Below are 144,179 nucleotides of genomic sequence, written 5' to 3'. Positions count from 1 at the left end.
TATACATATGAAGTGGGTAAAACAGTATGTAAACATTATTTAAAGTGACCAGTGTTACATTATTAAAGTGAAAGGTGTTCCATGACTATGTACATAGGGCAGCATCCTCTAAGGTGCATAGTAGAGTAACCAGGTGGTAGCCGTCTAGTGACAGTGACTAAAGTTCAGGGCAGGGTACTGGGCGGGGGCCGGCTAGTGGTGACTATTTAACAGTCTAATGGCCTTGAGATAGAAGCTGTTTTTCAGTCTCTCGGTTCCCGCTTTGATGCACCTGTACTGATCTCGCCTTCTGGATGGTAGCGGGGTGAATAGGCCGTGGCTCAGGTGGCTGAGGTCCTTGATGACCTTCTGGGCCTTTCTGTGACACCGGGTGCTGTAGATGTCCTGGAGGGCAGGCAGTGTGACCACGGTGATGCGTTGGGCAGACCGCACCACCCTCTGGAGATACCTGCGGTTGCGGACCGTGCAGTTGTCGTACCAGGCGGTGGTACAGCCCGACAGGCTGCTCTCAATGGTGCATCTGTAAAGGTTTGTGAGGGTCTTATGGGCCAAGACACATTTCTTCAGCCTCCTGATGTTGAAGAGGTGCTGTTGCCTCTTATAACTAATGTAATAAGTTATAAATAGGAAAGACACCAAGACACAACTAAAATACTATTTACACACTATTCAGATATACAGTACAGTTAAATTTCATCTTTAGAAAGAGGAGAGGCGCTGTTGTAATGAATACTCAGGGAGAAAAAGGTGTAGATTCACAAGCAGAGCGCGGCAGGTGTTTATTACGCCTTCGCATAAGGCAGGAATCGTGGTCACAGGCAGGCAATGGTCATACACAGGTAGGCAAACAGGCAGGTGAAACAAAACTAGGACTGAAGGCCAAAACTGGTTCTCACAAAAGAGATAGGAAAAGGCTTAGTAGAGTCAAAACGAACAATACCTCACAAGGCACAAACAAAGAACTGAACTAAATAAGGAGCAGATGAGACCAGGTGAGTAACTAACAAAGGTGAAATAAATGAACAAAAATGAAAGACAGGGCTACGTTCAAGAACACAAAGAAACAGGGCTACGTTCAAGAACACAAGGTGAACTTAGAAAATAAATACAGAACCATACAGCTGTGATACAATATGTTTCTTAAATCTGTTTTTTAAAGCTAAACTTGCTTTTTGCCTGAATAACCTCTGGTGGCAGAGCCTTCCATGATGACATGCCTCTATACATAACTGAGCTACGCATTCAATAAGTTTTTTTATTTGGGTACTGTGAAGAAACGCCAATGTGGTGTGTCTGGTGGGGTATGTATGTCTGTTTGAAGTGTATGCAAATAGATTATACAAGTAGTTAGGCATTTTCAACACACAAATGTTTCTTAAAAAGACTGGAAGTGAAGTTTCTCCTCAACCATGAAAGTATATCATGCATATTGTTGATGTTAGTTACAGTGAGGGAAAAAAGTATTTGATCCCCTGCTGATTTTGTACGTTTGCCCACTGACAAAGAAATGATCAGTCTATAATTTTAATGGTAGGTTTATTTGAACAGTGAGAGACAGAATAACAACAAAATAATCCAGAAAAACGCATGTCAGAAATGTTATGAATTGATTTGCATTATAAAGAGGGAAATAAGTATTTGACCCCTCTGTAAAACATTACTTAGTACTTGGTGGCAAAACCCTTGTTGGCAATCACAGAGGTCAGACGTTTCTTGTAGTTGGCCACCAGGTTTGCACACATCTCAGGAGGGATTTTGTCCCACTCCTCTTTGCAGATCTTCTCCAAGTCATTAAGGTTTCGAGGCTGACGTTTGGCAACTCGAACCTTCAGCTCCCTCCACAGATTTTCTATGGGATTAAGGTCTGGAGACTGGCTAGGCCACTCCAGGACCTTAATGTGCTTCTTCTTGAGCCACTCCTTTGTTGCCTTGGCCGTGTGTTTATGGTCATTGACATGCTGGAATACCCATCCACAACCTATTTTCAATGCCCTGGCTGAGGGAAGGAGGTTCTCACCCAAGATTTGACGGTACATGGCCCCGTCCATCGTCCCTTTGATGCGGTGAAAGTTGTCCTGTCCCCTTAGCAGAAAAACACCCCCAAAGCATAATGTTTCCACCTCCATGTTTGACGGTGGGGATGGTGTTCTTGGGGTCATAGGCAGCATTCCTCCTCCTCCAAACACGGCGAGTTTAGTTGATGCCAAAGAGCTCCATTTTGGTCTCATCTGACCACAACACTTTCACCCAGTTCTCCTCTGAATCATTCAGATGTTCATTGGCAAACTTCAGACGGGCATGTACAGTGTGGAGAACAAGTATTTGATACACTGCCGATTTTGCAGGTTTTCCTACTTACAAAGCATGTAGAGGTCTGTAAATCCAGAAAATCACATTGTATGATTTTTAAGTAATTAATTTGCATTTTATTGCAAGACATAAGTATTTGATCACCTACCAACCAGAAAGAATTCTGGCTCTCACAGACCTGTTAGTTTTTCTTTAAGAAGCCCTCCTGTTCTCCATTCATTACCTGTATTAACTGCACCTGTTTGAACTCGTTACCTGTATAAAAGACACCTGTCCACACACTCAATCAAACAAACTCCAACCTTTCCACAATGGCCAAGACCAGAGAGCAGTGTAAGGACATCAGGGATAAAACTGTAGACCTGCACAAGACTGCGATGGGCTACAGGACAATAGGCAAGCAGCTTGGTGAGAAGGCAACAACTGTTGGCGCAATTATTAGAAAATGGAAGAAGATCAAGATGACGGTCAATCACCCTCCGTCTGGGGCTCCATGCAAGATCTCACCTTGTGGGGTGAGTCATGAGGAAGGTGAGGGATCAGCCCAGAACTACAGAGCAGGACCTGGTCAATGACCTGAAGAGAGCTGGGACCACAGTCTCAAAGAAAACCATTAGTAACACACTACGCCGTCATGGATTAAAATCCTGCAGCGCACGCAAGGTCCCCCTGCTCAAGCCAGCGCATGTCCAGGCCCGTCTGAAGTTTGCCAATGACCATCTGGATGATCCAGAGGAGGAATGGGAGGTCATGTGGTCTGATGAGACAAAAATAGAGCTTTTTGGTCTAAACTCCACTCGCCGTGTTTGGAGGAAGAAGACGGATGAGTACAACCCCAAGAACACGATCCCAACCGTGAAGCATGGAGGTGGAAACATCATTCTTTGGGGATGCTTTTCTGCAAAGGGGACAGGACGACTGCACCGTATTGAGGGGAGGATGGATGGGGCCATGTATCGCGAGATCTTGGCCAACAACCTCCTTCCCTCAGTAAGAGCATTGAAGATGGGTCGTGGCTGGGTCTTCCAGCATGACAATGACCCGAAACACACAGCCAGGGCAACTAAGGAGTGGCTCCGTAAAAAGAAGCATCTCAAGGTCCTGGAGTGGCCTAGCCAGTCTCCAGACCTGAACCGAATAGAACATCTTTGGAGGGAGCTGAAAGTCCGTATTGCCCAGCGACAGCCCCGAAACCTGATGGATCTGGAGAAGGTCTGTATGGAGGAGTGGGCCAAAATCCCTGCTGCAGTGTGTGCAAACCTGGTCAAGACCTACAGGAAACGTATGATCTCTGTAATTGCAAACAAAGGTTTCTGTACCAAATTTTAAGTTCTGCTTTTCTGATGTATCAAATACTTATGTCATGCAATAAAATGCAAATTAATTACTTAAAAATCATACAATGTGATTTTATGGATTTTTGTTTTAGATTCCATCTTTAACAGTTGAAGTGTACCTATGATAAAATGTACAGACCTCTACATGCTTTGTAAGTAGGAAAACCTGCAAAATCGGCAGTGTATCAAATACTTGTTCTCCCCACTGTACAGTGGGGGAAAAAAGTATTTAGTCAGCCACCAATTGTGCAAGTTCTCCCACTTAAAAAGATGAGAGAGGCCTGTAATTTTCATCATAGATACACGTCAACTATGACAGACAAAATGAGAAGTAGGAAAATCACATTGTAGGATTTTTTATGAATTTATTTGCAAATTATGGAGGAAAATAAGTATTTGGTCAATAACAAAAGTTTCTCAATACTTTGTTATATACCCTTTGTTGGAAATGACACAGGTCAAACGTTTTCTGTAAGTCTTCACAAGTTTTTCACACACTGTTGCTGGTATTTTGGCCCATTCCTCCATGCAGATCTCCTCTAGAGCAGTGATGATTTGGGGCTGTCGCTGGGCAACACAGACTTTCAACTCCCTCCAAAGATTTTCTATGGGGTTGAGATCTGGAGACTGGCTAGGCCACTCCAGGACCTTGAAATGCTTCTTATGAAGCCACTCCTTCGTTGCCCGGGCGGTGTGTTTGGGATCATTGTCATGCTGAAAGACCCAGCCACGTTTCATCTTCAATGCCCTTGCTGACAAGGCCCAGATCCCCGTCATTCGCGTGAGGAAGAGACGGAGATATCGCGGACGCAGATCCGGGTGCCTTGTAAGGATCCGACGGCGAGCGAGTAAACTGCCTCTCCCATCAATCCTATTAGCCAACGTTCAAGCTTTTGAGAATAAAATGGACGATGTAAGATTACGGTTATCCTACCAACGGGACATTAAAAACTGTAATATCTTATGTTTCACGGAGTCGTGGCTGAACGACAACAATGATAACATTCAGCTAGCAGGCTATATGCTACATCGGCAGGACAGAACGTCTGACTCTGGTAAGACAAGGGGTGGCGGTCTCTGTATATTTGTAAACAACAGCTGGTGCACAAAATCAAATACTAAGGAAGTCTCGAGGTTTTGCTCGCCTGAGGTAGAGTATCTTATGATAAGCTGTAGACCACACTATTTACCAAGAGAGTTTTCATCTATATTTTTTCATAGCTGTCTATTTACCACCACAAACCAATGCTGGCATTAAGATTGCACTGAATGAGTTGTACAAGGCCATTAATCAACAGGAAAACGCTCATCCAGATGCAGCGCTCCTAGTGGCCGGGGACTTTAATGCAGGGAAACTTAAATCCGTTCTACCTAATTTCTACCAGCATGTTAAATGTGCAACCAGAGGGAAAAAAACTCTAGACCACCTTTACTCCACACACAGAGACGCATACAAAGCTCTCCCTCGCCCTCCATTTGGCAAATCTGACCATAACTCTATCCTCCTGATTCCTGCTTATAAGCAAAAACTGAAGCAGGAAGCACCAGTGATTCGGTTAATAAAAAAGTGGTCAGATGACGCAGATGCTAAGCTACAGGACTGTTTTGCTAGCACAGACTGGAACATGTTCCGGGATTCTTCAGACAGCATTGAGGAGTACACCACATCAGTCATTGGCTTCATCAATAAGTGCATCGATGATGTCGTCCCCACAGTGACCGTACGTACATACCCCCCAACCAGAAGCCATGGATTACAGGAAACATCCGCACTGAGCTAAAGGGTAGAGCTGCCGCTTTCAAGGAACGGGACTCTAACCCGGACGCTTATAAGAAATCCCGCTATGACCTCCGACGAACCATCAAACAGGCAAAGAGTCAATACAGGTCTAAGATTGAATCATACTACACTGGCTCTGACGCTCGTCGGATGTGGCAGGGCTTGAAAACTATTACAGACTACAAAGGGAAGCACAGCCGCGAGCTGCCCAGTGACACAAGCCTACCAGACGAGCTAAACCACTTCTATGCTCGCTTCGAGGCAAGCAACACTGAGGCATGCATGAGAGCACCAGCTGTTCCGGATGACTGTGTGATCACGCTCTCCGTAGCCGATGTGAGTAAGACTTTTAAGCAGGTCAACATTCACAAGGCCGCAGGGCCAGACGGATTACCACGACGTGTACTCCGAGCATGTGCTGACTAACTGGCAAGTGTCTTCACTGACATTTTCAACATGTCCCTGACTGAGTCTGTAATACCAACATGTTTCAAGCAGACCACCATAGTCCCCGTGCCCAAGAACTCTAAGATAAGCTGCCTAAATGACTACCGACCCGTAGCACTGACGTCTGTAGCCATGAAGTGCTTTGAAAGACTGGTCATGGCTCACATCAACAGCATAATCCCAGAAACCCTAGACCCACTCCAATTTGCATACCGCCCCAACAGATCCACAGATGATGCAATCTCTATCGCACTCCACACTTCCCTTTCCCACCTGGACAAGAGGAACACCTACGTGAGAATGCTATTCATTGACTACAGCTCAGCATTCAACACCATAGTGCCCTCTAAGCTCATCACTAAGCTAAGGATCCTGGGACTAAACACCTCCCTCTGCAACTGGATCCTGGACTTCCTGACGGGCCGCCCCAGGTGGTAAGGGTAGGTAACAACACATCTGCCACACTGATCCTCAACACGGGGCCCCTCAGGGGTGCGTGCTCAGTCCCCTCCTGTACTCTCTGTTCACCCATGACTGCATGGCCAGGCACGACTCCAACACCATCATTAAGTTTGCCGACGACACAACAGTGGTAGGCCTGATCACCGACAACGATGAGACAGCCTATAGGGAGGAGGTCAGAGATCTGGCCGTGTGGTGCCAGGACAACAACCTCTCCCTTAACGTGACCAAGACAAAAGAGATGATTGTGGACTACAGGAAAAAAAAGAGGACTGAGCACGCCCCCATTCTCATCGACGGGGCTGTAGTGGAACAGGTTGAGAGCTTCGAGTTCCTTGGTGTCCACATCACCAACGAACTATCATGGTCCAAACACACCAAGACAGTCGTGAAGAGGGCACGACAAAGCCTATTCCCTCAGGAGACTAAAAAAGATTTGGCATGGGTCCTCAGATTTTAAAAAAATTCTACAGCTGCACCATCGAGAGCATCCTGACTGGTTGCATCACCGCCTGGTATGGCAACTGCTTGGCCTCCGACCGCAAGGCACTACAGAGGGTAGTGCGTACGCCCAGTACATCACTGGGGCAAAGCTTCCTGCCATCCAGGACCTCTATACCAGGCGGTGTCAGAGGAAGGCCCTCAAAATTGTCAAAGACTCCAGCCACCCCTAGTCATAGACTGTTCTCTCTGCTACCGCACGGCAAGCGTACCGGAGTGCCAAGTCTAGGTCCAAAATACTTCTCAACAGCTTCTACCCCCAAGCCATAAGACTCCTGAACAGCTAATCATGGCTACCCGGACTATTTGCACTGCCCCCCACCCCATCCTTTTTACGCTGCTGCTACTCTGTTAAGTATTTATGCATAGTCACTTTAACTCTACCCACATGTACATATTACCTCAACTACCTCAACTAGCCGGTGCCCCCGCACATTGACTCTGCAACGGTACCCCCCTGTATATATAGCCTCCCTACTGTCACTTTATTTTACTGTATATATAGCCTCCCTACTGTCACTTTATTTTACTTCTGCTCTTTTTTTCTCAACACTTTTTTTGTTGTTGTTTATTCTTACTTTTTTTGTTTAAAATAAATGCACTGTTGGTTAAGGGCTGTAAGTAAGCATTTCACTGCAATGTCTGCACCTGTTGTATTCGGCGCATGTGACCAATAAAATTTGATTTGATTTGATTTGATTTGATTTTGATGGAAGGAGGTTTTCACTCAAAATCTCACGATATATGGCCCCATTCATTCTTTCCTTTACACGGATCAGTCGTCCTGGTCCCTTTGCAGAAAAACAGCCCCAAAGCATGATGTTTCCACCCCCATGCTTCACAGTAGGTATGGTGTTCTTTGGATGCAACTCAGCATTCTTTGTCCTCCAAACACGACGAGTTGAGTTTTACCAAAAAGTATATTTTGGTTTCATCTGACCATATGACATTCTCCCAATCCTCTTCTGGATCATCCCAATGCACTCCAGCAAACTTCAGATGGGCCTGGACATGTACTGGCTTGAGCAGGGGGACATGTCTGGCACTGCAGGATTTGAGTCCCTGGCGGCGTAGTGTGTTACTGATGGTAGGCTTTGTTACTTTGGTCCCAGCTCTCTGCAGGTCATTCACTAGGTCCCCCCATGTGGTTCTGGGATTTTTGCTCACCGTTCTTGTGATCATTTTGACCCCACGGGTGAGATCTTGCGTGGAGCCCCAGATCGAGGGAGATTATCAGTGGTCTTGTATGTCTTCCATTTCCTAATAATTGCTCCCACAGTTGATTTCTTCAAACCAAGCTGCTTACCTATTGCAGATTCAGTCTTCCCAGCCTGGTGCTGGTCTACAATTTTGTTTCTGGTGTCCTTTGACAGCTCTTTGGTCTTGGCCATAGTGGAGTTTGGAGTGTGACTGTTTGAGGTTGTGGACAGGTGTCTTTTATACTGATAACAAGTTCAAACAGGTGCCATTAATACAGGTAACGAGTGGAGGACAGAGGAGCCTCTTAAAGAAGAAGTTACAGGTCTGTGAGAGCCAGAAATCTTGCTTGTTTGTAGGTGACCAAATACTTATTTTCCACTATAATTTGCAAATAAATTCATAATAAATCCTACAATGTGATTTTCTGGATTTTTTTTCTCAATTTGTCTGTCATAGTTGACGTGTAACTATGATGAAAATTACAGGCCTCTCTCATCTTTTTAAGTGGGAGAACTTGCACAATTGGTGGCTGACTAAATACTTTTTCCCCCACTGTATATGTGCTTTCTTGAGCAGGAGGACCTTGCAGGCGCTGCAGGATTTCAGTCCTTCACGGTGTAGTGTGTTACCAATTGTTTTCTTGGTGACTATGGTCCCAGCTGCCTTGAGATTGTTGTGTCGAGTAAACGTTGCTAATTATGCTGTATGACCAAGGAGGACCGCTGACGCTGTATTTTCATCATAAAGGTTTATTCATAACAAAGGGTTACAGCGTCGATTTACAGATACCTGCAGATACCTGGAGAATAATCGCCCCATCTCAAATCTGATTATTCTGTCGTCCTTTGTCCCAACTGTGGTATATATCCTATGTAATCTGATATGGGTGTTCCCCTACAGACCAATCCCAGGAGGACACCGAACAGACTTCCTCTGCTTTAGGGTGCCCCTCTAAAACTGCTCCCCAGCTGCTCCCTCTAAGCTGAATAAACCTCCTCTCAGGTTCCATTTGAAAACGTTAGCAAAGTCATAATTCCTCAGATACTACAAGATCATTGACAAGATCCTCCTGTGTAGTTCTGGGCTGAATCCTCACCGTTCTCATGATCATTGCAACTCCACGAGGTGAGATCTTGCATGGAGCCCCAGGCCGAGGGAGATTGACAGTTCTTTTGTGTTTCTTCCATTTGCGAATAATCGCACCAACTGTTGTCACCTTCTCACCAAGCTGCTTGGCGATGGGCTTGTAGCCCATTCCAGCCTTGTGTAGGTCTACAATCTTGTCACTGACATCCTTGGAGAGCTCTTTGGTATTGGCCATGGTGGAGAGTTTGGAATCTGATTGATTGATTGCTTCTGTGGACAGGTGTCTTTTATACAGGTAACAAGCTGAGATTAGGAGCACTCCCTTTAAGAGTGTGCTCCTAATCTCAGCTTGTTACCTGTATAAAAGACACCTGGGAGCTATAAATCTTTCTGATTGAGAGGGGGTCAAATACTTATTTCCCTCATTGCCATGCGTTTTTCTGGATTTTTTTTGTTGTTATTCTGTCTCTCACTGTTCAAATAAACCTACCATTAAAATTATAGACTGATCATGTCTTTGTCAGTGGGCAAATGTACAAAATCAGCAGGGGATCAAATACTTTTTTCCCTCACTGTATGTGTGTGCAGTTAAGGGCAAGGTGTGCTGCTTTGTTTTGAGCCAGCTTCAGCTTTGCTAGGTCTTTCTTTGCTGTAACTGACCATATTACCGGACAGTAATCAAGATCGGACAAGATCAAAGCCTGAACAACTAGTACAGTTGATCTTTGTGTCAAAAACGCAGAACATCTTTGTCTTCACAACAACTTTGTCAATATGACTTGAGCATGATGTGTGTGTTCACAGAAACATTTATGGAGCCAGCACATGGAGACTTTCAAGATGATGTGATGAAGTCCAGACTGACAGACGGGCTTGATACTGATGTCTCTAAATGGAGAGAGACCTGGCACTCGGCATTAAAATGTTACTAGACACAACTTTTACTTGTATTGTCTTTTTTTATTATTGAATTGAATGGTATCAGTCAATATGGGGAGGGAGAAACCCTGTGTATTCTGCATCAGGATCAGGGAACTCCTGTTGTATACGGGACACCACACAGGAAGTTATGACCACTCTGACATGTTTGCCAAGGTAGCCCCATTACCACCAGACAAAATGCCAATAGGCATAGTATCTGTATGGGGCTGGGAATGACAATGAAAGGTGAAAGCTGCACATTGTTATATTAGCATTACACTCCTTCTATGGTAATGTTGTGGAAAATAACCACTATACTATATTATAAATAAGGTCTTACAGAGTTTTTGTTGCATCAAGATGACTTTATTAGAGTTTCAACAAAGCCGATACCAGTCTGCAGAGTGGCATCCCCCCTTACTCTCTCCCTCCATCTTATATAGTCTCCGCTTCAGTTTCCCGCTCTTTTATTGCTCCGCCCACTCCCTTTGTCTATGGTGATGGCTACATTCGACTTTCATTCAGTTCAGAATCAATAGTAATACACTCAATCAATCCCTTATCTTGCAAAAACACTCATGTTTAATTTAAACTCTGTTCAACCCTGGCACCGCTCTTTATCACTTTGTGTGGGGAGAGAGACAAAAGGGAGCAATCTGACCCTAGGTCAGATTCCCTCTTTTACCCACACACAGCGAAATGACCCAATTCAGTTAGCCACAAAGAATATTCATGATTAACTCAATTTTATCTGATAATCCATTAACAATACACATCATATCCCTCCTAATGGGATTACTAATCCCATACATTTAAAAAAGTATATTATGTTTATGCTATCAATCCCAATCTTTGCATTCAAGGTTATACTCATAATAAAAAGATCACTATTTCTACTCAAAATAATTCCAACATAAGTGTTAGTCTCCTAACACATTAAAACTAACGTAGCATTGTTTTAACCATACTACCTAGGACATGTTTAAGAATAGTGTCAACATCTTTAACTCACATATCTTCATTCAGATCACTCAGTCAGCTTACAATTCATAATCATAATCAAATTACCCATAACAAATTTAGAATGACAATTCTTAGTTAGTCACCTTGGTTCCATCATTCAAAGTTAAAACTCTCACCTTGGCACATATTGACACTGGCATACTGTATAGTCATATTATCATAATTCTAGCATTATCTTCCTCATAACGAGAATTACAACAGATCAGTATCTTAATGCATTCCTAGTCTAAATTACTATACATTTAGCAGTGTATAATACCTCTTCAATTCAACATACTACCTCAACTAACACTCCCTTCCTCTACCGGCACTCAATCTTCTGGCGTCCTCCTTATGTTCTTTAGATAGCTTCATAGTTCATCTTGGATTGCCCATGGCAATGTCCCAATTCCAATGTCACACCTGAGCCGCCCCACCTCCACCTTCATTATGTTTTGTCCATTTTGCTAATCAGTATACCCAAACTATGAGAAATGTTGTATTTGAATAGATCTCTCTTCCTGCTCACTCCACATGGACTCCTGTCACATTCTTGAGAGAAAAGGCCTAAAAGAAAAGGCAATTGATTGCTTTGATTTGATGCTGGATTCAGGTCTCCTGGCAGAGGTGGTGCTGGACAGGAACGTCTTCAACGCCTTTGTCACACCCTGGCTCTGGGACTCTATATGTTGAGCCAGGGTGTGTTCATTCTATGTGTTTATTTCTATGTTGGTAATTCTGGTGTGTTTATTTCTATGTTGGCTAGAGTGACTCCCAATCAGAGGCAACGAGTGTCAGCTGTCATTGGTTGTCTCTGATTGGGAGCCATATTTATACTGTCTATTTTCCCTTTGTGGTTGTGGGTTCTTGTTCCGTGTTCGGTCATTGTTACCGTGGACTTCACGAGTCGTTTCTTGTTTTGTTGATTGTGTTCTATTATCACTAAAGATAATAAAGTTAAACATGTTCGTTCATCACGCTGCGCCTTGGTCTGTTCATTACGACGATCGTGACAGAAGAACCCACCATGCAACGACCAAGCAGCGTGTCCAGGGGCAGCTCTTGGGCTGGACATGGGAGGAAGCGCCGGGAGAAGAGACGGTGGAGGCGCGCCGTAGAGAGGAGCAGCGGCGCTAAACGGGTCAACGTCGGACAGGCGAGAGGCAACCCCAGAAATTTTTTAGGGGGGGGCACACGGCATGGACGACGGGGCTGACGGAGGCAAAAAAGGGGCGGATTCAGAAGGCCACCAGGTTACGGATACACCGCCCTGTACGTCCTGTGCGGATGCCTCACACGGAGTGTGTGAGGGTAGGCATTCAGCCAGGACGGGTTGTGGCCGCTCTTCACTCCAGGTCTCCTATCCGTCTCCACAGCCCGGTTCGGCCTGTCCCTGCTCCACGCACCAAGCCTACGGTGTGCGTCGCCAGCCCAGTCCGGCCAGTCCCTGCTCCACGCACCAAGCCTACGGTGTGCGTCGCCAGCCCGGTCCGGCCTGTCCCTGCTCCACGCACCAAGCCTACGGTGTGCGTCGCCAGCCCAGCCCGGCCTGTCCCTGCTCTACGCACCAAGCCTACGGTGTGCGTCGCCAGCCCAGTCCGGCCTGTCCCTGCTCTACGCACCAAGCCTACGGTGTGCGTCGCCAGCCCAGTCCGGCCTGTCCCTGCTCCACGCACTAAGCCTACGGTGCGCGGCCGCCAGCCCGGCCCGGCCTGTTCCTGCCACTCGCACCAAGTCTACGGTGCATCGCCAGCCCGGCCCGGCCTGTTCCTGCCACTCGCACCAAGTCTACGGTGCGCGTCGCCAGCCCGGCCCGGCCTGTTCCTGCCACTCGCACCAAGTCTACAGTGCGCGTCGCCAGCCCGGCCCGGCCTGTTCCTGCCACTCGCACCAAGTCTACGGTGCGCGTCGCCAGCCCGGCCCGGCCTGTTCCTGCCACTCGCACCAAGTCTACGGTGCGCGTCGCGGCTCGGCCTGTTCCTGCCACTCGCACCAAGTCTACGGTGCGCGTCGCCAGCCCGGCCCGGCCTGTTCCTGCCACTCGCACCAAGTCTACGGTGCGCGTCGCCAGCCCGGCCCGGCCTGTTCCTGCCACTCGCACCAAGTCTACGGTGCGCGTCGCCAGCCCGCCCGACCTGTTCTGCCACTCGCACCAAGTCTACGGTGCGCGTCGCCAGCCCGGCCCGGCCTGTTCCTGCTACTCGCACTAAGCCAGGGGTGCGAGACGTCAGCCTGGTAAGGCCTGTTCCTGCTACTCGCACTAAGCCAGGGGTGCGAGACGTCAGCCTGGTAAGGCCCGTCCCTCCTCCACGCACCAAGCCAGGGGTGCGCGTCGTCAGCCTGGTAAGGCCCGTTCCTCCTCCACGCACCAAGCCAGGGGTGCGAGTCGTCAGCCTGGTAAGGCCCGTCCCTCCTCCACGCACCAAGCCAGGGGTGCGAGTCGTCAGCCTGGTAAGGCCCGTTCCTCCTCCACGCACTAAGCCAGGGGTGCGAGTCGTCAGCCTGGTAAGGCCGTTCCTCCTCCACGCACCGAGCCAGGGGGTGCGCGTCGCCAGCCTGGTAAGGCCCGTTTCCTCCTCCACGCACCAGCCAGGGGTGCGCGTCGTCAGTCCAGCACAACCCGTGCCTGGGTCACCGGGTGCCTGGTAAGGTACCGGTCAACTGCTCCACTATGGAGCTGAAGCTAACCGCTCCTGCTAAGTCCAGTTCAGCTCCAGCCGGCGGGGCCAGACTGGACCAGGGGCGCTATGGGGGTGTATTGGAGGGTGGTGGTCAAGGCCGGAGCCAGAACCGCCGCCGAGGAGGTATGCCCGCCCAGCCCTCCCCTGTTTTGTTCAAGTTGAGGCGCGGTCGCAGTCCGCGCCTTTAGGGGGGGGTACTGTCACACCCTGGCTCTGGGACTCTATATGTTGAGCCAGGGTGTGTTCATTCTATGTGTTTATTTCTATGTTGGTAATTCTGGTGTTTATTTCTATGTTGGCTAGAGTGACTCCCAATCAGAGGCAACGAGTGTCAGCTGTCGTTGGTTGTCTCTGATTGGGAGCCATATTTATACTGTCTATTTTCCCTTTGTGGTTGTGGGTTCTTGTTCCGTGTTCGGTCATTGTTACCGTGGACTTCACGAGTCGTTTCTTGTTTTGTTGATTGTGTTCTATTATCACTAAAGATAATAAAGTTAAACATGTTCGTTCATCACGCTGCGCCTTGGTCTGTTCATTACGACGATCGTGACAGCCTTTGTTACTCCTCTGCAGCCCGGTAGAGGGTTTTTGGTTTTTATTGAGGTTTACACCGTTCTGGACCGAATTATCTCTGCTATGCATTAAGCCACCATCCGTCGTAACCTCGAGAAAGAACAAATCATAACAATTTAGTTGAGTTCATTTCCAATCCAAAACATCCCTATAAGCCTTGACTATATGACAAATTATTATGTTTCACCACTCATTCTTAATACCAATTTCTAATACTTGATCCTGCTGCCTGATAGATTTTTATTTGAGGGGTCCCTGCATTCCAAAGGCTATCTGTTTAAATGCCACCTAGTTTCACATTCTCCCTTGAATTCTCCCAAATTGTATAACCTAATTGTTTTATTGTAACATTCCTATATTTGCTCATAGTCTATTTAATATTACTCTGGTGTTTCCCTTTTCCTTGTTCCTATTCTAACAATTGCTTACACTTCTCTCCTCATCCTGGTCGATCATAAAATTGTTTATATTTAGAATGTCCTAAATATGACAAACATTCTGCTGGCCAATATGGTCTTTCCGAGTTCCTTATATGACAAAAACTGTGGTTGAATCATAGCACAGTCCTAGTAACTGTGAAGATTTTGAACTAATTATTTAAAACGGAGATGCGGTGCATATTAGACTATTTTCTTTATTTAATTGTAATGTAATACACTGCTCAAAAAAATAAAGGGAACACTTAAACAACACATCCTAGATCTGAATGAATGAAATCATCTTATTAAATACTTTTTTCTTTACATAGTTGAATGTGCTGACAACAAAATCACACAAAAATTATCAATGGAAATCAAATGTATCAACCCATGGAGGTCTGGATTTGGAGTCACCCTCAAAATTAAAGTGGAAAACCACACTACAGGCTGATCCAACTTTGATGTAATGTCCTTAAAACAAGTCAAAATGAGGCTAAGTAGTGTGTGTGGCCTCCACGTGCCTGTATGACCTCCCTACAATGCCTGGGCATTCTCCTGATGAGGTGGCGGATGGTCTCCTGAGGGATCTCATCCCAGACCTGGACTAAAGCAACTCCTGGACAGTCTGTGGTGCAATGGAGCGAGACATGATGTCCCAGATGTGCTCAATTGGATTCAGGTCTGGGGAACGGGCGGGCCAGTCCATAGCATCAATGCCTTCCTCTTGCAGGAACTGCTGACACACTCCAGCCACATGAGGTCTAGCATTGTCTTGCATTAGGAGGAACCCAGGGCCAACCGCACCAGCATATGGTCTCACAAGGGGTCTGAGGATCTCGGTACCTAATGGCAGTCAGGCTACCTCTGGCGAGCACATGGAGGGCTGTGCGTCCCCCCAAAGAAATGCCACCCCACACCATGACTGACCCACCGCCAAACCGGTCATGCTGGAGGATGTTGCAGGCAGCAGAACGTACTCCACGGCGTCTCCAGACTCTGTCACGTCTGTCACATGTGCTCAGTGTGAACCTGCTTTCATCTGTGAAGAGCACAGGGTGCCAGTGGCGAATTTGCCAATCTTGGTATTCTCTGGCAAATGCCAAACGTCCTGCACGGTGTTGGGCTGTAAGCACAACCCCCACATGTGGACGTCGGGCCCTCATACCACCCTCATGGAGTCTGTTTCTGACCGTTTGAGCTGTTTCTGACCGTTTGAGCAGACACATGCACATTTGTGGCCTGCTGGAGGTCATTTTGCTGGGCTCTGGCAGTGCTCCTCCTGCTCCTCCTTGCACAAAGGCGGAGGTAGCGGTCCTGCTGCTGGGTTGTTGCCCTCCTACAGCCTCCTCCCCGTCTCCTGATGTACTGGCCTGTCTCCTGGTAGCGCCTCCATGCTCTGGACACTACGCTGACAGACACAGCAAACCTTCTTGCCACAGCTCGCATTGATGTGCCATTCTGGATGAGCTGCACTACCTGAGCCACTTGTGTGTGTTGTAGACTCCGTCTCATGCTACCACTAGAGGGAAAACACCGCCAGCATTCAAAAGTGACCAAAACATCAGCCAGGAAGCATAGGAACTGAGAAGTGGTCTGTGGTCACCACCTGCAGAACCACTTCTTTATTGGGGGTGTCTTGCTAATTGCCTATAATTTCCACCTGTTGTCTATTCCATTTGCACAACAGCATGTGAAATGTATTGTTAATCAGTGTTGCTTCCTAAGTGGACAGTTTGATTTCACAGAAGTGTGATTGACTTGGAGTTACATTGTGTTAAGTGTTCCCTTTATTTTTTTGAGCAGTGTATATTGTACTCATCTATACCAATCATTGTTTAACGGCTCCTTCCATTCCCTTTCTTCTGCATTTGGTATAGCTCTAACATATACATGGTTTAGTGCACTTTCCCAAGGAATAACTACTCCACCAACACTTCCCCCTGGAAATGTAACACTAAGTACTACATCAAATTGTTTCTAAGTCTTGGGCTGTTCTCCTTATGTCTATGATCCACCTGTCTCTTTGTTTCATTATCTTAAGGTCACACTACCCCATGTGACTACCCCATACTCCTTGTGCTGGTTCCTCCCACACCAATAACCATTTAACCCTTGTATTTTAATAGTGATCCCTTTCTGTATTTTAGTTATGGTTCCTGCCTGTGCAGGACTATACATTTTAATCCGGTCTATATCCCTTCTATGTCTTGTTCTTCTGCTCTTTACTATTATCAGTTCCCCATTCCCGTTATTCTCAGGAAACTAGTCAAGTGCAGAGAAATCAATGATGGGGATACCTGGTGCGTCTTGAATATCTCGAAGATCTAGAAGGTCTTGAAGGTCTCGAAAGTCTCGGAGGTCTCGAAGATCTGCCCCTCCGCCGAGGGAATCAGCAAGAACACGTAGCTCATCAGTAATTGCCATCCTCCCCCATCTGATTCTCGCCAGCATCCTCAGCTCTCTCATCTCTCAGTCATCAGTTCCCTCACTCTGGTACAATGGTTTAGATGATACCCTATCACGCTCCCCTCTATCCGTACCGCCGTTGGTGTAACCTGGACGACGATCTATGGTCACTTTAGCTGTTAACCTTCTTCCGTCACTAGGGTCTCCGGATTAGCCAGAGTCCCTCTCAATCTATCGACATCGGTCTGCGAAGAGTGTCCTTCTATCAGCCTACCCATAGGGAAGCTCGGAGTTACTGCTGCAAGGACACACAAGCACAGACACACATAAAATACAACAATGCTACCCAATGGCAGGGCCATCTTCCTCTCCTGGGGTTGGAACACTTCTATAGTGGGAAACATGGATCTAAGTATCTGTCTCCGCCACTTTTACCATCATTGAGGTAGCCAACAACACCTGGTACAGGCCCCTCCACATAGGGTCTTTCCAACTCTTTCTTCCGTAGTCTTTTACCATCACATAGTCTCCAGGGCGCAGAAAATACTCAGATTCTCCTACTCCGTTGGGCAGACTTCCCTTCACCCATGGGAAAAAAATCTTAAGAACATTGTTAGGTTAGGTGAGACACAGTATTCTACTTATGTCCTCTCATCCGTCAGGAGAAGCCTTGAGATTATGAAGCGCACCTCCTTCCAGCTTGTTGTAGTCCACTCATTTCATAGACAGACCTCCTCTACACCCTGCCTCCTAACACAAAAACAAAAAAGATTTAACCTAACCCATAACACATTATTACTACTGCTCATAACCTTAATACAATTTGCATATTTTACCACAAAAACATTTAAACCATTAAACCCCTGTAAGCCCAAAAAACATTAAAATAGTTGACAACTTCCCCCCTTTGGACACATGCAACACATTCATGTGTTCAAAACACAAAACAACAACAATATTGCTTGTTAAACCAAAAATAATAACTGAACTTAAAATGACAACCCTTGATGATATCTTAACCCAATTGCATTCGATAACATTATTAAAGGATATCTCTCCTTCAAGACTAACTCTCTCACTTCATCCTTGTCCTGTTTGGAATGATATATAGGATTAATGCCAAATTATATACTTCTTCACAATTCCTTATTATAACGAACCCCCAATTCAGCATGCCTCCAGGATTTACAGTGCGGGTGATCAAGTCACACTATAAAGCCAGGACAGCTTGCAGAGGTCATTGAAATCATTAAATGAATTGTTCCATCAATAGTATACCAATCATTAACAACCGTCAAAACATTTCAAAATAAATCACACGTATTTACTTATCCCTCAGTAAATAAAAGCCCAAATTACATGTGTTTGCCCCTTTAAGATATTTCACTTCCATCCTGTGAAAAAACCTAAAATACAAATAAAATTCCTATACAGCTAACATTTCATACTAAGTGGTTTGTTTGTGGTTATTTGAACACCATATAGTAAAACAATAAAACAAACAAAAAATGGCCAGGCCTTATTTATAGTCTATGAAAATATTTCAAAGAAAAGAGAAAATCACTCCCCCCTTTTTCCTGGAAGAAAAAGTACACATTTAGTTAGTTTCCATGTTGATACCTCTTAATCAGTCCAAACAATTTAAATTCGAAATTCTCACTCTCTATTCCCACATCTCCTGATCCCTCCTTTCAGACAACCCCTAAGAACATCACTGTCACGCCCTGGCTCTGGGGACTCTTATATGTTGAGCCAGGGTGTGTAGGGTCTATGTTTCGTTTTCTATGTTCTGTTCTAGGTTATGTGTTTCTATGTTGGCCGGGGTGGTTCTCAATCAGAGGCAACGAGAATCAGCTGTTGCTTGTTGTCTCTGATTGGGAACCATACTTAGGCAGCCTGTTGTGCACTTGTGTTTTGTGGGATTTTGTTCCGTGTTGGTTTGTGTTGTTAACTGAGGACTTCACGTTTCGTTTGGTTGTTTTGTATTTTGCATCGTGTTGCCAGTACACTATTAAAAAGATGTACGCATATCACGCTGCGTCTTGGTCCGTTACTTCTAACGATCGTGACAATCACTTGTGACTGCTCCCTTCTCCGGTGAATTCCACAATCCAGTGCACACAAAACAAAATAAAATCCCATAAGATTTGAACCCCTAGGCTTTTCCCTAGCCGCTCTGCTACCACTCAATCACCCCCAACATGCTTCGTGACGTCGAAAACTCAAATATGCTATCTCTTGCCTCGTTGGTTGTACTTTCCCACATGCCTGTGGCCCCCCTTCTACCAAAATAGTTTACTAATGTGATGATGGTTTTGCCCATTAGTTTCATCGTCATTCGACGCCCCTAACACTTTACTACAATCCACAACACTCAAATTCAACCCCTCCAGCGATTGTTTAAATGCAGCATGATACACCCATACATACTGTCAATTTACATTTCACCTTTCAGAATTCATTACCATTGACCCTCGGAAGGATTCTTTAACCCCACTGAATGTAATACTTTTCTCTCTCACAAATACAGTCAATTTTCAGTGTAAGGAATCAGTGATATTTGATCCCAAATATCTATTAACATGTTGTTTGAGACGTGGGTCTCCTACATCTCCCTCATCATTCATACTGTATGGGATTTCCATCAATCCCAGAAACAAGACTCCCAATCAAGACATATCAGACATTATCATGTTTCATTAAGTATAATATACACCTCTAACAAAAACCCATAACCACTTTCCAGTAATCTAATCATTTCAACCTGCTGCATTGATTTTAGTAAAAATATAAATTGTTGTGCAATCACTCCAGAATCTACAAAAAGTTAGTCCTGTCCCCTAGTCGAAAATAAATGCTTCTCTAGCTACACTGATTTGGTCCTTCCCATGAGTTCTAAGACTGCTGCCGTTCATCTTAGCTGGTGTCATTTCTTTGCCAATTTTCCTGTTATGGTTGCCTAGGCACCCACGGCTTGGTAGGACAATTCCTTCTCATATGCCCCGATTGATTGCACCCCCAGCAGACGCCTGGTCTTCTTGGTCCACCACTCTGGTGTGTTTGATGCTGTGGTTGATGCTGTGGTACCATTGATTCTTGTGTCTCTTTTCATTATTCTTGTTTTGTCGCTGTCCAGGAGACTGTTGTGTGTACACATTCACTACTGGTAAGGTAGATCTTTGGCCTTGCTGCTGAAGCGGTATCTGTTGACCTTCTTGGAGAACAGGTGTAGGTTTTGTTTTCTTTTTGTCCTTTCTTGTCAGCTCTTCCAGCTGCAACTGTCCCAGTTTTCTCAGAATCTCTCTCCACTGCTTCGCCAATTTCCGTTCATCCCTCCTGTATTTCTCTATTGTGTGGATAATATGGTCGCATAATTCCTTGCGTGATTCTGACGTTAGTCCTTCTGTCTCACTCTGTCCTTGATCAGAGTCAGCATACTGTCTAAATTCTTCACCTTCCTCATCACTTGTATTCCCCCCATCTCTTTGCCCATCATACTCTTGTTCATCTATCCCATAATTTTCCAGCTCCGTTAACATCCCCCTCAGTCCTTCATAACAGTTTATACCTAAATGTGATTGTTCTCCTCTCCTTGGTGTGGAAACCTGCTGCTTCCTTTTTTCTCCTTCTATCTCTACATTCCCTTTTATTGAGACTAAACCTGTGACCTGAGAATACTGCCCCCCTTCTGTGTATGGTGGTGGTGTAGTTAAACCAGCCTTTTTTGGTTCACTCTCCATTATCCCTCTAGCCTTGGCTATGCTGTCCCTCCAACTCTTTCCTTCCTCACAGAATATTTTCAAGATTTCTCTCTTTCTCTCTCTTCTTCTTTCCAAAAACCGAGATTATCCCTTGCCTTTCTTTTAATATTCTTCTTATCCTTTGTTACCTTGTCTCATCTCCCATTAAAATAAGACACTCACTCCCCTGTGCTTTCGAACTATACTCTTATTTTCCTTTGTTCCCTTATCTTATCCCAAACCTATAAAATAGCCCTGGAGACTTTTCCTGTCCCTAGGTATTTTCCTAGTACCCTATTCGTTGTAGGTCACTAGACCACATCCTACTTTCCCTGATCAATATCCTCGTTACTCTACTTTTCAAAAACCCTCCCGTTGTACTCACGTACTCTATTTTCCCCGTATCTGAACTTTTGTATCTGTTTTCCCGTGGTTCTCTTTCTAATCTTCGTCTCGGCATTTATTCCCAAACCTTGGCTTTCAACTCTCCCTTTTCCTTGTTTAAATCTGGACTGCTACTCCCTATTCTAAATTCTCCTATCTAGATTTCTATTATTAATCTCCCTTACAGCTCGATTCGTACTCGCTAGTCTGTCTCTCTTTTACCTGCGAACTAAAACATGGCATTAGTAAAGTCTATTCCCAAACCACCAATAACTAATAGTATTTTTGCATTCATATTATTAAAATACATTACTCTCCTCTGTCTACCCATACAATTCACCGTTGCAATTCTAACTTCCCTACTAAATTACTTTCCTTTCCCTTTCTCCCCTATTCCTATGGAATAAGTGAGTCGTTCACGCTGAACCACGCAACCTCCTAAATCCCAGTCTTCCAATATAACCAGAAAACCTAGATTTTAGTCAGTAATGCAGGACTATGCTTTATTGAAATGACAAATAAATCCTCCTTTATCCTAATTAAAATGGTCTGTAGTTTTAGTATCTGGCACATACCACATTCATCACAAACTAGCTTTGAAGGACACAGATCTCACAAGCTCAACGCAAATTACTTAGCAGTCAACGAGTCGAACCTACGTTCCTTGATTTGGAAACAGATCTAGCGACTTTACTCAAATGAATTATATTTTCCCCCTAATATACTAACATTCCTTGACTATATCACCTCTGCTTCTGTAATGATAGATAGTTGTTATAATGCTTAATTATAATAGCTATCACATGATCTATGTACTGTCTCTCACCCCCCACGTACGTCTACGTGTTTGGGCGCGCAAGCCAGCACTTATATATTATTTCACTTTTACCCACTCTCTAATAATCACTTATCCGCACATAACATTCATCATATTCTAATATTATTCATATCAACCAGCGCATTCGTTTTTCTAATGATTCCTTATTGCAGCGAGTTAATTTTACCATACCCCCCCCAGGTATCATTATATCACCAGCTCATTCTCCACACTTCAGATTTACTCATACCACATTCACACAACGCTACTTCCCAAACACACAATCAATATTCGTATAACTTAGAGGAATTTTCTTCTATAAAAGTACCCAAATTTGGAACGTTAACTCTATCAACATTTACTTTTATATTTCCCAAATGTAATGATCCCCTATAAGCTTGACCGAAATTCAATGTGTTGCCGTCATATGATCACCCCCGTACACGTGACCTGTTCCTCCAACAGGATTTCTCATACCCCTCCGGGAAAAGACACCTTTAATTTTCTTCTCCCAGTAGCGTGAATTTTCCACACTCCGTTAGTAAATGAATAACCACATACTATCAATTCCCCTCTTCCCAATGCAAGATTGGGCTTGCCCTTTCTCCACCAGCCTTAGAAGCTTAAAACTGCCTAAAATATAGTCCCTTTCCTTACACTTTCTCCACAAAGAAAAGGCTATTATTTACAGGATTTATTTTTGTTGTCCGATCACCCACACAGATAAGCCGCCACTCGTGCTTAAATGAATCACTGAATTCATTTAAACTAACTGTCACGATCGTCGGGAACAGAGGACCAAGGCGCAGCGTGGAATGCGAACATATTTATTAAATAATGATCACACGAGCAAAACAACAAAATGATAACGTGACGTCCTTGGTTACATACACAAACCATACACGGAACAAGAAACCACACCAAATGAATGCCTAACGGCTACCTAAGTATGGCTCCCAATCAGAGATAATGAGCTACAGCCGTCTCCGATTGGGAGCCACCCTGGCCAACATAGAAATACAAAACTAGACTATCACCCTAGCACACAAAACACAAAGAAACAACACACCCTGGCTCAACATAACAGAGTCCCAGAGCCAGGGCGTGACACTAACCATTCACCCGTACGAGATGAGCAGACCTACTCTATCTTATTATTTCTCTATACTTTGAAGCCCTGGTGGCGTTCACAACCGTTCACCTACTAGGGATGAAAAGCGCGACTTCCAATTTATCGTGTCACCTACTCAGGATGACCTACTTTTTTACCCGATTAGCTGTCTAATTTGTGCATCCCCTCCTCCAGGATAATGCACACCTACCCGAGCAGTCCTCTAACGATGAACTCCACCCAATCAGAGATAACGAGCTACAGCCGTCTCCGATTGGGAGCCACCCTGGCCAACATAGAAATACAAAACTAGACTATCACCCTAGCACACAAAACACAAAGAAACAACACACCCTGGCTCAACATAACAGAGTCCCAGAGCCAGGGCGTGACAGTACCCCCCCCCCCCCAAAGGCGCGGACTGCGACCGCGCCAAACATAAACCGAACACGGGAGGACCGGGTGGGCATTCCTCCTCGGAGGCGGTTCCGGCTCCGGGCTTGACCCCCACCCTCCAACCAACCCCCCAAAGCGCCCCTGGTCCGGTCTGGCCCTGCTGGCCGGAGCTGGACTGAACACTGGTGGAGCGGATTGCTCTAGCTCCGGAGTGGAGCAGCTGACCGGTGCCGGACCAGGCACCGGTGGAACAGGCACGGGCTGTGCCGGACTGACGACGCGCACCACAGGCTTGGTGCGGGGAGCAGGGACGGGCCGGACCGGGCTGACGACGCGCACATTTGGCTTGGTGCGGGGAGCAGGGACGGGCCGAACCGGGCTGACGAAGCGCACCACTGGTTTGGTGCGGGGAGCAGGAACAGGCCGGACCGGGCTGACGACGCGCACTATTGGCTTGGTGCGGGGAGCAGGACAAGGCCGGACCGGGCTGACGACGCGCACCATTGGCTTGGTGCGGGGAGCAGGGACGGGCCGAACCGGGCTGGCGACGCGCACCACAGGCTCGGTGCGAGGGACAGGAACAGGCCAGACCGTACTGGGGACACACACCACTGGCCCTACGCGGGGATCAGGAAAGGGCCGGACCGGACTGGTAACACACCCCAGTACCTCTCGCCGTGCCTCTACACTTCCCTCCCCTTTTGTGACCAGTGGCCCCCGTAACCTGGCGGCCTCCTCTACTAACCGCTCTATCGCGGCCTCCTGCTGCCCCGTCGTCCACGGCGTGAGCCCCCCCCCCCCTAAAAAAATTCTGGGAGTCTCTCCTCCCCGTGGACCAGGCCTCCATAGTTCTCGCCCAACTCTCGCTCTTCTGCTTCCAACTCCAGCCTCTCTCCTCCTCACACGGCTTGACCCAGTCGAGGTGGCACAGGAGATCCGCTAGAGATTCCCCTGGTGATGGCTCCTGGACACGCTGCTTGGTCCAGTTTTGGTGGTTTCTTCTGTCACGATCGTCGGGAACAGAGGACCAAGGCGCAGCGTGGAATGCGAACATATTTATTAAATAATGATCACACGAGCAAAACAACAAAACGATAACGTGACGTCCTTGGTTACATACACAAACCATACAAGGAACAAGAAACCACACCAAATGAATGCCTAACGGCTACCTAAGTATGGCTCCCAATCAGAGATAACGAGCTACAGCCGTCTCCGATTGGGAGCCACCCTGGCCAACATAGAAATACAAAACTAGACTATCACCCTAGCACACAAAACACAAAGAAACAACACACCCTGGCTCAACATAACAGAGTCCCAGAGCCAGGGCGTGACACTAACCATTCACCCGTACAAGATGAGCAGACCTACTCTATCTTATTATTTCTCTATACTTTGAAGCCCTGGTGGAGTTCACAACCGTTCACCTACTAGGGATGAAAAGCGAGACTTCCAATTTATCGTGTCACCTACTCAGGATGACCTACTTTTTTACCCGATTAGCTGTCTAATTTGTGCATCCCCTCCTCCAGGATAATGCACACCTACCCGAGCAGTCCTCTAACGATGAACTCCACGTTAGAGCGGTACCGTAGGCCCTCTCAGTCTTATGTACAACTCTTGGCTAGCCACCTGCTCGTCCAGCTCTCTGGAGTGCTAACTTAGCTCTCCACAGCGGTAGCACAGGATTTAACTTATTTACACTTTTCAACAATCACATTGCATGCATGTTTATTCTTTATTCCAACAAAAACTCTGATCTTCTGCTAAATTTGGTCCTTAAATTCTGGAGAGAACCCTTCCGTACTCTACCCTCAGATTCAGCTTGATCGAAACACACAGTTTAATTAAGAACGTCGCTTACCTTTGTTTAAACAGTGGCCACTGATTGTGTGATTCGTCAAAACCTCCTCCGATGGTAAAGCACTCAAGGATCTCTTATAACCAGTCCCATCTGGGATGCCAAATATGTTGTGGAAAATAACCACTATACTATATTACAAATAAGGTCTTACAGAGTTTTTGTTGCATCAAGATTACTTTCTTAGAGTTTCAACAAAGCCGATACCAGTCTTCAGAGTGGCACCCTCCCTTACTCTCTCCCTCCATTTTATATAGTCTCTGCTTCAGTATCCCACTCTTTTATTGCTCCGCCCCCTCCCTTTATATATGGTGATGGCTACATTCGACTTTCATTCAGTTCAGAATCAATAGTAATACACTCAATCAATCCCTTATCTTGCAAAAACACTCATGTTTAGTTTAAACTCTGTTCAACCCTGGCACCACTCTTTATCACTTTGTGTGAGGAGAGAGACAAAAGGGAGCAATCTGACCCTAGGTCAGATTCCCTCTTTTACCCCCACACACAGCGAAATGACCCATTTCAGTTAGCCACAAATAATGTTAACTATATGTTCATGATTAACTCAATTTTATCTGATAATCCATTAAAAATACACATCAGTATTATGTAAAGGGTTGTTTATTCTACATGGACCTGTTACTACATTTGAAAGTTATCAAAACACTTAGTTTAGAATATCTACATAAATTCAGCAATTGCATTCTTCTCATATTACTCTGTAGGCTACTGACCTATTCAAAGCTTCCTCCGGCATCTCACCATACATCTGCCTTTAGTTAAAGAACTCAACCTGCAACTCAACTTGTTTGTTGTGATTGAGTGGGGGGGGGGCAGCTGCGGGCAAGGTTCTGACAGATGGGTGTGTCTTGGTGGTGGCAAGGACACACCCAAGAAACACCCACATCAAACCACACCCCCAAGCCAACTCACATTTGGCTTCTGTCATGGCTGCCAGCATTTCTTGAGGAGCAAGCCAAAAGCGAGGCCAAATCAGAGGGTGCAGTTCCCCTTTAAATTAAGTGACTCAAAGACTTCCTGCCTGTCAGCCTTGCATCACTTTGTATCCCTCCACCCACTTCCCCTTTCCCCTTTTTTTAATACTCACCCAGACTATGATTAAGAATGGGGAAATGGTGCTCAACAGTTGACAGGGTATGAATAATTAGGTAATTAGTCCACTGTGCTGTGAAATAAGAAATAAGGCCGGCCGCAGCCATCACTTTCTAGCTGCTTAAACACACGGTACGCTCTGTGTAGTTGCGTTCCACCCTGTGCTGTGCTTAGCCAAGTTTTTCTCAACTCCACGATGTACAGCACATCAATGGAGTCGAGCGGAGACGACTGTAGACGGACTGAACATCAAGTCGCTGTCAGTCGATACTTAAACCATTACCATGTACCTATGTTTGTCTTCTGTAGTTGCGCGCCTTTCTTTGTTTGCTGAAATCCATACTTTTTAATAAAACTTTAGTCAAATAAAACTACAGACTGTTTCCTTGTATCGACTGACAGCGACTCAATATAGTCGGAGGTACACTCCGCCCACAGTTGTCGCAACCCAACTCCACCGAGATCAAATCAAATCAAATTGTATTTGCCACATGCGCCGAATACAACAGTGAAATGCTTACTTACAGTGGGGAAAAAAAGTATTTAGTCAGCCACCAATTGTGCAAGTTCTCCCACTTAAAAAGATGAGAGAGGCCTGTAATTTTCATCATAGGTACACGTCAACTATGACAGACAAAATGAGAAAAACAAATCCAGAAAATCACATTGTAGGATTTTTAATGAATTTATTTGCAAATTATGGTGGAAAATAAGTATTTGGTCAATAACAAAAGTTTCTCAATACTTTGTTATATACCCTTTGTTGGCAATGACACAGGTCAAACGTTTTCACACACTGTTGCTGGTATTTTGGCCCATTCCTCCATGCAGATCTCCTCTAGAGCAGTGATGTTTTGGGGCTGTACTGGGCAACACAGACTTTCAACTCCCTCCAAAGATCTTCTATGGGGTTGAGATCTGGAGACAGGCTAGGCCACTCCAGGACCTTGAAATGCTTCTTACAAAGCCACTCCTTCGTTGCCCGGGCGGTGTGTTTGGGATCATTGTCATGCTGAAAGACCCAGCCACGTTTCATCTTCAATGCCCTTGCTGATGGAAGGAGGTTTTCACTCAAAATCTCACGATACATGGCCCCATTCATTCTTTCCTTTACACGGATCAGTCGTCCTGGTCCCTTTGCAGAAAAACAGCCCCAAAGCATGATGTTTCCACCCCCATGCTTCACAGTAGGTATGGTGTTCTTTGGATGCAACTCAGCATTCTTTGTCCTCCAAACACGACGAGTTGAGTTTTTACCAAAAAGTTATATTTTGGTTTCATCTGACCATATGACATTCTCCCAATCCTCTTCTGGATCATCCAAATGCACTCTAGCAAACTTCAGATGGGCCTGGACATGTACTGGCTTAAGCAGGGGGACACGTCTGGCACTGCAGGATTTGAGTCCCTGGCGGCGTAGTGTGTTACTGATGGTAGGCTTTGTTACTTTGGTCCCAGCTCTCTGCAGGTCATTCACTAGGTCCCCCCCGTGTGGTTCTGGGATTTTTGCTCACCGTTCTTGTGATCATTTTGACCCCACGGGGTGAGATCTTGCGTGGAGCCCCAGATCAAGGGATATTATCAGTGGTCTTGTATGTCTTCCATTTCCTAATAATTGCTCCCACAGTTGATTTCTTCAAACCAAGCTGCTTACCTATTGCAGATTCAGTCTTCCCAGCCTGGTGCAGGTCTACAATTTTGTTTCTGGTGTCCTTTGACAGCTCTTTGGTCTTGGCCATAGTGGAGTTTGGAGTGTGACTGTTTGAGGTTGTGGACAGGTGTCTTTTATACTGATAACAAGTTCAAACAGGTGCCATTAATACAGGTAACGAGTGGAGGACAGAGGAGCCTCTTAAAGAAGAAGTTACAGGTCTGTGAGAGCCAGAAATCTTGCTTGTTTGTAGGTGACCAAATACTTATTTTCCACCATAATTTGCAAATAAATTCATTAAAAATCCTACAATGTGATTTTCTGGAATTTTTTTCCTCAATTTGTCTGTCATAGTTGACGTGTACCTATGATGAAAATTACAGGCCTCTCTCATCTTTTTAAGTGGGAGAACTTGCACAATTGGTGGCTGACTAAATACTTTTTTCCCCCACTGTAAGTGTTAAGTAAAAAAATAGATAAGTAAAAAATACAATGCAAATTGGCCGGGTAGCCATGATTAGCTGTTCAGGAGTTTTATGGCTTGGGGGTAGAAGCTGTTAAGAAGCCTTTTGGACCTAGATTTTGCCCTCCGGTACCGCTTTCCATGCGGAAGCAGAGAGAACAGTCTATGACTAGGGTGGCTGGAGACAATATTTAGGTCCTTCCTCTGACACCACCTGGTATTGAGGTCCTGGATGGCAGGAAGCTTGGCCCCAGTGATGTACTGGGCCGTACGCACTACCCTCTGTAGTGCCTTGCGGTCGGAGGCCGAGCAGTTGCCATACCAGGCAGTGATGCAACCAGTCAAGATGCTCTCGATGGTGCAGCTGTGGTGTATTGAGAAATGTATTATGTGTTAATGAGTTTAGATTTAAAATGGTTGCAAATAGCCAATAGGATTTGTATGCAGGAGTTGAGTTATTTGAATTAACAAATGACAATGGGGTTTCCGTTCTTGCTTTGAAGTGATTGGATTACGAGATGCAAGGGGGGGTGGAAATGTTCAATGATGTATTGGGAGAGTTGGGCTGAAGACACTGTAGAGAGTGAGCGACTGGAATGTGTTAAGGAGAACATGAAATAAATTGGTTCTGGTTATTATACGTACGCTTCGGAGTCTTCAGTAAAAGAACCCAGCATTTTAGGATGCAACAACTGGCGACGAGGATAATGGAATTCTGAGGCAAAATCCTCAGACTGCTGATGACCAACCGAGGGAACGAGCTAAAAAGTTAGCTAGTTCTAGTAGATTAGCTAATCAGCTGAGAAGAAAAGGCGTGTGGGCTAAGGAGAGCCATGGCACTTTTCAGTAGTGAGACCGATTTGTGTTTCCAGGAGGCTAACAAGAGCTTCAGCACATATGAGGAGTGATTTTTGCAGTTTTTGGAGGCCAACAAGATAGCTGACGACCGAAGAAGAGCGGTTCTTCTATCAGTCATGGGTTCAAAGACGTTTACGCTGCTGAAAGATTTGGTAGCGCCAAAGAAGCCGGGAGAGGCTAGCTTCCAGGAGCTCATTTCAGCTCTGAGAGACTTTTATGCGCCAAAACGGAACGTGTTGAGCGAATAGTTTTTCAGAATAGGAAACAGTTGGCGGGAGAGACGTTAGCTGAGTATATAGCATCGTTAAAGGGACTGGCGGCTACATGTGAGTTTGGGGCTGCACTAGAGGAGCAGCTGAGGGACCAGCTAGTTTACAGGACCTATGCAAAATCTTTTCAGTCTCCTGAGTGGGAATAGGCTTTGTCGTGCCCTCTTCATGACTGTCTTGGTGTGTTTGGACCATGATAGCTTGTTGATGATGTGGACACCAAGGAACTTGAAGCGCTCAACCTGTTCCACTACAGCCCTGCGATGAGAATGGGGGCGTGCTCAGTCCTCTTTTTTCCCTGTAGTCCACAATCATCTCCTTTGTCTTGATCACGTTGAGGGAGAGGTTGTTATCCTGGCACCACACGGCCAGGTCTCTGACCTCTTCCCTGTAGGCTGTCTCATCGCTGCCTACAATATTTTATCTTGATACATTAATAAATACATGCTGTGTTAATTTTGGCATGCTTACCTGCCTACGTACTGTAGATCACAAGTCCATAATAAGTCAGTAGAGTTAACTGGCTAGCTACTAGTACTAGTAGCTAGCCAAATAGCCACAACGAATTGTTAGCTAGCTACCCACGAACAATTAACATCTATCTTGCATAATATTAGTTTTAGGTCATTTTTGCCTGTTAAACTATCTGGATAGCTACATTATTACCATTCACATATAGCTAGCTGATAGTTATGAAGGAAAATGGTTGCTTTGTGTATATCTTGTTTCGTCTCTATTGCCATTGTTGCCTTGGCTGGAAGATGGTTCATTGAATGGGTAAGTCCATATTAAGTCAATAGAGCTAACTGGCTAGCTAGCTAGACACAAAGAATGTGTAGCTACCCACGAAAAATGTACATCTACCTTGCATAACATTAGTATTAGGTCATTTTTGCCTGTTTTACTAGATGGTTAAATAGATTATTACGATTCACATATCTAGCTGATAATTATAAAGTAAAACGTTTGCTTTGTGTATATCTTGGAAGAAGGTTCAGTGAATGGGGAGGTGAAGCGTGAGGTAATACAGTAAGGGGAGTGTGAGTGCTTCTCAAATGTATTGTTTTATGCATTCTCCACACTCTCATCCTCACAAGAACATACTCAAGAGAACGTGGTCAGAGAATGCACTCGGAGCATGAGAGTGTGGAGCACGGTAGTATGCATATTGAGAAACACCCACAGTGTTCCATCGTTTTTTCACAAGTCAGTTAAATAAAGAGAAGAGACATAGCACAAACAGGAAATTGTATTTCATCCAGGTTGCTGCCCCTGTATGTGTGAGTCACTCTGTGGGTAATGGATCAGTTGAGCAGCAGCATCAGTCAGGAGAATGGTAAATAAGAGATGTGATCTCAGACAGAGTACCTTATTCCCTATATAGTGCACTACTTTTGACTAGGGCCCAAAGGGCTATGGTCAAAAGTAGCATGCTATATAGGGAATAGGGTGCAATAGGCTCTATGCACGCATCACTTCTGCATTGGCGTAAGGATGCTTGGGCATTTACGGTTACCGGAAAAAAACATTAGACAGTGACAGTAGACCGTTATGATGGCAGAGATGAAGTTTACAAGGTGTTTGCTGGAGTTGCCTAAAGTATCTGTTAATGATATACGGAGAGTCGTCCGGACATCCAGTACGACACCACGTAGCAAACTGGATAAAGGCTTCAAATTTTACGTTTCTTCTTTTCTTTGCAACTTTGAAGGTAATATGCTAACGCTAGCTAGCCTGAGCTAGAAGCCTTGCTTTGGTGTTTTAAGTCATGACTACGTCCTGCTTCAGGTTAATCATGCTTTAAATCAAGTTTAATCATGTGTATATACCTCTCACTTCATGTGTTTGTACTTTTATGAAAGTATCAGGTAAAAACAGGGCTACAAATGAGATCTCTATGAGAGCCCACTGCTACCGCTCAATGAAGAAACTAAAGCCACCACACCAGCTGAGAGTAGAACTAGATTAAGTGACACGTTCAAAGTTCTGTTGAACTTGTTCAAGGTTCCGTTCAAGACATGTTTTACTCGTTTAATGTTACCACAGCTTTGATTGCCATTGCTAAGAGAACACTTTAGAACTTTAGTGGTTTTCACGATAGCTGAACAGTGGTAGCCTAATACAGACCAGGGTAGCTGAGTGGGAATTGCCATGCTTTGTTGTTGGGTCTGTTGTAAACAAATTAGAGTTTGGTTTGAAATGTAAACAATAATGAGATTACTACTTTTTCCTGACTTGATGACTGCAATGACAGTAACATATTCCACTCAGCTATTCTTCAAACTGCTGATGTTCTACTCAAAACTGTCCTGTCATCTTTACTTCTTTCTTTATAAACATATGGCCCAACTTCCTTGCTTTGTACTTGATGTTTCTACTTTTCAAGAGGAATTAGGAGCAAAACCTTCACTCTACTGTTGTTATTGGTACTAGGCTACAATGTTGCACCACTCACCTACTGCTCTGCCAATACTGTTTGAAGGTAGGTAAATGGCACAAGACAATAGGTAAGTGGTGGGAGACAGTATAGCCAAGTGGTGCAAGACAGTAGGAAAGTGATGCAGAAAGCACAAAAGTGACACGAGACAGTAGATAAATTGCTTACACCAGTAAAAAGTAGAAAGAACAAGTTTTGCTCCTACTCCTGCTGCTGTAGACCCTCGTCTTTCAAAACCCATTAAATTATGCTTCTGTGTATTTCAGATGACATTGCGTGATTCACAGCCAGTTGTGCTTGTTAAAAGCTACTGTTCCTGTGTGGCTGGGTGTGGGATATGCAATAATTTGGTTGCATTACTATATCAGACTGCCCATTACTCTGAATGTGGCATGTCTGTCGTCCCTCCTGTACCTTCGTGCACTGAAACAGAGCAGAAGTGGCATAAACCACGAACAATGGTTTGTATCATTTCAATACCAGACAGTTGTGTCACATGCATACTAGCATCTCTCCTAATACCATCTCATAAATAAATAGGGAGTGAAGCCAGGACCTGTGGATGCCATGGTTGTAGTGAAGCCCAAACCAGATGCTACTCCGGCAAGCGGAATTAGGTATGCAGAGTCCAATTAAATAGGCAGACTACAATGTGTTGCGAAATAAATGTTATTAATCGCTGTTAGATTCTGGTGTATTTCCTAGTGAACCCTTTACTTTTCCTGATATTGTTATTCCAGATCTACACTTTGAAACCATCCATTGAAACAGCACAGGAACAGCTCCCTTCTTCAGACGTCTGCGCCCAGCTGGAGTCGGAGGCTCTATCACATCTTCACTTAGAAAGTGTCGGCTGCAGACTCGTGTGTTTGTTGTAAGAAAGTTGACTTGTCGAATGTTAATCACCCACCGTTTATGTAATTCACTGTCTTTGGGAAAAGTAAAAAAACGAACAGAAGAATTGCATCTGGCAGACACTGTACATTGCGGCACACAACAGTGATGGCTGGAAGAGCTGTCATCCCGTTTTTGAAAGGACACTTTCGTACGTTTACATGTCATCGTGTTATAAGTCAAGATGAAGTATTACAAGTAAAAACATTAACATAAACATTAAGATAAACAACAACAACAACGAAAATTAACAGTTTCGGATGTTTTTGACGACAAGCATTCAATGCTAGCATACGGTAGCACAGCATTCTACGATAACCGGAAGTTTACATCCATCCTGAGATTTAACCGGAAATACGTCATGCTCGCCTGTGCATATCGCCTATTGTCTTCTCAACACTGCCACGGCATCTCTAACAGCTCACTCTCCTTCTCCTGCTGTGCTAGCAGGGTTGTTGTGACTCTGTGCAATCAACCAAGTCAAATACTGTACAGGAAAGATGTATAGAAAAACAACATATTGCACATACTTTCTGACGGAGATAAAAAAAAAACAGTGTGCTTCCCAAATGGCACCCTATTCCCTATAAAGTGCACAACTGTTGTACACTATATAGGGAATAGGGTGACATTTGGGACACAGCCCCCATCTACGCTCAGCACAGACAAACCCAATGTTGTGGATTCCCATCAGTGTGGCCTTTGGCAAACTGCCAGTCCCAATGAGAGGGCACTGACCCATTGAGTGATCCATCGTTCATGGCGTCTATTTGGTCAGTCTTGTGACATCAAAATGGCAATGAAGGTTAACCTTTAGCACTGTTCCTGTCTTGGCTGAATTGAATTACAGCGTTTAATTGAAGTTGGGAAACGTTATTCGCGAGGTCGACAGGGCTGGAACATCTGAGACCCACAATGGATTGTAAGGGTTCTAAGGTGCAGAAACACATTTTCTCCTCTTTTCTCTCTGGTCTGTCGCACTCTATCAGGGCGTGTCTCTTTATATTATTGTCTGCTTGTCTTTGTCTGTCTGTGTCTTTTTTGTCTTTATTTTGTACACCCTTCTCTCTCTGTCTCTTCCCCTCCCTCTCCTTCTCACTCTCTGTCTCTCTCTCCCTCTCCTTCTCGCTCTCTGTCTCTCTCTCTCCCTCGCACTCAGATGACATTGTGTGTGGGTATGATGTTCCCGTCCCTTGTTTATCTCAGATGGACAGCCTTGAGGTCCAGATTAATCTTCTGCCCAGGGTGAGAGAACAGAGAGGAAAGGGGGAGGAGAGGAGGGAGGACGTAAGGGGACAATTGGGGGTCAGTGAGGGAGGGTGAGGGGAGAAGGAGATAGGGGACAGGATGGGGAGGATAATGATGGTGTATGCGGGTCAGTGAAGACTGTTAGGGGTGAGGAGGGTTGAGTGAGTGAGCACTTCAAATCTGCACTAAATCAAGAGAGTGAAGCAGAATCTACTGCGGTTGCCAAAGGGTCAAGTTGGTTTTATTAAGATTTTATTCAGATTGTCTGTCAAGTTTGAGAATCTTCTTCCGCATCAAGAAGTACACAGAGAGGTCAGACGACTGTCACATGAGGCAAATGCTGAGACGTGATTACATTGTGAGAGTGATTTCACAGAGAGGTGAGACAGAGGAGAGAGAGAGAAACGGAGGACAGAGAAGGAGAAAAGGAGAGCCAGAGGGAGAAAGAGAGGGGGGCAGACAGAGAGAGTGAGATAAGAGAGATAAAGAGAGAGAGGAGGAGAGACAGACCCCTGAGATGCAACTGAAAGGAGAGAGCGAGAGAGGATGGAGGAAGCTTGCCTTGAAGCGCTGGGCATCTTGTTATGACATGCATTATCTGAATTAGGCCCACAGAATTATACCTACGGAGGAGCGGCTTCAATGGAGGAACTTTGAATGTCTTTTAACGTTGTACCAGAGCAAACGTTAGCTAGCTAACAAGCATGTGTGAGCAGAGCAGCTAGAATTAAAAACACATCTTACCTTTATGTAGTTAATAAATCCAATGAGAAACGTGATAACTATAGTATCCTTAACTACCATTGAAAAAGTTTATCCATTCTTTAAAACATCTCTCCCTAATTCCTGAATCATGCTTGTAAAGTTGTCAGTAGACAACAGTAACCTATGATTCAAAGGGGATGGGCAGGTACCCTACATACACCCACTGGGAAAGATTTCCAGCTGGCAAGCAGATGCTGGAATACGTTTCTGAGTGACAGATTGAGGGCTGTGCATAGGCACTTTGTTTGCCTGGAACGTAAAAAAACTTTATTAACCCGGTTCCCATGCATTTAAAATAACCGTTCGGTTCCGGAACAGTATAGATCACTTTAGTTTCCGGTTCGGGTTCTGTTCCTCAAATACTTTCATTATTTTCCTGTTTTTGGTACTGTTCCCTGAACCGGTTCCAACCCTTGCAACGGACCAAGGAGAAATAAATGACTGAACCTCTCAGCTGTCAGCTCCGACACCTGAGGGTAACCATGATGCCAAAGACTTGACAGCTTCGCCACTGGAAGGACATAAGAACGATGTAGATCAATGTGAAGAGTGCCAAAGAGATGTGTGGTACTGTGTGTGTGTGTGTACTGTATGTGTGCGTACGTGCATGTGTGTGAATGCGTGTTAGTAGTAGTGTAGTGAAGAGAGGGGATGTTTATCCACTTTTTCATTCAGCCGCAGCACACGACGTAGGGCAGGGAGAAAGGTCAGTATCTAAGCAGATAGAGAATTGTTATTTATTTTGCTAATTTGCACCCCAGTATCTCTATTTGCACACATCTCTATCATTCCAGTGTTAATACTAATTGTAATTATTTTGCACTATGGCCTATTTATTGCCTTACCTCCATAACCTGCTACATTTGCACACACTGTATATATATTTCTATTTTCTGTTGTATTTTTGACTTTATGTTTTGTTTTACCCCATATGTAACTCTGTGTTGTTGTTTTTATCGTACTGCTTTGATTTATCTTGGCCAGGTCGCAGTTGTAAATGAGAACTTGTTCTCAACTGGCTTACCTGGTTAAATAAAGCTGAAATAATTTTTAAAAAAACAGTTCCGGTAACTTTGGTAAAACAGTTAAATGCACATTTCTATTTAAGAACCACTGTTTCTATAAATGTATGCTTCTAAGAATAAGAACACATTTTTAGCTACAGTAGTTCTCTGTGGAAATGTGATGTACCTTAGAAACACAAACATGCAATGCCATTTGTATACAAATTAACTAGTACTCTATCTGTAACCCAGAATGAAGCCTACGTTGCATCTGCTGTATTCCAGATTTTACAGATGTTTGATACCTCCGTCCCCACCATCCGTCATCTCTTCATTCTACCTTATGAATGGGCATAAAAGCCCCATTCGCTTTCATCTCTCTCAAAATGCAAATGACAGGCAGAACGGTGGCAGTCAGTGTACCGTGTTCAGGGGCCTTCAGAGCTGACCATTTGCATAGCAACTGTCACAGCGGCAGTGCACTCTAATAGAAACCCTCTAACAGTGATAAAGAATACAGTGGAGAGACAGATCAACAGGAGATCCTCTGTAATAAGACAGGTTAGGATAGAATGCAACCTGACGTCACAAAGCCTTTATATAAAACCACAGCAGGCATGATAAGAGTGAGCTGACCTGGCACATGTTTCTTGGCGAATCAGTGTGGAAAAAAGTCCACACAAATAAGGATTTGGATTCAAAAGCCACCGACTAAAAGGGAGGGACTCTGTTTTGCAAAATGATCAAATAAACAGAAAGCAAATTCTTCTTCTTGACACAGCTTTTTCTGTTTATAAAGAATAATTGATTTAAAATGCTGCCGGTGTGAGTCACTGAAAACACACACGACAACAGCAAGTCGCAGCGTGTGTTAATCTCTCAAAGAAGGACCCTGATCTCTCCCCCTCTCCCTCTCTATGGCTACAGATCTCATCTCCTCCTTTCTCTTTTTATCTGCCAACAAACAAAGGGAAGCGGAGGGGAGGCTGCCAGCCTAGATCAACCACACAACCAGCAAGGACATCTGAGAGAGATACAGTGCCTTCAGAAAGTATTCATAACCCTTGACTTATTCCACATTTTGCTGTGTTATAGACGGAATTTAAAATTGATTTTTTTTTTATTCTCACCCACCTACACACAATACCCGATAATGACAACGTGAAAACATGTTTGTTTTTTAATGAAATACAGAAATGTCTCATTTACATACAATACCAGTCAAAGGTTGGACACACCTACTCATTCAAGGGCTTTTCTTTATTTTTACTATTTTCTACATTGTAGAATAATATTGAAGATATCAAAACTATGAAATAACATATATGGAATCATGTAGTAACCAAAAAAGTGTTAAACAAATCAAAATATATTTTATATTTGAGATTCTTCAAAGTAGCCACCCTTTGCCTTGATGACAGCTTTGCACACTCGTGGCATTCTCTCAACCAGCTTCACCTGGAATGCTTTTCCAACAGTCTTGAAAGAGTTCCCACATATGCTGAGCACTCGTTGGCTGCTTTTCCTTCACTCTGCTGTCCAACTCATCCCAAACCATCTCAATTGGGTTGAGGTCGGATGATTGTGGAGGCCAGGTCATCTGATACAGTACTCCATTACTCTCCTTCTTGGTCAAATAGCCCTTACACAGCCTGGAGGTGTGTTGGGTCATTGTCTTGTTGAAAAACAAATGATAGTCCCACTAAGCGCAAAAGAGATGGGATGGTGTATCGCTGCAGAATGCTGTGGGAGCCATGTTGGTTAAGTGTGCCTTGAATTCTAAATAAATCACTGACAGTGTCACCAGCAAAGCACCCCCACACCATCACACCTCCTCCTCCATGCTTCACGGTGGGAACCACACATCCTGAGATCATCCATTCACCTACTCTGCGTCTCACAAAGACACGGCGGTTGGAACCAAAAATCTCAAATTTGGACTCATCAGACCAAAGGACAGATTTCCACTGGTCTAATGTCCATTGCTCGTGTTTCTTGGCCCAAGCAAGTCTTTTCTTATTATCGGTGTCCTTTAGTAGTGGTTTCTTTGCAGCAATTTGACCATGAAGGCCTGATTCCCACAGTCTCCACGGAACAGTTGATGTTGAGATGTGTCTGTTACTTGAACTCTGTGTTGCATTTATTTGGTCTGCAATCTGAGGTGCAGTTAACTCTAATGAATTTATCCTCTGCAGCAGAGGTAACTCTGGGTCTTCCTTTCCTGTGGCGGTCCTCGTGAGAGCCAGTTTCATCATAGCGCTTTATGTTTTTTGCGACTGCACTTGAAGAAACTTTCAAAGTTCTTGACATTTTCCGTATTGACTGACCTTCATGTCTTAAAGTAATGATGGACTGTCATTTCTCTTTGCTTATTTGAGCTGTTCTTGCCATAATATGGACTTGATCTTTTACCAAATAGGGCTATCTTCTGTATACCACCCCTACCTTGTCACAACACAACTGATTGGCTCAAATGCATTAAGAGGAAAGAAATTCCACAAATTAACTTTTAACAAGGCACACCTGTTAATTGAAATGCATTCAAGGTGACTGCCTCATGAAGCTTTTAATGCCTCGTTGCAAACAGGATGCATGTTTTGGAACATTTCTATTCTGTACTGGCTTCCTTCTTTTCACTCTGCCAATTAGATTAGTATTGTGGCGTAACTACAATGTTGTTGATTCATCCAGCCTCTCCTATCACAGCCATTAAACTCTGTAACTGTTTTAAAGTCACCATTGGCCTCATGGTGAAATCCCTGAGCGGTTTCCTTCCTCTCCGGCAACTGAGTTAGGAAGGACGCCTGTATCTCTTCAGTGACTGGGTGTATTGATACCCCATCCAAAGTGTATTTAATAACTTCACCATGCTCAAAGGGATATTCAATGTCTGTTTTTACATTTTTACCTATCTACCAATAGGTGCCCTTCTTTACGAGGCATTGGAAAACCTTGCTGGTCTTTGTGGTTGAATCTGTGTTTGAAATTCAATGCTCGACTGAGGGACCTTAAAGATAATTGTATGTGTGGGGTACAGAGATGAGGTAGTCATAAAAAACAAACATGTTAAACACTATTATTGCACACAGAGTGAGTCCATGCAACTTATGTGACTTGTTAAGCACATTTTTACTCCTGAACTTATTTAGGCTTGCCATAACAACGGGGTTGAATACTTATTGACTCAAGACATTTGAGCTTTTCATTTTGTATTAATTAGTAATAATAGTAATAATAATAATAATAATAATAATAATAATTCCACTTTGACATTATGGGGTATTGTGTGTAGGCCAGTGACACAAAATCTAAATTTCATCCATTTTAAATTCAGGCTGTAACAGAACAAAATGTGGAAAAAGTCAAGCGGTGTGAATACTTTCTGAAGGCACTGTAGGAGGTGGGTAGGACTCTGTGATATCACAAGTATGCATGAATCTATCTAACTAAAGCTAGGGTTTCAGAACTACTGGTAATTTACCAAAGTTACCGGAACTTTCAGTAATTTTGATAATTAACAGGTAATCTATAGCAATCTATGGTAACTTTTGTAATGTATACATAAATAACTTTCAAAACAAATATGAATGTATAGTATTCATTTTGTATATGTATAGAAAATTGCCTAATCAATGAAGCATCTAATCAACAATGGCTTTATTTTCAATTAACTCTGCAACTCTTCCAACTACTGACTTTTTTCACAACTGCCACCAGTTTGGCGTCAAAACATTTACAACAGAGACATATTGACATAGTAAAATAAATAAAAGTGTGTAAAAAGATATAGTGGGGAAAAAAAGTATTTAGTCAGCCACCAATTGTGCAAGTTCTCCCACTTAAAAAGATGAGAGAGGCCTGTAATTTTCATCATAGGTACACGTCAACTATGACAGACAAAATGAGAAAAATAAATCCAGAAAATCACATTGTAGGATTTTTTATGAATTTATTTGCAAATTATGGTGGAAAATAAGTATTTGGTCAATAACAAAAGTTTCTCAATACTTTGTTATATACCCTTTGTTGGCAATGACACAGGTCAAACGTTTTCTGTAAGCCTTCACAAGGTTTTCACACACTGTTGCTGGTATTTTGGCCCATTCCTCCATGCAGATCTCCTCTAGAGCAGTGATGTTTTGGGGCTGTCGCTGGGCAACACGGACTTTCAACTCCCTCCAAAGATTTTCTATGGGGTTGAGATCTGGAGACTGGCTACGCCACTCCAGGACCTTGAAATGCTTCTTACGAAGCCACTCCTTCGTTGCCCGGGCGGTGTGTTTGGGATCATTGTCATGCTGAAAGACCCAGCCACGTTCCATCTTCAATGCCCTTGCTGATGGAAGGAGGTTTTCACTCAAAATCTCACGATACATGGCCCCATTCATTCTTTCCTTTACACGGATCAGTCATCCTGGTCCCTTTGCAGAAAAACAGCCCCAAAGCATGATGTTTCCACCCCCATGCTTCACAGTAGGTATGGTGTTCTTTGGATGCAACTCAGCATTCTTTGTCCTCCAAACACGACAAGTTGATTTTTTACCAAAATATTTCATCTGACCATATGACATTCTCCCAATCCTCTTCTGGATCATCCAAATGCACTTTAGCAAACTTCAGAAGGGCCTGGACATGTACTGGCTTAAGCAGGGGGACACGTCTGGCACTGCAGGATTTGAGTCCCTGGCGGCGTAGTGTGTTACTGATGGTAGGCTTTGTTACTTTGGTCCCAGCTCTCTGCAGGTCATTCACTAGGTCCCCCCGTGTGGTTCTGGGATTTTTGCTCACCGTTCTTGTGATCATTTTGACCCCACGGGGTGAGATCTTGCGTGGAGCCCCAGATCGAGGGAGATTATCAGTGGTCTTGTATGTCTTCCATTTCCTAATAATTGCTCCCACAGTTGATTTCTTCAAACCAAGCTGCTTACCTATTGCAGATTCAGTCTTCCCAGCCTGGTGCAGGTCTACAATTTTGTTTCTGGTGTCCTTTGACAGCTCTTTGGTCTTGGCCATAGTGGAGTTTGGAGTGTGACTGTTTGAGGTTGTGGACAGGTGTCTTTTATACTGATAACAAGTTCAAACAGGTGCCATCAATACAGGTAACGAGTGGAGGACAGAGGAGCCTCTTAAAGAAGAAGTTACAGGTCTGTGTGAGCCAGAAATCTTGCTTGGTTGTAGGTGACCAAATTCTTATTTTCCACCATAATTTGCAAATAAATTCATAAAAAATCCTACAATGTGATTTTCTGGATTTTTTTTCTCAATTTGTCTGTCATAGTTGACGTGTACCTATGATGAAAATTACAGGCCTCTCTCATCTTTTTAAGTGGGAGAACTTGCACAATTGGTGGCTGACTAAATAATTTTTTCCCCCACTGTATAAAATATATTTCATGCTGTAACCCAGTGGTATTCACAAAATTGATGGTTTGCATTTAGGATAATGTTTTTCAGCTTTGTCATTATTTTCTTTTTTTTAAATCAGATTTTTTGATTATTTTATATATTTTACATGAGATAAGGCCACACAGAGGGCCAGAGATAATCTGAAGTACACCAAAAGGCCACTAGATGTCATGTGATAAAATTACAAAAAAATTGAAAGTTACCAACATATTGAACGTTACCTGTAATATAACCTCCCTTTGAAACCATAACTAAAGCATATACCATGCATAAAACATAGATGGAGCAATTTTTTAAAGAAGGAAATTCTAACAACATGTAAGTAGGAGACAAGAAGATTATGAGGAGCTTTTAAACGGCTTTTTGCAGACATTGTGGGAGCCACTAATTGGAGTAAAGCTTGGTAAAGATGGATGGCTTTATGATGTGACAGTCAGTGTAACTAACACAAACATACACACACACACAGGTGCACACACACAGGTGCACACACCCAGGTGCACACACACACACACACACACACACACACACACACACACACACACACACACACACACACACACACACACACACACACACACACACACACACACACAGTCTCTAGACACAACAAATACACCCTAAATTAAATTGAATATGAAAAGAACATCCAGAGCACACTGTTCAAATTGAATTAAGCATTTGGAAGACAATGGATTCTGAAAGGTTCGAAAAATATCACCTGTCCTGGGACATGTAATTCAATGTTGATGAGACTAAGTTTTGGCACTTAATCATATTCTAGCCAAGGATGTAGTGTAATCCATTCAGATATGACCACCGAGCTGGCGCCCATCTGACCATGACCGCGGGCCACTTTAATAAGGAGCAGGGAGCCTGTCCAGGTGAATAATGATTTGAGTGACACACACAGAGATACACACACACAGCACACAAGCACGCACACACACACACACACCACAACAACAAATGGAGCAAATTAGTGTGGGCAGTGCGAGGTTCAACTTGCAGCTGAGAGTATAGAGAGCAGACAACTCCATCACGTCATACCTCATATATGTACAGTGACCTATTAGAGGGAACACACACAGAGCAGGTGCTGATACTACAGATCTCATAGGACCAAAACAAATGCAGCAATACATCATATTACGTGACCCTTGTTTTACAGTGACCTGCACAAATTGGACCAGTCGTAACATTTGTCATTATTGAAACCCAATGACCCTGAAAAAGCAATATCAGTAGAGCATCAACAGTGAACATGGTTCAAAACAGGTTGGCGTGTGGGAGGGGCGGTGACAATAGGAGCAGGAGGGAGGGCTGAAAAAATCAGGAGGACCAGATTGAGAAAGAGAAGAAGAACAACAAGAAGCGAAAGAGACACAGAGAAACAAATATGTGGAAAAAGAGACGTAGACACAGATATTGAAAAAGAAAGTATAGGCAGTCAAAGAGTGGGAGAGAAAATGTTGAAAACAGAGAAACTATGACAACCATCAAGGGACCCAGGGAGAGAACTAGAAATGACAAAATACACACATTAGCTATGTTTCCATCCAATTGTCGACAGATTTTCATGCAAATATTATAAAATCTGCATAAAAACTCTCCAGAGAGATGTGTTTCCATCAAATAGACTTATTGTGGATAAAAAAGCTGTGTGTGATGCTGTGGTGCACATAAAAATAACTTTTGCAGTTAAATTCCCATGTACCGATTAAAAAAATACATGTTAAATGGGTTTCCATTGCATTTTCAGCTCTACTGATGGTTTTGTCAAAAAACTGTAGCGTTATACACTGTGTACAAAACATTAGAAACACCTGCTCTTTCCATGACAGACTGACCAGGTGAATCCAGGTGAAAGCTATGATCCCTTATTGATGTCAATTGTTAAATCCACTTAAATCAGTGTAGATGAAGGAGGAGACAGGTTAAATAAGGATTTTTAAGCCTTGAGACAATTGAGACATTGATTGTGTATGTGTGCTATTCAGAGGGTGAATGGGCAAGACAAAATATTGAAGTGCCTTTGAACATGGTATGGTCATAGGTGCGGGAAAAATAATATAAATAATAATATGCCATTTAGCAGACGCTTTTATCCAAAGCGACTTACAGTCATGCGTGCATACATTTTTGTGTATGGGTGGTCCCGGGGATCGAACCCACTACCTTGGCGTTACAAGCGCCGTGCTCTACCAGCTGAGCTACAGAGGACCAAAAAAAAAAAAGGGCTGCAGAGGTTGCTGCAGCACCCCCTAAAAAATAATATACACTACCGGTCAAAAGTTTTAGAACACCTACTCATTCAAGGGTTTTTTCTATATTTTTACTATTTTCTACATTGTAGAATAATAGTGAAGACATCAAAACTATGAAATAACACATATGGAATCATGTAGTAACCAAAAAAGTGTTAAACAAATCTAAATACATTTTAGATTTTAGATTCTTCAAATAGCCACAATTTGCCTTGATGACAGCTTTGCACACTCTTGGCATTCTATCAACCAGCTTCACCTGGAATGCTTTTTCAACAGTCTTGAAGGAGTTCACACATGTGCTGAGCACTTGTTGGCTGCTTTTCCTTTGCTCTGCGGTCCGACTCATCCCAAACCCTCTCAATTTGGTTGAGGTCGGGGGATTGTGGAGGCCAGGTCATCTGATACTTGAACTCTGTGAAGCATTTATTTTGGCTGCAATTTCTGAGGCTGGTAACTCTAATGAACTTATCCTCTGCAGCAGAGGTCATTCTGGGTCTTCCATGTAGAAATGTAGAAAATAGTAAAAATATAGAAAAACCCTTGAATGAGTAGGTGTTCTAATGCTTTTGACCGGTAGTGTATATTTATAAAAAAAAACGATTTATCCACAAAAGTAGTGCACTTTTACAAGTCCTGTATTAGCGGACTGATATAGCTGTCTGTAGCGCGGGCTCAAAAAAATATTCTGGAAAGAAACAAAGAGGCAGGAAGCCAGGAAAGAGGCAAACAGACAAAGGATAGAGAGCAATGGAGCAAGCCAAACGCAGGCGATCTCTGTGGAAACGGCTTAAGCTGAGAGATAAAAGGGGTGAGTGAAGAGGTGAAGGAGGGAGAGGTGGAGGAAGAGGAGGGCTCTGAGACTCAGCTCTCCTCTCTGTGTGGGGGGGGGGGTCCAGAGGTGGATGAGCATTTCTCAGCTGTGGAACAGTCGTCGCTCTCACCTCCTTCACACATACAGTTTCCATTTACAAGTAGCCGTATGAACCCTGCTCATCGCTCTGTCAATTAAAAAGCAGAGCTCAAGGACAGGAAGTGATTTAATAGATCAAACACTTCTCCCTCTCCTTCCTTCTCGCTCTTGCTAATTAACTTTAAACATGTAAACGTCAACGACGCACGTGTGTAACATTACCTCCTTGCAGCCTTGAGCTGTGATAAAGACACTCTGGCACACATTCATCTTCACACGTTATCCTTAAAACCGGAGATCAAAGAAGGAACAGGAGCTGCTGTTTGAAGTCTAATTAAACTATCGGTCACCCCCTTGGCTTGCGAGCTGCCAGCAACACCGTATACCAGCGAAACTCAACTGGCGGACCGCGCTCTGGGTCCGGACCCAGAGAAGGGTCAATCCGGACCGGACAACATCGCATTTTGTTATATAAAAGTCAATACATTATATTTGGACAGCTTTAAAAAATCTACCGGGCGCAGCGGCCTCTTTAACTCAGCAACCTCTCTTTCTCGCTCTCTCTCTCGAAGCAACGCCCACCTCTACTAGTGAACCATTTAATCCAATCGCGTGGTTATAAGCAAATACAAGAGGGTACGTTTTACCCAATCACATTAATCAAAATATCCTCCGTGGAACCTTGGGACAAGCAGGCAGAAAGAAAAATAAAGATTTGACCGCAGTTCAACTGTAAATATCAGAGATAGAAGGAGCTTAGTTACCAGTATCTTAGTTAATATGGCTTGTTAAAAATAAAAAAATGAAGTTCACTCTGAAAACCGTATATTCAAAGACGAGTAGACGGAACAGTATTTATTCATTCTCCCCGCAACTAGCACAAAAGCAATGTGCCTGACATGCAGTGAGTCCGTAGCTCTCGTGAAAAGTGCCAATGTTAAGCGCATTATGACACCAGGCAGAGTAAATTCAATCAGACGTATCCCCTGAATATGGAGGTGAGAACAAACAAGATTGACCAACTCAAATCTCAATATGAGAGGTCCACCAAAAAGTCATTGTCAATTATCTGACAGCCCAACAACGTGCAATAGAGTGTTTACTGAGGATAGCTTGGGTTTTGGGAAAACACAAAACAACATTTTCAGACACTGAGATGGTAAAAGTATGCATATGTGAAGTTGCTGACACCTTGCTTGAAGGTAAACAAAAAGATGAGCTCGGGGGAAAGATCAAACAGATCCCACTGTCAGATTCCACAGCAATGAGGACAACTGAAATATTAGCTGAAGATTTAACTTCACAACTTGATGAGGCCATTCAGAATGCAGCATGTGTTTCATTAGCTATGGATGAATCAACAGATAACACTGATAATGCCCAGCTTCTGGTGTTTGTCAGATTTTATAATGAAACAAAGAAGGAATTCTGTGAGGAGCTGTCTAGAAGCACACATGCGGGAAGAGGATATCCATGAGGCCATCAAAGGGATGCTGACAAAAAGAGGGATAGATCTGAAGTCAGTGGTCTCCATCACCACAGATGGAGCTCCAGCCATGATAGGAAGAGGGAGGGGACTGGTTGCACGTTTGAAAGAGGACCACCCTGACCTGACATCATACCACTGCATCATCCATCAATCTGTCCTGTGTGCCAGTCTGGGAAAATAGTTTTCTGAGGTCATGACAAACGATGATGACACTGATCAACTTTTTGAGTGCAACATCATCCCTACAACAGCGCCTGCTACGAGGCATTCTGACAGAGGCCAATGCCAGTTTTGATGACTTACAAAGCATGTAGAGGTCTGTAATTTTTTATCATAGGTACACTTCAACTGTGAGAGACGGAATCTAAAACAAAAATCCAGAAAATCACATTGTATGTTTTTTAAGTAATTAATTTGCATTTTATTGCATGACATAAGTATTTGATACATCAGAAAAGCAGAACTTAATATTTGGTACAGAAACCTTTGTTTGCAATTACAGAGATCATACGTTTCCTGTAGGTCTTGACCAGGTTTGCACACACTGCAGCAGGGATTTTGTCCCACTCTCCATACAGACCTTCTCCAGATCCTTCAGGTTTCGGGGCTGTTGCTAGGCAATACGGACTTTCAGCTCCCTCCAAAGATTTTCTATTGGGTTCAGGTCTGGAGACTGGCTAGGCCACTCCAGGACCTTGAGATGCTTCTTACGGAGCCACTCCTTAGTCGCCCTGGCTGTGTGTTTCGGGTCGTTGTCATGCTGGAAGACCCAGCCACGACCCATCTTCAATGCTCTTACTGAGGGAAGGAGGTTGTTGGCCAAGATCTCGCGATACATGGCCCCATCCATCCTCCCCTCAATACGGTGCAGTCGTCCTGTCCCCTTTGCAGAAAAGCATCCCCAAAGAATTATGTTTCCACCTCCATGCTTCACGGTTGGGATGGTGTTCTTGGGGTTGTACTCATCCTTCTTCTTCCTCCAAACACGGCGAGTGGAGTTTAGACCAAAAAGCTCTATTTTTGTCTCATCAGACCACATGACCTCCCATTCGTCCTCTGGATCATCCAGTTGGTCAGTGGCAAACTTCAGACGGGCCTGGACATGCGCTGGCTTGAGCAGGGGGACCTTGCGTGCGCTGCAGGATTTTAATCCATGATGGCGTAGTGTGTTACTAATGGTTTTCTTTGAGACTGTGGTCCCAGCTCTCTTCAGGTCATTGACCAGGTCCTGCCGTGTAGTTCTGGGCTGATCCTTCACCTTCCTCATGATCATTGATGCCCCACGAGGTGAGATCTTGCATGGAGCCCCAGACCGAGGGTGATTGACCGTCATCTTGAACTTCTTCCTTTTTCTAATAATTGCGCCAACAGTTGTTGCCTTCTCACCAAGCTGCTTGCCTATTGTCCTGTAGCCCATCCCAGCCTTGTGCAGGTCTACAATTGTATCCCTGATGTCCTTACACAGCTCTCTGGTCTTGGCCATTGTGGAGAGGTTGGAGTCTGTTTGATTGAGTGTGTGGACAGGTGTCTTTTATACAGGTAACGAGTTCAAACAGGTGCAGTTAATACAGGTAATGAGTGGAGAACAGGAGGGCTTCTTAAAGAAAAACTAACAGGTCTGTGAGAGCCGGAATTCTTACTGGTTGGTAGGTGATCAAATACTTATGTCATGCAATAAAATGCAAATTAATTACTTAAAATCATACAATGTGATTTTCTGGATTTTTGTTTTAGATTCCGTCTCTCACAGTTGAAGTGTACCTATGATAAAAAATTACAGACCTCTACATGCTTTGTAAGTAGGAAAACCTGCAAAATCAGCAGTGTATCAAATACTTGTTCTCCCCACTGTATTTCTGCACAACAATGTCAGATGGCTCAGCAAAGGCAGGGTTTTGGAAGGGTTTTGGAATGCTTTTGGGCCATTCAGGAGGAAATCAAAGCTTTCATATTAGAGTAAAAGAATGAAAAGGCAACTCAGTTTTCTGAGTTTTGGAAGATGAGGAGAAGATGGAAACAGTTGCATTTTTGACAGACATTACATCACACCTTAATCAACTGAATGTTAAGCTGCAGGGACGGGACAACACAGTGTGTGATATGATAACAGCAGTCCGGGCTTTCCAGAAGAAATTTGAGCTTTTCAAGAACGATCTCCAGGGAGAACTTTTCTACTTCCCCAATCTTCTGGTGCAAACGCAGGGAGACAAAGATGTTCCCAGCCATGTGGATTTCATCCAGAAGCTGATGGATAACTTCAAGGCTCGTTTTGATGACTTCACTGTCGGAAGATAACTGCTGTTGCTCATCACAAATGTGACAAAGTTGTCAGAAGAAGTAAAACAGATCTTCAGATGGGTAGATGTTGCATCACTGCAAATGGAGTTGATTGAGCTGCAAGATAGTGTGGCTTTGAAGGAGCAGGCTGGTGATTGTGACCCTGTCACAATACCAAATACCAATTCCACAATTCATCAGGTCTGACCAATGCAGCCAGGGAAAGGTTAGGTTATCAACCTGTAATGGATTTTGCTGGCGTTTCTCAGGGTGCTGTTTTTCCTCTCTCCCGGTCTTCCTATAAGCCTCAGTGCAGACTCCCTGCTTTATTTCTGTCTGCCTGGAGTATAGGACATCCGTGGGCTGCATTATGCAGCTAAAACTCACCTGATAGGATCAGACACACTCGCAGGGAGCGTGGAGGGGCCCAAATGTTTAACACCCTTTCCCAGGTCCGTTTCACACATGCCTGGCTGTGTCACGATATAAGGTTGCAACCCTGTACAACACACACACATGTCAATATATACTAGCCAATAATACAAACACACACAACACACGCATGCACACACCACACACGCACACACACCCCGACACACTCCGACACACTCCGACACATACAATTACACCTTATGTACAGTTTACTATCAACTACACTCATGAAAATGAATGAACATACAGCTGTATGCATGTTTTCAAGAACTCTCTGGTTTACCCTCCACCATACCATTGAGTAATCATGATTTTAATTGAGATAACATTCCTGCCTTGAGGAGTACAAGACTCACTACTCTCCTCAGGGTAGATCAGAGTGAGCGACAGGCAAGTGGTACTCACACTTAAAGTGCTCACACTTAAAGCCACTTCTATTAAGCTGTCATATTGGTGAGACTCGTTGAGATATACGTGTAGTTCATTTTCTATGGTGGGTTCCATGGAAAATCAAATAGAATATAGAACCATGTCTATTCTACGAGCTCTATTTCTGTAGCTGGCAAGAAGCCCTGAAACACTGATTCAGGTGCAGCGGCAGTAAGAGAGGGGTGGAGTCAGAACGTAGCGAGACCCAGTGATAGGGCAGCAGCTGTTCTGTGAGAGTGAAGGGACCGGGGAGGGGTGCACAGCAGCCTCTAACTGTCAACAAATCACAGAGGCTTCAGGCAAATCATGAGTAATTAAGCAAGTGATGGTCCCTCAGCATCCAGAGAGAGCGGGAGAGAGAGGGAGAGAGATGTACAGAGACGGACAAAAGTGAGGAAGATAAAAATAAAGATAGAGAGAAAATAGAGAGAGAGGGGGATAGAGCGAGAGAGAGAAAGCGAGACAGAGATAAATATAGAGAGTGTGAGGAGAGAGTTTGTGAGTGCCAGCACACTCTCTGTGGCTGAGTCTTTGAGAAGGGAGACGATGTGGGCTCAGTCACGTTGTGTCATATCATAAATGTGAAGGCAGAGGACAACTTTCTGACACTTCAGTCATGGACTTTCACTTCAGACAGATGGCTCAGCAAGAGTAAAACTCTGCACATTTATTTGAGCAGGAGGAGATAGAGTAGTGAGTGTGAGTGTGTGGCGGAGCGAGGGGGAAAACAGCGGTTGACGGACAGTTTTGTGGAGCTGAGAGAAGGAAAACAGCGGAGCAGACAACGTCAGGGTTGACTGAGACAGTTCGGACTGGGAACCTCGGAGTGACAGGGATAACAGGATTGATAGACTTCATGGGGTCAAAGGCTTGATGTTGATGTGAGTACCTTTTTGCCTTTTGTGCTATATTTTTAGTTCTGTGTTTTACTCTTGTTGAAACTCAAGTTTATAATACCAAAAACAAATAGTCTAATTGATATAAACGTGATGACAAAAAAGTCTAAGTAAAAAAGATCTGCATATAATGGTGAAAATGTTATTGGAAAATGGTGATAGGATTCTGCATATTGATACATAAAATGGTTGTTATATCCAAGTGTTCAACAGTAATAAATAATTCATTTGAGTTTTTAAAATGGAAAAGCACACTATTGGTATACCAGAAGAAATACACATTTCAAAGATTGTCATATTAAAGAGGATTTATAATGATTATAATTATTTTCTTAATCAAAACAGATCAGGCATGATTAGTATCATGACAGAGAGAACTGGTGCATGACTTTGTTGTCCTCTATCTAATCATCTTAATGGTAACATCTCTATTCATCACTGAGTTTGACATCAAAATATATCGGCTTCATATACATTTAAACTAATAATAGTTTTCAAAAGCTAGGGTGTCAAATTTCCATTAGCTTTACTGTTCATGTTTTGTGCTACCTTAACAGGGTCATTTGGGGGGAGGCTGTTGACGTTTTATTCCTGTTGTTTATTTGCACCCTTACACATCTCTGTGAAGAGTGCATAAATGTAGCCTTCGACCAATAAGACAGCACACTGCTGGCCTCCTCTGACCAGTGTGAGCCTTGAGAGGATGGGGGGTAGTGTCAGATTCTGTCTGTGAGATAAGATCCCCCCAGGGTGGCATGGTGCACAAAAGGAAATAACCACAAGCCATGGAAAACCAGCAGTTACTCATTTAGCATTGCCCAGACAATTACATAATTATTCCACATAGAAATGTAAATCATAGAACAGTTGTGCTCCTATTAGTGTGAGTAGTGAAAAAGACCAGCATCCCAACTATATCTCAGTATTTCAATTTCTAAGAAACCGAGAGACTCTACCCTACTGAAACACGCTCCCATGGCGTGCTGCTACTGTCTCCTGCTACACACTACAGCACAGCCACATGTAGAGCATACGCAGCATCATAAACCCTTGTTAATACAGTCCTGGCTCCGTTTCTATCTCCTCTAAACCCAACGCCACTACGCTTCCTAGTAAGCAGCTGTTGGCACAGTTGGTCGCAGCGGCTCTGGGGGCTTAATTTGGACCCACCACCACCACCCAGGCCACCACCCAACACCACCCAGCCCAGTCTGATGAGCTCTGGATGGCCTCCAACACAATGATAAAGTCCTTGTGTCAGCCACAACTGGTGAGCACATGTGCAATGCCATATGGAGCGATAACATGGGACAGGACAGGTGGTTCGCAAAAACACAGTTAAAGGGCAATGAAAACACAAAAGGGGCTAGTTCAGCTATTTCTTTTTAGATATTGATAAACACAAAGTAAGATTTAATTTCTCATCTGTCAGACTGTCAGTACACTATATAGAGCTGTCAATGAAACTGACGGATAGCACACCCTGGAAAACAGCAATGCTTTTAATGGAAAAGACTACCCAGATTACATAAACTACCCCTAACTCGACATCAGCACATTTAATGAGCAGAAAACAAAAGATAAACAACTTTCTTCTTTAGACAAGCTTTAGCGGTCTCAGGCGTGAAATGACTTCCCTGACCCTCCCTTTGACAACCATGTGTTTATATTTTTTAATCATCCATCACCTGCCACGACCCTGTCCAATGTAAACCTTCATGGAAGGAAGAGTAGAGAAAGTATGGTTGCATCTCAAATGGCACCCTATTCCCTATATAGTGCACTACTTTTGACCAGTCCTGCACTTTGTAGGGAATAGGGTGCCATTTGGGACACATTTTAAGAAATGCTCAGATTAAGCCCTCTATAAAACCATATGGCAGGCGAGCTACAGGTTAGTTCCTATGGTTCCAGAGCACCGAGCATTCTAATATGTCCGCCCGCCATCTCATTTGCTATTGTTTCGATGAACACGATCATTTCAGAATCAATGGGAGGTGCACTGCTAACCTACATGCTTTTTCTGTCATCATTGGTATTCATGCAGCCTCCAAGTCAAGATTCATTCAAGCCACACTCTATACATTCCCCAACATCCCATAAAAAAGTATTGAGAGACGAAGGCATGGCCATATATCAATTTCTATACTATAGGGCCTATGACTTATTGCTTCCCCTACTCAAGTCCTGTCAGATACCCTTTACAAACTCCATCTTCTATTCACAAATATTGATAGATAAAAAGATAGCCATATAAACATACACACATATACACACATATATATATATATATACACATACACATGCACACACACACACACACACACACACAGCTCTGGAAAAAATTAAGAAAACACTGCACATTTTTCTTAAATCAGCATCTCTACATGTACAGTGGGGGAAAAAAGTATTTAGTCAGCCACCAATTGTGCAAGTTCTCCCACTTAAAAAGATGAGAGAGGCCTGTAATTTTCATCATAGGTACACGTCAACTATGACAGACAAATTGAGATTTTTTTTCTCCAGAAAATCACATTGTAGGATTTTTAATGAATTTATTTGCAAATTATGGTGGAAAATAAGTATTTGGTCACCTACAAACAAGCAAGATTTCTGGCTCTCACAGACCTGTAACTTCTTCTTTAAGAGGCTCCTCTGTCCTCCACTCGTTACCTGTATTAATGGCACCTGTTTGAACTTGTTATCATTATAAAAGACACCTGTCCACAACCTCAAACAGTCACACTCCAAACTCCACTATGGCCAAGACCAAAGAGCTGTCAAAGGACACCAGAAACAAAATTGTAGACCTGCACCAGGCTGGGAAGACTGAATCTGCAATAGGTAAGCAGCTTGGTTTGAAGAAATCAACTGTGGGAGCAATTATTAGGAAATGGAAGACATACAAGACCACTGATAATCTCCCTCGATCTGGGGCTCCACGCAAGATCTCACCCCGTGGGGTCAAAATGATCACAAGAACGGTGAGCAAAAATCCCAGAACCACATGGGGGACCTAGTGAATGACCTGCAGAGAGCTGGGACCAAAGTAACAAAGCCTACCATCAGTAACACACTACGCCGCTAGGGACTCAAATCCTGCAGTGCCAGACGTGTCCCCTGCTTAAGCCAGTACATGTCCAGGCCTGTCTGAAGTTTGCTAGAGTGCATTTGGATGATCCAGAAGAGGATTGGGAGAATGTCATATGGTCAGATGAAACCAAAATATAACTTTTTGGTAAAAACTCAACTCGTCGTGTTTGGAGGACAAAGAATGCTGAGTTGCATCCAAAGAACACCATACCTACTGTGAAGCATGGGGGTGGAAACATCATGCTTTGGGGCTGTTTTTCTGCAAAGGGACCAGGACGACTGATCCGTGTAAAGGAAAGAATGAATGGGGCCATGTATCGTGAGATTTTGAGTGAAAACCTCCTTCCATCAGCAAGGGCATTGAAGATGAAACGTGGCTGGGTCTTTCAGCATGACAATGATCCCAAACACACCGCCCAGGCAACGAAGGAGTGGCTTTGCATTTCAAGGTCCTGGAGTGGCCTAGCCAGTCTCCAGATCTCAACCCCATAGAAAATCTTTGGAGGGAGTTGAAAGTCTGTGTTGCCCAGCGACAGCCCCAAAACATCACTGCTCTAGAGGAGATCTGCATGGAGGAATGGGCCAAAATACCAGCAACAGTGTGTGAAAACCTTGTGGAGACTTACAGAAAACGTTTGACCTGTGTCATTGCCAACAAAGGGTATATAACAAAGTATTGAGAAACTTTTGTTATTGACCAAATACTTATTTTCCACCATAATTTGCAAATAAATTCATTAAAAATCCTACAATGTGATTTTCTGGATTTCTTTTCCTCATTATGTCTGTCATAGTTGACGTGTACCTATGATGAAAATTACAGGCCTCTCTCATCTTTTTAAGTGGGCGTGTCACGGTCGTCATAATGAGCGGACCAAGGCGCAGCGTGATATGAGTACATACTTTAATAGTACTTAGCAACACGACACAATACAACAACAAAATAACAAAACGATACGTGAAGTCCTCGGTCATGAACACAAACCAACACGGAACAAGATCCCACAAAACACAAGTGCACAACAGGCTGCCTAAGTATGGTTCCCAATCAGAGACAACAAGCAACAGCTGATTCACGTTGCCTCTGATTGAGAACCACCCCGGCCAACATAGAAACACATAACCTAGAACAGAACATAGAAAGCGAAACATAGACACTACACAAAGAAACTAACACCCTGGCTCAACATACAAGAGTCCCCAGAGCCAGGGCGTGACAGGGAGAACTTGCACAATTGGTGGCTGACTAAATACTTTTTTTCCCCACTGTATGACAGCCATTCCATTCCAGTGTCTGTTGAAATCCAACACAGGCACACCTCATTCTACTGAATTAGGTACTGATTAGGTGATCACCTGAACCAAATGTTATTTAACGAGGAAAAGTATAAAAACCACTGCTGTGGTCATCACTATCCTCCTGTAATAGGATCAGCTGGATGGCAAAAACAGTGCTAATAGTACCTCAAAAGTAATATTAATCAAAAAATAACTATTGACCATGCCAAAAGAGTTGAAAGGGAACGTTTTGAGTGAGGAAAATAAGGGTTCAATTCTGGCTTTACTGGCAGAGGGATACAGTGAGCGTCAGGTTGCTTCCATCCTTAAAATTTCAAAGACGGCGGTTCATAAGAACAAGGTCAAGCAGCAGACATTGGGGACAACAGACTACAGACCGGCAGAGGGCGAAAATGACTCTCTACTGACCGGGAAGACCACCAACTCATTAGAATGTCACTCAACAACCGTAGGATGACATCAAGTGACCTACAAAAAGAATGGCAAACGGCAGCTGGGGTGAAGTGCACGGCGAGGACGGTTCGAAACAGGCTCCTAGGGGCAGGGCTGAAGTCGTGCAAAGCTAGAAAAAAGCCCTTCATCAATGAGAAGCAAAGAAGAGCCAGGCTGAGGTTTGCAAAAGACCATAAGGATTGGACCATAGAGGACTGGAGTAAGGTCATCTTCTCTGATGAGTCCAATTTTCAGCTTTGCCTAGCACCTGGTTGTCTAATGGTTAGACGGAGACCTGGAGAGGCCTACAAGCCACAGTGTCTCGCACCCACTGTGAAATTTGGTGGAGGATCGGTGATGATCTTGGGATGTTTTAGCAAGGCTGGAATCGGGCAGATTTGTCTTTGTGAAGGATGCATGAATCAAGCCACGTACAAGGTTGTCCTGGAAGAAAACTTGCTTCCTTTTGCTCTGACATTGTTCCCCAACTCTGAGGATTGTTTTTTCCAGCAGGAAAATGCGCCATGCCACACAGCCAGGTCAATCAAGGTGTTACGGATACAGGTATCCTGTGTCCTGTGTTTTTCTCTCCTTCTGCCCTAATCACAGGTGTCCTGTATGTTCCTGATTGGTGGTCGTTGAGATGTCTGCTGATTGCAAAGGTGGACCAATCAGTGAACATTCCTCTGCATTTCACCACCTGTTGCTCGGTTTTCAATCACACATCCCATTATATAAAAACCAGTCAGTTATGTTTGTTGAGAGAGAGAGACTGTTTCCGTATGTGAGTATGGACACTGTGGTGTCCTGTTTTTGTTTACTCACTAAGTTGCTGGTTCCGCTGTTTAGTAACTTTGTTTGACTACTTTTTGTATGTGAGTATGGATACGGTGGTGTCCTGTGTATTGTGTACTCACTAATTTGCTAATTACTCTGTTTGGCTATTTTGTGTGTTTCTGGGAAAAGGGGAAGTTAAGCAAGCTGCCCTTGGGCATACATTTCCCGTAGAAAGAACTGTCTATAAACACTAGTTAGACCTGAGCGGACCACCCACTGTATTTTTTTTATGAGTAGCAGTAGCTTAGCGGTTCTTGAGGCAGGCAAGATCAGTTTAGGGGTGTTTTACACTATTGTTTCATTTCTTGGGTCCTGCTCAGCCCTTTTTCCCAAACCTTTACCGTGTGTTCAGAAATAAACCATTTATGTTTGACGGTAGTTTATGGTTGTCGCGTAGTTTTTTCTCACTGTTCCATGTCACACTCCTAATTTGCCTGAATTATGTTACGGGTCTCATGTCCACCCACCCTAGACGTTTAGAGCCACGGGATTCGTAACATAAAGTGGGGGCTCATCCGGGATCTATCCCATGCTACTCATGCAAATTAGTAAGTGTCTGGTTCAGTGTTGAGCTTGGCAGCTGTACTACCTGTTTTTTTTGTGTGTTCAGTATTCGACGGCTCGTGTTGCTAGTTTAGGATGGCTACTTTTGATTTGGATGCATTTTTGGAAAACCCTACGTGGGAGGTTTTTGAGAATTGCCGTAGAGTGGATCTACAGGCTTTGGCTGACCACTTTTCTGTACCCATACCGAGGGGTTTAGTGAAAGCAGAAGTTAGGGAAGTAGTGCTAGCGATATTGTTGAACGAGCGAGTGCTTGAGTTACCGCCGCCTGAGTCTGCTGCTCCTGTAGGGGATGTGGTTGCTGTTCCTGTAAGCCCATCAGTGTCTGAGGATACATACCACACCAGACCCGTCACTCAGGTAGACAGTCCAGAGAAACTGGCCGAGTCGGCTGTCTCTATGGCTGCTACGGCTGTAGTGGGAGGTCATGTTAATGATGTGGACGGAGATGGTTTGGAGTTGCGCAATACTCAGCAGCAGTGTGCTAGATTGCCCAATTCAGAGATGCTGCTGTCTCTCCCGTCAAGCCTGATTCATTTAACGGACAGACAGTCAGATGATATTGTGAGACTATTACACAGCTTTCCATGTCTTTTTAATGATGTTCCTACATGTACAAATGTGTTAGAACATGACATTAATGTTGGAAACGCTGCACCTATCAAGCAACATGCTTATCGTGTCAACGTCTCTAAGAGAAAGATAATGAGGGATGAGGTCGGTTATTTGCTGGAGAATAACCTGGCTATGCCAAGTTCAAGTCCTTGGAGTTCTCCATGCATTCTGGTTCCTAAACCTGATGGGACATCCAGATTATGTACGGACTATCGGAAGGTCAATGCTGTCACAGTGCCCGACTCGTTCCCGTTATCCAGACTGGATGACTGTATTGATACTGTTGGTGCTGCTACTTATGTAACCAAACTAGATCTTCTAAAAGGTTACTGGCAGGTGCCGTTAACCGCACGTGCCTCCGACATCTCTGCCTTTGTGACCCCAGATCACTTCCTACAATATGCTGTCATGGCATTTGGGATGCGGAACGCACCAGCCACTTTCCAACGCCTGGTTAACACAGTATTGGCTGGAGTTCCTAATTGTAGTGCTTACCTTGATGATCTGGTAATTTATTCAACGGAGTGGTCTGATCATGTTAACACTCTAAGGGTAGTGTGTGAACGTCTAGCAGCCGCTTCTCTAACCCTGAACTTAGCAAAGTACGAGTTTGGGAAGGCCACTGTTACTTATCTCGGTAAACAGGTCGGCCATGGTCAGGTGCGCCCTGTAGATGCCAAGGTCTCAGCTATAAACGCATTTCCCGCACCTACCACCAGGAGAGAGACTATTTCCGTATGTGAGTATGGACACTGTGGTGTCCTGTTTTTGTTTACTCACTAATTTGCTGGTTACTCTGGTTGGTAATTTTGTTAGACTACTCTTTTGTATATGAGTAATGGATACTGTGATGTCCTGTGTTTAGAGTACTCATTAATTTGCTGGTTACTCTGTTTGGTAACTTTGTGTGTTTCTGGGAAAAGGGGAGTTTGAGCTAGCTGCCCTTGGGCATACATTTCCCGTAGAAAGAACTGTCTATAAACACTAGTTAGACCTGAGCGGACCACCCACTGTATTTTTTTATGAGTAGCAGTAGCCTAGCGGTTCTTGAGGCAGGCAAGATCAGTTTAGGGGTGTTTTACACTATTGTTTCATTTCTTGGGTCCTGCTCAGCCCTTTTTCCCAAACCTTTACCGTGTGTTCAGAAATAAACCATTTATGTTTGACGGTAGTTCATGGTTGTTGTGTAATTTTTGTTCTCACTGTTCCATGTCACACTCCTAATTTGCATGATTTATGTTACGGGTCTCATGTCCATCCACCCTAGATGTTTAGAGCCACGGGGTTCGTAACACAAGGTGTGGATGGAGGACCACCAGATCAAGACCCTGTCATGGCCAGCCCAATCTCCAGACCTGAACCCCATTGAAAACTTCTGGAATGTGATCAAGAGGAAGATGGATGGTCACAAGCCATCAAACAAAGCTTGAATTTTTGTGCCAGGAGTGGCATAAAGTCACCCAACATCAATGTGAAAGACTGGTGGAGAGCATGCCAAGACGCATGAAAGCTGTGATTGAAAATCAGGGTTAATCCACCAAATATTGATTTCTGAACTCTTCCTAAGTTAAAACATTAGTATTGTGTTGTTTAAAAATGAACATGAACTTATTTTCTTTGCATTATTATTTTCTGCAAATAAATGCTCTAAATGACAATATTTTTATTTGGAATTTGGGAGAAATGTTGTCAGTAGTATATAGAATAAAACAAAAAATGTTAATTTCACCCAAACACATACCTATAAATAGTAAAACCAGAGAAACCTATATTTTTGCCAGAGCTGTATATATATATATATATATAGAGAGAGAGAGAGAGAGAGAGAGAGAGAGAGAGAGAGAGAGAGAGAGAGAGAGAGAGAGAGAGAGAGAGAGAGAGAGAGAGAGAGAGAGAGAGAGAGAGAGAGAGAGAGAGAGAGAGAGAGAGAGAGAGAGAGAGAGAGAGAGAGAGAGAGAGAGAGAGAGAGAGAGAGAGAGAGAGAGAGGACTCATACCTTTCTCTAAGAAGACCTGTCAGATCAGTAGGCTAGCATTGAAGGATGGAAGATGAGCCAATGAGGCTACTGCGACACAGACCAGTGGTGGCTGGTTTGGTGACTCGTTGGAATGGAATGAATGGAACGGTATTAAACACATATCAAACACATTGTTTCTATGTAATGTGCTTGATACCATTCCATTAATTCCATTCCGGCCATAACTATGAGCTGTCCTCCCCTCACCAGCCCCCACTGAAACATACCATGTCCTGTATTGAGACTGACTGGCTGATACATGCTGCACATTATGTTATTAAGTTTTATTTGAGCGTTTGCCACCTGTTGCAGACACTTTTACAACATCTGTGGTCTTGCATCATTTGGCATGGACAGAGAAATGTCATTTATATATCGTGGAGAAATCATCTCTCAATAAATCTCTCACAGACCCATGATAATGCAAATGGTTCCTCTCCTCATGCAAAACGACAGGCAGCTCATTAGCCAAGTAAATTAAATCTGAGGCCCCGGATCAGCATCATCTTTATGACAAAGGACGTTTCTAGGATACCGACCGGCTCGTCGTCTGTGTGTGGAGACTTGAGACACACAAGCGTCCAGTTGATGCTGCTACAGTAGTGCTAAAAGAGAGCCTAATACTGACCGGCAGACATCACACCGCAGTAGCCTGATGATGTACATGTTTTGATTTTAGCGGGTTGTTTGCCAAGACTGGGATGATGTGTCTGATAAATGGCAGCAGCAGCACTAGTGGTGGTGTGGATTGTGGAGAGTGGTGTTGGACAAATGGCCACTCAGGCAGCCACGGACGACAGAGCACAACCGGAGCAGCAGCTATGGATGAAAGCAGAGAAATACAAGAAAGAAAGAGAGAGAAGAGAAAAGGATAAGAGAGAGCCCAAAGAGAGAGGGGGTGAAAAAATAGAGAGATAGGATGGATGAAAGGAAACTATTGATATAGGAGGGAAAGGGTCGGGAGAGGGAGAGAGGGGAAGAAAACTACAACTAGTGATTAGGATAGAGAACAAGAGAGACAGACAGACAAGAAGAAAGAGAGATAGAGGGCAAATACAGGTCAATGCTCTTGGGGGTATGGTAATGGTATGCGGATGCAGATGCACACACACATAGGCAAACACACGTCATACTCACTCCATTCCAAGTCCATTCCAACTGCATATGAGCTAATAGATGTGACAGGAAGCTAACACATTACGCATACACACACCTGCAACATAAAACGATTATGACATAGACAGATGCTTTTATATGGTTTTGTGTTCTTCTTCTTTATGCGAGACTAAACTTAGCGTGTGGAACAACATCTCGTCCCAGGAGCCAATACAAACACCCAAGCTGACAATCACGCTATCCTCCTCTCCCAATACTCATTATGTAGTCTCCATGTTAGCTGTTGCCTGGGGTCCCACCTGGCTAATTGACAGTTCAAGTGTTGAGGATGATGGACTGAGATGAGATGAGTAAGCTCACACATCCATGCAGGAAGGGCTCCCAGGACCAGTCATTTCAGTCATTTCCACCATGTAAATGGTTTGAAGAAATGACCACATAGACGTTGACACCTCTTAAAATACCATTACACTCTTCCCTCTCCATCTCCCTCTCGCTCCCTCTCGCTCTCTGAAGGATGCATATACCCATTAGTTATTTATTTGAGAATGTGGAGCGAGAGCTGATGTGGTGTTGATAGATGTTATGCCTCTCTTCCACACTTACTCTTTCCAGTGAAGTAGTCATACATTTTTATAACACACTGTACAAGAGCATGCAAACAGTGGATAACCATTATTTTGACTGACTGGTGGGAACAGTTGTTATCTTTCGGCATATACTGTTAACCCACACCGGATGTACACACACACACACACACACACTACACACAAACACCACACACACACACACTACTCAGACAAGCAAACATACACACATCTGACCCCAGCATGTCTGTTTCTGTTTTCTAATTCTGACAGCTCCTTGCCCCATCTGCTATTGTTGTCTCAAATGAGTCCCAGCATGCTCTCTGGCCCAGCGCTGATGGCTTCTGTGAACAGAAATGCTGTAAAAAATCTTTGTAAAGGCATTTAAGCAACACAAAAGGAAATATCACAGGCTGTCTCCTGTTCAAGTATATCTCAGCCACAGCTAAAAACACCTTCTTATTAAGCAGCATTTGCTGTCAGACTTTGGCATTCAGAAAAAGTTAGTTTCAGGCTTCGGTAGGAAAACAAATTGACATTCAGCAACATAAGGAGTATATCTATGTTCTGCTGTCTAGGCTGCTTGATTTCTCGCTTATATCTCTCTTCATCGCTTTCACTCTCTTTTCCTCCTCTTCCGACCCTATCTCCTCCCTCTTTCTCTCTCTGTCCATCCCTCTCTCTCTCTTTCCCTCTCTTCCTCTCTCTGCCCCCTCTCTCCGTGCTATGGGCAAAGCTGGAGGGTGATATAATGGTGCTCTGCTGAATGTTTGACCTCACACACACATACACACACCCGCCAACTCCCACACACGATTCCCTTCCACTCTCCAACCCACGGCATGTTTCGCTGACCCGCCCAGGGTGACAGTTTGTCTCTGCACTGGCCAGCTCTAACATCATAATTGGCAGCTAGCAGAATAAAGAGCTGGCTTGGGCAGAAACGCACCAGCATCCATTATTAATAACAAGCCACAGACAGCATCAATACATCAACCTAAGCCCTATGAGCACCACTTCTCAGTGGCTGTCATGTAATGTAAAGGTGAAAAATGGAGGTATATAATTACAGCATTCCATTGTTCCTTTTTAAGAAGAATATTCACCATGGATTGGACCAATTGACTATAATTACTGTAATGGTCTCATGTTCAGGGGCTATTGTTGAGGTGTGTAGGTGCTCATGTTGGCATGTCCAGAGGTGTGGGGGAGTAGCTGTGGTTGCGTAATGTATTTTCTTACAGAGAGGGAGAAAAAATTATCATCACTGAACAGCATCTCCGAACAATAGCTGAGATTGAGAATAGAATAGGTATCCATGGCATTCACTTGTATGACCTCTCTCTAAAAGTTCATACATAGTACAGATACACACAATGACAGTTGAAAGACATTCACACTTTCTCTGTACCATTGGTAGTTAACCCTTTCCGGTCACAATCCCAGTATCTGTAAGGAAACACTTGAAACTTGCAACAAAACAATACTTAGCCTATATAAAAATATATATTTGACAGGGTATGCATGCAGAGATTCAACTTGCCAAAATGATAGTAACACAACAAGCAGTTTTATAGTTATCTAAAATATTTGCTGTTTAAATAAGGGCAGCAGAAGTGAAATCTACCAATAAGCTCTTCAGTAGCCGCTGCTGTAATGCGTTTTCATGTACTTTCATGTAAGTCTAGCTCTCCCGACAATATTCACCTGAGACTATTCATCTTGATAGTGGGATTTTGGTAGGTCATTCATCACAGTTGGGCTGTAATGGCACTTCTAGAGAAATCCCATGTCCAATTAAACAGGAATTGGAGCCGAACAATGCCCAACTCTGACAGCCTGACTTACAGATGACAGACAGAGCGAGAGGGAGGAAAGCTTATTTGACTAATGGGTCTTCCCACTGTGCACAGACGTCAGTTCAATGTCTAGTTTTTATTTACATTTGGTTGAGCTGTCAATCTAACGTGAATGCAATGTGAAATCAATAAAAAATGTCACCATGTCATTCGATTTAGGTTAACAGTTTGGTGAAAAAAATATGAAATGCCCTTATGTTGATGACTTTTTGCAAATCCAATCAGTTATCCACATTGATTCAACATCATCACATAGATTTTTGGGGTTGAAATGACATGGATCAACGTTGATTCAACTAGTTTTTGCCCAGTGGGTTGTTTGAACACTGCAGTGGTTTTGCCCAGGGGGATGTGGTGTTGTTGTAAGAGTGGTGATGGCTATCCACGTCTTTGCTCTGCTTTATCAGTCCATTCCATCTGATCTGATAAACCTCAATAACTCCCACTTTATTTCCCTGTCTTGTTTTTTTCCTTTGCACCGCTCTCGTTAAGCTGCAAGCTCCCGCTTGGTTTGACATTTAAGGCGGAACGCCGAGTCCGCCGACCGCGCAGATGAATTACCTGCTACACGGTAGGCCTAGGCAATGCTTTGTGTGTGTTTGTGTGCATGTGTGTGTTTGTTTGCTTTTGTCTAGATTGCTCTTTAGAATTTGACCAAGATATTAAACACAGCAGTGAGCTTGAACACCCTCCAGATCACAATTCAAATTTCCACCATGGATCAAATTTAAAAGAGCAATCCGTCTCTGCTTGGGACAAATGCTATTTGGCAATCTGTGGCTATTGTCAGGACGAGATCCCTGAAATTGGAACGTCATCAATATAATCACCAATGAATGAATCTGGACTGCCCAGATGGGAGAAGAAAATCATTTTTGGACCAGAGCCATAGACAAACAGTACACAACAAACTCTGTTTGTACATAATGTGTCTACCCACTGGGCAAAAACTGGTTGAATCAATGTTTTTTCCACATCATAAAAAGAATGTGATGACGTTGAATCAACGTGGAAAACTGATTGGATTTGCAAAAAGTAATTCACGTAAGGGAATTTCATATTTTTTTCACCCAACTTCTCACCTAAATCCAATGGCATGGGACGTTGAATTCACATTAGTTGACAACTCAACAAACAAATGTTAATCAAAACTAGACCAAACCACTCCAAAATTGTAAAAACAAAAAACCCTGCTTTCATATTGCATCTATACAAGTGAAATGAGCTGGAACAGTTCGAGTGGGTCTTTTTTGTAGCTTGTGCGAGCTCTCATTGGTGTCATGGCAACCCTCACCTGTTGCCGTGGAGGAAAAGACAGTTCCATATCACAGGAAAAACTGCTCTGATCTGGAGCACGCTCATTGGGGAGACTGTGGGAAAACAAGATGTGTGTTTCAGAACAACATGCAAAACAACAAACAAAAACAACAATCTGAATTATAGTTAGAGTTAAAAAAATATGACACGAAAGAGGGGCATAGGGAATAGTAATAATCTTTCCTTTAAAAGCTATCCTAAAAGATTTCTGTATTTTGAAAGTTACATATATTGAAAACTACATTGCTGACATGTAAAACATTTTGGGAATATATAAAAAATAGACTAATGAAACAAATAGCAAATGATAGTTTTTGGGTGGAGTTTTCCTTTAAACCGCACTGATGTGAAAACACAGATGCTTACTGTAGCATCACTTCAGATGAAAAATAGCGGAGGTCACTCTGGAAGCGATATAAAGATTTGTTTTTTTGTTTTTTACATTCCACCTCTTCCTCTTCCCTGGCAGGTGTGATCTCTGAGACGAGCATGACTGAAGAGTCATCTCTATAAAACATGGCTGTTACGGGTCTCAGCGAGGGGAAGCAGTTGGCTGACACACACACGCTAAACACACTGTGTCTAGAAACAGCGGTCAGGACACACATCACGCTCTGCCCATCTCCCGGCCTCACTTCATCAAGGTATGAACATCTGTCAGGGTTGTGAGGGAGTGATGTGATTACACACTTCCCTCTGAATTTATGGGCATGATGTGCATGCACGCACACACATACACGCTCCCTCTCTCTCTCACGAGCCATCAAACAGGCAAAGCATCAATACAGGACTAAGATCGAATCCTACTACGCCAGCTCTGACGCTCGACAGATGTAGCAGGACTTGCACACAGATTACATGTGAGTAACACCTTTAAACAGGTTGACATTAGCAAGGCCGCGGGGCCAGACGGAATACCAGGACGCGTACTCAGAACATGCGCTGACCAGCTGGCAAGTGTCTTTACTGAAATGTTCAACCTATCCCTGACGCGGTCTGTAATACCAATTTGTTTCAAGCAGACCACCATAGTCCACGTGCCCAAGAATGCCAACGTAACCTGCCTAAATGACTATCGCCCCATAGCACTCACGCCATGAAATACTTTGAAATGCTGGTCATGGCTCACATCAACACCATCATCCCAGACACGCTGGACACACTCAAATTCGCATACCGCCCCAACAGATCCACAGATGAAGCAATCTCTATTGCACTCCACACTGCCCTCACCCACCTGGACAAAAGGAATACCTATGTAAGAACGCTGTTCATTGACTACAGCTCAGCATTCAACACCATAGTCCCTTCCATGCTCATCATCAAGATCAGGACCCTGGGACTGAACACCTCCCTCTGCAACTGGATCCTGGACTTCCTGACGGGCCGCCCCCAGGTGGTGAGGGTAGGCAACAACATATCCGCCACTCTGACCATCAACACGTGGCCCCCTCAGGGGTGTGTGCTTAGTCCCCTCCTGTAGTCCCTGTTCACCCACGACTGCATGACCGTGCACGACTCCAACCCCATCATCAAGTTTGCTGTTGACACGACGGTGGTAGGACTGACGACGATGAGGCAGCCTATATGGAGGAGGTCAGAGACCTGGCAGTGTGGTGCCAGGACAACAACCTCTCCCTTAACGTCAGCAAGACAAAGGAGCTGATCGTGGAATACAGGAAATGGAGGGGTGAGCACTAAGGAATAAACATAGTCACACACACCCACACAGTTGTGAAGAGGGCACAACAGGACCTCTTCCCCCTCAGTACGCTGAAAAGATTTGGCATAGACCCTCAGAATCCTCAAACGCTCCACAGCGGCACCATTGAGAGCATCTTGACTGACTGCATCACCGTTTGGTACGGCAACTGCAAGGAACCCGACCGCAAGGTGCTACAGAGGGTGATGAGTACAGCCTATTACATCACTGGGGCCGAGCTCTCTGCCTTCCAGGACTTCTATACCAGGGGGTGTCAGAGGAAGGCCCAAATAATTGTCAAAGACTCCAGCCACCCAAGCCATAGACTGTTCTTTCTGCTACTGCACAGCAAACCAAAAGTCTGGAACCAACAGGACCATGAACAGCTTCTACCCCAAGACTGCTAAACAAGAGTTCTACATAGCTAGTCAAATGGCTACCCGGACTACCTGCAAATACCCTTTTTCTTGCACAAATCCTCTTGCACTGATTGTATGCACACACACTGGACTCTACCCACACATTCACACATACTGATATAGAAATTAAAATACAGTGGGGAGAACAAGTATTTGATACACTGCCGATTTTGCAGGTTTTCCTACTTACACAGCATGTAGAGGTCTGTAATTTTTATCATAGGTACACTTAAACTGTGAGAGACGGAATCTAAAACAAAAATCCAGAAAATCACATTGTATGATTTTTAAGTAATTAATTTGCATTTTATTGCATGACATAAGTATTTGATCACCTACCAACCAGTAAGAATTCCGGCTCTCACAGACCTGTTCGTTTTTCTTTAAGAAGCCCTCCTGTTCTCCACTCATTACCTGTATTAACTGCACCTGTTTGAACTCGTTACCTGTATAAAAGACACCTGTCCACACACTCAATCAAACAGACTCCAACCTCTCCACAATGGCCAAGACCAGATAGCTGTGTAAGGACATCAGGGATAAAATTGTAGACCTGCACAAGGCTGGGATGGGCTACAGGACAATAGGCAAGCAGCTTGGTGAGAAGGCAACAACTGTTGGCGCAATTATTAGAAAATAGAAGAAGTTCAAGATGACGGTCAATCACCCTCGGTCTGGGGCTCCATGCAATATTTCACCTCGTGGGGCATCAATGATCATGAGGAAGGTGAGGGATCAGCCCAGAACTACACCGCAGGACCTGGTCAATGACCTGAAGAGAGCTGGGACCACAGTCTCAAAGAAAACCATTAGTAACACACTACGCCGTCATGGATTAAAATCCTGCAGCGCACGCAAGGTCCCCCTGCTCAAGCCAGCACATGTCCAGGTCTGTCTGAAGTTTGCCAATTACCATCTGGATGATCCAGAGGAGGAATGGGAGAAGGTCATGTGGTCTGATGAGACAAAAATAGAGCTTTTTGGTCTAAACTCCACTCGCCGTGTTTGGAGGAAGAAGAAGGATGAGTACAACCCCAAGAACACCATCCCAACCATGAAGCATGGAGGTGGAAACATCATTCTTTGGTGCTGCTTTTCTGCAAAGGGGACAGGACGACTGCACCGTAATTTCAAACAAAGGTTTCTGTACCAAATATTAAGTTCTGCTTTTCTGATGTATCAAATACTTATGTCATGCAATAAAATGCAAATTAATTACTTAAAAATCATACAATGTGATTTTCTTGATTTTTGTTTTAGATTCCGTCTCTCACAGTTGAAGTGTACCTATGATAAAAATGTCAGACCTCTACATGCTTTGTAAGTAGGAAAACCTGCAAAATCGGCAGTGTATCAAATTCTTGTTCTCCCCACTGTATATACAGGTTAAAAGTAATGACTAAATGTTCCACCCTTAAATATAGTTGTAAAATGTTCTTGTTTTAAGTATGATTAGTACATTCTTAGTAGTGACTAATTATTACACTCCGAAACTGTGTGAGATGTGTTAGAATCTACTACCTGGTAATGTGTGAGTGTAGGACCAGTAAAGATTATGACATTGTGTTACTATTTAGCAATGTGAGTAGGAGTTCAAGATGACGGTCAATCACCCTCGGTCTGGGGCTCCATGCAAGATCTCACCTCGTGGGGCATCAATGATCATGAGGAAGGTGAGGGATCCGCCCAGAACTACACGGCAGGACCTGGTCAATGACCTGAAGAGAGCTGGGACAACAGTCTCAAAGAAAACCATTAGTAACACACTACGCCGTCATGGATTAAAATCCTGCTTTTCTGATGTATCAAATACTTATGTAATGCAATAAAATGCAAATTAATTACTTAAAAATCATACAATGTGATTTTCTTGATTTTTGTTTTAGATTCCGTCTCTCACAGATGAAGTGTACCTATGATAAAAATTACAGATCTCTACATGCTTGTAAGTAGGAAAACCTGCAAAATCGGCAGTGTATCAAATACTTGTTCTCCCCACTGTATGTGTGTATATACAGTGAGGGAAAAAAGTATTTGATCCCCTGCTGATTTTGTACGTTTGCCTACTGACAAAGACATGATCAGTCTATAATTTTAATGGTAGGTTTATTTGAACAGTGAGAGACAGAATAACAAACAACAAAATCCAGAAAACGCATGTCAAAAATGTTATAAATTGATTTGCATTTTAATGAGGGAAATAAGTATTTGACCCCCTCTCAATCAGAAAGGTTTCTGGCTCCCAGGTGTCTTTTATACAGGTAACGAGCTGAGATTAGGAGCACACTCTTAAAGGGAGTGCTCCTAATCTCAGTTTGTTACCTGTATAAAAGACACCTGTCCACAGAAGCAATCAATCAATCAGATTCCAAACTCTCCACCATGGCCAAGACCAAAGAGCTCTCCAAGGATGTCAGGGACAAGATTGTAGACCTACACAAGGCTGGAATGGGCTACAAGACCATCGCCAAGCAGCTTGGTGAGAAGGTGACGACAGTTGGTGCGATTATTCGCAAATGGAAGAAACACAAAACAACTGTCAATCTCCCTCGGCCTGGGGCTCCATGCAAGATCTCACCTCGTGGAGTTGCAATGATCATGAAAATGGTGAGGAATCAGCCCAGAACTACACGGGAGGATCTTGTTAATGATCTCAAGGCAGCTGGGACCATAGTCACCAAGAAAACAATTGGTAACACACTACGCCATGAAGGACTGAAATCCTGCAGTGCCCACAAGGTCCCCCTGCTCAAGAAAGCACATATACAGGCCCGTCTGAAGTTTGCCAATGAACATCTGAATGATTCAGAGGAGAACTGAGTGAAAGTGTTGTGGTCAGATGAGACCAAAATCGAGCTCTTTGGCATCAACTCAACCCGCCGTGTTTGGAGGAGGAGGAATGCTGCCTATGACTCCAAGAACACCATCCCCACCGTCAAACATGGAGGTGGAAACATTATGCTTTGGGGGTGTTTTTCTGCTAAGGGGACAGGACAACTTCACCGCATCAAAGGGACGATGGATGGCGCCATGTACCGTCAAATCTTGGGTGAGAACCTCCTTCCCTCAGCCAGGGCATTGAAAATGGGTCGTGGATGGGTATTCCAGCATGACAATGACCCAAAACACACAGCCAAGGCAACAAAGGAGTGGCTCAAGAAGAAGCACATTAAGGTCCTGGAGTGGCCTAGCCAGTCTCCTAACCTTAATCCCATAGAAAATCTGTGGAGGGAGCTGAAGGTTCGAGTTGCCAAACGTCAGCCTCGAAACCTTAATGACTTGGAGAAGATCTGCAAAGAGGAGTGGGACAAAATCCCTCCTGAGATGTGTGCAAACCTGGTGGCCAACTACAAGAAACGTCTGACCTCTGTGAATACCAACAAGGGTTTTGCCACCAAGTACTAAGTCATGTTTTGCAGAGGGGTCAAATACTTATTTCCCTCATTAAAATGCAAATCAATTCATAACATTTTTCACATGCGTTTTTCTGGATTTTTTTGTTGTTATTCTGTCTCTCACTGTTCAAATAAACCTACCATAAAAATTATAGACTGATCATGTCTTTGTCAGTGGGCAAACGTACAAAATCAGCAGGGGATCAAATACTTTTTTCCCTCACTGTACAGTGGGGAGAACAAGTATTTGATACACTGCCGATTTTGCAGGTTTTCCTACTTACAAAGCATGTAGAGGTCTGTAATATTTATCATAGGTACACTTCAACTGTGAGAGACGGAATCTAAAACAAAAATCCAGAAAATCACATTGTATGATTTTTAAGTAATTAATTTGCATTTTATTGCATGACATAAGTATTTGATACATCAGAAAAGCAGTACTTAATATTTGGTACAGAAACCTTTGTTTGCAATTACAGAGATCATATGTTTCCTGTAGGTCTTGACTAGGTTTGCACACACTGCAGCAGGGATTTTGGCCCACTCCTCCATACAGACTTTCTCCAGATCCTTCAGGTTTCGGGACTGTCGCTGGGCAATATGGACTTTCAGCTCCCTCCAAAGATTTTCTATTGGGTTCAGGTCTGGAGACTGGCTAGGCCACTCCAGGACCTTGAGATGCTTCTTACGGAGCCACTCCTTAGTTGCCCTGGCTGTGTGTTTCAGGTCGTTGTCATGCTGGAAGACCCAGCCACGACCCATCTTCAATGCTCTTACTGAGGGAAGGAGGTTGTTGGCCAAGATCTCACGATACATGGCCCCATCCATCCTCCCCTCAATACGGTGCAGTCGTCCTGTCCCCTTTGCAGAAAAGCATCCCCAAAGAATGATGTTTCCACCTCCATGCTTCACGGTTGGGATGGTGTTCTTGGGGTTGTACTCATCCTTCTTCTTCCTCCAAACATGGCGAGTGGAGTTTAGACCAAAAAGCTCAATTTTTGTCTCATCAGACCACATGACCTTCTCCCATTCCTCCTCTGGATCATCCAGATGGTCATTGGCAAACTTCAGATGGGCCTGGACATGCGCTGGCTTGAGCAGGGGGACCTTGCGTGCGCTGCAGGATTTTAATCCATGACGGCCTAGTGTGTTACTAATGGTTTTCTTTGAGACTGTGGTCCCAGCTCTCTTCAGGTCATTGACCAGGTCCTGCCGTGTAGTTCTGGGCTGATCTCTCACCTTCCTCATGATCATTGATGCCCCACGAGGTGAGATCTTGCATGGAGCCCCAGACCGAGGGTGATTGACCGTCATCTTGAACTTCTTCCATTTTCTAATAATTGCGCCAACAGTTGTTGCCTTCTCACCAAGCTGCTTGCCTATTGTCCTGTAGCCCATCCCAGCCTTGTGCAGGTCTACAATTATCCCTGATGTCCTTACACAGCTCTCTGGTCTTGGCCATTGTGGAGAGGTTGGAGTCTGTTTGATTGAGTGTGTGGACAGGTGTCTTTTATAAAGGTAACGAGTTCAAACAGGTGCAGTAAATACAGGTAATGAGTGGAGAACAGGAGGGCTTCTTAAAGAAAAACGAACAGGTCTGTGAGAGCCGGAATTCTTACTGGTTGGTAGGTGATCAAATACTTATGTCATGCAATAAAATGCAAATTAATTACTTAAAAATCATACAATGTGATTTTCTGGAGTTTTGTTTTAGATTCCGTCTCTCACAGTTGAAGTGTACCTATGATAAAAATTACAGACCTCTACATGCTTTGTAAGTAGGAAAACCTGCAAAATCGGCAGTGTATCAAATAGTTGTTCTCCCCACTGTATGTGTGTATGTATGTGTGTGTGTATGTGTGTGTGTGTGAACTGATGGTCAGGAGAGCAGGTTACAAGTGGAAAACTACAACCCGCCTACAGAGGGGTGGGATTTTTGTATGACGTGTGCGTATACAAATATTGTACGACCATTTGGTGGCAGAATTCTCAATGAATAAAGGCCCGACTATGCAGACTGGGACTCTGTCCGTTTCTAGATCCAAAAGCATTACAACCTTTTGGGAGACGCACAGAGACACTGAAATAGTTTGTTAAATAATTCTCATAACACATACTTACACTGACACCCCAACACACAAATACATACACACTACATACGCCCACACACACATAACATGTGCACACATGCATTCTGACTCCACACACACACACTCATTCACACATATACTTTTACACTCATCACAAATGCTGCTGCTACAGTCTATTATCTATCCTGTTGCCTAGTCACTTTCCCCTACCTATGCAGTGCCTTCAGAAGTATTCACACCCCTTGACTTTTTCCACATTTTGTTGTGTTACAGCCTGAATTTAAAATTGATTACATTGAGATTTTGTGTCACTGGCCTCCACACAATACCCCATAGTGTCAAAGTGGAATTATGTTTTAAGAAATGTTTACAAATTAATAAAAAACAAAAAGCTGAAATGTCTTGAGTGAATTAGTATTGAACCCTTTTTTTTTTGGCAAGCCTAAATAAATTCAGGAGTACCAATGTGCTTAACAAGTCACATAATAAGTTGCATGGACTCACTCTGTGTGCAATAATAGTGTTTAACATGATTTTTGAATGACTACCTCATCTCTGTACCCCACACATACAAGTATCTGCAAGGTCACTCAGTCGAGCAGTGAATTTCAAACACATATTCAACCACAAAGACCAGGGAGGTTTTCCAATGCCTCGCAAAGAAGGGCATCTATTGGTAGATGGTTAAAAAAAAATAGACAATGAATATCCCTTTGAGCATGGTGAAGTTATTAATTACACTTTAGATGGTGTATCAATACACCCAGTCACTACAAAGATACAGGCATCCTTCCTAACTCAGTTGCCGGAGAGGAAGGAAACGGCTCAGGGATTTCACCATGAGGCCAATGGTGATTTTAAAACAGAGTTTCATGGTTGTGATATGAGAAAACAGAGGATGGATCAACAACACTGTAGTTATTCCACAACACTAACTTAAATGGCAGAGTGAAAAGAAAGAAGGCTGTACAGAATAACAAATATTCCAAAACATGCATCCTGTGTGGAAAAAGGCACTTAAATAATACTGCAAAAAATGTGGCAAAGAAATTGACTTTTTGTCCTGAATACAAAGTGTTACAGTGCATTCGGAAAGTATTCAGACCCCTTGACATTTTGTTACGTTACAGCCTTATTCTAAAATTGATTAAATGTTTTTTTCCCCATCCATCTACACACAATACCCCATAATGACGAAGCAAAAACAGGTTTTTATGACTTTTTGCAAATGTATTAACAATAAAAAACGGAAATATCACATTTACATAGGTATTCAGACCCTTTACTCAGTACTTTGTTGAAGCACCTTTGGCAGCGATTACAGCCTCGAGTCTTCTTTGGTATGATGCTACAAGCTTGGCACACCTGCACTTGGGGAGTTTCTCCCATTCTTCTCTGCAGATCCTCTGAAGCTCTGTCAGATTGGATGGGGAGCGTCGCTGCACAGCTATTTTCAGGTCTCTCCAGAGATGTTAGATCGGGTTCAAGTCTGGGCTCTGGCTGGCCCACTAAAGGACATTCAGAGACTTGTCCCGAAGCCACTCCTGCATTGTCTTGGCTGTGTGCTTAGGGTTGTTGTCCTGTTGGAAGGTGAACCTTCACCCCAGCCTGAGGTCCTGAGTGCTCTGGAGCAGGTTTTCATCAAGTATCTCTCTGCACTTTGCTCCGCTAATCTTTCCCTCTATCCTGATTAGTCTCGCAGTCCCTGCCGCTGAAAAACATCCCCACAGCATGTTGCTGCCACCGCCATGCTTCATCTTAGGGATGGTACCATGTTTCCTCCACATGTGAATCTTGGCATTCAGGCCAAAGAGTTCAATCTTGGTTTCATCAGACCAGAGAATCTTGTTTCCCATGGTCTGAGAGTTTTTAGTTGCCTTTTGGCAATCTCCAAGCGGGCTGTCATGTGCCTTTTACTGAGAAGTGGCTTCTGTCTTGCCACTACCATAAAGACGTGATTGATGGAGGGCTGCAGAGATGGTTGTCCTTCTGCAAGGTTCTCCCATCTCCACAGAGGAACTCTAGAGCTCTGTCAGAGTGACCATTGGGTTCTTGGTCACCTCCCTGACTAAGGCCCTTCTCCCCCGATTGCTCAGTTTGGCCGGGCAGCCAGCTCTAGGAAGAGTCTTGGTGGTTCCAAACTTTTTCCATTTAAGAATGATGGAGGCCACTGTGTTCTTGGGGACCTTCAATGCTGCAGAATTTTTTGGGTACCCTTCCCCAGGTCTGTGCCTCGACACAATTATGTCTCTGAGCTCTACAGACAATTCCTTTGACCTCATGGCTTGGTTTTTGCTCTGACGTGCACTGTCAATTGTGGGACCTTATATAGACAGGTGTGTGCCTTTCCAAATCATGTCCAATCAATTGAATGTACCACAGGTGGACTCCAATGAAGTTGTAGAAACACATAAAGAATGATCAATGGAAACAGGATGCACCTGAGCTCAATTTCAAGTATCATAGCAAAAGGTCTGAATACTTATGTAAATAAGGTATTTCTGTTTTTTATTTTTAATACATTTGCAAAAAATTTAAAAACCTGTTTTCACTTTGTCATTATGGGGTATTGTGTGTAGATTGATAAGGGGAAAAAATAATTTAATCAATTTTAGAACAAGGCTGTAATGTAACAAAAAGGGGTCTGAATACATTCCGAATGCACTGTATGTTTGGGGCAAATCCAACACAACACAACACATCACTGAGTAGAAGACTTCAAATTTTCAGGCATAGTGGTGGCTGTATCATGTTATGGGTATGCTTGTCATTGGCAAGGACTAGGGAGTTTTTTGGGATAAAAATAAATGTAGTACTCAAAGAACAGGCAAAATCCTATAGGAAAACCTGGTACAGTCTGCTTTGCAACAGACACTGGAAGAGGAATTCACCTTTCAGCAAGACAATAGGCCAAATCTACACTGATGTTGCTAACCAAGATGACATTGAATGTTCCTGAGTGGCCTAGTTACAGTTTTGACCTAAATCGGCTTGAAAATCTAGCAAGACTTGAAAATGGCTGTCTAACAATGATCAACAACCAACTTGACAGAGCTTGAAGATTTTTAATAATTTTTAATAATGGGCAAATATTGTACAATTCAGGTGTGAAAAGCTCTTAGAGACTTACCCAAAAAGACTCACAGCTGTAATCGCTGCCAAATATGTTTCTAACATGTATTGACTCAGGGGGTTGAATACTTATTTTATCGAGATATGTTAGTGTTTTATTTTTCATAAAGGTTTAATATATGTTCACATTTTTCCTCCACTTTGACATTACAGAGTATTTTGTATAGGTCGATGATCTTTTTTTTTTTACTATTAAATCCATTTTAATAGGGCCTCCCGAGTGGCGCAGTGGTCTAAGGCACTGCATCGCAGTGCTTGAGGAGTCACTACAGACCCGGGTTTGATCCCAGGCTGTGTTGCAGCCGGCCGCGACCTTGAGACCCATGATGCGGCACACAATTGGCCCAGCGTCGTCCGGGTTAGGGGAGGGTTTGGCCTGCCGGGATGTCCTTGTCCCATCGTCCTCTAGCGACTCCTGTGGTGGGCCGGGCGCATGCACGCTGACTTCAGTCGCCAGTTGTACGGCATTTCCTCCGACCCATTGGTGCGGCTGGCTTCCGGGTTAAGCGAACAGTGTGTCAAGAAGCAGTGCGGCTTGGCAGGGTCGTGTTTCGGAGGACGCATGGCTCTCGACCTTCGCCTCTCCCGAGTTGCAGCGATGCGACAAGACTGTAACTAACAATTGGATATCACGAAATTGGGGAGAAATCCCACATTGTAACACAACAAAATGTTTAAAAAAGTCAAGGGGTGTAAATACTTACTGAAGGCACACACAGAACACTGTAAACACTCTCCTCTCGCCTCCTCTCTAGATGTTAACTTCAGAGCGACAGTGCAGCCCGGGTCCTCCATCATCGACATGGTCAATGTGACGACGTCACCCAGCAGCAATGCCACCTCAGAGGGTCTGACTGAGGGGGGGCTGGTGGTCCTGGGCCAGAGGGAAAATTACAACTACTTTGCCCTGGTGCTGGGTGTGCTCCTCATCCTGATCATCATCCTGGGCAACGTACTTGTGTGTCTGAGCGTGCTCACTGAGCGCTCCCTGAAGACTGCCACCAACTACTTCATTATCAGCCTGTCTGTGGCCGACCTACTGCTGGCTGTACTGGTGCTGCCCCTCTACGTCTACTCTGAGGTGAGTAGTGTATGTGTGTATGTGTGTGTGTGTATGCATGCGTGTAAGTTGACCATCCCTCCATGACCTCTTAAATTGAAGAAACACATACACATACCTAATTACCTGCCCTATCTGTCTCTTCGTAGTTTAAAGTCCACTGCTAACAGGACTGACAACTTGTTAACCTGGTGTTGTTGTTGTTGTTGCTGTGTGTCCCAGTTCCTGGGTGGAATCTGGACCCTGAGCACATACATCTGTGATGCTCTGATGACCATGGACGTCATGCTGTGCACCGCCTCCATCCTCAACCTGTGTGCCATCAGTGTGGACAGGTGAGTCCTTCTGTCTCAACTTCACCTGGACACTATGGTAACACATGGCTGTCAGTTCACACTAGTTTTCAATACCACACCTGTCCCTCTCTGACCTGTCTAGTTACGGTACACTGGACTCTGAAACCTGGTAACACCACATGTCCACCCACAGGGCACAAACTGGTTGAATCAACGTTGTTTGAATGTAATTTGTCAACATATTGTGACGTGGAATATATGTGGAAAATACATCTGTAATAATCTTTGCAGAATCTCGAACAGCATTGATCACTTGCACCATGTACTTTTAATGCAATCTCAACTGCAATCCAGGTCATTTGGTTATGCTATTAGATGAAGCACAGTAATAAACCACAAATCAGACGTTGTTTTGCATAGGAATTTGTTTGTGCCTTTAGATGGTTGAAAGCATAGTGAAAATAGAATGGATATTCAACTAACTTTTGTCTGTCTTTTTGAGTGGGTGAATATAGGTTGTAATACCTTTGATCAATGTGTCAACCAAATATTACCCAATTATCCACGTTGAAATGACGTGCTGTGCCCATTGGGCAGTCTCCAGTATGATTTCAGTTAACAAAGAATTACAAAGAACTACAGTGGGGGAAAAAAGTATTTAGTCAGCCGCCAATTGTGCAAGTTCTCCCACTTAAAAAGATGAGAGAGGCCTGTAATTTTCATCATAGGTACACGTCAACTATGACAGACAAAATGAGAAGAAAAAAAATCCAGAAAATCACATTGTAGGATTTTTAATGAATTTATTTGCAAATTATGGTGGAAAATAAGTATTTGGTCAATAACAAAAGTTTCTCAATACTTTGTTATATACCCTTTGTTGGCAATGACACAGGTCAAACGTTTTCTGTAAGTCTTCACAAGGTTTTCACACACTGTTGCTGGTATTTTGGCCCATTCCTCCATGCAGATCTCCTCTAGAGCAGTGATGTTTTGGGGCTGTCGCTGGGCAACACAGACTTTCAACTCCCTCCAAAGATTTTCTATGGGGTTGAGATCTGGAAACTGGCTAGGCTACTCCAGGACCTTGAAATGCTTCTTATGAAGCCACTCCTTCGTTGCCCGGGTGGTGTGTTTGGGATCATGGTCATGCTGAAAGACCCAGCCAAGTTTCATCTTCAATGCCCTTGCTGATGGAAGGAGGTTTTCACTCAAAATCTCACGATACATGGCCCCATTCATTCTTTCCTTTACACAGATCAGTCGTCCTTGTCCCTTTGCAGAAAAACAGCCCCAAAGCATGATGTTTCCACCCCCATGCTTCACAGTAGGTATGGTGTTCTTTAGATGCAACTCAGCATTCTTTGTCCTCCAAACACGTCGAGTTGAGTTTTTACCAAGAAGTTATATTTTGGTTTCATCTGACATTCTCCCAATCCTCTTTTGGATCATCCAAATGCACTCTAGCAAACTTCAGACGGGCCTGGACATGTACTGGCTTAAGCAGGGGGACACGTCTGGCACTGCAGGATTTGAGTCCCTGGCGGCGTAGTGTGTTACTGATGGTAGGCTTTGTTACATTGGTCCCAGCTCTCTGCAGGTCATTCACTAGGTCCCCCCGTGTGGTTCTGGGATTTTTGCTCACCGTTCTTGTGATCATTTTGACCCCACGGGGTGAGATCTTGCGTGGAGCCCCAGATCGAGGGAGATCATCAGTGGTCTTGTATGTCTTCCATTTCCTAAGAATTGCTCCCACAGTTGATTTCTTCAAACCAAGCTGCTTACCTATTGCAGATTCAGTCTTCCCAGCCTGGTGCAGGTCTACAATTTTGTTTCTGGTGTCCTTTGACAGCACTTTGGTCTTGGCCATAGTGGAGTTTGGAGTGTGACTGTTTGAAGTTGTGGACAGGTGTCTTTTATACTGATAACAAGTTCAAACAGGTGCCATTAATACAGGTAACGAGTGGAGGACAGAGGAGCCTCTTAAAGAAGAAGTTACAGGTCTGTGAGAGCCAGAAATCTTGCTTGTTTGTAGGTGACCAAATACTTATTTTCCACCATAATTTGCAAATAAATTCATAAAAAATCATACAATGTGATTATCTGGAAAAAAAAATCTCATTTTGTCTGTCATAGTTGACGTGTACCTATGATGAAAATTACAGGCCTCTCTCATCTTTTTAAGTGGGAGAACTTGCACAATTGGTGGCTGACTAAATACTTTTTTCCCCCACTGTACCACAATATCTCTGAATTATTAGTTTGAACAAGGAAAAGCTTTTCTTCAAGAAATACCCTGGGTATACTCTTTATTCCCACTTATGAAAGCAACACAGAGAGCCATTAAAAACACCAAAAACAATATCTTCAACTTGCAAGTTCAATATTAATTTCTAATATCTGTAGCGAGCTCTGTAGCGAGCCCTGTCACTCACTGTAATCCCCCAAATCATTCTGCAAGACAGTGAGAAGAGCGTAGGGAGACCATTAGCAGACATCACACAGTGAATGTAACTGATGGCTGTGGTCTATAGGAGGCTAATGGAACCATAGCTCTGGAACCCCTCATCGACCCAATCATCAAGGCCACTAATTACTCAACACAGAGAGAAGCAAACTCACGCCAACCACCCAGGGGACTCTATCCCAAACAACATCTAAGGGCTCAGTGTGACCGAGAGTTTCTAAGGCAAAGCAAAAACAAGTTGACTGTAAAATATAAGATAAGCATTAAAAAGGTTCCACACAGCACACACTTCCTGCTAGTTAAATGTTATATCCCTAGTGTTTTGCGGCTTGTGAGAATGACAGGTTCTATAGCATTGTGGAGTGATTAGATTTCAGAATGTAACAATACGACATGGTATCTAATCAATAGATTAAGATTAATTGGATTTATAAGACTGGAGAAGCAGGGTAGAGCCAGGTTGTGGGGGGTGGAGTAGAGTGGAGTTACGAATTAAGGTGAATATTATTGTAACTTTATCTGGGGTGAATATTATTGTAACTTTATCTGTGGCATTCCAGTGCCTCCACATCTAAGTTTACTTTGAACCTGTAGGACCACAGAACAGCTTTGAACAACTTTGAGGTTTTTCAAATGTTTCCAAAACAGCCACTATGTCCTCTGAGTACTTCCCTGCTGTGTTGGCCTGTTTGAAGTCCCTCCATGTTAAATTTATGTATTTATGTATTTTAAATGTAGACTATGTTATTCGCTTTGATCCGTGTCCCTGCAGGGACATAGCCATGGTGACAGTAGTGCCCCTGAAGTACAACAGGTGTGCTCCATGTATTTCAAATGTATTTTATCCCCTATGACATGTGTGTCCCTACAGGTACATAGCGGTGGTGGTGCCCCTGAAGTACAACAGGAACCAGTTCAGCCTGCGGCAGCTGGTCCTCATTACGGCCACCTGGGTTCTCTCCCTGGGCGTCGCCAGTCCCGTCATCTTCGGCCTCAACCAGGTGCCGGGCCGCGACCCCACCGTGTGCAAGCTGGAGAACGACAGCTTTGTGGTATACTCCTCCGTGTGCTCCTTCTTTGTGCCTTGCCCCGTCATGCTCTTCCTGTACTACTGGATGTTCCGGGGGTTGAGACGCTGGAGCTCAGGCAGGAGCCGCTCCCAGCTGACGAGGGGAGGAAAACGGAGCCTGTCCCTGCGCCTCAGCTCCGCCTTGCAGAGGGAGAACGCAGGGGACAGGGCGGGGGCCAAGGAGAAGGTGGTGTACCTCATGCCTACAGGGCTCAGCCCGATGTCACCGTCAGCTGTATCGATGGCATCGCCCACGGCGACCCTGGGGGTGGAGGACAAGCAACAGGATGGTGTGGGGGCGAGTGTGGCGGAGAGCGACCCCATGACTACCCAGATGGACAGCATTTCGGACGCGGACCCCACGGAGAGGCCGCCTAGGCAGGGGAAGAGCCTGAAGGAGAATGGGCTGGCCCACACTAAGGCCACCAAGAGGGGGCGCCGCAACAGCAAGAGTAGCAGAGTGAGTGGGAGGGAGCGCAAAGCCATGAAGGTCCTTCCTATTGTAGTTGGTAGGTATGTTGTACGTGTACGTGTGTGTGTGTGTGTGTGTGTGTGTACATGCATGTGCCTTCCAAGGTCTAATATTTACACAAACCATATCAACAAAGCACATTTAGCATTGTTGGGGTAAGAAACAGGGGGTTGTGGTGAGCTTAAATAGTATTAATTACATAAACATGGGGGGGGGGTTCCCCCGGTTCCCCCGGTTCCCCCACTGTGAGCAGAATACATAACCTCATAACCTGCAGCTGATTGTTGACACATCAACTAGGATTAAAGCGCAGGGCAATTTGTGATTGTTGCTGTTTTGGTAATCAGTGCCTGTATTGGATGGTGAGTGGTTCCATCTCTTCTCTGAGTATACAGTATATCCAGCTTCTCAAGCTCCAGTTCAGTGTGCTTCAATATATAGCTAGAGGACTCCTACTCTCTCCAAGAGTGATAAGAATCATTTTTGTCTTAATTTGTTGTTTTCTAATGTGTTTCTTGCTACTAGGGCCATTTACTTTACGTACTCTCCTCCCTTTCTGCATCGTATGACTCTCACTGTCCCCTTTCCTCCCGGCCGGCTCGGCCCTATCCTTCTGCTCATTGGCTGAGAAACTCAGGTGATCAACAATGGAGAACATTTTACTTGCAGAGGACCTATCATCTTTTCACTCCCTCCTCTCTACCTTCTCTTCCTATATAGCCGCTGCTAACGGCACTTTCTATCACTCCAGATTTCAAGTTTCTGCCTCTAACCCTAGGAAACTCTTTGCCACCTTCTCCTCCCTCCGTAAACCCCCCCCACCCCCACCCCTGTGCGGAAGACTTTGTCAACCCCTATGAAAAGAAGGTAGACGATATCCGCTCCTCATTCACTCAGCCTATTGAGTCCACTTGTCCCACTCATACTGAACTACCCTACACCTTGACCTCTTTCTCCCCTCTCTCTCCAGATTAAATCCTAGTGACGTCTGGCCACCTGACAACCTGCCCACTCGACCCCATCCCCTCCTCCCTTCTCCAGACCATCTCATTCCTAACTTCCCTCATCAACTCATCCCCTCTGACTTCAAAAATGGCCAGAGTCGCTCCCCTCCTCAAGAAACCAACACTCAACCCCTCTGACATCAAAAATGACAGACCGGTATCCCTTCTTTCTTTTCTTTCCAAAATACTTTCATTATCTCTCTCAGAACGATCTTCTTGACCTTAACCAGTCAGGCTTCAAGACGGGTTACTCAACCGACACCGCTCTCCTCTTTGTCACGGAGGCTCTCTGCACTTCCAAAGCTGACTCTCTCTCTCCTCTGGCCTCATCCTCCTAGATCTATCCGCTGCCTTGGACAGAGTGAACCACCCTCTCAGCGCAGGGGCTCAGGCTCTGCACACTCTTGGATTGCATCCTACCTGGCTGGCCGCTCCTACCAGGTGATGTGGAGAGGATCGGTGTCTGCACCACGTGCTCTCACTACTGGTGTCCCCCAGAACTCGGTTCTAGGCCCTCTCCTCTTCTCTCTATATACCAAGTCACTCAGCTCCGTCATATCCTCACATGGTCTCTCCTATCATTGCTATGCGGATGACACTCAAGTACTTTTCTTCTTCCCCCCTTCTGACATTCAGGTGGCGACACGCATCTCTGTGTGCCTGGCAGATATCTCAGCTTGTATATCGGCCCACCACCTCAAGCTCAACCCCGATAAGATGGAACTGTTCTTCCTCCCGGGGAAGGCCTGCCCGCTCCAAGATCTCCCTGTCACAGTTGACAACTCCACAGTGTCCCGCTCCCAGAGTGCAAAGAACCTGCCGTGACCCTGGACAACACCCTGTCGTTCTCTGCAAATATCAAAGCAGTGACTTGTTACAGGAGGGGGTCGCATTTCCAGAGCAACCCACTAGGTGTCATCCTCCGACAACCTTAGGCACCTCCTCACTCACAGTCGGGACCAATCATCATCCTATTGGTGTCACCTGTGTCTATCGGTTCACCTGTGTATTTATGCCCTCACTTCCCTGTGTTCCCTTGCTCAGTTTTCTCTTCTAGTTTCTCCATGTCCAGCAGTACTACTCAGTCTCTGATCTGAGATCTATGTACAGGTACTTGTGAAGTGTTCTCCCTGTTTCGTTATTTGTTTCAGTCTTAGGTAGTATTTCGCATTTTGGTTGTCAGCCGGTTTTTGGAGACTTATTTGCTCCACCTTTCTTTTATCGTGATAAGTCCGTTATTTTGTATATAACCAGTAAAGATCCTTGTTTCACCATCTATGCCTACTGCCTACTGTATATCCTGCACCGCACCTGGGTCACACCTCACCCCAACCGTTACAGTGACTCGCTCCTGCAGGTTCTTTCTCTACAACATCCATAGAGTAAGACCCTACCTCACACAGTAAGCGGTGCATGTCCTAATCCAGGCACTTGTCACCTCACGTCTGGACTACTGCAACTCGTTGTTGGCTGAGCTCCCCACTTGTGTCATCAAACCCCTGCAACTTATCCAGAAGTGTGTTCAACCTTCCGAAGTTCTGCCATGTCACCCACTCCTCCGCACACACCACTCGCATCCACTACAAGACCACGGTGCTTGCCTACAGAACAGCAAGGGGAACTGCCCCTCCCTACCTTCAGGCTATGCTAAAACCCTACACCCCAACCCGAGCACTCCATTCTGCCACCTCTGGTCTCTTGGCCATTACCACTCAGCCCAGTCAAAGCTCTTCTCTGTCCTGGCATCTCAATGATGGAATGAGCTTCACCCTGAAGCTAGGACAGCAGAGTCCCTGCCCATCTTCCTGAAAACAACTGAAACCCTACCTCTTCAAAGAGTATCTCAGTCTTATTCCCCTCCCCCCCATACAAAAAACAAAGAAATTGCACTTGTCTTTTCCAGCTAGCACTGACTTTGCTGATAATTTCTGTATTGAGGAAAAATGTACTTACTACGACTGTGATATGTGGTTGTCTCACCTGGCTATCTTAAGATGAATGCGGTCATTTCTATGTAAAAGGAACCATGAGCACCAACATAACATTTTAGTCATTTATCAGACGCTCTTATGCAGAGCGACTTACAGTAGTGATTGCATACATTTTTCATACTTTTTTTTACCGTACTGGTCTCCCGTGGTAATCGAACTCACAACCTTGGCGTTGCAAGCACCATGCTCTACCAACTGAGCCACACAGGACCACATGTGAAGTTCATAGGAGCATGTGAAAGCTAAGAATCTATATTTTTGAGAAATGAAAACATATACATTTTTCAACCATTTTCCATCCTAAAAATTTGGAATAAGCAAAGGCTTTGATTTCTGGTAAAACAGGTGGAAAAGGGGTCTTAGAAAACATCTACCAAGTCTTGAAAGGTATTAGAAATATATCAAACCACAATGATGTTGCAGTAAAGAGCCCTGCCAGCTATTATGAACACATATTTAGTTTTGGAGAAATTGTTCTGCATTCTGTAAGTTTAAGAAACATTCCGTTACCAAAAACCCACATATCTTTAAGATATTTTCTAATTTCTCTCCCTCAACATGAGGGAGGACAATGAAAGTTCACAGAAGTAACAAGTAAAGGTAGACCTATCAATTAGTTAAAGTGTTTTTACTGATATCAATTTTGTTTATGAATTATTAAGTGATTAAAACTTGGAATTCCGTTACCAAATCGGTAACAGAAAATTCAGAGAAATTGGTAAGGAATTTCTGCAATTGAGTTGGCTACAATAGGAAATCATAGTAGTCACAAACCACAGTTGGGTTCACAAGTTTGGACAGCACAGGACAGTACAGTACAGCACAGTAGAGTACAGTAAAGAAAAGTAGAGTATAGTTCAGTACACAGTAGAGCACATTAGAGTTGAGTACACTATAATGTACTGTATTGTACTGTACGGTACTGAACTCTACTGTACTTTACTGTACTCAACTGAACTATACTCTACTGAACTATACTCTACTTTACTGTACTCTACTGTTCTGTACTGAACTCTACTGTTCTATGCTGTACTGTACCGTACTCTACTCTACTGAGCTCTACTGTGCTGATATCCAAACTTGTGAAACATAGACATCTATGACTGGTTTAGATTTGGTCCAAATTTTGTCTTGTTTGGGGGCAGAGGTCATTAAAAATAATAGCCAGTGTATAGAATAATACCCAAATATGCAAAGGAGGATATTTAATATGTATACCTTTTGTGTACCTATTTAGGATATGTCACGATAAAGAGAATGACATTCATATCCATAATTATGCATTTTTGTGAGTACAAATCAGAGACCCATGATGACATTCCGTTACCACAATTCCGTTACCGGGTGTAAATCACTTCACTTACTGTAGTTCAATAACCAAAAATATTTTTTCAAAGTCAATGTGTCATGTCATAGCTGACACCCCATTCTTTCTGCAGGCATCGTTTAATCTTAATTCAGAGCAAATACAGTGCCTTCAGAAAGTATTCACACCCCCTGACCTTTTCCACAGTTTGTTGCGTTACAGCCTGAATTTAAAATTGATTAAAATTAGGTTTTTGGTCACTGGCCTACACACAATACCCCATAATACAAATTAATAAAAAATGAAAAGCTGAAATGTTATGGCAAGCCTAAATAAGTTCAGGAGTAAAAATGTGCTTAACAAGTCACATAATAAGTTGGATGGACTCACTCTGTGTGCAATAATAGTGTTTAACATGATTTTTTTATGACTACATTATCTCTGTACCCCACACATACAGTATTTAGTCAGCCACCAATTGTGCAAGTTCTCCCACTTAAAAAGATGAGAGAGGCCTGTAATTTTCATCATAGGTACACGTCAACTATGACAGACAAATTGAGATTTTTTTTCCCAGAAAATCACATTGTAGGATTTTTTATGAATTTATTTGCAAATTATGGAGGAAAATAAGTGTTTGGTCACCTACAAACAAGCAAGATTTCTGGCTCCCACAGACCTGTAACTTCTTCTTTAAGAGGCTCCTCTGTCCTCCACTCGTTACCTGTATTAATGGCACCTGTTTGAACTTGTTATCAGTATAAAAGACACCTGTCCACAACCTCAAACAGTCACACTCCAAACTCCACTATGGCCAAAGAGCTGTCAAAGGACACCAGAAACACAATTGTAGACCTGCACCAGGCTGGGAAGACTGAATATGCAATAGGTAAGCAGCTTGGTTTGAAGAAATCAACTGTGGGAGCAATTCTTAGGAAATGGAAGACATACAAGACCACTGATAATCTCCCTCGATCTGGGGCTCCACGCAATATCTCACCCCGTGGGGTCAAAATTATCACAAGAACGGTGAGCAAAAATCCCAGAACCACACGGGGGGACCTAGTGAATGACCTGCAGAGAGCTGGGACCAAAGTAACAAAGCCTACCATCAGTAACACACTACGCCACCAGGGACTCAAATCCTGCAGTACCAGACGTGTCTCCCTGCTTAAGCCAGTACATGTCCAGGCCCGTCTGAAGTTTGCTAGAGTGCATTTGGATGATCCAGAAGAGGATTGGGAGAATGTCATATGGTCAGATGAAACCAAAATATAACTTTTTGGTAAAAACTCAACTCGTTGTGTTTGGAGGACAAAGAATGCTGAGTTGCATCCAAAGAACACCATATCTACTGTGAAGCATGGGGGTGGAAACATCATGCTTTGGGGCTGTTTTTCTGCAAAGGGACCAGGACGACTGATCCGTGTAAAGGAAAGAATGAATGGGGCCATGTATCGTGAGATTTTGAGTGAAAACCTCCTTCCATCAGCAAGGGCATTGAAGATGAAACGTGGCTGGGTCTTTCAGCATGACAATGATCCCAAACACACCGCCCGGGCAACTGAAGGAGTGGCTTCGTAAGAAGCACTTCAAGGTCCTGGAGTGGCCTAGCCAGTCTCCAGATCTCAACCCCATAGAACATTTTTGGAGGGGAGTTGAAAGTCCGTGTTGCCCAGCGACAGCCCCAAAACATCACTGCTCTAGAGGAGATCTGCATGGAGGAATGGGCCAAAATACCAGCAACAGTGTGTGAAAACCTTGTGAAGACTTACAGAAAACGTTTGACCTGTGTCATTGCCAACAAAGGGTATATAACAAAGTATTGAGAAACTTTTGTTATTGACCAAATACTTATTTTCCACCATAATTTGCAAATAAATTCATAAAAAATCCTACAATGTGATTTTCTGGATTTTTTTTCTTCTCATTTTGTCTGTCATAGTTGACGTGTACCTATGATGAAAATTACAGTGCACTGCAAATGCACTCTAGCAAACTTCAGACGGGCCTGGACATGTACTGGCTTAAGCAGGGAGACACGTCTCGTACTGCAGGATTTGAGTCCCTGGTGGCGTAGTGTGTTACTGATGGTAGGCTTTGTTACTTTGGTCCCAGCTCTCTGCAGGTCATTCACTAGGTCCCCCCGTGTGGTTCTGGGATTTTTGCTCACCGTTCTTGTGATCATTTTGACCCCACGGGGTGAGATATTGCGTGGAGCCCCAGATCGAGGGAGATTATCAGTGGTCTTGTATGTCTTCCATTTCCTAAGAATTGCTCCCACAGTTGATTTCTTCAAACCAAGCTGCTTACCTATTGCAGATTCAGTCTTCCCAGCCTGGTGCAGGTCTACAATTGTGTTTCTGGTGTCCTTTGACAGCTCTTTGGCCATAGTGGAGTTTGGAGTGTGACTGTTTGAGGTTGTGGACAGGTGTCTTTTATACTGATAACAAGTTCAAACAGGTGCCATTAATACAGGTAACGAGTGGAGGACAGAGGAGCCTCTTAAAGAAGAAGTTACAGGTCTGTGGGAGCCAGAAATCTTGCTTGTTTGTAGGTGACCAAACACTTATTTTCCTCCATAATTTGCAAATAAATTCATAAAAAATCCTACAATGTGATTTTCTGGAGAAAAAAAATCTCAATTTGTCTGTCATAGTTGACGTGTACCTATGATGAAAATTACAGGCCTCTCTCATCTTTTTAAGTGGGAGAACTTGCACAATTGGTGGCTGACTAAATACTTTTTTTCCCCACTGTACAATTATCTGTAAGGGACCTCAGTCGAGCAGTGAATTTCAAACATACAGAGCATTTGGAAAGTATTCAGACCCCTTGACTTGTTGCACGTTTTGTTACGTTACAGCCTTGTTCTAAAATGTATGAAAAAAAATTCCCCCTCATCAATCTACACACAATACCCCATAATGACAACGCGAAATGTATTATATTATATTTGTATATTTGCAAATGTATTACAAATCTAAAACAGAAATACCTTATTTACATAAGTATTCAGACCTTTTGCTATGAGACTCAGAATTGAGCTGAGGTGCATCCTGTTTCCATTGATCATCCTTGAGATGTTTCTACAACTTGATTGAAGTCCACCTGTGGTAAATTCAATTGATTGGACATGATTTGGAAAAGCACACACCTGTCCCGCAGTTGACAGTGCATATCAGAGCAAAAACCAAGCCATGAGGTCGAAGGAATTGTCCGTAGAGCTCAGAGACAGGATTGTGTCGAGGCACAGATCTGGGTAAGGGTACCAAAACATTTCTGCATCATTGAAGGTCCCCAAGAACACAGTGGCCTCCATCATTCTTAAATGGAAGAAGTTTGGAACCACCAAGACTCTTCCTAGAGCTGGCCACCCGGCCAAACTGAGCAATTGGGGGAAAAGGGCCTTGGTCACGGAGGTGAACTCTGACAGAGCTCCAGAGTTCCTCTGTGGAGATGGGAGAACCTTCCAGAAGGACAACCATCTCTGCAGCACTCCACCAATCAAGCCTTTACGGTAGAGTGGCCAGACAGAAGCCGCTCCTCCGTAAAAGGCACATGACAGCCCGCTTGGAGTTTTCCAAAGGCACCTAAAGGACTCTCAGACCATGAGAAACAAGATTCTCTGGTCTGATGAAACCAAGATTTAACTCTTTGTCCTGAATGCCAAGAGTCACGTCTGGAGGACACCTGGTCCCTACGGTGAAGCATGGTGGTAGCATAATCATGCTGTGGGGATGTTTTTCAACAGCAGGGACTGGGAGACTAGTCAGGATCAAGGGAAAGATGAACAGAGCAAAGTACAGAGAGATCCTTGATGAAGAACTGCTCCAGATTGCTCAGGACCTGAGACTGGGGCGATTGTTCACCTTCCAACAGGACAATGACCATAAACACACATACAAGACCATGCAGGAGTGGCTTCAGGACAAGTCTCTGAATGTCCTTGAGTGGCCCAGCCAGAGCCCGGACTTGAACCTGATCGAACATCTCTGGAGAGACCAGAAAATAGCTGTGCAGCGACGCTCCCCATCCAACCTGACAGAGCTTGAGAGGATCTGCAGAGAAGAATGGGAGAAACTCCCCAAATACAGGTATGCCAAGCTTGTAGCGTCATACCCAAGAAGACTCAAGGCTGTAATTGCTGCCAAAGGTGCTTCAACAAAGTACTGAGTAAAGGGTCTGAATACTTATGTAAATGTAATATTTCAGATTTTTTAACATTTGCAAAAATGTCTAAAAACCAGTTTTTGCTTTGTCAATATGGGGTATTGTGTGTAGATCAATGAGGGAAAAAAGTCCTAATTCTAATCCATTTTAGAATAAGGCTGTAACGTAACAAAATGTGGAAAAAGTCAAGGGGTCTGAATACGTTCCGAATTCAACCACAAAGACCAGAGAGGTTTTCCAATGCCTCGCAAAGAAGGGCACCTATTGGTAGATAAAACAAAAAAAGAAGCAGAAATTGACTAACCCTTTGAGCATGGTGAATTTATTAATTACTCTTTGGTGTATCAATAGACCTAGTCACTACAAAGATACAGGCGTCCTTCATAACTCAGTTGCCGGAGTGAAAGGAAACCGCTTAGGGATTTCACCATGAGGTTAATGGTGACTTTTACATAGTTTAATGGCTGTGATAGGAGAAAAGTGAGGATGGATCAACAACATTGTAGTTACTCCACAATACTAATCTAATTGACAGAGTGAAAAGAAGAAAGCCTGTACAGAATAAAAATATTCCAAAACATGCATCCTGTTTGCAACAAGGCACTAAAGTAATACTGCAAAAAATGTGGCAAAGCAATTAACTATTTATCCTAATACAAAGTGTTATGTTTGAGGCAAATCCAATACAACACATTACTGTGTACCACTCTCCACATCTTCAAGCATAGTGGTGGCTGCATCGTGTTATGGGTATACTTGTAATCGTTAAGGACTGGGGAGTTTTTCAGGATAAAAAATAAATTGAATGGAGCTAAGCAAAAACCTGCTTTCCACCACTGGGAGATTAATTCACCTTTCAGCAGGACAATAACCTAAAGCACAAGGCCATATCTACACTGGAGTTGCTTACCAAGAAGACAATGAATTTTCCTGAGTGGCCGAGTTACAGTTTTGACTTAAATCAGGCTGCCCACTCAAGAGAACGCTTCAAACTATAACCAGTGCCTGCAACCTGGTTCAGGTTATCAGTCAATGTCACGATCGTCGGTGAGAGATGAGGACCAAGGCGCAGCGTTGCAGGCAAACATACTCTTTATTAGAGACACGATCAAAAACAACAAAACGATAACGTGACAGTTCAAGGTCTAACACAACCGACTAGAAACAAGAACCCACAAACACAAAGGGAAAAACAGACAGTTTAAATATGGCTCCCAATCAGAGACAACCATTCACAGCTGACACTCGTTGCCTCTGATTGGGAGTCACTCAGGCCAACATAGAATAAACAAACTAGAACTCCCAACCTAGAAATAGAATACATAGATCTACACACCCTGGCTCAACATAACAGTGTCCCCAGAGCCAGGGCGTGACAGTACCCCCACCTAAAGGCGCGGACTCCGACCGCGCCAACTAAATACCACAGGGGAGGGACCGGGTGGGCACTCCACCTTGGCGGCGGATCCGGCTCCGGGCATGATCCCCACTCCCTCTCTAACCCCCCAAAGTACCCCTGGTCCGGTCTGGCCCTGCTGACCGGAGCTGGACTGCACACTGGTGGAGCGGATTGCTCTAGCTCCGGCGTGAAGCAGCTGACCCGTGCTGAACCAGGCACCAGTGGAACAGGCACGGGCTGTGCCGGACTGACGACGCACATCACTGGCTTGGTGTGGGGAGCAGGAACGCCCGAGCAGGGCTGACGGAAAACGCACCCCTGACTTGGTGCGGGGAGCAGGAGCGGGCCGAACCGGGCTGACGAAAACGCACCACTGACTTGGTGCGGGGAGCAGGAACGGGCCGAGCCGGGCTGACGAAACGCACCACTGACTTGGTGCGGGGAGCAGGAACGGGCCGAGCCGGGCTGACGAAGCGCACCACTGACTTGGTGCGGGGAGCAGGAACGGGCCGAGCCGGGCTGACGAAGCGCACCACTGACTTGGTGCGGGGAGCAGGAACGGGCCGAGCCGGGCTGACGAAGCACACCACTGACTTGGTGCGGGGAGCAGGAACGGGCCGAGCCGGGCTGTCGACGCGCACCGTAGGCTTGGTGCGAGGAGCAGGAACAGACCGGACCGTACTGGGGACACACACCACTGGCCCTACACCGGGATCTGGAACGGGCCGGACCGGACTGGTAACACACCCCAGTACCTCTCGCCGTGCCTCTACACCTTCCATCCCCTCTTCGACCAGTGGCCCCCGTAACGTGGCGGCCTCCTCTGCCAACCCGCTGGACCGCTCTACTTACTTACTTACTTACTTTATTGTCCCCATGGGGAAATTTTGTTGCAGTGTCATGTACACATTTAAAGTGGCGTTAAATACAAAACAAGATTGACAATACAACAGCTCTATCGCGGCTTCCTGCTGCCCCGACGTCGTGAGCCCCCCCCTAAAAATTTTCTGGGGGTCTCTCTTCCCCGTGGGCCAGGCCTCTATGGTTCTCGCCCAACTCTCGCTCTTCTGCTTCCAATTCCCGCCATTCAGCTCCTCATTCGGCTTGACCCAGTCGAAGCTCTTCCTCCACTGTTCCCAAGTCCACCCTCTCTGCTCCTCACTAGGCTGCTTGGTCCAGTTCTGGTGGGTTCTTCTGTCACGATCGTCGGTGAGAGATGAGGACCAAGGCGCAGCGTTGCAGGCAAACATACTCTTTATTAGAGACACGATCAAAAACAACAAAACGATAACGTGACAGTTCAAGGTCTAACACAACCGACTAGAAACAAGAACCCACAAACACAAAGGGAAAAACAGACAGTTTAAATATGGCTCCCAATCAGAGACAACCATTCACAGCTGACACTCGTTGCCTCTGATTGGGAGTCACTCAGGCCAACATAGAATAAACAAACTAGAACTCCCAACCTAGAAATAGAATACATAGATCTACACACCCTGGCTCAACATAACCGTGTCCCCAGAGCCAGGGCGTGACAGTCAACCTACCAGGGTGGTTACAAACAGTACAGGAATTAAATCATCAACATGTATTGATCATATCTTTACTAATGCAGCAGAGATTTATCTAGTAGCCATATCTAGGAAAAACAAAGTTCCAAAGGCTGGGCCTAATATTGTGTATAAGAGGTCATACAATACGTTTTGCAGTGATTCCTATGTTGTTGATGTAAAGAATATATGTTGGTCCGTGGTGTGTAATGAGGAGCAAACAGACACTGCACTTGACACATTTATGAAATTGCTTATTCCAGTTACTAATAAGCATGCACCCATTAAGAAATTGACTGTAAAAACTGTTAAATCCCCGTGGATTGATGAGGAATGGAAAATTGTATGGTTGAGAGGGATGAGTCAAAAGGAATGGCAAATAAGTCTGGCTGCACAGCCGATTGGCAAATGTATTGCAAATTGAGAAATCATGTGACAAACTGAATAAAAAGAAGAAGAAACAACACTATGAAACAAGGATAAATGACATAAAGAATGATAGTAAAAAGCTTTGGCGCACCTTAATTGAAATTATGGGAAAAAAGGCAAACTCAGCTCCATCATTCATTGAATCAGATGGCTCATTCATCACAAAACCAACTGATATTGCCAACTACTTTAATAATTTTTTCATTGGCAAGATTAACAATTGCTGACACTACACATCCAAGTATATCTGACCATATTATGAAAGATAAGCATTGTAATTTTGAATTTCGTTAAGTGAGTGTGGAAGAGGTGAAAGAATTGTTGTTGTCTATTAAGAATGACAAGCCACCGGGGTCTGACAACTTGGATGTAAAATTGCTGAGGATAATAGCGGACGATATTCCCACTCCTATTTGCCATATTTTCAATTTAAGCCTACTAGAATGTGTGTGCCCCCAGGCTTGGAGGGAAGCAAAAGTCATTCCACTACCTAAGAATAGTAAAGCCCCCTTTACTGGCTCCAATAGCCGACCAATTAGCTTGTTACCAACCCTTAATAACTATTGAAAAAAAAGGTGTTTGACCAGATACAATGCTATTTTACTGTAAACAAATTGACAACAAACTTTCAGCATGCTTACAGAGAAGACATTCAACAAGCACAGCACTTACACAAATGACTGATGATTGGCTGAGAGAAATTGATGATAAAAAGATTGTGGTGGCTGTTTTGTTAGACTTCAGTGCGGCTTTTGACATTATCGATCATAGTCTGCTGCTGGAAAAATGTATGTGTTATGGCTTTACACCCCCTGCTATAATGTGGATAAAGAGTTACTTATCTAACAGAACACAGAGGGTGTTATTTGATGGAAGCCTCTCAAACATAATCCAAGTTGAATCAGGAATTCCCCAGGGCAGCTGTCTAGGCCCCTTGCTTTTTTCCATCTTTACTAACGAAATGCCACTGGCTTTGAGTATTTCCATCTTTACTAACGACATGCCACTGGCTTTGAGTAAAGCCAGTGTGTCTATGTATGCGGATGACTCAACACTATACACGTCAGCTACTACAGAGACTGAAATAACTGCAACACTTAACAAAGAGTTGCGGTTAGTTTTGGAATGGGTGGCAAGGAATAAGTTAATCCTGAATATTTCCAAAACTAAAAGCATTGTATTTGGGTAAAAACATTCACTAAACCCTAAACCTCAACTACATCTCGTAATGAATATTGTGGAAATTGAGCAGGTTGAGGTGACTAAACTGCTTGGAGTAACCCTGGATTGTACACTGTCATGGTCAAAGCATATTGATACAACAGTAGCTAAGATGGGGAGAAGTATGTCCATAATTAAGCGCTACTCTGCCTTCTTAACAACACTATCAACAAGGCAGGTCCTACAGGCCCTAGTTTTGTCGCACCTAGACCACTGTTCAGTAGTGTGGTCAGGTGCCACAAAGAGGGACATGGGAAAATTGCAGTTGGCTCAGAACAGGGCAGCACGGCTGGCCCTTAAAAGTACACAGAGAACTAACATCAGGTAACTGATGCAAGCAGTAGAATCAGATTTTAAAAAATAGGTAAGAATACACCTTATGGAACAACGGGGACTGTGAAGAGACACACACAAGGGTATAGACACTTGCATACGCACACATTGTGATATTGTTGTATGGTGGTATTAAACATGTTGTATTGTAGATAGGTAGTGGTGTAATAATGTCATATGATGTATTGTTTTATACTTTGTCTTATATGCCTTGTCAGCAGCTAATGGGGGTCCCTAATAAATACAGATCTTGTGGCTTTCTGGTGAGACGCGCATTAAAACAACTTACCTAGAAAGGTCCTCCATTTTGAATTCAGGCTGTAACACAACAAAATGTGGAATAGGTCAAGGGGTATGAATACTTTCTGAAGGCACTGTATTTCAAAACTGAGGGAGATTTTACTGAACTTCTGTTAACAAACTTTAAATCTGCAAAGTTCTTCCAGCACATTTTCAGTGTAAATTGTTAAGTAGTCCTTGTGCATTGTAGAGTTGTATCGTTGGTTACACTTTGAAATCAATGTGATAAAATTGTGATAAGTAAAAAAGTATACCAGTTTCATTTAAGGACCAAAGGATTGACAGTCGTCCCATATAGATTGCAAAATAGTTGGGAAGGGATTTTTGACGAACCGATTCCATGGCACATGGTTTATGAACTGATACACAATAACGAAGCCGGATTCAAAACTTAGAATTTTTCAATTTAAATTATACAACATTCTTGCAACCAATAGAATGTTATTTATATGGGGGATACATTCTTCCTAGCTCTGCAGATTTTGCTGCGAAGAGACAGAATCATTCGATCATTTGTTTTGGTACTGTCCATTTGTAGCTTGTTTTTGGTCACAGCTCCAGGAATGGCTGAAGAATTGCAATATTTACCTGGAGCTAACCCTGCAGATAGCACTACTGGGTGATCTGAAAAGTCATAGTCAATAAGATCAATAATATAATAATACTTTTAGCAAAAATGTTTATTTTCAATTTACAATCTGTAGAAACAATGAGAATAGAAAGGTTCAGAACTTTTGTGAAACATCACAGTACAGTTGAAAAATATATGGCAAATAGAAATCCAAAATGGATGGTGTTAAGAGATAGATGGGAGGGGTTGAATGGAGCTGAAGGATGGGACTAATAACAACAACTAATAACAACAAGATAACTAATGTAAAACATACTGTGCCCATAATACGTATATAGGTTATAGGTTAAGAACTTTTGTGAAACATCACAGTACAGTTGAAAAATATATGGCAAATAGAAATCCAATATGGATGGTGTTAAGAGATAGATGGGAGGGGTTGAATGGAGCTGAAGGATGGGACTAATAACAATAACTAATAACAACAAGATAACTAATGTAAAACATACTGTGCCCATAATACGTATATAGGTTATAGGTTAAGAACTTTTGTGAAAGAGCACAGTTTGAAAGATATGGCATATAGAAGCAAACCGGATGGACATCATGAAAATGATCAGAGAGGTTGAGGGTAGAGGAAGGACAGGAGTAAAAACAAACAAAACAGAACTATTGTAAAATTGTATATAGTATGTATAAGCTGGAAGTAGAGGCCTAAGCATTGTTGTTCAGTAGTTTACTCAAATTAGGGGAGGGGTGGTGGGGTTGGAAAGTAATAAAGGAAAATATATATTTTTAAAGGATATGTACACTACCAGTCAAAGTTTGGACACACCTACTAATTCAAGGGTTTTTCTTTATTTTTACTATTTTTTTTACATTGTAGAATAATAGTGAAGACATCAAAACTATGAAATATCACATATGGAATCATGTAGTAACCAAAAAAGTGGCATTCTCACAACCAACAGTCTTGAAGGAGTTCCCACATATGCTGAGCACTTGTTGGCTGCTTTTCCTTCACTCTGCGGTCCGACTCATCCCAAACCATCTCAGTTGGGTTGAGGTCGGGGGTTTGTAGAGGCCAGGTCATCTGATGCAGCACTCCATCACTCTCCTTCTTGGTCAAATAGCCCTTGCACAGCCTGGAGGTGTGTTGGGTCATTGTCCTGTTGAAAAAAAAAAGATTGTCCCACTGTAACAATGACGCTGTGAGTTGAGAAGCAGGTGCAGATGAAACGCTTCACAAAACAACAAACATGAAACGACACAGTGTAACAGTGGTGATATAGCATGAACACAGGAACAATACCGACTGAGGAATAAACGTAAGGGAGGGACAGATAAAGGGGAGGTAATGAGGAAGGTAATGGAGTCCAGGTGTGAATCCCAATGATCTGCAGGTGCGTGTGATGATGGATGCCAGGTGTGCGTAATGTTGAATCCCAGGACCGGTGGTTAGTATTCCGGCGACGTTGCACGCCGGAGGGGAGGAGCAGGAGTAGACGTGACACCCACTAAGCCCAAACCAGATGGGATGGCGTATCGCTGCAGAATGCTGTGGTAGCTAAATAAATCACAGACAGTGTCACCAGAAAAGCACCCCGACACCATAACACCTCCTCCTCCATGCTTTACAGTGGGAAATACACATGCAGAGATCATCCGTTCACCCACACTGTATCTCACAAAGACACGGCGGTTGGAACCAAAAATCGCCAATTTGGACATTAGACTAAAGGACACATTTCCACCAGTCTAATGTCCATTGCTTGTGTTTCTTGGCCCAAGCAAGTCTCTTCTTATTATTGGTGTCCTTTAGTAGTGGTTTCTTTGCAGCAATTCGACCATGAAGGCCTGATTCACACAACTCCTGAACAGTTGATGTTGAGATGTGTCTGTTACTTGAACTCTGTGAAGCATTTATTTGGGCTGCAATTTCTGAGGCTGGTAACTCTAATTAACTAATCCTCTGCAGCAGAGGTAATGCTGGGTCTTCCATTCCTGTGGCGGTCCTCATGAAAGCCAGTTTTATCATAGCGCTTGATGGTTTTCGCGACTGCACTTTCACGGTTCTTGAAATGTTCCATATTGACTGACCTTCATGTCTTAAAGTAATGATGGACTGTCGTTTCTCTTTGCTTATTTGAGCTGTCCTTGCCATAATATGGACTTGGTCTTTTACCAAATAGGGCTATCTTCTGTATACCCCCAATACCTTGTCACAACACAACTGATTGGCTCAAACACATTAAAAAGGAAAGAAATTCCACAAATTAACTTTTAAGAAGGCACACCTGTTAATTGAAATGCATTCCAGGTGACTACCTCATGAAGCTGGTTGAGAGAATGCCAAGAGTGTGCAACGCTGTCATCAAGGCAAAGGGTGGCTATTTGAAGAATCTCAAATATAAAATATATTTTGATTTGTTTAACACATATTTGGTTACTACATGAATCCATATGTGTTATTTCATAGTTTTGATGTCTTCACTATTATTCTACAATGTTGAAAATAGTTAAAAATAAAGAAAATCCCTGGAATGAGTAGGTGTGTCCAAACTTTGGACTGGTAGTGTATATACAGTGGGGAGAACAAATATTTGATACACTGCCGATTTTGCAGGTTTTCCTACTTACAAAGCATGTAGAGGTCTGACAAATGCAAATTAATTACTTAAAAACCATACAATGTGATTTTCTGGATTTTTGTTTTAGATTCCGTCTCTCACAGTTGAAGTGTACCTATGATAAAAATTACAGACCTCTACATGCTTTGTAAGTAGGAAAACCTGCAAAATCAGCAGTGTATCAAATACTTGTTCTCCCCACTGTATATATATATCTATTTGTAAAAAAATATATATATGGGGGATTGGAAGTGATGCAGACAAAATTTTATGTTTGAAAGAGGCTGAATGCTGAGAAGGGGCTAACGTTTTGATTACATGAGAAAAAGGCTCACACTCTACGGCTATAAATTCAACATTTGAAAACACAGACAGTTAAAATGCAATGAGGGGAGACAGTGATGTTAGACGGTGTTGATGTTCCACAGGTTTAGCATGATGTGTTTAGCATTATACTACTGTTGTTCTGAAAATAGAGGAATGAATAATAGCACCCTCCACACCATCTCTTCCCACAATGCTGTTTGCTTACTGATGCAGGACCGCATCTATCCACTGACAAACCAACTCCCGCTGTGTCTGAACGGACAAAGCAGAGAGAAATAGAGTCCGTAGTCTATGTGTTGTGGATCTAAGCTGTATCATACCATATGTGTGTGTGCGTGCACAGGTATCAATGTTGGTGTGTATGCTGAATGAATGATAGGAAGATATGACATACACACACCCATTGTCTACTTACATCTACGCACATCACCTCTGAGCGAGTGGTTCACACCATACCTGGCACAGGCCATGTGTACAGACAGAGCTGACTAACTTTACTCAGTGTTACAACGTTATCATGGCACATTTGCTGGAAAGGTGATGAAGTGTTACCAGTTAATTAGCTAGCGACCAAATATAGAGTTAACACATGATGTAAGTGTCTGTAAGGCATCATACATTATGGTAATGCAGCCTGCATGTGACACTCTGGCTCTAGGACTTTTGTATGTGAGCTAGAGTGTATGTTGTTTTGTTGGGGATTTGGGTGTTTTTCTATGTTGGTAGTTCTGTCGGGTGTATTTCTATGTTTGCAGGTCTGTGGGTTGTTTTTCTAGGTGTTGTATGTTGTAGTCAATGACTCCCAATCGGAGGTAACGAGTGTCAGCTGTCGGCTCGTTATCTCTGATTGGGAGCCCTATTAAACTGTCAGTTTTCACCTTTGTTTGGTGGGTTATTGTTCCAAGTTCAGTGTATTGTTACGTTAGGACTTCACTATCGTCTTTTGTTGTTTTTACGTGGTTGCTTTATAAATAAAGTCATCATGTTCACTCCACGCGCTGCGTATTGGTCCGCTCCTTCCGACGGTCGTGACAGAATAACCCACCATAAAGGAACCAAGCAGCGCGTCCAGGAACAAAGGGTCTGGACATGGAAGGAACTGGTGGAAGGTAAAGGGTCCTGGACTTGGGAGGAGATCCTAGATGGTATGGATCGCCGACCATGGTACGAGACGGTGGAGAGGCGACGGCGCGAGAGGAGCAACGGCATCAGCAGGGCCATCATCGTCGGAAGGACGAGAGGCAACCCCAAGAAATTTTTGGGGGGGGGCACATGGCTTGGGCGACGGAGCAGCAGGAGGCTGCCACAAGGCAGAGTCAGAGGGCTGCCAGGTTAAGGGGGCTGACGGAGGCAGAGAAGGGACGGATTCAGTGGGCTACCAGGTCAAGGGGGCAACTGGGTAAAGCAGGGAAGGAAAGTGTTGAGGCACGGCGTGAGGTACTGGGGTGTGTAACCAGTTCGGTCCGGCCCGTTCCTAGTCCCGTGGTGCAGCCAGTAGTGTGTGTTCCCCGTACGGTACGGCCTGTTCCGGTCCCTCGCACCTAAGGATACGGTGCGCGTCGCCAGCCCAGCCCGGCCTGTTCCTACTCCTCGCACCAGGGATACGGTGCGCTTCGCCAACCCGGCCCGGCCTGTTCCGGCCACTCGCACCAGGGATACGGTGCGCGGTCGCCAGCCCAGCCCGGCCTGTTCCTACTCCTCGCACCAGGGATACGGTGCGCTTCGCCAACCCGGCCCGGCCTGTTCCGGCCACTCGCACCAGGGATACGGTGCGCGTCGCCAGCCCCGCCCGGCCTGTTCCTACTCCACGCACCAGGGATACGGTGCGCCGCCAGCCCGGCCCGGCCTGTTCCGGCCACTCGCACCAGGGATACGGTGCGCGTCGCCAGCCCCGCCCGGCCTGTTCCTGCTCTCCGCACTAGGCGTTATGGGAGTCCCCAGGGTCCAGCATGCCCTGTTCCGGCTCCCCGCACTAGGCGTTATGGGAGTCCCCAGGGTCCAGCATGCCCTGTTCCGGCTCCCCGCACTAGGCGTTATGGGAGTCCCCAGGGTCCAGCATGCCCTGTTCCGGCTCCCCGCACTAGGCGTTATGGGAGTCCCCAGGGTCCAGCATGCCCTGTTCCGGCTCCCCGCACTAGGCGTCATGTGCGTTCCCAGGGTCCAGCAAGCCCTGTTGCTTCTCTCCGCACTAGCCCTGAGATGCGTGTCCTCAGCCCGGTACCTCCTGTTCCGGCACCACGCACCAGGCCTACGATGCGCCTCAGACGGCCAGAGTCTGCCGTCTGCCCAACGGGCCTGAACTGTCCGTCTGCCCAACGCCCCGTCTGAACTGCCCGTCTGCCCAACGGGGCCTGAACTGTCCGTCCTGCCCAACGCCGTCTGAACTGCCCGTCTGCCCAACGCCGTCAGAGCCTTCCGCCAGACAGGATCAGCCAGAGCCTTCTGCCAGACAGGATCAGCCAGAGCCTTCCGCCAGACAGGATCAGCCAGAGCCTTCTGCCAGACAGGATCAGCCAGAGCCTTCTGCCAGACAGGATCAGCCAGAGCCTTCTGCCAGACAGGATCAGCCAGAGCCTTCTGCCAGACAGGATCAGCCAGAGCCTTCTGCCAGACAGGATCAGCCAGAGCCTTCTGCCAGACAGGATCAGCCAGAGCCTTCTGCCAGACAGGATCAGCCAGAGCCTTCTGCCAGACAGGATCAGCCAGAGCCTTCCGCCAGCCAGGATCCGCCAGAGCCGTCCAGCCAGGATCCGCCTGAGCCAGCCAGCCAGGATCTGCCCCTCAGTCCGGTGCTGCCCTTTAGTCAGGTGCTGCCCCTTAGCCCGGTGCTGCCCCTTGGTCCGGTGCTGCCCCTTAGTCGGTGCTGCCACTTAGTCCGGTGCTGCCCCTTAGTCAGGTGCTGTCCCTTAGTCCGGTACTGCCTACTAAGCAGTTTGTGACTGTGGTGGGGTGGGGATCACGACCGGGGCCAGAGCCACCACCGTGGACAGACGCCCACCCAGACCCTCCCCTAGAGCGTATGCTGGTGCGCCCGGAGTGCGCACCTTTGAGGGGTACTGTGACACTCTGGCTCTAGGACTTTTGTATGTGAGCTAGAGTGTATGTTGTTTTGTTGGGGATTTGGGTGTTTTTCTATGTTGGTAGTTCTGTCGGGTGTATTTCTATGTTTGCAGGTCTGTGGGTTGTTTTTCTAGGTGTTGTATGTTGTAGTCAATGACTCCCAATCGGAGGTAACGAGTGTCAGCTGTCGGCTCGTTATCTCTGATTGGGAGCCATATTTAAACTGTCAGTTTTCACCTTTGTTTGGTGGGTTATTGTTCCAAGTTCAGTGTATTGTTACGTTAGGACTTCACTATCGTCTTTTGTTGTTTTACGTGGTTGCTTTATAAATAAAGTCATCATGTTCACTCCACGCGCTGCGTATTGGTCCGCTCCTTCCGACGGTCGTGACACTGCAGTACAAGCAGAGGATGCTATCTCCTTGGAAACAGCCACTTGATTGCCATCTCCTACCATTGTTCACATGATCTGTGCAAACACTTTTTCGTGCCACATGCATCTATTCTACACACCCACACACAGACAATACAAATCCAGTAACTCTATATGCAGTGAGTTATAGTCTGCCTGTCATAGACAGCTTTTCCTCAATGGGACATCATATGATATTTACCATCTCACATTATACCAATATACTCGTATAGAAAACAAACAATAACTCTATATGCAGTGTCTGTCATAAACACCTTTTCCTCAATGTCATATCACATTGATGTTTACCATCTCTCATTATATTAATATACTGTAGCTATGTATCCCTTGCCATGTACAGATTTATCGAAAAGACATGCTGCTTCACCTTTCCCCTCTTCCTCCCTCTTTTCCTCCTTTCCCTCCTCCTCCCTCTTCTTCTCCTCCTCTCCTCTTCCGCCCTCCTCTCACCTATACCAGGTGTGTTCCTAGCCTGTTGGACTCCTTTCTTTGTGGTACATGTGACCAACGTGCTGTGCGTGTCCTGCAAAATCAGCCCCACTCTGATCTCCGTGGTAACGTGGCTGGGCTACGTCAACAGTGCTGTCAACCCCATCATCTACACAGCCTTCAACGCAGAGTTCCGAAATGTCTTTCACAAACTTCTCTGCTGTCGAGCATGAGACCTGAGTTCTGAGATCTGGAACCTCTTTGACAAACTACTCATTGAGATAGAACAACAATTATCTTTATGGTTCAACATGAGACCTGAATTCTAGAATGTTGCTCTCGGCCATGACACCTGAATTGAATTATATTTTACAAAACTCCTCGGTTGCTGGATGTGAGAGCAACTTCCTTACCCAAAGAGGTTTTCCTGGATTTAAGTGCTGACAGAACGTGAGGTTGTCAAAATGGATGAACAATACAGGGGACAACATGACAGGATTCGACTGATGCCTTAATTGACATATTGTGAACTGAAAGACAGTGGCTCACTGTATCTGATGTTTCTACAATGAAGTTGATACTGTATGACGGTTTTTCCTCCTGTAAAATATTGCTTGGATACAGAAGATGGTAAATACTGTTAATATCATAGCCCAAAAGCATAAAATATGTGAACAATGTGCACATTTAAGAACATGTAACTATTTGATATGTGAGCTGATTTCTCTCAGAATTAAATGTTTATGTTATGTACGGTTCTCTGTTTTGATTTAATAATGTGCAGGTTTTCTGTGAAAGTTCATGGTATTTTCTATATTGTGGATTACGGACATTGCCTGTAGTTAATATCATTAACTAGAAGATATTTTTACATTTACGCCAGAAGAAGTGACAAATGACAGACTTCAGGGCCAACATTGTGGATAGAATTATTTAAGATGATATCATTTGTAAAGTTATACTATGACCTATTTTGATCAAGTGCTATGAAAGTGCTGTGAATTAACTGAGGTGAATGTGACAAATGTAAACAACTCTCTTTGTCATTGATGGAAAAATAATAAAACATGTTCCATATAATACATATGCCATATTTCCCCTATGTAAGAAACTGAGAACACTAGTTGCAATCAGAATTAAATCATTTGAGCCCAAATTACATAGATAACATTTATTTATCCATGTCACTGAGAGCGATAAGGAATGTTGGTCGATTCCCTCATGTCAACAAAAGCCACCAAAGACATTGCTATATTACACCCACAGGAAATTACCATTACACATGAAATTACCCTTGTCTGCAAGACATATGTTGCCAGGGAGGCTTATCATGTTATCTACAAGTGGGGGAGAGAAACTCAATCATGCAATTTCACCTCAAGCGTTAAGGCTCAAGCGCTGGGCTTAATGAGGTGTCTTTGCTGTGGCTGGTGGACGCAGTGTTCACCCAGCTAGAGGAACACATACACCCAGAGATAGGGAGCTGAGATGTGGACCAGTGAGCCATACTTAGTGACCAGCCACCATATACGAAAACAATCCACACAGATCTGATCCACAGCCAGCCACCGACCACACTAGCAATCTTCCCCACAGCAGGCCTGAAAGCCAAGGCAGAGCAACAAGAGTGATAAATCACAGTTTGAAGTTTTAATCTCTGGCCATGCTATGATGACCAGTCACAAGGAAATGTGATTCTTCTTAAACCCTAAAGGCAAAGGCAGTCTGAGGGAAAATGGCCCACAACTATGTTGTCGGACACCAGGGGTTTGCTAGAGCGTTATCGCACAAAAATACCCATAAACGGAAGGGATTACTGCCGCTACCTCGCTTTCCAACCAAGGTGCATGAATAGAGGAGCAAACTGAGGTACAGAGGAGATTCAGCAACTCTTGGAGAATAATGGAATTAAATAAAAAGGCTTCTTTATTATTAAAAGTAGAACCAACGTGTTTCGGCTTTTGTCCTTTCTGAAAACTGACAAGAGGAGCTTTTAAGTACAGTATTTATCCTTTGAAGATGGAATTGATACATACTGTATCAAATCAAGGAAGGAATCCTATTTATTCTATTATTTACATGTTTTATGCATGGTACATTACAGAAAGAATCTCTTCCATCTGCTGTCTTTGTCACTGACTAAATAAGACAGGGTATTGAACGGAGAAAATGGGTGAGAAAATCTATTCCGACCTGTTTAATCTCCTTCTCTCCAATCCCTCTTTATGCCCATTTGTACTGCATTTTGGAGAGCTTTACCTTTCAGTCTCCTTTCCTTTCAAGACCCGCGGCCCTCTTCAGATAGTCAAAAACTTTAATAAATCACTAAGGCTTTGGTGTCGTCCATTTTCACCTTACTTAGATCCATCCATTTCATTCACATAAAAAGTAATGTCCTATTACCCCAAACCATATCTTCAATATGAGGAACATTTTGAAAGTCCATTTCTTTCCAATAGGTTCTTCAATATTCTCTTAAAAGGAGTCTAATTTCACTCTCTATTCCGAACCCTAATAGACCATCAGTAACAGAGTAAAATGATATATGCTGCTGTCAGAGAAGTGAATAAAAGTAAAGTTAACAGGGCAAAGGATGTACAGTTAGGCAGTCAGAGGGATCGAAGCCCAGCAGATTGAAGTCCAGAATGGTTGCACACATACAGAGAAGACATAACGGGGAGTCTGAATGCCTCACAGCTGTTATAAATCAAAACCCCGGCTCTCAGCATCTAATGATATAAATAATTGAGCCTACAGTATACATTTTGTAATGTCATGGATTGGATGTTCAATGTACAAAGCCGAAAGGAAAAATGGAATCAAAGTATGATCAAGGATACAAGAATTCAAACTGTATTGATTTATGTCAAACAAACTGGGCTGATATGTGATAAATGGAGAAGGAGGAGAAGGAGGAGAAGGGGGGGGGAGTCGACAGGAAGAGGAAGCCATGTTTTGTTTTGGAGAAATGTGAAAAGGAAGGAAAAGTAGTAACATGGATTTTCTCAAAAGGTCCATGTCCTGTCTGTCTGTCTGTCCGGTTTCTGTATGTCCGTCCATCTGTCTGTCGTTCCGTGTGTCTGTCTTCCTGTCTCCCATCTTTGAGTTAAAAAGGTTATTTATTTTTTTAACTTGAAACCAATCAGAGTATTTAGCAATAAACTTTTTTAATTAAGTATTCTCTCAAATCACAGCTGGTGCCTAAAACATTGGCATTCGTCCACACTTAAATTAACAGGAATGCATGAATGGAAGGTGAAATAGACAGTTTAAATGAGCCCACAACTGGTTACTGTCATTAGTTAAAATGTGAAGCAAAAGTAATCTGTTGCTGGAAATCAACCAAGATGTTGTGAGAGTAGCAAGAGACACGAGAAACGACTTTTTACTTTCATTTAATTAAGAAGTAACTGCACATGTTATTCTGAAACGTGTGGGTGAATGATGTTCATAGTTAATTCAAGGAAAGCTGACTTAAGACCTGGGTACATTAACATTGGACTCTTGAGTGTCTGCTAACTCGTTTCAAACTCATAACACAGCGGCTTGCCAGTCTGTCACTGTGAAGCAGAAACAGATGTTGCAACCAGCTCAACAACTTTGAGTGTTATCAAAAAAAAGTATACTTGAAGGACTTTTGAAGCAATCCACAGCAATAGAAGCAATTTACAAGATGTCCCAGCTATGGGGGTGAAACTTAAATCCATTGGAATGCTTTACATTCAGGTTTCATAGCAGGGCATTTAATAGCCATTATCTCTGTGCCTGTCCTGGCTGGACCGAGGCCAAGGCTAAAGAACAGGACGCTATGTTCTCACTACAGGTTCTGTTAACACAGTGAGGCTTTGTGCCCACTGCTTTTTTCTCCTGTTTTCACACTGTTAAACTAATAACTGCTGAGTGGGTTAAAGAGGGAGAGATATGCAGCTGTTTTCCCATTGATTCATGCTCCTCCTTATCCCCGGCTTTGTTAGACAATCCAACATATTCCTCCTGAAATAGATTTGTGAGGATGGTGGAGCATTGCCTAAGCCCTCTTAGAGTCTGTGAGGAGCAAAGGGGGCAAGTCATATGATCTGTCAAGCACCCCTCCTTCTTAACGCACTCCCTACTCCTGTTTTTCTCAGTCCGAAACGTAATCCTTCGGTTTAATAAAACAAACCTATATCATTGCAAAATCATGTATTTTTCCTAGATCAAGTTATACATGATTGATTAATTATTTTTCCCCTAATCAAGTTATACATGTACATTTAATCAAACTAGGCAAGTTGATCACCACTGTCGAAGGCACAGCATCATCAACAACGTCAATATTACAACTCTTGCTGGCGCCATGGTGTTGGTCCACTGAGAGCTACAGTGATTACATCAGCATTATCTAACAATCTCCCTATCGACTGAATGGACAAACAACGGCTGAGTGGCGTATCGAGCAGAACACAACTCCACTGCAGGGGGGATCGTTATGCAACTGATTATAGTCTACTATACTGTACCTCACCACCAATCAATCAGTGTCCCCAGGAACTTGTCATTAAACGTAGACCTATCATCATCACAGGCTCTCACACACACCTTTTTCTCACCAATCAAAACATGTCGTGTCTATGATTACTTGCGATTCAATTCCATATGCTTTATTGTCCATCAAAATTTCATAAAACAGAAAATTGTAAGGACAGGATAATGTAAGGACACCGTTTTTACGTATCAGACAGGGCCCTTGAGTGTCGAGCCTGGGGCCTTCAAGAAGAAACTATGAAAATATGTGGAGCACTATAACTAAGGGAGGAGGAAGGAGCCCTCAAGTTGTTATCAGCTTGGCATTTGAAGCCACAACTGCAGGCAGACACTGGCAAGGTACTATGACTAAAGAGGTTGTTGCTAGGTTACAGTATGTCTGTCAGACACTGCAATCCTCTATGGAAAAGAGGTGCTGTTATAAAAAGTTATAATAATACAATATTACGTCAAATAGGTTGCGAGACAACAGAACCCTCTCAACAGTTACCTTGTAAGATTATAAAAAATCTTATGAACCGCTTTGAACTTACAGGGCCCATCATCAACTGAAAATAACTGGTAGGAAATGATCTAGACACAGGTAGCTGTGTTGTGGAAATATCGGATGCATTTGAGGAACCTCTGAATCATTAATGCCTTGAACCTTATGGTCCTTCTTTCAACACAATGTGGTTACTGTTAAAGAGGGCAGAGAGGTTAGCAAAACCTTAAGCACACAGTAGACCACACATCACTCTCAGATTCATTATCATCAAAAAGAACATCAAGAACAGCAACAACCACCAAAAACCGATGTATGTAGAGGAGGAGGATGAACAGGGTTATAGATGAAACCCCTAACATGGGAGATTCTTGACCATACCGTTTCTGTCAGAGAGTAAAATAGATATTACGGTTCTACCCCAGACCTAGGAGAGCAAATTATCATGCAGAGACACTGATGTGACCTTTTGTTTGGACACAGCTCCTCTCATCCCTGCAGCGCTATAATTAATGCAAGACTGACTGTATTTTCCTCAAAGTGAGAAATTGTGTTAATCCCTCACGTCTCTCTCTTTCTGCCCAAGCACACAGCCTTTGTTAGAAGGTAGATCTGAAAGTTTGGAAAAAGATTATAATGAAACTTTTTACTCCAGAGAACACAACTCACAACTCTCACTAGAGTCACAAGCTTGCTGTAATCATGTGTGCTATGAATATGGGACCAAATACTAAACTTTTGACTACTTTAATGCACTATTATATTAGTGAATTTGTCCAAATACTTAAAGTGCTTTCATTTCTAAATGGTAAAACAGATATGTATGAAAATACCCTAAAATAAAAGGTGGCATTCTGTACTGTCGCCTCATATGCAACATTTTATCTCAAATCCAAAATGCTGAACTATAGAGCCAAATTTAAACATTTTAGCTTCACTGTCCAAATAAATACGGAGGGTAGTGTAGTAGCGATTTACATTTACATTTATATTTTAGTCATTTAGCAGACGCTCTTATCCAGAGCGACTTTGCTGCGTATGAAGACTGATCTCCCGTCAGACTGTTGCTCTGCGTTTCATCAAGTGGAGCCTTGACGGCAGCTTTCATTCCAATGATTGATTGTACAAAAAACATCACCCTATGAGTGCTACACAACAATACATCATTCACCAATCACTACTCATGAGAGAAAGTAAAATGACTGGTTTGAAAACAAAAACAGGCCATAAATTATGATTTAAAAAAGGATCCCAATGCAGATTGAGCCTAGTTTCCAGACTAATTGATCTCGCACTCTCTCTCTAACTTTCTCTAACTGAGAAAAATGTTCCGCCTGGGCCTCGGTGTAGCAGTGTATGACGTAGCTATCGCATGACTCCAATGTACGACGTTGTGTTTGTTTAAGTGACACCTCTCTCCCACTGACGAGCATGCCGAGACTATTTGTGGAGCGCTAATGATGTTCCCCACCTGTCTGCTAAGAAACCAAAGGTGCTAATCCGACAGACACAAAGTGTCAGAGGATAAAACATGGGAGAAAAGAGAGAGAGAGAGGGAAATAAAGGGAGAGCGAGAGAAAGAGAGAAAGAGAGAGAGAGAGATGAGTAAGCGGCAAAACTTTTTGAAACTTTTCAAAACAGGAAAGGAGCCCACTAGGTAAGGACACACACATCACATTACCCTCTCTCTCGGTCTGTCTGTTCCTCTCTCTCTCTCTCTCTCTCTCTCTCTCTCTCTCTCTCTCTCTCTCTCTCTCTCTCTCTCTCTCTCTCTCTCTCTCTCTCTCTCTCTCTCTCTCTCTCTCTCTCTCTCTCTCTCTCTCTCTCTCGCTCTCTCGCTCTCTCGCTCTCTCACACACACACACACACACACACACACACACACACACACACACACACACACACACATACCACAAACACACCACTAATGATCTATTCTGGGTGAAATAGATCTATTGTGTGTTTCATTAGCATCTAAAAGAAGCTCTCAGAATGTACATGACATCAATCGCATGTTCTTCAACACCTCTCCTGTTCTATTAACAATATAACTCCCCTTGATTCCCAACAAAAGGTGTTAATGCATAATAACATGAGATAATTTACACCTTCACACTAGTGGCCAACCCAGCGGGAGGGAACACGAAATCAGACCCCAATAAAGGCAGCCTTAGCACACCTTGGACAATAACTTCATGGGTTTTTATGTCAGGCTCTTGTGATAATTTTAGGGAAGCTAAATTAGGAGACTAGAGATTCATTAACATATTCCAGACTACTGCTCGCCCAGAAGCTCTGTTTAATTGTGGTGACATCTAGCCCTGAGCCTGAGAAAGGTCAATGGATGAGAACAATGGTAGAACGGTCACCAGGCATAGAATCAAGTGAAGTGGAGAAATTGGCCTTTAAGCAGGAGGAGGGAGAATGAGATAGAGAGAACGAGTAAGTAAAGGTGGGATATAGATAGTTTTCGAGACACAGAGAGAGAGAGAGAGAGGGAGAGAGAGAGAGAGAGAGAGAGAGAGAGAGAGAGAGAGAGAGAGAGAGAGAGAGAGAGAGAGAGAGAGAGAGAGAGAGAGAGACGGACATACAGACAGAGTGATAGAGAAATGGGCACATAGAGGGAGGGAGGGAGGGAGGGGAAAACAGAGGGAGAGAGATATGAGAGAGAGAGAGAGAAAGAGAGAGAAAGAGAGAGAAAGAGAGAGAGAAAAACAAGAGACAAACAGACAGGATTTACACCTGAGTGGTGTCCAGGCAATTAAAGTTACCACCCTGTCGCTGGTTTGATCCACCAGAGTACCTGGCTGCCTCCTATCACCACCAGGAGGAGTTAGGGAAACACATTTCAGACAGACCGACAGACAGAAACGGAGACAGAGACAGACAAAAAGAGTGGCAGAGTTTGCTGACGACACCATGGTTGTAGGTCTGATAACCATCAGTTTTCAGTTCCTCTACGTCCACATCACAGAGGACTTGACATGGACCAACAACACCACCACTCTTGTCAAGAGGGAGTAACAGGGTCTCTACTCCCTAAGGCGTTTGAAGAAATTCGGCATGCCATCCCAGGTCCTCTCCAAATACTACCGTTGCCCCATCGAGAGCATCCTAACCAGTTGCATCACGGCCTGGTACGGGAATTGCTCTGTTCGTGACCGCAAGGCCCTCCAGCAGGTGGTGAAGATGGCCCAGTTCATCACTGGGACCGTGCTCCCGCCCATCCAGGACATCTACTCAAAGCGGTCCCTGAGGAAGGCCTGCAGCATCATCAAGGACCCCATACACCCTAGCCACAAGCTGCTCACTCCCTTACCGTCGGGCAGATGGTATCGGGGCATGAGGTCTGATACCAACAGGCTCAGAGACAGTTTCTATCACTCATTTCTATCTACAAACCATCAGTCGGCTGAAACCTTGAACTGGACTGACCACCTGCACTGACTCTCCGCACCTTAGCACACACACACCCACACACACACCCACCCACACAGATATACACTCATCCACAGACACACACACACACACACATTGAGTATACCAAACATTAGGAACACCTTCCTCGTATTTATGCCCTCAGAACAGCCTCAATTCTTCGGGGCATGGACTCTACAAGGTGTCGAAAGCATTCCACAGGGAAGCTGGCCCATGTTGAATCCAATGCTTCCCACAGTTGTCAAGTTGGCTGGATGTCCTTTGGGTGGTGGACTATTCTTGATACACACAGGAAACTGTTGAGCGTGAAAAACCCAGCAGCATTGCAGTTCTTGACACAAACTGGTGCGCCTAGCACCTACTACCATACCCGTTCAAAGGCACTTAAACATTTTGTCTTGCACATTCACCCTCTGAATGGCACACATACACAATCCATGTCTCAATTGGAAAGAGCAGGTGTTCTTAATGTTTTGTCTGCTCAGTGCATATACATTCATGCGACACACACATCATAACTGCTGCTACCAGATTTTAATTATGATTGTTAAATACAGCACAATTTAAACACTTGCTCCCCAATCCCCCTTCCCCAAAACACATGTAAATATCGAACTATAAATTGTGCCTTCCTGTATTATACTTATGCTAAAATGTTTATTATATTCTAATCCCCGAGCCGACTAGGTGAAAAATCTGTCGATGTGCCCTTGAGCAAGGCACTTAACCCTAATTGCTCCTGTAAGTCACTCTGGATAAGAGCATCTGCTAAATGACTCAAATCTAAAAAAAACTGTGGTGTCTGTGGGAGCTCAGATATATAAGGACACAAACGTGTATGTCATTGTCATTACATGTTCCACAATGTATATTCTGTATTCACACAGCAATCAATCAAAAACATACATCAAAGCATCATTAATTTGTTAAATTCCCAATTTCTACATGGATACCCCTTAAGGCTTTCCTTTAATTCCATGCACATGTACTGGAGCCTTGCTCTTGCCCTTATCCCAGTAAGACCATGCCTTGGCTACATGGAGAAAGACAATGTTCTATTTAATCTGAGCGCATCCAGGCTTGCGGCTAGCCAGTCTGCTGCCTCTCGATTAACAAGGTCGCAGAGCAACATCACCAGGACTCCACTGCAGGGGGGTTTATCGTCGCCACGCAGCCAGAGTCACAAGGCCTTTTGTTTGGGGTTGAGAGAGGTTTGGTTTTAGCCTATGGACTGAAGGAACTAAATGAGAGTCTACGTGAAGAACAAAAGGGCCTGCCTAAGGCGGTGCATCATGGGCTGTCAGTTTGTCTTTGGCGTTGGCAGATGGTGGTTGGTGTTGTGAATATTTGGAGCTTTACTGTATGTGTGAAGATGAGGAGGTTGGTACTGGAGTACACTAGAGCAACAGTGGTGTCACCACAGCCAAGCATCACCTTTCTCTTCCTTTTATGTTGTTTGTGTAGTGGGGCATGCAGAGGCTATAGCCTGCCACTTGCTTCAGACAACTGTTAAAGATGCTGATAACAAAAACAATTTGCAGAGCCTTCCACACAATGCTAAGGGTTCAACCTCTGACAAAGTTGACATTGCCAGCTCCCACAGAGGGAGGATACATTCACTGCCTCCACAACACTGCCACCCTCAGGTCAAAAATAGGAGCACTGCACATTTTAAAGAGTCCAATGGGGCTTACTGATATGTCCAAACGGATTTATACTGAACAAAAATAGAAACGCAACATGATAAAATGTCATCGATTTTACTGAATTACAGTTCATATAAGGAAATATGTCAATTCAAATAAATTCATTAGGCCCTAATCTATGGGCAGGAGTGCAGCCATGGGTGGCCTGGGTGGGCATAGGCCCACCCACTGGGGAGCCAGGCCCAGCCAATCAGAATGAGTTTTTCTCCACAAAAGGGCTTTATTACAGACAAAAATACTCCTCAGTTTCATCAGCTGGCTGGTCTCAGACAATCCCGCAGCTGAAGAAGCCGGATGCGGAGGTCCTCGGCTGGATTGGTTAAAATTATCTGTAAGTACAGATAACCCGCGATGGACCAAACCAAACTATACAAAACTTTTACAATTAGGTGTATTTACAATATAGATATAAAAAAATGTTTGTACACCGAAAAATAACATTAGCTATGCCGCTGTAATTAAATAAAGAAAACACATTGAATTATTATTATTATTATTATTACAGTGGGGAAAAAAAGTATTTAGTCAGCCACCAATTGTGCAAGTTCTCCCACTTAAAAAGATGAGAGAGGCCTGTAATGTTCATCATAGGTACACGTCAACTATGACAGACAAATTGAGAAAAAAAAATCCAGAAAATCACATTGTAGGATTTTTAATGAATTTTTTGCAAATTATGGTGGAAAATAAGTATTTGGTCACCTACAAACAAGCAAGATTTCTGGCTCTCACAGACCTGTAACTTCTTCTTTAAGAGGCTCCTCTGTCCTCCACTCGTTACCTGTATTAATGGCACCTGTTTGAACTTGTTATCAGTATAAAAGACACCTGTCCACAACCTCAAACAGTCACACTCCAAACTCCACTATGGCCAAGACCAAAGAGCTGTCAAAGGACACCAGAAACAAAATTGTAGACCTGCACCAGGCTGGGAAGACTGAATCTGCAATAGGTAAGCAGCTTGGTTTGAAGAAATCAACTGTGGGAGCAATTATTAGGAAATGGAAGACATACAAGACCACTGATAATCTCCCTCGATCTGGGGCTCCACGCAAGATCTCACACTGTGGGGTCAAAATGATCACAAGAACGGTGAGCAAAAATCCCAGAACCACACGAGGGGACCTAGTGAATGACCTGCAGAGAGCTGGGACCAAAGTAACAAAGCCTACCATCAGTAACACACTACGCCACCAGGGACTCAAATCCTGCAGTGCCAGACGTGTCCCCCTACTTAAGCCAGTACATGTCCAGGCCCATCTGAAGTTTGCTAGAGTGCATTTGGATGATCCAGAAGAGGATTGGGAGAATGTCATATGGTCAGATGAAACCAAAATATAACTTTTTGGTAAAAACTCAACTCGTCGTGTTTGGAGGACAAAGAATGCTGAGTTGCATCCAAAGAACACCATACCTACTGTGAAGCATGGGGGTGGAAACATCATGCTTTGGGGCTGTTTTTCTGCAAAGGGACCAGGACGACTGATCCTTGTAAAGGAAAGAATGAATGGGGCCATGTATCGTGAGATTTTGAGTGAAAACCTCCTTCCATCAGCAAGGGCATTGAAGATGAAACGTGGCTGGGTCTTTCAGCATGACAATGATCCCAAACACACCGCCCGGGCAACAAAGGAGTGGCTTCGTAAGAAGCATTTCAAGGTCCTGGAGTGGCCTAGCCAGTCTCCAGATCTCAACCCCATAGAAAATCTTTGGAGGGAGTTGAAAGTCTGTGTTTCCCAGCGACAGCCCCAAAACATCACTGCTCTAGAGGAGATCTGCATGGAGGAATGGGCCAAAATACCAGCAACAGTGTGTGAAAACCTTGTGAAGACTTACAGAAAACGTTTGACCTGTGTCATTGCCAACAAAGGGTATATAACAAAGTATTGAGAAACTTTTGTTATTGACCAAATACTTATTTTCCACCATAATTTGCAAATAAATTCATTAAAAATCCTACAATGTGATTTTCTGGATTTTTTTTTCTAATTTTGTCTGTCATAGTTGACGTGTACCTATGATGAAAATTACAGGCCTCTCTCATATTTTTAAGTGGGAGAACTTGCACAATTGGTGGCTGACTAAATACTTTTTTCCCCCACTGTAACTTATTAACATCCCCTCTTGACCTGGCCTACTTGAACTGTCCTTGTGTGCAACTTGGTGCATAATCTAGGGGAACAACATCACACTACTACATTGGCAAAGGAGAAATGTTCACGAACAGGGATGTAAACAAATTTGTGCACAAAATTTGAGAGAAATTAGCTTTTTTCCATATAGAAACATTTTGGAATATTTTATTTCAGCTCATGAACCATGGGGCTAACACTTTACATGTTATGTTAATATTTTCGTTCAGTGTATATGTCCAAACTGACAAATACACAAAAGCAGCTTATTCAGGACAAACTCATAAAATCAACACATTAAAAGTAGCTTAACATGAGGGAGCATCAAGATCAGAATCTGCAAAGCCAATTTCCTTATTGCATGGCAACAAGTGACCTATTTGGCTGTTTGGCAAGAATGAAGCTGTTAACTTTGTAAAACAATAACACCATCTTTGTTGTGTGGTTTCATAAATACTTCAAAGGGCATAAATATAATTTGAAAGCGATTATAACAATGCTCAACACGCACATGCTGAATTTCCCAAAAGTAGTATGTTGCAATCGAGTCACAAGTTGCCCTCAGTGGCAGAGAAAGACAAATCACTGAACACATTGATCCTGTGTAAAAGCAAATGGGTAATCATGTTAAATTTAACCTTGTCAGTGTGGGAGGCCCATAATGTGACTACCCACTGGGCACACCAAGTCATTTCAACGTGGATAATTGGTTAAATATTTGGTTGAGACGTTGATCAATGATTCCAAGATGGCGTAGTAGTGCAGTCCTGTTTTTGTCGTGTGTCTGTAAATAGCCTGTAAATACCCTGTTTTTTTTGTATTTTTCGTACATATTTTCCTATCAGACTTTTCATCCTTCTACAAAATATACTTTCCTGCAACCCGCCTCACTCAATGTGGAACGGATTCTATTATTGACTTACCTTTTATCTAGAATCTCCAGTTGAAACTAGCTAGCCAGCTAACTAGCTACTTGCTATTAGCCACAGTTGCTATTTCACCCAGAACATTGGATTTTCTGCCGGAATAATTTAATCACTGGACATTAATCACCGGATCGCAACTAGCTAGCCGCAACCGAATGGATGTTGCTGTTTGGCTAATCACCACTGCCCCCGATGCAAGCACCAGTTAGCCTCGAGCTAGCCTAGAGTCAGGCTCATATCCCGGCTATCTACCTCTAGGTCTACCGGACGGGAGTAGCCAGCTAACTAGCTACTTGCTATCAGCTACCGTTAGCGGTTTTCACCATTGTCCGTGGCCTGCACCACCTACCAGCCAGCTCTAGTCTGGACTATTATTCGGCCAGTCTGCACTGTCTGCAGAGCGCGTTATCGACCCAGAACATATCAGTTTTTCTGCCGGAATCACTGAATCACTGGACCTTTAACTCTGGATTCATCGCTACCAGCTAGCTGCTACAAAATGGACGTTGAGGTCTGGCTAATCATCCTGAGCTAGGCCCATCTCCCATCTCCCGGCTATCTACCTCTCTGTCAACCGGACGGGACCACCTAGTGTTGACACGGAGCCCGCCGATCCAACACGACTGGTTTGCCGACGAAATAGTCTGATGTGGTTTCAACAGGCTTCCCGTTGCGACGACCACGAAGATCCATCTGCCAGCCCCGGCCCGCTAGCACACGCAAACTACAACTGTGCTCCCTGCTAGCTGTGCTGAAGCACCAATTTGAACTGCTCTCGGACTCACATATTGCTGTTCACTGGACCTTATGATCACTCAGCTGCACAGCTGATGCCTGCTGGACTGTTCCTTTACACGGTACCCTGTCCTGTTTATTCTGTTTAGTCTTACCCAAACGTTATCGCTATTTCCAGTTGTGTCTTAGCTCTCTCTAATAACACCTGTGACTGCTTTATGCCTCTCTCACATGTCAATTATGCCTTGCCTATTGCTGTTTGGGTTAGTTCTTATTATACAATTTCACTGTAGAACCCCTAGTCCCTCTCAAACTGCCTCATATAGTTCCTTTGTTCCACCCCCCATACACGCCGAGACCGGCTCAATCGATGCCTCCAATTACGCTATCTCTTTCATTGTTACCCAACGCTTAGGGTTACCTGAACTGTACTCATATCCTTCCATATCCTTTTCTGTACATAATGCCCTGAATCTTTTCTACAACGCCCGGAGAACTGCCCCCTTTATTCTATGTACCCAACGCACTAGAAGACCAGTTCTTAAAGCCTTTAGTCGTATCCTTATTCTAGTCCTCCTCTGTTCCTCTGGTGATGTAGAGGCTAACCAAGGCCCTGCAGCCCCCAGTATCACTCCTACTCCCCAGGAGCTATCATTTGTTGACTTCTGTAACCGTAAAAGTCTTGGTTTTCTGCACATAAATATCAGAAGCCTCCTTCCTAAGTTTGAGTTATTCACTGCGTTAGCACACTCCACCAACCCTGATGTTCTAGCAGTGTCTGAATCCTGGCTTAGGAAGGCCACCAAAAATTCTGAAATGTCCATCCCCAACTATAACATTTTCCGTCTAGATAGAACTGCCAAAGGGGGGTGGAGTTGCAATCTACTGTAGAGATAGCCTGCAGAGCTCCATCATACTATCCAGGTCTGTGCCCAAACAGTTTGAGCTTCTACTTCTAAAAATCCACCTTTCCAGAAATAAATCTCTCACTGTTGCCGCTTGCTACAGACCCCCCTCAGCCCCCAGCTGTGCCCTGGACACCATATGTGAATTGATTGCCCCCCATCTATCCTCAGAGATCGTACTGCTTGGTGACCTAAATTGGGATATGCTTAACACCCCGGCCATCCTACAATCTAAACTAGATGCCCTCAATCTCACACAAATTATCAACGAACCTACCAGGTACAACCCTAAATCCGTAAACATGGGTACCCTCATAGATATCATCCTGACTAACTTACCCTCTAAATACACCTCCGCTGTCTTCAACCAGGATCTCAGCGATCACTGCCTTATTGCCTGCGTCCGTAACGGGTCCGCGGTCAAACGACCACCCCTCATCACTGTCAAACGCTCCCAAAAACACTTCAGCGAGCAGGCCTTCCTAATTGACCTGGCCCAGGTATCCTGGATGGATATAGATCTCATTCCGTCAGTAGAGGATGCCTGGTTGTTCTTTAAAAGTAATTTCCTCTCAATCTTAAATAGACATGCCCCATTCAAAAAATACAGAACTAAGAACAGATATAGCCCCTGGTTCTCCTCAGACTTGACTGCCCTTGACCAGCACAAAAACATCCTGTGGCGTACTGCATTAGCATCAAATAGCCCCCGCGATATGCAACTTTTCAGGGAAGTTAGGAACCAATATACACAAGCAGTTAGGAAAGCAAAGGCTAACTTTTTCAAACAGAAATTTGCATCCTGTAGCACTAACTCCAAAAAGTTTTGGGACACTGTAAAGTCCATGGAAAATAAGAGCACTTCCTCCCAGCTGCCCACTGCACTGAGGTTAGGAAACACTATCACCACCGATAAATCTACAATAATCGAGAATTTCAACAAGCATTTTGCTACGGCTGGCCATGCTTTCCACCTGGCTACCACTACCCCGGCCACCAGCTCTGCACCCTCCGCTGCAACTTGCCCATGCCCCCCCCACTTCTCCTTCACACAAATCCAGACAGCTGATGTTCTAAAAGAGCTGCAAAATCTGGACCCCTACAAATCATCTGGGCTAGACAATCTGGACCCTTTCTTTCTAAAACTAGCCACGAAATTGTCGCAACCCCTATTACTAGCCTGTTCAACCTCTTTCGTAACGTCTGAGATCCCCAGAGATTGAAAGCTGCCGCGGTCATCCCCCCTCTTCAAAGGGGGGTGACACTCTAGATCCAAACTGTTACAGACCCATATCCATCCTGCCCTTCAAAAGTTTTTGAAAGCCAAGTCAACAAACAGATCACCGACCATTTCGAATCCCACCGTAACTTCTCCGCTATGCAATCCAGTTTCCGAGCTGGTCATGGGTGCACTTCAGCCACGCTCAAGGTCCTAAACGATATTATAACCGCGATCGATAATAGACAGTACTGTGCAGCCGTTTTCATTGACCTGGCCAAGGCTTTCGACTCTGTCAACCACCGCATTCTTATTGGCAGACTAAATAGCCTTGGTTTCTCAAATGACTGCCTCGCCTGGTTCACCAACTACTTCTCAGATAGAGTTCAATGTGTCAAATTGGAGGGCCTGTTGTCTGGACCTATGGCAGTCTCTATGGGGGTGCCACAGGGTTCAATTCTTGGGCCGACTCTTTTCTCTGTGTATATCAATGACGTCGCTCTTGCTGCTGGTGACTCTCAGATCCACCTCTACGCAGACGACACCATTTTGTATACATCTGGCCCTTCATTGGACACTGTGTTAACAAACCTCCAAACGAGCTTCAATTCCATACAACACTCCTTCAGTAGCCTCCAACTGCTCTTAAACACTAGTAAAACTAAATGCATGCTCTTCAACCGAACGCTGCTTGCACCCGCCCACCCGACTAGAATCACTACTCTCGACGGGTCTGACCTAGAGTATGTGGACAACTACAAATATCTAGGTGTCTGGTTAGACTGTAAACTCTCCTTCCAGACTCACATTAAGAATCTCCAATCCAAAGTTAAATCTAGAATCGGTTTCCTATTTCGCAACAAAGCCTCCTTCACTCATGCTGCCAAACATGCCCTCGTAAAACTGACTATCCTACCGATCCTTGACTTCGGCGATGTCATTTACAAAATAGCCTCCAACACTCTACTCAGCAAATTGGATGTAGTCTATCACAGTGCCATCCGTTTTGTCTCCAAAGCCCCATATAATACCCACCACTGTGACCTGTACGCTCTTGTTGGCTGGTCCTCACTACATATTCGTCGCCAAACCCACTGGCTCCAGGCCATCTATAAATCACTGCTAGGCAAATCCCCGCCTTATCTTAGCTCATTGGTCACCATAGCAACACCCACCCGTAGTCTGCGCTCCAGCGGGTATATCTCACTGGTCATCCCCAAAGCCAACACCTCCTTTGGCCGCAATTCCTTCCAGTTCTCTGCTGCCAATGACTGGAACAAATTGCAAAAATCTCTGAAGCTGGAGACACTTATCTCCCTCACTAACTTTAAGCATCAGTTGTCAGAGCACCTTACCGATCACTGCACCTGTACACAGCCCATCTGAAATTAGCCCGCCCAACTACCTCATCCCTATATTGTTATCTATTTTGCTCATTTGTACCCCAGTATCTCTATTTGCACATCATCTCTTGCACATCTATCATTCCAGTGTTAATACTAATTGTAATTATTTTGCACTATAGCCTATTTTATTGCCTTACCTCCATAACTTGCTAAATTTGCACACTGTATATTATATGTATTTCTGTTGTATTTTTGACTTTGTTTTGTTTTACACCATATGTAACTCTGTGTTTGTTTTTATCGCACTGCTATGCTTTATCTTGGCCAGGTCGCAGTTGTAAATGAGAACTTGTTCTCAACTGGTTTACCTGGTTAAATAAAGGTGAAATAAAATAAAATAAAAAAATGAGATTACAACCTACATTCACACACTCAAAAAGACAGCCAAAAGTTAAGTTGAATTTCCAATGTGTTATCACTATGCTTTCAACCATCTAAAAGCACAACCACATTCCAATGGAAAAACAATGTCTGAATTTCAGTTTAGTAGTTACCCAAATGTCTATCACTGCGTTTTCAACCATTTAAAAGCACAGCAAAGTTCAAATGGGAATACAATTTCAGATATTTTGTTTATTTATACAACAGATTAATACTATTACTTTGCTTCATCTAATAAGAACCATATAACCTGGATTGCAGTTGAGATTACATTAAAAGTTAGTGCGACGACCTATGCATGCTATCTTCAGCATGCACGCTTTATATAATTACATAAGAAGAAATATATAGTTACAGTAACCTCAAAATGTGGCCATGGATGTGTTACTCATTTTAAGGTTGAACGTTACATTAGTTTGTAATAGCCTTAACTTAGGCTATTTACTGTATAACAAAATACATTTTGAATTGTGTTTGGTTAACAATGCAACCAAATATCAACATTTAAAGGAGATGTATCTTCTCATTTAGATAGTTCCGTCTGTGCCACTGACTTAATCTGGCTTTAATTCAAATTTGTCTACAAATTAATAATTTGTATGTTGGATTCATGTTTCCATCTCAACAAAAAATATGAGTTAAAGAATAGGACTAAATTAAATTAAACTTGATTTAAAGTGCATTTAAAGTTTGATTTGATTTAATCCTATTCTTTAATTTAGATTGTTGGTTGAGATGGAGATGTGAATCGAATATATCAATTATGAATTTGTAGACAAATTGGAATTAAAGCCAGAATAAGTCAGTGGCACAGACATACAGTACCAGTCAAACGTTTGGACACACCTACTCATTCCAAGGTTTTTCTTTATTTTTACTATTTTCTACATTGTATGATAATAGTGAAGACATCAAAACTATGAAATAACACATATGGAATTATGTAGTAACCAAACAAGTGTTAAACAAATAAAAATATATTTGAGATTTGAGATTCTTCAAAGTAGCCACCCTTTGCCTTGATGACAGCTTTGCACACTATTGGTGTTCTCTCAACCAGCTTCATAAGGTAGTCACCTGGAATGCATTTCAATTCACAGGTGTGCCTTCTTAAAACTTAATTTGTGGAATTTGTTTCATTCTTAATGCGTTTGAGCTTGTCACGTCTACTCCTGCTCCTCCTCTCCGTCGTGCAACGTCGCCGGAATACTAACCACCAGTCTTGGCATTCATCATTACGCACACCTGGCATCCATCATTACGCGCACCTGCAGATCATTATGATTCACACCTGAACTCCATTACCTTCCTCATTACCTCCCCTTTATCTGTCCCTCCCTTACGTTTAGTCATCAGTCGGTATTGTTCCTGTGTTTATGCTATATCGCCACTGTTACGCTGGCTTGTTTCATGTTTGTTGTTTTATTAAACGTTTCACCTACACCTGCTTCTCGACTCACAGCGTCATTGTTAGAGAGCTAATCAGTTGTGTTGTGACAAGGTAGGGTTGGTATACAGAAGATAGCCCTATTTGGTAAAAGACCAAGTCCATATTATGGCAAGAACAGCTCAAATAAGCAAAGAGAAACGACAGTCCATCATTGCTTTCAGACATGAAGGTCAGTCAATCTGGAAAATGTCAAGAACTTTGAAAGTTTCTTCAAGTGCAGTCGCAAAAACCATCAAGCGCTATGATGAAACTGGCTCTCATGAGGACAGCCACAGGAAAGGAAGACCCAGAGTTACCTCTGCTGCAGAGGATAAGTTCAGTAGAGTTATTAGAAATTGTAGCCCAAATACAGTGCCTTGCAAAAGTATTCATCCCCCTTGGCGTGTTTCCTATTTTGTAGCATTACAACCTGTAATTTAAATAGATTTTTATTTGGATTTCATGTAAAGGTGAAATGCAAAAATTTACTTGTTTCAAATAAATTCTACAAAATAAACAATGGAAAAGTGGTGCGTGCATATGTATTCACCCCCTTTGCTATGAAGCCCCTAAATAAGAGCTGGTGCAACCAATTACCTTCTGAAGTCACATGATTAGTTAAATAAAGTCCACTTGTGTGCAATCTAAGTGTCACATGATCTTTCACATGATCTCAGTATATATACACCTGTTCTGAAAGGCCCCAGAGTCTGCAACACCAAGCAAGTGGCACTATGAAGACCAAGGAGCTCTCCAAACAGGTCAGGGACAAAGTTGTGGAGTACAGATCAGGGTTGGGTTATAAAAAAATATCAGAAACTTTGAACATCCCACGGAGCACCATTAAAACCATTATTAAAAAATGGAAAGCATATGGCACCACAACAAACCTGCCAAGAGAGGGCCGACCACCAAAACTCAGGGACCAGGCAAGGAGGGCATTAATCAGAGTGGCAACAAAGAGACCAAAGATAACCCTGAAGGAGCTGCAAAGCTCCACAGTGGAGATTGGAGTATCTGTCCATAGGACCACTTTAAGCCGTACACTCCACAGAGCTGGGCTTTACGGAAGAGTGGCCAGAAAAAAGCCATTGCTTAAAGAAAAAAATAAGCAAACACATTTGGTGTTCGCCAAAAGGCATGTGGGAGACTCCCCAAATTGAGCGTTTTGGCCATCAAGGAAAACGCTATGTCTGGCGCAAACCCAACACCTCTCATCACCCCGAGAACACCATCCATGTTTTTCATTGGCAGGGACTGGGAAACTGGTCAGAATTGAAGGAATGATGGATGGCGCTAAATACAGGGAAAGTCTTGAAGGAAAACTGTTTCAGTCTTCCAGAGATTTGAGACTGGGACGGAGGTTCACCTTCCAGCAGGACAATGACCCTAAGTATACTGCTACAGCAACACTTGAGTGGTTTAAGGATAAATATTTAAATGTCTTGGAATGGCCTAGTCAAAGCCCATACCTCAATCCAATTGAGAATCTGTGGTATGACTTAAAGATTGCTGTACACCAGTGGAACCCATCCAACTTGAAGGAGCTGGAGCAGTTTTGCCTAGAAGAATGGGCAAAAATCCCAGTGGGTAGATGTGCCAAGCTTATAGAGACATACCCCAAGAGACTTGCAGCTGTAATTGCTGCAAAAGGTAGCTCAACAATGTATTGAATAGTTATGGTTCCAACCACCGTGTCTTTGTGAGATGCAGAATAGGTGATCTCCGCATGTGTGGTTCCCACCGTGAAGCATAGAGGAGGAGGTGTGATGGTGCTTTGCTGATGACACTGTCAGTGATTTATTTAGAATTCAAGGCACACTTAACCAGCATGGCTACCACAACATTCTGCAGCGATACGCCATCCCATCTGGTTTGTGCTTAGTGGGACTATAATTCGTTTTTCAACAGGACAATGACCCAAAACACACCTCCAGGCTGTGTAAGGGCTATTTGACCAAGAAGGAGAGTGATGGAGTGCTGCATCAGATTACCTGGTCTCCACAATCACCCGACCTCAACCCAATTGAGATGGTTTGGGATGAGTTGGACCGCAGAGTGAAGCAAAAGCAGCCAACAAGTGCTCAGCATATGTGGGAACTCCTTCAAGACTGTTGGAAAAGCATTCCAGGTGAAGCTGGTTGAGAGAATGCCAAGAGTGTGCAAAGCTGTCATCAAGGCAAAGGGTGGCTACTTTTGAAGATTCTAAAATATATTTTGATTTGTTTAACACTTCTTTGGTTACTACATATGTGTTATTTAATAGTTGTGATGTCTTCACTATTACTCTACAATGTAGAAAATAGTAAAAATAAAGAAAAACCCTTGAATGAGTAGGTGTGTCCAAACTTTTGACTGGTACAGTACATCTCCTTAAAATGTTGATATTTGGTTGCATTGACAACCAAACACAATTCAATATCACTAAATATCATTACATTTTAAATCAACCAGAGCTTGAAACCCTAGGCCTATTGTATTGTCTATTTTTAGTTGAATTCTTGTTTGAATTTATACAATAGCTGTTGATGACTTTGCAAATGCTATATAGGTCTAAATAGCATCATTGATGATATGAGTGATAACGTATGGTCACATTTAATTTGCTCTGTTAAACCTACCCTTCGGAATGACTTCAATATCAACAGTGAATCTATTTCGTGGAGATCTCTCAACAATCATTCTCACGATAACACATTGGTAAAAGTCAGTGACAAATATCATAGCTGGGCTTGGTTAAAACCCTGGATGGGAGACCAAAGAGTAGCTGTAGATAGATCAATTCTCCAGTAGGAGGTGCTGCCCAGACTTTATTTAAATTTTATTTTAGATCTGACGTTGTTTTAAAGGTATAAATTCAACATATTTTATACAAGGTTTGTGTATGCTGAAATTTGTTTACCATGATGACATAATCCAGTGGTTGAAATATCACCTTCAAAACAACAGTTAGTTGATGACTTCTTTCAAATCCAATGTATTTTCCATGTAGGTTCCACCTCACAATGCATTGACAAATTACCTCACAATATGTTGAAACAACATTGATTCAACCAGTTTGTGCCCAGTAGGTAATGTCTGATGTACGTGTTATGCTTTGTGTGTGTGTGTGTATGTAAATGTGTATGTAGGCAAATTAGTGTTTGTTAATGTGTCTTGACTGAAGCTTGGTGCATGACAGCAACTTGTTCTGAAAGAGATTTCTGTAACTAAACAGAGGAAGAATCTAAAGGTGAACTCGGTCTAAGGCAGATCAATTCAAATGACCACACACAGGAGTCGGAGGCGACCCGCTGAGTCCTCAAAATCATTACAGGATAATGACAACAGGGGAAGGAGAGGAGGAGGGACAGGTGAGGATGGGGGGAAGCGAGGGAATTAGTTAATGGTTGTAATCACAGGAAGATATTGATGAAACGACAGTAAGTACGAGATTTCACAGGCGATGGCAAATCAGCAGTGTTTGTGTCAGTGTGTGGGTGTGTGTGTGTGAGTGAGAGTTCCGTTATGGACGCGGATGGAGACCAGTGGCGTGTATTCATGGTTGCCAAGGGAAGCCAGGCTTCCCAAAAAATTGACAAAAACCCCCCATACAAAATCATTTATCTTTCGTCTCTCTGTGTTTCATACATTTCCTTCAATTCGCAAGAGGCTGAATGTGTCTCACCGGAGAAAGCATCCGAACAAACAAAACAGTGCGCCTCTGTCCCAGTATGTGTAGTGTGTCTATCTGATGCTTTCTGGTCAGAAAGAGTATGACATTGCTGCCGCCCATAGCATTGACAGACAGAGAGCATTTGGCCTCCGTTGATAAAAACAATATAAAATAATAGCCAATCAGGGTTGAGCTAAACTGAAACTGAGTGAGCTCAGCTGTGAATGCTCCTGGGGCACCAAAAATAAGTGTCAAGGGAAGCCAGTTTGGATTTAGACCAATCACATCACAAGCCAAAGGTCATTATTGACAGAAGAAATCTTGAATTGTTGCATCTCGTTGTGTTGTTGTCCTCCGGTGGCTAGCTAGCGAGCTAAAATTGTCCCTTTCCTAAATTAGCCATGGATGGAGATAGGACTTGGACTTGTGATTTTTCTTAATTCTCCATACTGGCCAATGATTATGACAGTGATTCTTCTCCAACCATAAATTCATACATTGTGCCCCTGGCCTGAGAGGATGGAAGTTCAACATATAGCTAGATGTAGTATAATGTTAACTAGCTGGCCTGGCACATCGTTGCCCATGAAAGGAAGTTAGGCTAGTGAGAAAGTATTTTAGCAAGGTAGCCTATGACAACAACCACTAAAAGCATGTACTGTATGACAGAGTCATAGATCGTTTAGGCAACATGAAAGAGGAGGATGGCATTGGCATTTCTCTACAAGTAGGGTGTTTCTACTTGCACACACGCATGCACACACACAGAAATCAATACCACCATCATATTTAGCTTACATTGATAGGACTAAATAGTTTTTGGTATGTTTTATTTGTCACTGTATTAGACTAAGCATGCAGTGCATTCGGAAAGTATTCAGACCCCTTGACTTTTTCACAAAAACAAAATAAGTTACAGCCTTATTCTAAAATTGATTAAATACAATTTTTTCCTCATCAATCTACACACAATACCCCATAATGAAAAAGCGAAAAAAGGTTTTTAGAATTTTTTGCAAATGTATTAGAAATAAAAAACAGAAATACCTTATTTAAATAAGTATTCAGACCCTTTGCTATGAGACTCAAAATTGAGCTCAGGTGCATCCTGTTTCCATTGATCATCCTTGAGATGTTTCTACAACTTGATTGGAGTACACCTGTGGTAAATTCAATTGATTGGACATGATTTGGAAAGGCACACACCTGTCTATATAAAGGTCCCACAGTTGACAGTGCATGTCAGAGCAAAAAACAAGTCAAGAGGAATTGTCCGTAGAGCTCCGGGACAGGATAATGTCAAGGCACAGACCTGGGGAAGGGTACCAGAAATTCCTGCAGCATTGAAGGTCCCCAAGAACACAGTGGCCTCCATCATTCCTAAACGGAAGAAGTTTGGAACCACCAAGACTCTTCCTAGAACTGGCCGCCCGACCAAACTGAGCAATCGGGAGAGAAGGGCCTTCGTCGTGGAGGTTACCAAGAACCTGATGGTCACTCTGACAGAGCTCCAGAGTTTCTCTGTGGAGATGGGACAACCTTCCAGAAGGACAACCACCTCTGCAGCACTCCACCAATCAGGCCTTTATGGTAGAGTGGCCAGACGGAAGCCACTCCTCTGTAAAAGGCACATGACAAACCACTTGGAGTTTGCCAAAAGGCACCTAAAGACTCAGATCATGAGAAACAAGATTCTCTGGTCTGATGAAACAAGATTGAACTCTTTGGCCTGAATGCCAAGCGTCACTCCTGGAGGCAACCTGGCACCATCCCTACGGTGAAGCACGGTGGTGGCAGCATCATGCAGTGGGGCTGTTTTTCAGCGGACCGGGACTGGGAGACTAGTCAGGATCGAGGGAAAGATGAACGGAGCAAAGTACAGAGAGATCCTTGAGGAAAACCTGCTCCAGAGCACTCAGGACCTCAGACTGGGGTGAAAGTTCACCTTCCAACAGGACAACAACCCTAAGCACACAGCCAAGATAACGCAGGAGTGGCTTCGGGACAAGTCTCTGAATGTCCTTGAGTGGCCCATTCAGAGCCCGGACTTGAACCCGATCGAACATCTCTGGAGAGACCTGGAAATAGCTGTGCAGCGACGCTCCCCATCCAACCTGACAGAGCTTGAGAAAAATGGGAGAAACTCCTCAAATACAGGTGTGCCAAGCTTGTAGCGTCATATCCAAGAAGACTTGAGACTGTAATCGCTGCCAAAGGTGCTTCAACAAAGTACTGAGTAAATCTAAAATCCTGTTTTTGCTTTGTCATTATTGGGTATTGTGTGTAATCAATTTTAGAATAAGTCTGTAACTTAACAAAATGTGGAAAAAGTCAAGGGGTCTGAATACTTTCCGAATGCACTGTAGGTGATTAGATGTTGAAATGTTGAAGTTCAAACTTCAAAAGACAATCGCACATCTTAGTTTTCTTTTTTGTAGGTGCATGGTAACAGTTGAATAAGATGAGAAAAAAAGAAAGAAACCCGCACACTGCTCTTGATAGTATCACTGCTCTTTAATAAGCTTTACATATCGGCCTTGAGGCCTTCGTCAGAGCTTTTTCATGTTGAAGTTGAAATGGTGCTGGAATAGTGGAGGCAGCTCCTGTTTTCTTTGCGACTTGAGGTAACTCTCCATGGTTCTAAATCAATAGTTGTTTAGTAGTCCGAAAATGTCGGAAACATTACCTTGCATGATCATGCTGTAGGTCACATGCTGTTTGTTACATGCAACTTGTTTTGTGGGCTTCACCGGACAGATGTTGTTCTCCGGTTTTGTAATGAAACAAATGTGTGTTCGAATATATTCTGCCGCTGTGTCTTCTAATTGTCTCGGCCTTAGGCCTATATATCACGATGTCAAAGTATATGAACTAACAGGTTATAAAGTAAACAACGCAATTATTACAACACATAGATTGCAATATGGATTTTTCTTCCTGGATTGGCTCCCCCTGTTATTTTACCCACGCACCACTACTGATGGAGACGTGTCTAATCCACAATAGCTGATAATCAACACAGCAGTAAGAGACCCTAAGCCTATTAACCTGCTGCAACGAGGTAGGAGCCCTGCTGATATACCGGTAAAGTAGAATGAAATGTTAGTGCATGAGAAAATGTGCAACACTATACAGGCAACTGCTGCCATTGCCTAAAGGTGTTCTTATAGAGATGGGGAAAGCACATTTGTGAAGAGAGAGGGAGGAACCAAGAGAGGGAAGGAGAGAGAGAGAAGAGAGAGAGAGTGTGTGTGCCAAGCGGTTTAAAACCTTGTCAAAGGTAATTAAGGAGTTGCACGGTGCGAGTTACCCTAAGTCCTCTAGAAGAAGAGGGAGACGAAGAGGGAAGCATCTGGCTTCAGAAAAGGGCTACTGTACCGTACACTGATGAGAAGTGATTGTAACTGTACTATCATTTAATCAACAGCAAAATAGATATCAATACCAAGGTAAACACTACCAAGGTAAGCTATACAGTACTGTATTGGGTTGATTGAAAAGATGTTGTGATAATCGCTTTACTGTATAATCCTTATTTTTTTCCTCATCTGATTAATCATTTTATTCCGACACCAAAATTCATACTCCTATTGCGGCACGTTTGTCGGTTTAATCATAACTGGGGATGTTTCATTCTGTTGCCATTAACAGAGCCTCTGCAGTTGGAAGGGAAACCAAGGCCTCTCTTCCTGCATGGATTCACAACACTAATGGGGTGTCCTGATGATCCTTCAGCACACCGAGTAATCCATCAGACACTACCCAGCAGGGGGCTCATAGTGACTAGTGAGAGTGATATGGGGTCTTGGTGGGAGATCTCAACTGACACCCCTAGGCTGGTTTAGTGTCATTAGCATTAGCAGCACAGCCAGCGTTGTTCTCGGTTTAACCTCCCTCTCTCTCAGCTGCTGTACATGTTTATCCTGTCCTGAAAATGCCAGCTAAGCCCCCGGTCTGCGCTGTGCGCAGGAGCTCTTAATGTTCTCTCCCAACACACACACCTTCCTCTTTCTCTCCCTCTCTCTCTCTCTCTCTCTCTCTTTCTGCCACGCTCCCACGCTCGGGGAACAGGGCTCAACCAGTGGTGGTGGGAGAAGCGGGACTGGAGTGTTTAGTGCTGTCATCACTGCTCTTGATTGTTTGACCCTGGGAGAAAGTCCTGCCACAGGGGGAAATATGTGGCAGAAACAGAGGGGCTGGAACAGAGAGAATAGGCGAGGGATACCGTGAGCGTGAGAGCCGCGGCTCAGGCTTTGACTATTCAGCTACCGGACGACAGTGAGTATGGTGTGAGCCTATATGTAAGTTAGTACGTGTAGAAAAAAGTGTGTGTGTGTATGAGTGTATGTGAGAATGTGGGTGAAGTGCTAAGCCAAATTTCCACATCATTGTGACATCACATCACCTTGAGTTACATGTGCATTAAAGGGCTCCGACCTCCATTGCCACCTTACTAAGTGGTGATAATTACAAACAATAACCTTTAGTCTAGGAAACATAATATTCCAACTGAACTAATATCTGGTGTGTGTGACCAAAAAAGATCATAATGGATTAACATTTTGTTATGCTATGACTCAAGCTGGGTATTCATTTGTGGATGTCCATCATCGATATGTTACGTATTACAATTCGTATGTCATGTTGCGAATTGTAATTCGTACAATATGTCACAAATTGCAATTCGTACAATATGTTACGAATATGCAATTTTACCAATTCCAATTTGTTGTGGTTAACGTTAGCTAGGTGGCTAACGCTAACATTAGGTAGGAGGCTAACGTTAGCTAGGCTAGGGCTTAGGGTTAGGGGTTAAGGATAGGGTTAAGGATAGGGTTAGGAGTTAGGAGTTAGGTTAAAGGGTTTTTAGGGAATGCTTGAAGCGGGGCCTAATGGCTCAGGAATTGCTTTGTTCAGTAATCAAAAGCACTTGTTTAGTTAATTGTGATGGACGCAGGGCATGGGAGGAGTTCAGATAGCTTTTCAGAAAGAAACAAACTGGGCAACGCAGGCCTATTCAGCAAGAGCCTCAATTCCCAGCAACAGACAAAGGCAGGCCGGGTGAGGCTGCTGTCAAAACAGTGCACAGAGGTACTTAAAATAACCACAATTGTCCTTTAATATATTGGCACCCTTGCACGATTCACTATTTATTTTCAAATAAATTGAAATTGAGATTTTTTTACATCAGTCAAAAAATGGCCTGGACTTAATCAATCAGAATTCAAATTAATTTGGTTGAGGCAGGTGATACTCGTTTTCCTGGTAATTTGAAAAGAGGAAACAGAACATTCTGCTCCATTGCAATCCATTGTAAAGTGCAAGGGAACCAATATATAAGTGTGCAACTGTATGTAAATGCAAGTTTGATGAAAGCTCCTCAACAGTTTCTGCATCCCTCCGTTAAAACAACCTATTAATTGTATTATTATAGTGAACCGGACTGACCCAGACACACACACAGACACACACACACACAAATGGGTGACACATGGGTGACACAAACACAAAAGGGGGAAACACAAACACACACTTACGTCTGCATCTGCCAGGGGCAGGTGTGTCAGGTCAGGCTGGATAGGATATGGAACAATATTCAATATTCGGTTCTAATCCCCTGTTATTTGCCCGTGTGACAGAGACCTACTTCCTGTTGCGAAGGTATTTCAATCGAATTAAAGACGGTATTAATCCAGAGACAGATTGACTGGGAGAGCTGCACTCATCTACTCCACTCCTAATAACCAGTAGACACACACAGCATTATCCACAGCCTTACCAGCTGCTTAATCAGTCTCAGCTCTTTTTAATAGATGTTCTATTGTGCAAGACAAAAAATAACTGTTCCAAGAACGCTATCATTTCATTTTCCTTGTAGCTGAAAAAAATACCATTATACATGCCACACTAAATTAATGGTTTTGATTAGTTTTTTTGGGGGGGGGACATGAACCCAATCAATATTATACATGGAGTGTACAAAACATTAACACCTGCTCTTTCCATGACATAGACTGACCAGGTGAATCCAGGTGAAAGCTATGATCCCTTATTGATGTCACACTTCAATCAGTGTAGATGAAGGGGAGGAGACAGGTTAAAGAAGGATTTTTAAGCCTTGAGACAATTGAGACATGGATTGTGTATGTGTGCCATTCAGAGGGTGAATGGGCAAGACAAAATATTTAAGTTCCTTTGAACAGGGTATGGTAGTAGGTGCCAGGCGCACCGGTTTTTGTCAAGAACTGCAACGCTGCTGGGTTTTTCACGCTCAACAGTTTCCCGTGTGTATCAAGAATGGTCCACCACCAAAAGGACATCCAGCCAACTTAACAACTCTGGGAAGCAACTCAATATTAGGAATGTGTTCTTAATGTTTTGTACACTCAGTGTATGTCCAACATATCCATGTTGCCGTTGTTATTCCGATTTGGCACATTGAGACAATTCTATTTTAAGCGTATCACATCAGCAGTTATAATCTTAATTGCTATGTCTGCCAAAGTAATCACATTCATCATAAGGTACTACTTGTACTGAACCATACTATTTGTACTGAACACCAAGTAACCATGGTGACTTACATGAAATTTCAACTGAAAAAGTGAGAGAGAAAAAATCGTACATTCTGTATCTCTGTTACTAAGCAAGGATCACTGAGCATGCATGATCTCAAGTAAAGGAAACTTTGGGCTTCCATCCTGAGGTACCTGTACTTCACCTCATGATTCTCTTGCGCTGTTAGGTCAGAGAGGTCAGACGAGACCTTCCAAACACACAACTCAGACACATAGCCTAATTCTCACACTGAACCTTATAACTACACTGAGCAGCGTGTGTATTTGTACACTCAAGCCACAGGTGGCATCTAAACACACTGTCATTTAAACAGTAAATAGTAAACAGTCAAATATATCAACGTAAGATTATATGACAGTAAGGTTTTGAGAGCAGTAAAGGTGTGTGACCAATCCAGGTCCTGACTGCTGAGAGTAGGAAGGAGGGTGACTGACACTCAGTGGACACTCATGGGCAGAGCAATCTGATGAATGGACCAATTAACAAATGACTAGCCTGGGTGCCAGTCTGTTTCTGCTCTCTTGTCAACTCCCTATGGAAATGTCATGCCAACCATGTCTAGCGTGACAAGGAGTGGCAAGGAGTGGAATAGCTAAACAGACTAGTACCCAGGGTAACAATTGACTAGCACTGGCCCCGGGCTAATCAAACTACAGTCGTTTAATGTGATCAACAACATAAAACAAAACGAACATGAAATGATTACTGGAGGGAGTGGTTCATTACTCAACATTAGTCACAATGAATTACGGTAAATGACACAAGTTGCCTTGTTTTGGTATAAGACATAGGCCTAATAGACGTCAGAGAAAGGAAACTATTGGGGATTTAAAAGTGGATTATACGAGGAGCCAAAAAAAGCTTTCAGGCACTGAGGGCACTTAGTGGACACTGAGATGGTGTCACGGTTTCGGCCGAGGCTGCTCCTCCTCCTAGTTCGGGCAGGCTTCGGCGGTCGTCGTCCCCGGAGTACTAGCTGCCACCGATCTATGTTTCATGTTCGTTTGGTTTTGTCTTGATGTTGTACACCTGTGTCTAGTTAGTCCTCGTTAGTGTTCTATTTAGTTCTCGTTGTGTGTGTCTGTGTTTGTGTGTGATTGCCCATTCTGTTTTCGTGTTGGAGCTTTGTTCCTCCCTCCAGTGTTTTGGAGAGGTTTGTTTGCACATGTTTGTGCGCCGTTTATTTGACGCCTGTGTGCGCCGTGATTTTCGCCTTCGGGCTATTATGTGCTTTTCTCTTGTGGATATTGCACTAAAGTCTTTTGGACTGTACCTCTGTCTCCTGCGCTTGATTCATTCACCACACCCACCTTCAGCACCCCTGACAGATGGGGTTTAACGACATAGGCCGCAGTGAAAAACATGTTACCGGGCTGGTTACCGTAACTGCCTTGGCAGAAGGCTGTTAGCAGTGACCAAAGAGGGACTAAATAGTTTGTAGCAGTGGTTCCCAACCAGGGATACTAGGACCCCTGGGGTTACTTGGCCTATCGACAGGGGGTACTTGAGAAGACTCATGAGACCCTAGTCCTACTGGTAAAATGTACGAGGGGGTACTTCAGGGGTACTCCGGGCAGAGCAAAATTCAGTTGGTAGTACAGTAACCGAAAAAGGTTGAGAACCACTGGTTTATAGTATTAGAAGGAGGACCGGTGGTGAATGCCAGGATGTAAACAAAGGGGAAATGGTTGTCAACTAGTGCTGGACTGACTGTACTTCATATTGGAAAACAAACGATCTTAATCACTAAAGCTTTTTTGGATCCTGGTTAACTAAATGCTGCCAATAATGATTTGCACATAATACAGAACTTAACATCCTGTCTCTGTTGGATTAAGTTATACAAATTTAACACGGCCATTTTGTGCCAATATTGAACCAAATGTTTCTGATTGTTTCTGTGTGTTGCAGTTGTGGCTGAGAGACTGGAGGCTCAGGAGGCCAGAGGAAGATGCTGACCCCATGGGGGCTGTTCCTCTGCCAGCTGGCAATAAACATGTCCTACCATGTCATAAAAGGTAGACCAGAGTTCAATCAAACTCTCACTGTGGGGAATAGCGGTCTCGCTTCTTCAGTCGCCTCTACATGAAACGGCAAATACTGTATGTCCACTGGTATCATGTTATGGTTTTAGTAACGAACCACTTAAACCAAAACTGCAATGCAACATGGCCTAATAGAGAGAACAATGCTGCTTATGGTTGAAACGCTAATGTACATAAATCATTGAAATGTAATTGAAGTGTTTGAATTGAAAGCCATTGAACCCAAATCTGTGTCTGTTGATTGACAGCCAGCCTCTGCCTGGGTGGGTCGGACATCTTTGCGAAGGTGAGCGAGAACAGCCCCGTAGGAGAGTTCATTGCGAACCTCAGCATCGTCGGGGACCCTACAGGAGTCAATAGCATCCGCTTGTGCCTCACCGGAGAGAATGCCAATTGGTTCTACCTAGAAGGGAGAACCATCAGGCTAAACTCATCCATTTTAAGAGTCCTGGATCGAGAGGTAATAAGACATCACACTGTTGCTGTCCTTCTGTTTTAAGTCTTATGCCAGAAAACCAGTTATCCGTTTTGATTGAATAGGACAATATCTTTGACAGTTCATACTTAACAAGCATCATTAATGGCTTTTTCTCTCCAAGCGCCAGGGATCTGTTTTGATGGCAGCATTAACATGTTATGAAGATGACATAATACAGGTAAGGCATCTCAATTACTCAATTTCAACTAGGCCTACAGCATGTTATTCCCAACCTGTAAATTAGAATGTGAACCGACTCAAAATAAAGGAGAGGAAAGGCCTAAACTGAGTTTCTGAAAATACAGTTTTCTTTCTCTAGAGTGAATACAGGATCATGGTTGAGATCCTGAACGAAAACGATAACAAACCAAGGTTCTTTGAGAAGACTATACAACCACGTTACATAAGTGAGGTAAATATACATCTCTAGATCACACTTTGATAATATAGATAATCTTGTGTTTCAGATGCATAATGACAGGTCTTCTGTATTTCATCAATCCTCAGCTCACTGCAGTCAACTCTGCAATCTTCACCGTCAAGGCCATCGATGCTGATGGAGACACCATCACCTACATCATCGACAGAGCCTCGGTATGGTACCATGAGTTTGAACTTACAGAGAATCATTATGGGACAGTGTGTGATAGGCTTTAGAGAGTAGGAATAGTTCATTGACAGCAGTCAAACTGCAAACTGTATTTTTACCAATAAAACTCCTAGCTCTCTAGTAGGCACTTCACCACAGTGCTGAATCCTGTTGTCATGTTCATGTTCCTGTTCATTTCAAACAATGACCCAATATATCCCCTTATAGTGACAACCCAACATCAACCCAACATCAACCCAACATCTACTCAAATGAATTCTATTTTAAATGGTCCTATACCTCCTAATCTTGCTGATTACACCTCTGTGTCAATCGCTCGGTAGACCATCTGTGCACTAAATTAATGAGCATTCATTTCTATGTTTCCTCTCATCCCAGCCTGATGCCAGCTACTTCAGGATAGACCTGCCCAACAGTGGTAAAGTGATCCTGGACAAGCCATTGGACTATGAGACCAAAACCCAGCTGCAGCTAGTCATCTACGCTGTGGTAAGACCTGCTACTTATCAGACCTGGGTTCAAATAGTATTTGTTTTCTTTCAAATACTTTGAGCGTCTGATTGAGCCTGTCTGAGGTACCAGACGGACGGGGTTGAACTTCTTGGACTATTTCAGTGGGCTCATTGAGTCACACATGCTCAATCAAGCACAGCTGAAGTATTTGAAAGAAAACAAATACCATGTCTGCTACTAATCCCCTTTTTCATTAATCAACAAGAACACATTGAGGCCAGAGGCCAATAATTATGAAAGCCAGAGGCTATTACTGTGCCACTCCCTGCTTAGTCATATAATATAATTATAATCTGAAGATATGTCATCTATTACTATGCCACTGCCTGACTAGCCGTGTAATAGCATTATAATCCACTCAACTATTTATGAGTAAAGCCATCCTCAAACACTTTGTGCAGAGCAACCGATCATAAATAGTTACAATGCAAAGCACAATGCATCTTGCAGGCAGCATCATTCTCTAACCTAAAAGCTGCTGAGGAAGGACATGGCTGGGCTGAATACTGGTCTCCCGACCATGTCTAGTCTTCCCTTATGGAAAAAACACATGAATTTCACGTAAACACATGTGAACGCGTGATTTCGTGTGATCTCGTGATCAAATGTGATTTAATGTGAAGTTAATGTAATAACATGTGACAACATGTGAAGCAACATGTGACAACATAAAACTACATGTGACAACATGTGAGCACATGGAAGTACATGATCTAATGTGAAAATAATGTGAAATAAATGTGACAACATGGGGATGAAAAATGTCAACATGCAATACCATGACACTACACGTGACAACATTTGAGCACATGTGAAAACCCAGGTGTGAAATGTAATTTAGAACATTTTACTTTGAAAGGCATAATTTACATTAATTACATTTAAACAGTCAAGGTCCCCTGCAGGTTTTGTGTAGTTCCCGGTTTGTTGCAGGGACATCCCCAATTACGTTTTTAAGACGTTCTTAGAACGTTGTGTAATGGTCCTGCAGGTTTTTGTCTAGTTGCGGTGAAAATAGAGTAAATCTACAAATAGTTACTGTATTATTGTAGCTAAATCCAGGTGTTAATGTTAAAGGACAGTATGCTGATTACTTGGGACTCAACCTCACTTGACTAAGATTTGAACTCACAACCTCTTGGTTGCTAGCTACCTGAAGTTCCTGCTGTGCCACTAGGTCTGTGAACATAATGGAGATTGGCAAGAATACATTTCTGCAATTTGCCTAAAGTTGCGGTAAAAATAAAGTAAATATTCACAACAACTTGAAGGTGTTTTTTCTATAAAATGATAGTATGCTGCTTTCACTTACTGTAACCACAAATGGGACTCAGTCTTAAATGGGATTTGAACTCATAACCGCTTAGTCTTTAGTAACTTGAAATGTCCTGCTACAGTGCAGCTACATCACCAGATCTGTGACTGTGAAAGAGATATGGCCACAGACTTTTTGGCAAGAACGTATTTCTATGCTTTGCTACAAGCTGCCCAGAATCAAGTAAATAATTGTCCAATTATCACCACTAAGGTAACATCAACGTAAAACGAACAGTGCTCAAGGACACTTGACGTAGGGTATACAATAATTATTTGAACTTGCAACCTCTTGGATGGGAGTCCATCGATGTTTCTGCAGTACCACCAGGTTCATACTTATTCATACTACTAAGGATATGGTTAGGGTACAGTGTTGTTACCTGGGGTACAAAAAAGTCAAAAGGTACGCTTCACAGGTACACAAATGAACTCACATGGTACAGTTAGGTACCTTGTAGGTATAATGGGGAATGTTTCTACCCAATATTTTGAATATCAGGTACGATCATCACTGCGCTTTGATGGGTGGGAGCAATGTACTGGTGGGAATCATTTGCATATTTGGGGGCTTGGTCAAATATATGTGTAATTGTGCCAACCATCAGTGGAATTGTTGTAGCAGTTTAAGTGTTAAAGAATCTACTTTAATACTTTCTGTTCTGCAAATGTTGGAAGAAAATGTGTCTGTAATTAGATTCACTGTGAAGGGGTTATTGTTTGAGTTTGAGTTTATTTTTACAGGGACAGTGCACATTAATCAACGTTTCAGTAAAAGTGCCGGTTTTAGCCAGCCGGCTAATTTTCAACCGCAGTCCCTGGGCAGGTTATTAAAAACAATTACAATATGGACAATAACAACATAGAACAAGACATAGCATACAGACATAGCAACATAGGACAAGCAAGACGTAGCATACAGACCGAGCAACATAGAACAAAAAGCAGCAAGACAAAATTCATAAAAGCAACAAAATGTTTCCACACCTCACAAGTTACAGACAACAGACATGGAAAGCGGCAACACACAGCTAGGGACCATGTTCACAAATCTGATTGACCTTTAGCCATGTCTTCAAGCATTTTGTGAAAGTGTGATATGTGGTGCAGTTGTGTGTGTCTGATGGCAGTGTATTCCAGACATGGGGAAGCTCTCACAGAAAAAGCAGATTTACTAAAGGTGCTTTTCCTTAGGGGAACTACACAGTCACCTCTCATGGCAGACCTTGTGGATCTGCTGCCATATGTTTGGGTTTTCTGTTTAACAAAAATACTGAGTGGAGGGGGGAGCCAAGCCATTTAGGATCTTGAATACAAGACATGCATCGGTGTATTGCACAAGATTTTCCCAACTCAGGAGCTCATGCTTTCTAAGGATGTGACAGTGATGATGGCTATTGGGCTTCCTATCAAGCACTTTGAGAGCCTGTTTGTAGACAGACTGAATAGGTCTTACTGTTGTACAGCAAGCTTGGGCCCAACTAGTCAAGCAGTATGTTAAGTGGGGGAGTATCATAGATTTGAAGTACAGTTTTGCTACCTCTGTAGTCAAACAATTTCGTATAAATCGGAAATTAGCTAGGTTGAATTTGGTTATTTGAATTACCTTTTTCACATGCTTTTTAAAAGAGAGGTTGGAATCAAGTATGATGCCAAGGTACTTAAAATCAGATACCCCCTGGAGCTTCTCCCCTGACACATAGACTTCTGGCTCAGTAGCATCATTGTGCATTTTCCAATAACTTAATGGTAACTTGTTGCTGTGAATTTGTAATTTCTTAACTGGGAACTACTTGTCAATAAGTTATTGTAAAAGTCTCAATAACTTACTGGCAACATGTTGCTTATAACCTACAGGACACTTGCTGCCACTAGCATTCTTGCCAGTAACCAACTGTGCCATTACTGACTCTTCTGTTGACAATATGCACATCACTTGTTGATTGGCAGTATACTTTAACAGCGGCAGCCTATCAGAAGATTGAAGGCGTGGCTTATTTGAGGCGTGGCTTTCAGCAAGCTCTTTTTTGTCTCCCATAAGAGGGAATGTCATCCCAGTTAATCTGCTGTGTTCCTAAACATTATACTTGAATGCTGTCAGTTTTGCAGCATTGTTAAATGCTGAGATAAGCGCATGTGATACCAAAGAACCATAAGATATGTCATTCATGATGTAATTGTAATACTCACTTTTCCTACCAGACCATCAGGTCAGTGAGTGTGATAGATTAGCTACAGTAAATTACAGTGAATTTTACAATAACCCACTTGTAACTAGTTGACAGTAAATTATTGAAAATTAAACATTAACTTCATGTGAATCAGCTGATTGTCACAAGTTCTTACAAAGATTGACATTTCACATGTGAAAACGTGTTTTTGAAACACTTCACATGTGATCACGTTTTAAAATGTGCAATTCCATGTGTTATCGCTATTCAGCTAAATTATAACCCCACCTTGGATTTGAACTCTCAACTTCTGGATTTGAGGTACGCTGATCTTTTTGCTGCGCCACAAACATTCATTACCTATAATACCTCTCTGCACTTAGCAAAAGAGCTCCATCTGCATTTGCATCAGTTATTCTGACTATTCTCACATCTTTGATTTCATTTACTTATTCCAGCAATGTGAGGGTTTTCTGTATAGTTGTCTGATACTGGTGGGGTATATTATTCTGTTTGAATGTTACTCCTGAATCACTAAGATAAATATAATTGTTTTTCTTGACTGTATTTTTAACAAGGCTGGGATTTAATTTGAAGTCCAAAGTGTAGCAATACAGTCGAAATCGATTACTGACACAGACATTGTGGCGTAGCAGGAAGATCGGAATGCTGTGAACCAAGAGGTTGTGAGTTAAAATCCCAGGTAAGGATATGTTGAATAATAATTACTGTATAAATAACCATACACAATGTAGTAATGTTTGTCAAAAAGTGTGTCAAATATGTAAGTTGAAAACACCATGTTTTTTAAAAGTGCTGTGTGTATCACGACTCAGGATATGACCCAGATGCTGACACAGGAGGCGGATAGTTTGATTCTCCAAATATTTATTATAACAAAGGTGCAGGCAAAGGGCAGGCAGAGGTTCGTAATCCAAGGCAGTCAATCAGGGACAGAACAGCAGGCAGGCTCAGGGTCGGGACAGGCAGAAAGGTCAGAACCAGGAAGACTAGAAAACAAAAACTTGAGAACTGGGAAACACGCTGGTAAGACCTGCCAAAACAAGACGAACTGGCAACAGACAAACAGAAAATGCAGCTATAAATACACAGGGGATAATGGGGTGAAATAGGAGACACCTGGTGGGGGGTGGAGACAAGCACAAGACAGGTGAAACAGATCAGGGTGTGACAGTGTGTGTATTATAATGTCACGGATTCTGCCGAGGCTGCTCCTCCTCCTTGCTCGGGCAGGCTTCGGCGTTCGTCGTCCCCGGAGTACTAGCTACTGCCGTTCGATGTTATTGGTGTTTGTTTAGTTTTGTCTGTATTGTTTACACCTGTTCGTCATTATCTTAATTGTTTCCCTTATAATTACCCCTGTCTCTCATCTGTACTTTGTGTGTGATTGTTTTCCCCTTCACGGTTGTCTATTTTGTGAGCGGGTTATTTCCTCCCTGCGTGGAGTTATTTTCTGTGTCCTTTTGGATCCTTTTCATATTAAAAGTACGTATCCGAGAGTTCTGTGTCCTGTGCCTGACTTCGTTTACCGCATCTCACAGACAGTCGTGACAGAATCACACACCTTACCATGGAGTCAGCAGGAGCGACGGCACCGACTGGATCACTCGAGGAGCGCGTCCTACAACAGGCAGCGATGCTCCAAAATCTTGGTGCCGCTATGGATAACGTTATGGACACTTTGGGACGATGGGAGAGAGGAGGTTTGCCCACACCTCCTCCAACGATACCACCACCATCGGCTACTCCTATCGTCTCACATCCGGAGTCCAGTGGGATTCGGCTCTCGCTCCCGAGGGCTTATGATGGCACCGCAGCCGGGTGTCAGGGTTTCCTGCTCCAGGTGGAACTTTACCTGGCAACCATTCACCCGGCACCCTCGGGATACGAGAGCGTGTCCGCCCTCATCTCCTGTCTGTCCGGCAAGGCACTGGAGTGGGCCAACGCCGAGTGGGGAGGGATAGACGCCGCTACTGTGAACTATGCGGAGTTCACCCGCCGCTTCAGGGCAGTTTTCGATCATCCCCCGGAGGGGAGGGCGGCGGGTGAGCATCTATTCCACCTTAGACAGGGGAGAAGGAGCGCGCAGGAATTCGCACTGGACTTCCGGACTCTGGCTGCCAATTCGGGATGGAATGAGAGGGCCCTCATCGACCACTACAGATGCAGCCTGAGGGAGGACGTTCGTCGAGAGCTGGCCTGCAGGGACACCAACCTAAGCTTCGATCAGCTGGTGGACATGTCGATTCGCTTGGATACCCTGTTGGCTACCCGCGGACGTCTAGCACTGGGGCCGTCCATTCCATCCCCCAGCACCTCCGAGCCGAGCCCTATGGAGCTCTGGGGTGCTGGTAGTAGGGAGGCCAGGAAGGAGGCTGTCCCCTGCACCAACTGTGGCCGCCGAGGACACACGGCGGTTCGGTGCTGGGGAGGGTCTCCTCGGATTCGAGGCAGCAGGCAGCGCACTGATGAGTCATTCCCGGTGAGTAAGGTCCCAACTCACCCAGAGCTCTCTGCTGTTCATATGTGTATCCAAGTGATGTTTCCAGAAGTTTCTTCTTACTCCCAGCATAAGGCGCTAGTCGATTCAGGCGCAGCTGGGAATTTTATCGATCGCCATTTCTCATATAAGTTAGGGATCCCTATATTACCAGTCGATGTGCCCTTCCCTATCCATGCCCTAGATAGCCGGCCTTTGGGGTCGGGATTGATTAGGGAGGTCACAGCGCCACTGAAGATGAAAACGCAGAGGGGTCATGAGGAGACTATACAGTTGTATTTAATTGACTCTCCTTCGTTTCCAGTGGTGTTGGGACTTCCCTGGTTAATATCTCATGACCCCAACATTTCGTGGCAACAGAGGGCTCTCAAGGGATGGTCTGATCAGTGTGTGGGGCGGTGTGTAGGTGTTTCCGTAGGGGCAACGACGGTGGAGAGTCCGAACCAAATGCTCATTCCTCCTGAGTATGCCGATTTGGCAAGCGCCTTCTGTAAGAGGAAGGCGACTCAATTACCACCTCATCGACAGGGGGATTGTGCGATAGACCTCCAGGTTGGCGCGGCGCTCCCTCGCAGCCATGTGTATCCTCTGTCTCAGGAGGAGACGGCTGCTATGGAGACATACGTCGCCGAATCCTTGAGACAGGGATACATACGGCCTTCCACTTCTCCTGCGTCCTCAAGTTTCTTTTTTGTGAAGAAGAAGGATGGGGGTCTACGCCCGTGTATTGATTACCGTGGTCTCAATCAGATCACTTTTAAATACAGCTATCCTCTCCCTCTGATTGCTAGTATGACGGGGCGCGCTTCTTCACAAAATTGGATCTCAGGAGCGCTTACAACCTGGTGCGCATTCGGGAGGGAGATGAGTGGAAAACAGCCTTCAGTACCACCTCGGGTCACTATGAGTACCTCGTCATGCAATACGGTCTAATGAATGCTCCTTCAGTCTTCCAATCATTTGTAGACAAGATTTTCCGGGATTTGCATGGACAGGGGGTAGTGGTGTATATTGATGACATTCTGATATACTCCGCTACACGTACCGAGCATGTGTCCCTGGTACGTCGGGTGCTGGGTAGACTGTTGGAGCATGATCTGTATGTGAAGGCAGAGAAATGTCTGTTTTTCCAGGAGTCCATCTCCTTCCTGGGACACCGGTTGTCTGCGTCAGGGGTGGAGATGGAGATTGACCGCGTTTCAGCCGTGCGTAATTGGCAGACTCCAACTACAGTAAAGGAGGTGCAGCGGTTTTTGGGTTTTGCCAATTACTACCGGAGGTTTATCCGGGGTTTTGGACAGGTAGCGGCTCCCATTACCTCCCTGCTAAAGGGGGGCCCGGTGCGTTTGCAGTGGTCGGCTGAGGCGGACAGGGCGTTTAGTCATTTGAAGGACCTGTTCACCTCAGCTCCGGTGCTGGCACATCCGGTTCCCTCTTTGGCGTTCCAAGTCGAGGTGGATGCGTCCGAGGCGGGGATCGGTGCTATACTGTCTCAGCGCTCGGGCACGCCTCCAAAACTCTGCCCCTGTGCTTTCTATTCTAAGAAGCTCAGTCCGACGGAGCGCAATTATGACGTGGGGGACAGGGAGCTGCTAGCTGTGGTCCAGGCCCTGAAGGTGTGGAGACATTGGCTTGAGGGGGCTAACCACCCTTTTCTCATTCTGACTGACCATCGTAACCTGGAGTACATCCGGGCAGCGAAGAGACTGAACCCTCGTCAGGCTAGGTGGGCCATGTTTCTGGCCCGGTTTGTCTTTAAGATCACGTATATCCCCGGGTCACAGAACGTTAAGGCAGACGCCCTGTCCCGACGATATGACACAGAGGAGAGGTCCATTGAGCCCACTCCCATACTACCGGAGTCTTGTCTCGTGGCACCGGTGGTGTGGGAGGTCGACACGGAAATCGAGCGGGCGTGCACGCACCGACCCTTCTCCCCCAGAGTGTCCAGAGGGACGGAGGTACGTGCCGCTCGAGGTCCGTGACCGACTGATTTATTGGGCTCACACGTCACCCTCCTCTGGTCATCCTGGTATAGGTCGGACGGTGCACTGTCTTAGCGGGAAGTACTGGTGGCCCACCTTAGCTAAGGACGTGAGAGTTTACGTTTCTTCCTGCTCGGTGTGCACCCAGTGTAAGGCGCCTAGACACCTGCCCAGGGGGAAGTTACAACCTCTCCCCGTTCCACAACGGCCGTGGTCTCACCTGGATTTTGTCACGGACCTTCCCCCCTCCCAGGGGAATACCACGATCTTGGTCGTTGTGGATCGGTTTTCTAAGGCCTGCCGTCTCATCCCTATGCCAGGTCTTCCTACAGCCCTACAAACGGCCGAAGCCCTGTTTACTCACGTTTTCCGGCACTACGGGGTGCCTGAGGATATAGTGTCTGATCGGGGTCCCCAGTTCACCTCTAGAGTGTGGAGGGCGTTTATGGAACGTTTGGGGGTCTCGATCAGCCTTACCTCGGGTTTTCACCCTGAGAGTAATGGGCAGGTGGAGAGAGTAAACCAAGATGTGGGTAGGTTTCTGAGGTCCTACAACCAGGACCGGCAGGAGGAGTGGTCGGGGTATATTCCCTGGGCAGAGATAGCCCAAAACTCACTCCGCCACTCCTCCACTAATCTCACTCCTTTCCAGTGTGTGTTGGGCTATCAGCCGGTTCTGGCACCCTGGCATCAGAGCCAGATCGAGGCTCCTGCGGTGGATGAATGGTTTCGGCACTCGGAGGAGACATGGAACGCTGCGCACGTCCATCTGCAGCGGGCCATCAGACGGCAAAAGGCGAGCGCCGATCGCCACCGCAGTGAGGGTCCGGTTTATGCACCGGGAGATCGGGTCTGGCTCTCGACCAGAAACCTGCCCCTTCACCTGCCCTGCCGGAAGCTGGGCCGGCGGTTTGTGGGGCCATTTAAAGTCCTGAGGAGATTGAACGAGGTATGTTATAGGTTACAGCTGCCTGTTAATTATCGCATCAACCCCTCGTTCCATGTGTCTCTCCTCAGGCCGGTGGTAGCTGGTCCACTCCAGGAGAATGAGGTACGAGAGGCCCCTCCGCCCCCACTAGACATCGAAAAAAATGTTTAAATGTTTAAAAATGAAGGGGCTCCGGCGTACTCAGTCCGTTCCATCGTGGATTCGAGGCGTCAGATGGGGGGTCTGCAGTATCTCGTGGAGTGGGAGGGGTACGGTCCGGAGGAACGGTGCTGGGTCCCTAGGAGGGACATCCTAGATCCCTCCCTGTTGACAGAATTCCACCGGAGTCACCCAACTTGCCCTGCTCCGCGTCCTCCTGGCCGTCCCCGAGGCCGGGGTCGACGCACGGCTGGAGCCACGCGTCAAGGGGGGCTACTGTCACGGATTCTGCCGAGGCTGCTCCTCCTCCTTGCTCGGGCAGGCTTCAGCGTTCGTCGTCCCCGGAGTACTAGCTACTGCCGTTCAATGTTATCGGTGTTTGTTTAGTTTTGTCTGTATTGTTTACACCTGTTCGTCATTATGTTAATTGTTTCCCTTATAATTACCCCTGTCTCTCATCTGTACTTTGTGTGTGATTGTTTTCCCCTTCACGGTTGTCTATTTTGTGAGCGGGTTATTTCCGCCCTGCGTGGAGTTATTTTCTGTGTCCTTTTGGATCCTTTTCGTATTAAAAGTACGTATCCGAGAGTTCTGTGTCCTGCGCCTGACTTCGTTTACCGCATCTCACAGACAGTCGTGACATATAATGACTCATTGTTTGCAGGGCATCACCTGTGAAACCTCAT

At 44.0% G+C, this 144,179-nt stretch overlaps 1 protein-coding gene across 3 annotated transcripts; it reads left to right on the top strand.

The window, feature by feature from the left end:
* The first annotated feature begins 49,794 nt into the window (after positions 1-49,794).
* LOC121543713 (D(4) dopamine receptor-like) lies at positions 49,795-102,303 on the top strand. Of its 3 annotated transcripts, none has more exons than XM_041853856.2 (7): positions 49,795-50,236; positions 63,163-63,241; positions 64,457-64,631; positions 75,484-75,809; positions 76,011-76,123; positions 79,423-80,129; positions 101,281-102,303. In XM_041853856.2, the coding sequence occupies exons 4-7, from the start codon at positions 75,531-75,533 to the stop codon at positions 101,481-101,483; spliced, it is 1,302 nt and encodes a 433-aa protein (XP_041709790.1). In that variant the 5' UTR covers positions 49,795-50,236; positions 63,163-63,241; positions 64,457-64,631; positions 75,484-75,530; the 3' UTR covers positions 101,484-102,303. The 3 variants fall into 3 exon arrangements, with proteins under 3 accessions (XP_041709790.1, XP_041709788.1, XP_041709789.1); XM_041853854.2 differs by having other exon boundaries at positions 79,423-80,133; XM_041853855.2 differs by lacking the exon at positions 63,163-63,241 and having other exon boundaries at positions 79,423-80,133.
* Positions 102,304-144,179: the final 41,876 nt, after the last annotated feature.

This window comes from Coregonus clupeaformis, chromosome 28 (assembly GCF_020615455.1).
Source record: "Coregonus clupeaformis isolate EN_2021a chromosome 28, ASM2061545v1, whole genome shotgun sequence".
In the NCBI taxonomy this organism is placed as follows: Eukaryota; Metazoa; Chordata; class Actinopteri; order Salmoniformes; family Salmonidae; genus Coregonus; species Coregonus clupeaformis.
The sequence above is the reverse complement of the archived record's forward strand: the minus strand, read 5'-3'. Positions and strand labels throughout refer to the sequence as shown.

What these genes read in the sequence shown, in the direction of transcription:
- LOC121543713 (XM_041853855.2), top strand. Translation starts at nt 75,531, where the DNA reads ATGGTCAATGTGACGACGTCACCCAGCAGCAATGCCACCTCAGAGGGT. An exon ending in TGTGCCATCAGTGTGGACAG is followed by an intron (nt 76,124 to 79,422) that starts GTGAGTCCTTCT and finishes GTGTCCCTACAG; the next exon opens with GTACATAGCGGTGGTGGTGC. An exon ending in CTTCCTATTGTAGTTGGTAG is followed by an intron (nt 80,134 to 101,280) that starts GTATGTTGTACG and finishes CACCTATACCAG; the next exon opens with GTGTGTTCCTAGCCTGTTGG.